The sequence below is a fragment of the Mugil cephalus genome, chromosome 5 (genome assembly GCF_022458985.1).
Source record: "Mugil cephalus isolate CIBA_MC_2020 chromosome 5, CIBA_Mcephalus_1.1, whole genome shotgun sequence".
NCBI lineage: Eukaryota > Metazoa > Chordata > Actinopteri > Mugiliformes > Mugilidae > Mugil > Mugil cephalus.
In genome coordinates, this window is record NC_061774.1 from 26,499,860 (window position 1) to 26,611,057 (window position 111,198).

A 111,198-nucleotide genomic window follows, 5' to 3' on the forward strand; every position below is an offset into this window, starting at 1 on the left:
CGGCTGTTGTACCGGGCTAGCTGATGCTAAGGTACCCGCTTGTTGCTCCGGCTGTTGGTGGCCCACCTGTCTGACTGCTAGCCGCTGTAGCTGGCTCCTGCTCCGGCTGACGGTGAATCTCACCAGCCTCCTGCCCCGGCTTGGCTAATGTTAGCTGTCGGTGAACCCGACTAACTTAGCTGTTAGCGGCGCTAGCCTCCTGCTACTGCAGCCGGCTTTGACCATCAACATGACCGCTACAGCTGCCTTCGTCGCCGTTTGTTGAGGCTTTTCTGACTCGTTTTGAAGTGTCATGCAACTCTTCCGTCTTTTTGGAAACAAAGATAGTAAATTTAACAGTTTTTTTGAGATGTTTCCGTTGAAATGGTAACCGTGTTTTCCTCAGATGCGGCAAATTTCCGAAGTGTATTTTTTTTTCTGTGTTAGGGGCGTGGCTTGTTGGCCCAACGGATCTCCGACTCTTTAAAATGACGTTAAATCTTAATAAACAACATGAAATTCTTGAGATTTGTTCTGTAAGTTAATATATACACACATTGTTATTTTATTTGAAACATTTTTTATATGTTTTTTATTATTATTATTATGTTATTTATTTATTTTTTTTTAATTAGTGGTTTCCGGATCGGCCCAAATAAGTACGGGAAGACAGGAAGGACAAAATTAAGAGGTGCCGGATCCGGCCCAAATTAACCCCTGCAGATGCCCAAAACAGACATGGCGAGAGGACATCAAGTTTCTTACAAAATAAAATTAATAATAAATAAAGTAATTAATTAAATAATGATAATAATAATAATAATAATAATAATAATAATAATAATAATAATAATAATAATAATAATAATAAGTTCGCTAGATGTTCCCTGGAGGTTAAAAAAGAACCAACCAGACCGACTCCAGCAGCAGGTAAGTGGCCACGCATGGAGTTCCACCTGGGCTTCCCCCTACACCTGTTACCCAAACACAGATGGCTAGCTGGATGGGATATTAGCATGATATTTGGTTTCTTTCACTACTTGCTTTTTAAAAGTGTTCGCACAGAAGTTTTGTGGACAACAACAGGGGAACAGAGACCTGAAACATCTCTCTGAAATATGTTGACAATAGCTTGAAGCTAAGTTTTTTTTGGCAGAGTTAGCATTGCTGACTGGTTAGATGCAGGCATTAGAAGGCACAATGAGGAGGTGACTACAAATTGTCACATGCTTTCCAGAATAATAAACTATGTAAAATTTAGTGGGGCCTTTACGTGGCCACGATGAGTGAGTCTGTAAACCCTGGAATATTTGGTGAGTTGATGCAGTTTGTTGCCGCTCTGGATTATTATCATAATTTTCCATGCAATATTAAGCTATTCAAATAATACACAGGTTCAAATATATATATTTCAAATGTGCAATAATAGGGGGACGTAATACTGAAGCGTGCATCTGGGATTTCACCTGCAGACTCAATAGGCTCTCGGCCAACGGAGGGCCAGTTTGTGTCAATGTGCATTTAAAGACATTTTTTATATATTTAAAAAATGTTGAATAACCAAAGATTTTGCAAATATTTTTTCATGATTTTTGAAGACCTATGGTGTATATAGTATATCGTGTTTTCCTGTTATATAGTATGTAAGGTGTTGAGTGCCTGTATATTGCTGCTGCATATTATCTATCTATCTATCTATCTATCTATCTATCTATCTATCTATCTATCTATCTATCTACCTATCTACCTATCTATCTATCTAAGTTCCACTTTGTACAATCCATGTCACCGTGACCACAAACAGGGACTGTCTCTGCCTCAGATTTGGGGTCACGGTCCGATGAAGCCAACAGAGCAACATATTTTCTGAAATGCATAAACACAAGCATAAGATCACAAACTAGTAGAGCTTCACTTCCTTTGGCAAATACAAAAGCTATCACCCTTTTTCATCAAGCGGTTCACAGCACCTACAACACAACACCTGCAGTATCTTATCTCAAACTACACGCGTTCAAACACCTGGATATGGACGACACTTTTCTGTCTTTAATACAGCCATTTTTTATTTCCTTTTTTTCTGCTGTGATGATTAATTGTGCACCCCAAAGCGAGAGGAGAAAGCCGGGCGATTAGAAATCATCCTGTCAGCCGTTTCCTGTCCCGCTGTCCTCTGTTTGGTTGTTTCTGAGGGGCAGTCGTGACTGCAGCAAACAGCGCGGCTCTGCAGTGCAGTGCAGAATTATTGGACTCACACTGACATCCTCATGAGCCTCATCTCGTCTCTGACAGGGGACAACGCTGCCAAACGTAAACCTCCTAACTTAATCTGTCCCCGTCTCCCGTGTTGATGTGGAAAATATGATCAAATTTATATCATATTTTAGATAAAAACGGCTAAACAAACACATGTTTAATATCATACGAGCACATTTGTTTTCAGGCTTTAGTCACTTCTGTCTTCATGTCTCATTTACTGTCGTTTCAGTTTGTTGTTGTTTTGTTGGTTTGTTTTTGTCTTTTTAACGTGGTTTGCTGATGTTTGGGCGTCACATCTTCATCGGTTTATTGTTCCTCAGTTTTGTGGGAAACTCAGGAGCCTAAAAATAGACAACAACAAATGTGCCTCGTGCTCATGGCCACGCATGTGACCCTCAATATGGGCACCAGAGTTACAATTATATGATGAACATAGGTTTTATAGTGCCGCCTTAGCTCTTCAACTTTTATGTGTTACCCTCAATTTAAAGTTCAGAGTTGGCTCTGTAAGCCCATAATTATTTTATACAGCATCTGTAACTTGACTATAGCAATCAGGCATAACATTATGACCACCTTCCTAATAGTAGTAGGTCTCCCTTGTGGAGACTGATCAGAGAATGGACATGGGCCTTTTCTGAGGGTGTCCTGTGGTGTCTGCAAACAGAATGTTGTTGAATGTCGGGCCTTTGGGTCCTATGGGTTGAGGGGAGGGGGCCTCTGTGGATCCTTCAGATCAATCATTGCTATGGGGTGGAAGTGCATGGTCCCAGCAGAACAATGTATTGTCATTAGATGGTCTTTTCCTCTCAGTGGTCATAATGTTGTGGCTGATCTGCATCTATTATGATCGACGGCTAAAAAAGCAAATGTTGTGTGTCCACATCCAAACATTTAGTTTCACTCAAAAGTCTTTAATACGGAAAATAAAAACCCCAACAAACAAATGGAACAAAAATATTGGACATTTATTTATTCAAGAAAATCAGTCATTTTTGTTCATATCTGTCGATGCGTCTGTGTCCATGCGAGCTCTCGTCTCCAGTATCTGCTGTGACCTCCTTGTGACTAAATGTTTCTGGTAACTGCTGACCAGTCGTCTGCAGCAGCTCGGAGGAATTTTAGCCCATTGCTCTGTTCAGAACCACTTCAGGTCTGAGATGTTGTCGTGTTTCCTCACATGAACTTCTGCTTCAAGTCCTTCCACAACATCTTCTCGTTTTTATGCAGAATACTGTGTAGAAAAACTGCAGGATTATAAGTAGAACTGGTTCCAATTCATCAATATCATCAACCTTCATCCTTATCTTTTCCCTTTATCGATACTTTTGGTGCTAAATCTTTACATCCTGGTCCAGATGTTGGTGTCACAGGTTGTAAAGTTATCACTCACCACTGGTGGCCACATCTGGCAGCACGTCGCCTTTCACATTGGTACATATATTTTTATTATACACAGCTACCTTAGTAGTACTCTCCGGCTATTTATGCAACTACATCTCAAAAACCCAAAGCAATCACTGTTCACATTCAAAAGATTTGTACTTATTCCGAGTTGTTTGCATCTTCCGTGTATTTTATTTGTGTTGTGTGAGTTGCTGTCTTGGCATCTCTTGGAAAAGAGGTCTTAAAAAAATACAAAGTAATAATGCATCTAAAAGTTGTTTGCCAAGCGCCATAAAACCAAAGAAGAAGAATATTTATACGTCACGTGACGACAAGGAAGACGCTGTAGCGGAGAGGATGAAATGGTCGATTGTGTAGCTTCACTTCACCAGAAGGAACAGTAACAGCACAACGTGCAACTTATGCAGCAGCGTAATGTCGAGCAAAGGCGACAACACAACCGTCATGATGACGCATTTGTCGACAACTCAGCATTTAATACTGAGAGTGAAATGTGTCGGACAATCTCCAGTCAACAAGCGGTGAGCTAGTGAGGATCCAGGGACCAAGTTCCTATTTGTTTTCTTACACAAACTATTAAATCTTGTTTAGAAGCTCAATAAATTCACTCAATCTAAAAATTCACAGTAGGAATCGATAAAGCATCGGATCGATGAGCAGACTCGATAATGGCATCGGTATCATAAGATCTTAATTCCCTAATTATAAGCCCATGTTCGAGAACCTCCAGGTGCATTTGTTCTGAGAAAAGACAGATCCTCGGAGTAAAGCCTCCGCGTCTGTGGCAGGATAAATGGTTTTGCTCCTAGCGTGGATAAATGAGTTTAGGGTTCACCACTTGTGTATTTAATAATCCTACAGCGTATTTGTCTTCTATAAATCTGCTGCTTTGTATTAATTTTAAACATAAAATATGTTTACAACCATCTATCATCAACCTAACTTTTAGCTTTTTTTTTTTAAATTCGCCCGAGTAGCTTTGATTATGAGAGAAGAGGTGGATTTACAGAATGGAAAGAGTTTCATCTTATTATACGTGAAGCGACCAGAGTGTAGTTTATGGTTAATCTTTCTCTTCACAATTAATATGACCAGTAATTTAACAGAGCTAACAGAACATTCTCCAATTAAAAAGCTTCACATGAAACGACGTTTTAATCTGAACAGATTTCCGAACGTGTCAGTTTATAAATGATTTTAGTTTAACAACAATCCACAGCACGAGCTGCAAAACGACCGATTCAAACAACCGAGGTGTTATATCACCGAGCGGATGCAGCCAAATTCGGTGCGTTTGCATCTTGTGATACGGTTTGTTTCTGCGCAAATCCTGCATATTGCTGGAGTTGCTGGATAAGCCTCTTAACTGTCCTCGAGAGACATGTTGATCCGGGCGGCCGCGCACATCGCACCTGCCCGCGACTCCCATGATTTCGCTGGCTTTTCAGTAGCGTGCGTTAAGGAAATGTGAGGAAAGACATGAGATAAAACGGTGGCATCACCGTCCTCCTGAGGCCACACGTCTGACGTCTCATTATTTTTTTTTTTGCTACAGGAAACATCCTTTTGTCTCGGAAAACAGGGAAAAAAATAAAATAAAATCCACTTATCTCACACGTCGGTGGAGATTATATCCTCTTTAAATTGAATCAGTTTCCAATTAGCTGATTCATCTCCTGTGATTTTACGTGTATATCACTTTTCTTTGTTTCACACCTTTATGAGTGATTCATGTTTTAGTTGGTTAATCAGATTAATTAAGAGGAAACTTTAAACTCTGCTAATGTATGAAGCAGTTTATGACTTTGCAAATATATTTGCCTTATTTTTCTCGCTAATTCTCATGAATTCATGCGCTGCTACTTTAAGGCATTTCATTAACTCCTGATATCTTTACCTCCGCTCCATCTTCCTTTGAGTGTTTCTCTTCGTGGCCTAACCAACCTGCCCAGCGTTCATTGCTCACAGTCGTCCATTCCTACCCAGCTGTTATGCATAATTCTCCGATCTGCTTATGATACCTCATATATTCATACGTTATGGCAGCCGACTCCCCCACAATATGAAGACCACCATTACTCACAGTTTATTCTAATGACAGGAACTTTATGAGCTACCTGTGTACGTTTTCTTTTCTTTTCTACAACTAACTTTAAATGCTGCTCTATCCATCCATCTTTTTTATTCGTAAGCAAAGCCCCCATGTATCAGTCCCCAAATATCAGCCATAAATTAATATAATACTGATGCATGTTGATCCGTGTATGTTTTGGTCATTGGTCATCCATTCATAAAATGCAGCATTTGATTTTCATTTTAAAATCCAAAAACTAAAATTCAAATAATTTTTCTTTATCACTGTGATGGATAAACAAAACTTTAAAAACGTGTCTATTTTCATATTCTCTTTCTAATATCAAAAAAAATAATATCGGAACAAGACAAAAACAAAGAAGCGCCCTTTTTTTGTTGTTGTTGTTTTTTTTTTTTCTTCATATTTTGCAACTGGAAGTTGCCGTTTTCAAAGTAAGAGCACGTCAACGACAGGCAAGTAGCCGAGGCAAAGCTGACGTTTGGAGGCAGGAACTAATAAGCTGGACAAAGAGTACGTTGTTTGCAAACTGCTTCTGCTCCAGAAAGGTATTTTATTTTCACACCTGTTCAGTGGAGTGTTCAAACAGTGAAACACATTTTTGTTCCAGCAGCCAGTTGTGAACCATATTTTGACATTTACACGGCAAGAAACTTGATCCACTTTCTGAACAAGTGCAATTAACTGGGATTTGAATTTAATTGAATCTGAATGAATATTGTTTTTTTGTTTTTTTTGACTCTGTTTGGTGAATTATCATTCATCTCATGTACAAATGTGCAACTTGTATTTTAAAAAAATTAACTATGTAGGATATTGCAATATCATAATATCGCAATAATGTATCGTATCATGACTCAAGTATCGTGATACGTATCGTATCGTGAAGTCCTTGCAAATACCCACTCCTAGTATTAGATCAAACCATAGGCATGTCGAGCCCATTTTTAGGGCTAAAGAGTCTAAAGAGTCTGTTCAGTCCAAAAGAAGAGACGAAGGATAAGATGATGTTGTCTCTTAGGCAGCGTTGTCTGTCTTTTTAATTAATCTTCATATCTTTAGGTTTGTTTTACATTTATTGTTCCTACTTCATCTTCTCATTTAAATTTCCTTTCTTTATTTTTAAACCAAATGATAGTTTGTTGCACAGTAGTTTGACATCACCCCTGGTTCAAACAAAAATGATATTACAAATATGCCAAATTCCTAATCATGAAGTTGGATCCTCAAACTCAAGGTTTCCCATTAAATTTAACTCATGATCACTCCTTATACCTCCGGTTACTAACGCCTGAGACTTTCCACGCTCTCGTGTGATCTACTGTCAGAACTGCTCAACAGTCACTGTGTGATCATTGGCTAAAGGCCCAAAGCAGTAGATGTAAGCGTGCATCCAGAAAATGCATTTGCGGAGCTGGAAAGTCTGAGCGTACTTGACTTCCTCTGCTTGGAAACTGCAGCCGCTCCATGCACGGTCGCCCTATAAATAGTCCTGCATCGTTCTCCCCCTCTCTGCTGAGGCTTTTCAGGCGGGCGGCTCCGCAGTCACGACTGCCCCCCAAACACTGCAAGACTGAGGATGAAGATCCTTCCTGCAGGCTCACTGGGTGTACTGCAGCTGCTGCTCTCTCCTCCTCCCTCCCTCCCCTTCCTCCCCCTTCTCTGTCTGCAGTCACGGGTTGTCGCTGCGTCAGAGCCCAGCTTTACAAGCTCCACTGTTCACCAGCACCGTATACGGCAATCCTTTGAGCTCCTTGCGTGCCCTTACGTCATGGAGACTTACGTCACACACCGGTGACGACACACTCTAGATTATCTATCCGAGCTATTATTATTAAACCCCAGTGTGTGAGGGAGGGAGGGAGGGGATGAGTTTAGCTCATGCCCTGCCCTCACACTGTGGAGTCCTCCAATGGCAATCGGTTTTCATTATCCCCACTCTGGCGTCACGCTGTGTTTTGTAACTGTATTATGTGCGGCTGTAGGTGGGCGAATTAACCAAAGTGTGCACACGCAAGCACATGCAAATGGGACGTGCAGCTGGGAGATATTTATACATCGTCAGCTGTTGTGTAAGTTGAATTTAATGCATGAATCCTGCAGCGCCCCCCGATTGTTCCTGCAGACCAGGATCCTCTCATAATACACTTAGATATTTACTCCCTATTATATATTTGCTTTGATGAACTGTGTGTGTGTGTGAGTGCAGGGTGATGTGTGATGTAATTAATTTTAACTTAGTTGTATCATGTTCGCTGGGAAATGCAATGATTTTAATCGTAAAATGTTTCCTGTCTTGCAGGTTTCAATTTGAATAGAAAAAGGGGGAATAGTTCGCTGCATGTTAATGCTTGTTGGTAACTGACTGACAAATGTTTCATGTCACACTTGAGCGCACAAAGAAGCCACAGAGCAACTAATGGGAACCACAAAACTCAAATGATGTGCACAGAAAGCAGCACAGGAGGAAACGAGTCAGGTTTTCAATAACTGTTGTATAAGTTGTGTTTCATGCATGAATCCTGCTCGTTACTGCAGAAGATTCTCTAGAGTCGTGCATGTTTTACTCCTCATTAGATATTTGCATGTTTGTATCAGAACCTTGTGCCTTCTGCATAAAAACTAAGGACAAATGTTGTGGTGGAGTTTCATTCAAACCAGCTGTTTTACTTTTAATTTGTTTTTGTCATGTTTGGCTGGAATGTCGATGACTTTACCATAAAAGTCCTGAGCTGGGGTTGGACTCTGAGCGCTGCCAGGATTTGTTTTCCTCTATGATTTCCCACAGTTGTGCCCTTCCTTCGTGCTCAGGGTGAGCTACTGTGAGTAAACACACAAGTTACGATTTCTGGGTCAAAAAATACATCGAAGCACATGAGAAAAAGTGGAGATTTAACTTTCTGCAAAAGCATTTACCCAGTGCTATATTCTGGAGTTTGGGGGAAGCAGCGCTTTTGATTTTTGCCATTTTCCTCTGGGATGAGATTGATGCAGGAAAAAAAAATACTCGACCAGCTCTCCCGTGGCTGTCAGTCAAATGGTTGCTGGGTCGTAAATCCTCACGGTTGAAAAGAGTGCAAAACATTCCCAAACAGACTCTCTCGGAAATTAAATGAGAGTCCGACAAACTTTTCGGGGGCGAGCGTAACGAGTCTCTGAGTCTTGGAGATGAAACGCTGACTAAAGTGCTGACTAAAATTGCTGCAGAAACACTTTATCATATATATATATATATATACACACAAACAAGAGTGTCTGATGCTGAAATGTGTTCTCTGAGAAATATAGCTACACGGAAATGATGAGCAGGAGGGCATCTTTTTATTCATTCGTTTTTCCATTACCACTTGTCCTCGGGAGGGTCGTGGGGAGGAGCTGGAGTCCATCCCAGCCGTCATTTGGCGAGAGGCAGGGTACAGGTCGGCGTTCGGAGTCACCGGGGAACCGAATGATCTTTGGACAGTGGGGGGAAGATGGAGGACCTGGAGAGAACCCACACAGACAGAGGGAGAACATGCAAATTGAGTCATGTCACATGCAGAAGTTCTCAGATGACACTACAATTGTGGGGTGAACAGAGAGAGCAGGAGGATCTAGTGAACAACTAGAGAGAATCTTCTTCTTCTTCTTCTTCTTCTTCTTCTTCTTCAGTACAGCTACAACCAAAGAGGTGGTAGTGGATTCCCAGAGGTCCAGGCTCCACCTGCAGCCTGTAACTCTCTACGGGGATGTAGAGGTGCTTCAGACCTATAAACCCCTTCACAGTTTGTAAACAGTGTGACATTTTCTGAGGGGCGGGGCTTAGCTGGAGGCAAAACATCTCAAACACTATACCTTGTAAACCCTGGTTAGCATATTTCAATGGACTGTTTTGGTTGGAATAGACGAGGAAAACGAATATTTCGTCTCAATCCAGTTCTTTCTTTCAATCACCAAAACCAAAGCAAAGTTGTCTGTGCCTCTAACCACTACACCAATGTGTAGGTACCATATCCGCTCATATGAGTATCCGACGCTTCCAGATGATGATGTCAGCTATTTGTTCGGCTACGAGATCAGTTCGTGGTTACACAACACGAGTTCTTCTCACAATATGTTTGGAAGAGATAGCTCGCTATCATAAGTTTTAATTTTCCACAAAACACAAAAAAATATGACAGAACATTATTCATAAGAAATAAAGTAATAAGAAAATAATTCAATCCATAAATCAATCCATAAATTTATATAGTAGGCACAAAACGATTTAAGAAGTTCTATCCTGTAAAGCATTAAATAAAACGTAGCTTTTATCAATTTATCCAAGAATAATAACTGCTAACCGCTAAAACTGCTAAACTCCAACCAATTATAAAGCTCGACATCAACATCCCCACGATTACGTGACGTCATCTGGAAGCGCCCCAGAATTAATTAATGTGTTTAATGTGCAAATTTGCTTCCTGCACAAGCAAGTTAAATGATGCATGACAATTATAAGGTGCTGTGCAAAGCTAAGAAGGCTCCAAACTACTTGGTGTCAATGGATAGACTTTAATGTACAGAGGACAGCAAAGTAGATCTTGCAAAGCAGAAACAAACCTTTGTTAACTCATAGAAGAAACATGATACATGAGATATTTTCAGCGTGCCTCTATTTTACGAGCAAGTGTTCTCAGTTTATTAGGATCTGCATTATTTGCATCACAAAGTGCCTGTTCTGACTAGCTGACGTTATGTAGGCAAACAAGCTGGGACAAACATGTCAACACAACAAATGTCACGAGACGTGTAAATAACACAGAATGATTGTTGAACGTTATTAGTCAGGGCTGAAGCTTTTTCCCCTTCGAGTCATAAAGAAACAAACTGAAAAGAGAAACCAGTCGGGTTTCAGTTAAAGCCAGACTGACATTAGGATCGTTTTGAAGAGACTTGCAGTGTTCGGATGCACTGAATTAACCGGTGTATTCAAAAGGTTTGTTTCGAGCTGTCTTACAGGTTTGAATTTGAATAAAAAAAGTAGTTTGTTGCATGTCGCCGCTTTCTGGTAACTGACTAGACTAACAAATGTTTTAATTTTACACCTGAACACACAACGAAGCCCAGTGCAGCTAATGAGAAACACACAAAATCAAAGGAGGAAACGGAGAAAGCAGCACAGAAGGAAACAGAATAAAGTTGAACAAAGTCAGATTTCAGTAATTGCAGCAGCAGAAATACGTGAAGCGAGAAATGACCCCTGAGTTGATTAGATGTTTCAGCCGAAGAGTGGAAGGATCCACAGCCGCGCAGGAAGCAACGCGGTAGCGGCGTAGCATCTCTAGCTGACAACACAAGTCTTTGACCCGGACTCGGAAGCACTCGCAGCTGGAGGGAGGAAGGAAGGAAGGAAGGAAGGAAGGAAGGATAGAGAGAAAGGAAAGTGAAAGAGAGTAAAGTTCATTTTATCATTCAGAGTGAAGCCATTATAATGAACTAGGAACTTTTGTAGTAGTTTCAACAACAGTTTATTTCCAGTTGAGAAATAACATTCACACTCAGATGCACCTCAAACCTGGCGCCATGAAGTCTGACATATATAGTGTGTCATAGTCTATAGTCTGACATATAATACTCAAAGTTTTTGTAAAACCTTATGGGACTTTTACACAAATTTATTATTATTATTTTTTTAGCATCTTTGGTAAAGATGGACTGTAAAACCAATGTTTGTGTAGGTTATGACTGTCGTGTTAGTGAAAACTGAGGACACATAAATGTTTAAAAATTCCATCGGTAATGAATAAATAGAAGGATACTTTAAGATGACTTTTCAAATAATGTTAGTTTAATTAAATTAGAAAAATTGGGGGAAAAAAATGAAATAAGTAGTAATGGTGCATTTTTGTGTATCTAACACAATTTTACAATAACATCATGTATAAAGTATGAACTAAATAGTTGGAATATCAGTAGCAACATAAATCATATTATTACTGTAAAAGCTTTCGAAAAATAGCAAATATTGTAGCACGCAAAAAACATGGAAACCATTTTGGAAATGGCTGCCAAAAGCTAGATATTGACTGCAGCATTTGGATAAATCCACCAGGGGGCAGAAGTGTTAAGTTGCATATAACAGGTTTTTCATTCCTACATTTTGTGTGTGGTGCAAAAAATCGTGTATCAAATATGATGCATTTGTCGTTATGGCGTCAGAACGTTAAGTTTTTACATCCAAATAAAAAAAACGTGTCGTGTTTGTCTGTATCTGTAACATTTAGGAGCGTCCTACCTTGTTTGGCCCCCACGTTGTTCTGAGCCGCCTCCTCCTTGGCTTTCTTAGCTTCCTCGAGGGCAGCCAGTTTGGCCTCGTGCTCCTCCTTCAGGGCGTTCCACTCCTTCCTGTTGTTCAGCAGGCGATCGAGCATGGGGGTGATCTCCACGTGAAACCGGCTGAACTCCTGGCGAGCGGAGGGGGAGAGTCGACACCGATCACATCACATCAAATGAACACAGCTTTGTCACAACCCAAACCGCTCCCATTCATTAAATTATGAAACACAGATGGCACTGACAAAGTTAATTACGATAAATGCGTCGTACACTTGAACCTTGCTGAAATAACGCTAGTCAATAACAAGTTAAAATGCCATCAAGTCCCAGGGGATCGCGTTTAATATACCCACAGTTCAGCCCGTTGCAGATATTTATTGCAGCCGGGCTCGAGGACGTTAAAGCGAGTCACTCGAGGGTGTTGGAGGGGGTGGGATGTCTGACCTTGTACACAAAAGCGCAGACGAAGTCGATGAAACCGCACTGGAGCTTCGGCAGATCAGCAGCTTTGTTTCTGTCCATCATGGGCTGCGGGAAGAGAAAAGTGGTTAAAACTGAAACCGCACATCTTTGTGTTTGCATCAGGGCTGTAACCAAGGAAGGAACAAAGGTGTTTGAGTTCAGTGATTTGACCCTCGGCCCATAGATTCAGAAACCAATAAAGGCTACAAGCAGATCCGAGTTCAGCTTTAGAGCAATGCCAGATAGCTTTAGATTAACTTTCCAGTTGAGCTGCTTCTCTCAACTACAGTTATTTACATTTAATGTCAACTGAGTTATCACCAGATTACATCTCAAATGCCACTTTCCAAAGACAGACTGCGTGGGATAGTTTGCAACAAAGACGAATCATACATTTAGAGGATGCAGTAGCTTTGAAGTTATTATTGAAGATATTCTGCACTGCATTTGTCATCGTGTTGGATTGTTGCAATAATATTATCACTCACATGTTAAGAGAACTAAAGAGAATATCCTTTTAAAGTTAATTTTAAAAAAAAGTCGATTAATCGCATATTAATTAAGAATACTCATGCGATTAATCGCGATTAAATATATAAATCTATATAAATATCTGGCTATGCTAGTTTAGCCATTTTATATTCTGTTCATCCAATGCTACGATGTTAAACATTGTATTTTCAAAAATATATTAACTGAAGAGATGCACAGCTATCTTTGAAATTCTTAGATTTTCTCAGATTGCATTGGTGTTAGTCTCACTTCATCGACAACATCGACTGGCTACACAGTTTTCAGACTAGTTTCAGACGTTTCTTGGAGGCAGAAGATTTGAGTGAGGCAGTAAAGTCCACGCAGGCTGTACTTTAGGCCTTCGTGATTATCAGGAGACGATTTCCTTTTTTTTCCCCCCACATTTTCACAAACAAACATCTCAATTTCACAAGAACTGAGCCTGAAACCCAAACCATCTCTTTTAAAACTGCTTGTATGAGGAGATCCATGTTTTCAGAGTTTCTTTTCCAGGTGAAAATATATATTGAATTATGTTATTTAGTTTCACATTAGCAGTCATATTCAAACGGCACTTGACACAGCGATACCAAAATAGATGTGTATGAGCAGCACTCTGGACCAAAAGTGAATAAATAAATAAATAAATAAATAAATAAAATCACACTGGCTGTAATTGCTGGCAAAATTGCCCACCTACGTTTCCTGAAAATAAATAAATAAAAAAAAACCTGCTCGAGAGCCTCTGCACAGTCTTGTCAGACCACAGTGAGTCACAGAACCCACTGCTGGGAAAACACAAACTGATCAAAATGAAAAGTTTTCCCCGCTGACACAGATGCTATTAAATCCAGAGCAGTGTTGAGGCGAGAGTGAGTGGGAAGGTGCTTCTCGCACTCCGAGTTTCTCAAGGACGCGAGGGAACGGTCGGGCCGAGCCGGGGCCACGGTGACCGCTCTTTCTGTTTCACTGCTCCACTTAATGGCTCGCACGTTGCTCGATACCGCCGCCACGGGGAACTAAATCCGTCCCTTCGTTTTGTCTTCATAACTAGGTCTCTGTCTCCTGTCTCCGCCTCCTTCCTCATCCTGTCCTACCTGCTCTCCATCCTAAACGTCTTTCCCCAAAACTCCTGTCCACCCACCAACTCCTCTATCTCCTCTCAAACTATAAAGCCGCGGAAATAAATAAGAAAGAAAAGGATAAATCCAAGAATGCAACATTACAGTTGGAAATTATAATTCTCTTATTTAAATGAACAGACCTGTTTGAATGTTAACAGCCTCCTGCAGATTTCATCCTTTTTAAATGTGCAGAATTAGTTCAGTCAATCTAACCTCCTGAGACCTGAGCTTTTGTTTGCGATGCATTTTTAATTTCTCCAAGGTATTTGGGATTAGCAGGAACTAAGACGTATAAAAAACTAAGCTTCATCTTTGAACAGGAATAAGATTTTGAAAGGGAAATATTATGTCCTCATATGTGGACACAGGAATTATTTCAATGTAAATTACAATAAAGTCACCAACGTGTAATCAGATATAAAACTGTTTAATAGCTGAACACTGCTGTGCGAAGACAGAAATGATGAAATCCCAATGTCCTCAAACAAGTATTTGCTAATTAGTGACGTCGTTACTAATTTGTTGTTAATGTTGTTGTTTGTTAATAAGCGTAAATTAAGTTTCAACCGTAGAATTTGACGATGGTTTTGAACCTTGTCCACTTTTGTCCCACGATTGGCTGCAGAATGAAGAGCTTAATGTCCCCATATGAGGACGCAGGGTCTCAGGAAGCTAAAGAATGATGTTCACATTTTTCATTATACTGACTTTAAAATATATATCTAATCATGGCGACTGTAACTTGACTGAGGTTCTGAACTGAATCTAAAATTCAGTTCAAGCTAATAATCATAGTCAAACGTATGAGCTCGTCTGCCTTTAGATTCCACATTTGCATGGATTTATTCTTACACCACAAGGTGGAATTATTGGATTTTGGAAAAGTCTCTCAAAGTGCACTCAAGGACACACAACAAATGCATTTTTTTTTTTTTTATATATATACTCAAGGAAGCAAACATCTCAAAAATAAAGAAGTCTGTTTCTGTCAGTAAACTTTGCTGTCAAAGGTGGTTTAAAGAAAGCTACATTATGCAGAGATATAATAAACAGTAAAAATATTAAAGAAGGAGAAAGGCAATAAAAAAAAAATGTAGATAAAAATGTGGAAAAAAAATGCTGTGAAAGTTGTAATTATTCTTTCATGTCAGATATAAATTATCGTGTCTGGAGATTTGCCCACACAGATAAAAGCTGTACGACAGTGATGGACAGCACTATATATGAGGTTAAAGTTAAATATTCTTAATGTGCTTCAGCTCTTCATAAACATCTAAAACAAGCGTAGTTTTCTTTGGAGTCGCTCTTTTTATGTCTATATGCTGCTTTCAGGTGTTTATTTTTATTTTCTTCTTTGATTTACGCCCATTCTTCTCTGTTTTACTACGACTATTTTTACTCCAGTGATTCTAAAGACTTCATGCTCAGACTTACATGTCTCCCTTTAACATACAGTATTTCATTCTTATACACTTTTTTCTATATTGGTGCACCTGAGATTTCGCTGTATCTCATACGATGTCAGTAAAGAAAATCTTGATGCCGAGTCCCTTGTGTCGTACTTTAGGCTCTTTTCGAGTGCTACGTAACCTACGTACGTACGTAGCCTACGCCAGTGTGAACTATTTTGCCCGAAGACGAGTCGTACAAACGTTTGCATTAATTAACCTGTCCTTGATATTTTCCATCTTTATTGATCCAAAACAATCAATTCTACAGAGATGGAGAAGTAGCTGGAAATATTAAAGTGGAACTAAAGGTACTAAACCACCTATTAGTGCTACTTCTTCTAATCTCACTATGCGCCTGTTCTACATGTTTGAAATGACAATAAAAAAATCTGACCTTTGACCTAAATAATCATTCGTTTCCACAGTATTTCTGCTAAGGAACGAGTTCAGTGTTGATATTTTTAAAGGGAAACTCAAGACTTAGTTTGGCTTTTAACTGAATCTTAACTATGTATTTATTTACTTGTTTACTCTTTACATTTTCTTTTTATCTCTTTTACTGTCTCAGTATTTAGCATTTTATGGTGTTTTTTATGACCTTAAGTTTGATTTTTATTTATTTAGGTCTATTTACTATTTTTAAGGTTTTTAGGGCGTAGTTTTTATCCAGCCTCTGATGTTTCCTCACCCATAACAACGTTTCCACTGTTCATTTTAGTATGAAAAGTGCTTTAGAAATAAAGTATGACTGATTGGTTGATTGATTCATTGATTGGTTGGTTGGTTGGTTGGTTGATTGATTGATTGGTTGATTGATTCATTGATTGATTGGTTGGTTGATTGGTTGATTGATTCATTGATTGATTGGTTGGTTGGTTGGTTGATTGATTGATTGATTGGTTGATTGGTTGGTTGATTGATTCATTGATTGGTTGATTGGTTGGTTGGTTGATTGATTGATTGATTCATTGATTGGTTGGTTGATTGATTCATTGATTGGTTGGTTGGTTGGTTGTTTGGTTGGTTGGTTGGTTGGTTGGTTGGTTGATTGGTTGGTTGATTGGTTGGTTGGTTGATTGGTTGATTGGTTGGTTGATTGATTGGTTGATTGATTCATTGATTGGTTGGTTGGTTGATTGGTTGATTGCTAATAGCTGCTTGAAAATGATAATACTACAATAACTAAGCCAAATTGCCAACTATTTGAAGAACAGCAGCTCCTCTGGAGCTCTGTGAGGCCTTCAGCATCTTTGCTCAAAGACACTTCGTCAGGATAAACTCTGCCTCCATGCACCCTCCTCTACCCTCACGTCTATCGACCACAGTCCTGCTAATGAGGTCTTACAATGGGCTGCTGCTCCAGGACCGTCCTCTCCAAGTCTCCCTGCTCCCAGAACTCTGCAGCCACGGAAAGCGCCACCTAGAGGGTGAACCAAGCAAACAAAACGGAATTAGAAGGATCTTATAAGAACAGATGTAAATAATAATAATAATAAGAAGAAGAGAAAACCAACAAATCTTTACATCTGAGGAGCTGAAATCAGACATTTTTCAACTGTGCAGAGAGACGGAGAGAACTCCCATGGAGGAGGATTTTATGCTGCTGATTTAAGGAGCATTTCATCAAGCAGAAAATCCTCCCGCACAAGTTAAAATCATCCCATAAAGCTCTCTCAGTGTCCCATAAACGCCAATCTTATTCACCCATCGCGAGTCAGTTTCACGCTTTGTGTCCCGATGAGATGAAAGCCTGTTTTGTCTTCCCTCACAAGCCTTAAGTGGAGCAACGCGAGATCAGACGAATAATATGGAAATTCGGGATGGAAAACCTCATTTTGGAAAGACTTAGTCATCGAGCCAGTTTTTCAGAGAACAATTGCCACGAGGCCGATGGAGCTGGTGGAGAGAGGGAGAAATATTCTGTGTGTGGGAAGCAGATGAAATATCGTCCGTGAAAATGTCAGTAGAATAGCTGGTAAAGAATGGAGCCGCTCAGGCTTTTGTTTCCGCCTAACTTCTGAAAGACGCCTGTCGGTCACGTGGAAAAACCTGAGTGAGTTCCTCTGTAGGATGCAGGAATGTGACAAGACCGAAATCCCAGAGCAGAGCTGGAATAGACGCTCACAATCGGCTCAAATTAAAACTCTGTCGTCTCGTATCTCCCGTTTTTTTTTTACGGCAGCTCAATTCAGGGTGGAGTTCATCTTTTGGGGGAAGAGTTAGTCATCCAACTATTTTGAAACACAATTGGCAGGAGGGCAGCAGATAGATAGATAGAAATCATGACGGTGTGTGTGTTTGAGTGTGGGATGTGGAGCTGACTCACCAGGTACAAACAAAGGTGAGATTAAAACCAGAAAAGTGGAATGTCCTAATTGGCACAGGAGTTGTGTAAGTCGAAAATTATGTAAAGCTTGTTTTTTTAAGCAATTACTCATGGTGCAAATTCACAGACTGTTCCAGAAGATGTTCTGAGATATATATACAGTATATATATGTATATATTTGTTGTCCTCAAATCAAGTGTCTATACACCGATCGGACATAACATTATGACCACCTTCCTAATATTGTGCAGGCCTCCCTTGTGCCTCATCACAGAATGGACATGGACCTTATGAAGATATCTACGAACTAATGACATGTGGATCGATACTGAAATATCGATACCAGGACTTTGTGCCTCGATATCGATACTTTCGCTACTTCATTCATTGGAGAATTAAGATGCAAGTTTTCATTTTATAGTAGTTCTTTATAGTTAAACAGTCATTAATTTTAATGGACTTATTATTTTACATTATTTTCTTTGGTTTTCCTGTTGTTGTATTAGCTCGGCTTTATAGTAAATGAGGCCACTACCTCAATATAGAGTTAAAATACACAAATAAATTACTCTGGTGTGTTGTTTTCTTTATGAAGCTATGATCTGAAATACACGACTTTTTTTTTAGGTTTACCAGACACATTAGGGTGGATTGGGTCTGGTCTGGTCTGGTCTGGTCTGGTCTGGTCTGGTCTAGGTGGGGGCTACATGTCTAAGTAACATCCACACGAATGAATACCAGGTCCACTAGTTCCCCAGCAGAACATTAATTTATCACAACAATTCTTTTTATCTTATTATTTATTTCTCCCGTCAGTGGTTTTAATGTTGTGGCTGATCGGTAGGAAGGACATTTTTCATCACGCTGTCACATGTGCAGCTGAAACAATATCTTTTAAGAGCAGAGAACATTTCTACTTTGGACAAATCTAATTATATCAAGGTTTTAATTAGTTAAATGCAATAATTATAATAACATGTTCAAATCTGGAACTTTAGAAGCACAAAGAAGCTCCAGTGACAAGAGCACTTTCTATCTGACCCACTTCACAGATTCAAAAGAGAGGAATTAGCACGACATGCTGGAGGAACAGTCATTAAAATCAGCCCAACCTGCAGAATCATTACACCAAAGCACTTTGATGGGGAAAAGTTCTTACAGGATAAAATTACGGCTGAGTAAAATGCACCTTATAGACACCATGTGGTGATTTGGAAGACGAATTACGAGGCACGGTTTTAAATTAGGATGCATAGCTTGTAGTTTAAATCAACCTGAACAAATTATACATTACTTCTAATCAGGCAGAGCTGGAGTTTTCTTTTTTTTTTTTTTATTCCAGCTATAAAACCCATTCAGTGCTACGAGGCAGTTTGGCCAAAAGGTCAGTTCTTTGTTCACCACAGCAGACTGCTCTCACTACTCAGCTGTGTTTGTAACTGAAAGGGAGTGAACGAAGCAGCAAGAATAATAAAAAATACATCTCAAATGTCTTAACTAATGATGCATATCAAAACAGCGCAGCGCTAGACCTCATTTTTCAGATCAGTAGTCTGACATTTGTAGCTGGTGACCCTGCAAAATGAAGTCCTGTCTGCTCATGACCTCTCATTACAGCCTGAACAAATGTAAGACCAGAATAATACAAATATATATATAATTTTTTTTTTTAAACTCGCAACAAATCAGCCAGTGAAAGTTTGACAAACTAAGCCGGATTCTTTGTGCAGAAACGCGTCTTTTTTTTTGCCGCCGTTGTCGTGGGTGTAATGTCGATGTTCCCGTCGCCTGCTATTAGTCTCCAGCTTATGTATGCGAATAAGAGCACGGAGCAGGTGTTTGCTGGAAACAAGCATATGTTCCCAGTCAATCGCAGACAAATAAAAGTAAAAAATCACCCTCCGGGCGCTGGCTTCCGTAGCGGCGCGCGTGCCGACTCGGCGGCAATGTGTATATTACGTCCTTTAGTGAAATAAAACGCCGCGGCTGCCGGGCGGTGATGAGGGGGAATGAAAAGCAGCAGGTTGCTTTTTGATGCACGAGGCCGTCAGGAGCCACCGCTGAACGCCGCTGAGAAAAATGGCAGCGCTGACAAAATGTCACTCTCCGCCTACTTCATCAGCGGCCCCCCCCCTCTATCGCTGAGCCTCTCAGGGCGTCTTTGTAGGAGAGAGTGTCTTATTACTGCGAAACGGCTGGGAGTGCCATTCTCCAGTAATGAAAAGGGTCGTGTGGGGGAGATCGCGCCGGGCTCCTACCTTGCTCTGGACTTCCCACGGCTTGGCGATGGCAGACAGGTCACAAGCCGTCATCATCATGGCCCTGGAAACACCACAAACGAATGAGATGAGCTGCGTGTGTTTGCGCGTCGTCGCCGTTGCTGCGTGTCTACGTGTCTACGTGTCCGACCTACATGACGATCTCCTTGCGCGTGGTCTCCAGCATCATGTATTTGGTCCACTCGTTCCAGTTCTCGTAGGTCTTGGACTGGTCGACAATCTTCTGGAACATCGTCCTCTTCCTGCAGACACAAAACAAAGCTTAGTGGCTGGAAAGACTAGAAGATTTTATTGGTGGTGTCGATCTACAAATCAGATTTAACTGAATTGCAGAAGATTGACGACATCAAAGACTGGTTGGCTCAGAACTTCCTTCAGCTAAATGAGGACTTTTTGAACTCCCACATCACACCACTACTACCAGAATACCTGAACCTGACCACCTCTCCTACTATATCGCACCATATTGGTGTCTTATTTGGCAATAAAGCTCCAGGAGCTGACCGCACACTGATTAATCACAACGCCGCCATTTTGGCAGGAAAGCGCACTCCTCTAATGACTATTCAGTTGACAACTGCAAGCAACTAACTAACTAACCTAGGGCTGTTGTGCCCAAGGAAACCAGACTAGTCAGGGACAAGCAAAGGGGAAATCGTTTGACAGGATTCCCAAAGATCCCAAGACGGCAGATGTGGATTATTGCAATAAAACGATTCCTCAAGAAACAGATTTCTCTTGTGTTGCTCATTTAACACTGAAACTAATCTCAATGAGAAAGAAATTTGGGATTAAACAGTTATTTTTGTTATTTTAAGATCTGGCATATAACAGTGATTGGCTCGTTACATTGTGCTTCCGTTACGATGAAAAGACGCTGAGTTTAGCCGCCAAACTCCAAAACTTGATGTGCACCCTAACCCTGACCCTCCAGGCTGTTGTATCCCTTCAGTCACTGCGTTTACATGCACAGCTTCATGGAGCTATGCTCCAAATTTGACTTTCTGAATGTGGTCCTTATCTCAGTTTTCATGCAACGGAGAAAATAAAATAACTGATGGGAACATGTCGTCCTCCTCCACACTAGGTGGCGATATGTGTCTCGTCAGCTGGTTAATACGGCCCCCGTCCTGGCTGACATGTGACATCATATAACAGTGGTATGCAGAGCCAGATTCAACTTTGTGCGTAGATGCGCATCTCAGGGGGATTTTCTACCGGCTCTGTTTACCTTCTTCTTATGCGACCGGCTTTCTTGGATGCAAGAAGCACAGTGATTGTGGCGCATGTGCGCACACATTGTCTAGTTAAAGTCCAATTAAGGCGTCTACATGTCAATTTCCAATTGCATTATCTGGGCGTCTAAGGAGAATTCTGCTATTAGTCGGAGTAACGTGTTTACATGCACCTAAGTTGTCCAGTTAAAGTCGGATTAAGGCAATGATTAGTTCTTTTAACACAGTCAGGCGTTATTGGTGAAGTGTTAATGTGGAGGCCATATTGAAAGTGTCAGAAAACCCCGCGAGGAACCAACAAAAGAAAAACTAAAGATGGAACGCAGGATGGGGAGACAAAGAAAACAAAATGCTGTTTAATGAAATTTAGAACACTCTGAATCTTGAATGCTCAATTGTGACTGGCGAATCGCCAACATTCAACAGTGATTATTTCTGGATGGACCATCGGTTGCCCCTGGCAACGAGATAGACACTGTTGCCCTCTGGCCACAACACTCAGCTTCAACTCACTTAATAACTAGGAAAATGGAGCATTTTCTGAATATAACATGACAAAACAGGACAAAACACTGAATAACATGTCCCCGGCAAAGAAGGAGAACAGAAAAGAAAAGAGCGTACAACGGGTAAGAGACGCTAAAATAACCAGGAAGCTAATTTTACACGAATAAAATCTCCTTGAATCATTATTTTGAGTCACGTTACTGGATAATTTAGTTGTAAGTGGGCTTTTAATATGTGATATGAAACCGCACTTTTTATTACTATAAACTGAATATTTCCATATAAAAGGAGCTTTAGGCCGACGCAGAACCTCATCTCAGCTAAATACTTGTTAATAACCTGTAGTGTTCAACATTTCTTGATGTGTGTGTTCAAGGGTCATTTACATTTAAAAAGTTTGTAAATGTTTTTTTTTGTTTTTTTGTTTTTTTTTTAAAGATATTTTTGGGGCTTTTGCTTTTTCTGAAGAAAGGCAGGAATCAAACCCACGATGCATTGAAGACCATAATTTGTAGACAACAAAATTGTGGCTAGTGAAAATGCTAAGTGGCTAGTAACTTTGGAAAACATCTGTGGATGGTGAACAAAAACAGTTAATGTCAAGCCCTGGTCTCTTTCCTTCATATATCTCTGAGCTTCGCCTCTTGCACCACCACCAGAACTCCACCATCCTCAGACCGTGGTATGTTGGCTGACGGGGCACCAGGGGCCAGAAGCTATTAGGAGCTTTGACTCCTAAAGCTTTTTCATCTGGTCACTATGGGTCTTAATAGCTTCTCAATTCTAGAGACATTTCTTGAAGCAAATGGTGCAAATGCTCTTTGCTTTCAATGTGCTATATAAGTGAAATAAATTCAAGATTCTCTCGGTTTTACTGACTTGAAGTAAAGAGCCAGATCAGTGGCGATGATGGCGATGTCCATGAGGTGGATGACGGTGTCGTGCTGACGCCGGTTCAGATTCTGATAAATGTTCAAGGCCTGAAACGCGAAAAAAGAGAAAGCGGAGAAATCAGAAAACAGGAAAAAGAGGCAGCCACCGAAAATACATGATGATCTGTTTGATTTTACTGCTGATTCATGGGATAATATTTACAAGCATAATTCCTAAATTACATTTTTTCCAATGAAAAACGTAGGTAATCATGTCGTTCTGTTTTAATAGTAAACTGTGCAGAAATTTTGTCGAGCCCAACCCTGCCTGCATACACATAACATACATCATCTCTCAGCAGAGTCTTGCCAAACTCCAGATGGTGTCTTTCCAAGATGGAGGAGCCATGAAGCTTCGCCAGAGGATTACCAGACCTGGAAACACACACACACACACACACACACACAAACACACAGCATGATGGGAGGTTACACGGAGATTAATCATGCATGTTAAACCCAGGGTGGGCCTGGCCCGCTGCGTCCTACAGCTAATGGCAGCTCTCATTAGCTCATCCATCAGCAGGTGGAGCAGAGCAGCTGGAGGTGTATCTGGTCAATATCAAGCCATTGATGTTCCCTGTGTGAGACGTTACCTTCACCCAAAGAGCTGAGGTCAGCTCAGGAGGAGTGACTGCTGTCGGCTCCAGTCGATCAAAGAGTCTGATTTCCAAGAAGTTTGAATAACTGATGGTCTAAAGGAATTGGGTTATGGCTCCTGTATGATATTAATAAATCATTTTTTAATGTATGATAAAAAAAAAAAAAAAAGTCAAACGTGGCCTAAAAAATTAAGCAAAGTGCTAAAAACTGCAGTTCCTTGAGTGGCCACTAGACTCAAAAAGTGAGTCGATCCCCATTGACTTCCATGTTAAAATGTCAAACTTTACGGTGGAAATAAACAAGCTTACAAAAACAAAAATGAACAACAAACAAATGGTGCAAGATAAATAGAGCTAATTTGTTCAATCATGACAAGTGTAGATTTTTAATTATTGATGCTGGCCCCCATGTGGGACATTGGTGTTCAAATCCTGGTCAAAACACACTCAAAATGTTTATTTTCTGCAGGTTCCCCATTGTGCAACAAATTAAGGTTTTTCTATTTACTATAAACCCAACGTAGGAAATAATGTGAATATCTTGGATTTGGGTTTTAAACAATTTGACGTTTCCTCTGTTCATACTCCAATAATAGTTTCGATTGGAAGGACAACACTGGAATACTTGTGTGGCTACTATAAGACTCATGTCCTTTGCTGTATATTCAGTCTATGAACTACTGATCAAAAGTTTTACAACAGTTTCCTCTGGTATAGTTGGTCAGAGCTTTATCCTACAGAAAGATAATGACCCAAAGCTTTAGTCCAAGCTCCACCAGAACTACCTCAGGATAAAAAACAAGACAGAAAGCATGAAAACATGGTCTCTAGACTTTAACCCCATGGAGCTTTGCATTCATTCAGTGTAAAATGAGGCACTAAACTGCATATATTTCAATAAAAAACAAAGAAATATTGGAGTGTTCTAAAACTTTTGGCTGGTAGGAAAAGGGGAACTGAACACAATCACAGTATAACTTTCCACAAAAGTGAAAAGTTATCTGCAGAGGTCAGCATTTTTTAAAAAAAGTTTCCCTCTCAACAACACAAATGGATCTGAGGTCTGTTCATTTAACGGACGGATCGAACCTGACGAAACGACACCCCTCCTCCCTCTTACTTCATCTGGTAGAGGTTGTTGGTTCCTCTGTGGTCGATATCGTGGCAGAAGCCGGCGGTCACCATGGCCATGCACTCCAGGTCCGTGTAGTAGCGCTTCAGATCTCCTGTCTGAGGAACCAAGGTTGGACAGGTTGATTATTAATGGGGTCAGTTACACACTCAAGAAGCCACAAACTCAAGATTCACCCACTTAATAATCACAAATATATGCAAAAAGAAAACACACACACACACACATATATGTATATATATAAACAAGTTCAGTTCAGTCACTTCCCATTCACACAACATTATCTCTGCAGCTTCTCTCGCTTTCACACATGATCACATGTAGAGCACATTCCTGACGATAACGGGGGCAACGACGAGGAAGAGGAGGGGAATAAAAGGTGGACGAGAGGCGAAGGGAAGTTTATCAACTGAATGAGGGAAAGGAGGAGGAGGAGGAGGAGGTGCGGTTAAAAGGAAAGTGATGAAAGAGTGGGCGCACTGGCCGAGAGGAAGGAAGGAAGGAAGGAAGGAAAGAAAGATTGAGAGCGGGAGGCGAAGGGATTGATGGGCACTCGGGAGCGAAGGGAGATGGAAGGAGGTGGAAGGAAGAGTGAGATGGTTTATCTGAGCGAGACCATCAGCAGAGTGAACATGGTCTGTCCAACGTTGAAGCCGTGCCTCCAGTTGTGGTACGTGATCTTCCTGTAGCCTTTGCTCAGGGAGTACATGAACCTGACCAGGACCTGCAGAAAAAATACACGTTACACAGAATTATACATTATTTAACTTTAATATGTTGTAAAGTTTCCCATGCATATTTGCACCAGTGAAGAACAACGTTGAGATATATTTGTGTAACATCTTAAGGCGAGACACTACAGGTGAATAGGGTAAAGTTTTTAACAAACTGATATCACCATGAATCTTCTGCAGTTGATTTTTTGCATTACAAGTTTGTTTGTGAATTTATATTTATATATGCAAATGAGGAGTTATCTACTTAAATATGAGCTAATTTGCATAAATGTATGTAACAGAAATCTGAATAATGTATAGAGTGAGGCTCAAAATTCTTTTTTTCATTTTCTTAACGTATTAGATTTCCAGGTATTCGCAGAGGGAATTTTGGATATTTTATGTTTTTATCACTCCATAAATCACAAAATACTGTCAACAGTCCAAAAAAAAAAATCAATACTAATGTACTAACGTAATGGAATAATCCCCCGGTAAAACTCTGCTTCAAAAAAAGTTATTTGCTGCCTCTGCAACCCAGTTAAGGCAAAAAAATAAATAAATAAATAAAAAATTTGACCAAAATCACCCCGACTCCTGAACGTCTCTCAGTAAAATCAACTTTTTATCAGGATGTTTTTCTTTTTCTCAAATGCAAATAATTTTAAAACTATATTTTTTTGTAAAAAACACGTTATTTGTGCCCCTAGTGCTACAGATATATATACATATAAGTAAGTCTGCATGGGAACAACCTGCAGTAGCAAAAGTCCCCTGTTTTGGGCTCGTTTTCACAGACCTGGTTTTTTTATTTGACTCGTGAGATCTGACAGATAAACGTGTTTTCACACAGAGCCAGAACCGAACACAGACCTCTCTGGGAATGTGAAACTTGTCCACCACTTTCAGCTCGTAGTACATCTTGATGCCACACTTCACCAGCTCCAGCTCAGTGTGGTGGAAGTCGTAGAAGTGGAACTCAAAGATTTCGGCTTTCTTAGAGTTCGGCAAAACCTCCGACTGCCGACAAAAAAAATAAATAAAATAAAATGTGTGAGATCCCACTAACAGAACGATAACAGAATATTTTCCTGGAAGCTAAACGCCGCTTCCTCACCAGAATCTCTTGGAGCTCCTCTTCCTCGCACTCGTCCGGTTCCTTCCCCCACCTCTCCCTGGTGTTCTGGAGAAACACACATCATCAACACTCACCTTGGATGAAGCGTTGCAGCATCAATCAGCTGCCTCCTGATCTAAGGTTAAACCAGGCCGTCTCCCTGCTTTTGTTCTCCCCCCTGTCCACTGACAAATCACCTCATAGAAAACCTGACAGCTTATTTCAGTTTATAGATGATGCCAACCTCCTGTTTATATCACCCACACCAAGCGACTAGCTCCAAACTGACTGGTTTCGTTCTGTTTTGGGACAAATACTGAAGGTTAAATGAAGGCACTAACGCATCATTCCTCTTTTTCCGGTGTTTCCTTCCTGCGCGTCTCAGCCTTGGAGAACTGAATGTGTCTTTTCATGTCGTTAAAAACCTTCCCAGACTAAATGTTCCAAGGAAGGAAATCAGTACAGCTGACTGCATATTTTTTTCTGTCATTTATTACGAATATTGGCATATTTCATATGATTTTAATTAAAGCAAAGACTAAAACACTTGAACTTCGATCTAAATCATCTTTAAAAACTCTTCATTTTCCCCTTTTACTCACCAGAACATTCTGGATTTCATCCTTGCGACACTTGACGTGGTACATCACCATGTCCTGGAAGATGTCCTTCCTGTTCTCCAGCTTGTTCATCTTGTCGTAGGTGTCTGTGTTCAGCACCGACCAGCCCAGGAACTGGGTCAGAGACTGAGGACGAAGAGAAAAGTGTCAGAGAGTTAAACACCTGGCGCCTACGGCCCAAAGAATAGATGGGATTCCTCAAACTGAGCTCCTGTAGGTGATACTGATTTAGTTCTTTTCCTAGATTGTCCTACGCAAATAAAAATAAATGCATCAACAATATCTAAAACGTATTCTTCTGCAATAATCTGCAGGCACAGATAACATCCAGCCCTGAGATGTTTTTCCTTATTTTTTTTACAAAACCCACTAGTAACGCTTCCTCATCCTTCACTGCGCGGCCGTAGACGAGGAGCTACCACTTAAATAAATGGACTAAAACTGACTTTAGGGTAAAACTCATAAAAGAACCTGAAATAGCTCCCCTCGCTACTGTAAATATCCCAAAGTGACTCACTGACCTACTCCGTTGATGCTGGATTTATCTATTCTTAATGCTCTGTCGTCTGCGTTTCTAGTTGCTTTTTATTCAACAACTAAAAATGGTAAAAATAAATCATTAACGAGCAGCTTTTAAGAGAGCGATGTGGGACATGATCCTGTTTGAGGACCTGCAGCACATTTTGCAATACTGTGCAAGGGCGAAGTGGGCGTGGCCTATGCATAAGTGGGCGTGTCCTTATTGACTTGTAATAATAGTAATACAGAAAAAAACTAAAGGCTTCTATCCAATTGCAGTGACTGTCCCTAAATAGATGAACATGAATTTGAATTTTGCATCAAATTAACTTTGCTTTATAGCAAATTAGTCAAAAACACACGATACGTTAAGTGAAAAAGTTCCCTTTGATTTAAAACCCGAGCATCAACCTGCAGCGTTTAGCATTTAACTGAATTCTGAGAAGAGGGCTAAAGATAGAAACGTCGGTCGAAAGCCTCCAGGCCCCATGATAAATAATGCAGACGCTCTGAATGGCCTGTAGTGTATTTATATACCAATGACTCAGTGCTGCCACACGCACAAACACACACAAACACACACAAACACACACAGGGCCTGTACCTCCATCAGCGTCTCGTCCATTTCATCAAAGGGTTTCCCGTCCTTCCTGTTATAGAACGTGGCCACACCCACTATCTCTTCTTTCTTGTTGACAATTGGCATAGACAGGACGTTCTTAATGGTCCAGCCAGAGTCGTCCAGGGGCTCTTTCTGCACACACACACGGAGACACACAGAGACACACAAAAACAACACATCTTATAGTAAGGTCTCATCTGTACAGTCAGGTTAGCTAAGGCAAAGATCACATTTTAATGTCAATGTCATGAGAGAAAAACGAGAGGACGATCAATAATTCAGCTGCTACTTGCACTTTAAAATCTGAGCCGAGTTAACAGACGTCTCTGACGTCCCCATTTAAACTCAGATGAAACGCCTTCAAGGAACTCTTTCCACCAGCCTTTTAATAACGAAGAAAACAATGAAACGCTTTCAAAAAAAAGTCCACTGGTCTTTGTTTGATCTTGTTTTTTGAATGCACCATGACCTGGATGATTGAGAACCTTCTCAGACCTGCTACTAAATCTAGACATGTGCAACATCTTTAGCGTTTTAATAAAGGTTTTGATGTACAATGCCTCAAAAAGTGGATCCATTTAGTTTCCAATGTGCTCTCAGACCATAGACTGTATATAAATATAGATAAGGCGTTGCCAGTTCCTTGCATTAGCCAAACTGATGCTATTTTTTCTTGGGGACACAGCTCTATGTCCACCAGTTATAAAGAAATGTTGGATTATACACTGTACATTTATTTATTTATTTACTTTTTTTTGCTTTGTTTACAACTCTCACAGTCCCATGGACGTTTTACAGAGCAGTTGGCATGGCAACGCGTGGCGCCAATTATGTCACATCCTGTTTTTATTGCGCACAATAACAAAAATAAAACGAAACTTAGATGAAAAATTATATTATTCACCTAAAAATGACAGAAACCAACCTTGAAAAAATTATGTGATGTGTATTTTAGTGTTTTAGTTCGGCCCAAGTCCCGCCCACTAACACGGAGGAGGTGGAGCTTATGACCTATACTGCAGCCAGACACCAGGGGGAGCTCTACTCGCTTGTTTGGCCTCACTTTTGAGAATCTGTTCCATCCTACATGTTTATGCTGCACGTGTCAGACGGATGTTTATGTGCTAGATGCTGCCTCTGCATAAGATATAAAAATGGAGATTGTAATGGCAGCAGCACCATTAGCTAGTTATTTTCTACGGAGCCTCCTAAGGGACAAAAACATAAAAGACGAACTTTTGCGTAACTTTGCCGTACATAATTAGTTTTCCTTCAGAGAATGAATGACCCGGAAGAACATTTTTATACCCATGTCCTTTAAGGGGATCCATAATTTCAGCAGTTAACATCTTAAAAAAAACTCAAGCTGACGTTATTCCAGGTTTGTTTTGGTCCAAATCAAGAAACACATCAGTGAAAGGACTCATTTCCCACAATCAGACCATAAACCTGAAAGTAGCACAGCATCGAGCAGGTCTTTGAGTAAAGGATGACCCACACTCTTCCTCAGCTTGCTCCTCTTGCCACCTACACTGCAAATGATTCAAAGGGCTTTCTGGGGAAATGTGCGAACCTGTAGACTGAAGCGAGAGTTATATAAGGCCGGATGGAGGGAAGCGGGAACATGAGGTAAATTACAACACATCACAGAATAACCCAGTGAATCAGAGCGAGCGAGATGTGTGGGAGAATATAATGGCGAAATTTTCCCTTGTCATTGTCGGCGGCGCCGAGGCTCGATCGATGCCTGAGCGGGGACAATGGCTGCCGCTGTATTAGAAACCAAGTATAATAAGGATAAATACAATGGGAGCTTTATAGCCCCCCCTGGAAATAATTTAAAGAAAGGAGAGCAAGGAATGAGGGACGTTTCATTTATTCATTCCTTGGTGATTGGTCTCTGGTGGTCCGTTATGAACAGGTCGTTATGTATTCAAGTTCATTTTTTTTTATATACATTATTTCCAAATATACTCTCAGTGAAGGTTCATTACTGGAATCTGACAGCGAAATGCTAATGTCATCTATTGCTTTACATAAAAATCTGATTAAAGATAATGAAGGAAATTGCCAACCGCTCTCAACGAACCCTCGAGCAACAACTGGTTTTAAGGACACGGAACGGAGCCATGAATTTGGAGCTTGGCAGTAACTAACAAATGAGTAATTACAAAATAAAACAATCGGGTGGAAGGAGAGGACGGTGTGGATGTCTGCCAGAAGATTAAGAATAGATACGTAGGTGTTGATTTACCATTAAAATTTGGAAAATGTTCTGACTGACGTGAACCCGACTGAGTTGGATGGAGAAGAGAAAGACCACAGAGCGAAAGGCAGATCAGGAAAGACGTGCTCAGCTCCTCCGGGAAATCCTTCAAGACCCAAGGAGCCGATTGAGAAAATGTCAAGAGTGTGCAGCGCTGTCCTCAAGGCAAACGAAGACATGAAACATGTTCTGGTTCATTAAGCGCTTTTATAATTAATAGATTGGATGTGGTGAGTTCTAATCTGCCACGACTTCCGCTGTTTATACTGAATTTATAAGTATAGCAGCTATTAATGTGTTTGCAGATTCTGACATTTGGGCCCCTTAGTAAACACACAGTAACACTATTTTAATGTATTTTGGTTTGAATTTTGAATTAGCAGGTGTAATTAGATGATGAACCTGATCAGTTATCACCATTGAACTAATTTGCTTATGTTTGTGCATTTGCAGCTATTTCAGGAAAAAGAACTAAATGAAGTATTTATCTTCAAATGTGTGCACGGCAACTAACAAGATGTCCAGAGGGGGTGCGTCTTGGAGAACTTGGTTGAGATCCCGCTGCAGCTGATGCTGCATTCAAGACAACTTGGGAAAAAATTAGCTCAAATTCAGAAATTGCTGCTTCCAAAATATAAAAAATATCTGCTAAACACATTATAGTGTTCAGGAAATAGTGACAGTATAGTGACACCAAACTTATTATTTCTCCTCTATGATGTCGGAAGTCTGAAATTTCCAAGTTTTAGTGAAGGCATCATCTGAGCCGGCGTTTTTTCATTGAAGTCACTGTTGTCAGAAAGATGCAGGAAAAATTTATGAAGCTGGGAGAACGTGTCCTAACCAGGGCTGTTTCCAGACACTCTGGGGCCCCGGGCGAGAGGCAGCTTGGGGGCCCCCCCCAACCCACCCACCCCCACCCACAAGAAACTTCATGTTAGCTTTTTGTTTAATGCAGCATTTATTCTAGAAAAGTATCCTATTCTATTCCTATCCTATTAAATTGTCTAGTCCACTTGTGATGGCCCTGGTGCTAACTAATGCTAACTAAAAATAGTAAAAAAAAATAATAATTATATCTAATATTAAATGTACAAGTGGGGGGGCTCCAAGGAAAAAATGTTGGGATCCACTTGGTTAAGGCATCGACATGTTGACGTATTTAAATCTGCAGGAACCAAAGATACAGGACGCTGGTTTCCCAACAGTGCAGACAGTCGGGTCACGGAGGAAAATAAATCTTTAATACATCTGAACCAAGGTTGTGGCTCTGAGCCACAGAAGGTGCTTTTGCTGCTGCTGCTGGTGGTGGTGACATTGGCTTGTTCCCCTCTGTAACGAATCTGCAGCCTCACACATCTATGTGTCCTCATTATTTTTCATTTGTTCATTGCTGGTTTGTGTTGTAAAGATCACAGGTGTCTGCACAGACAGCAGCAGTAACCAGTAACTATATACTTGTACTTAGCATTAGCATATTCGCAGATATGAAGGGGATTTCTCCAGATTCTGTGTAAATACCTGAACTTTAAATTAAGTTAAAATTTATGGGAATTCATTTTTTAAAGTTATACCAGAAAGCCAGAGTCATATTTTTTATTATTATTATCATCATTTTAGCTAAGTTTATTCATTTATTTTCATTTTTTTGGATTAACCAGTTGCATCCATCTCACCTGAAAGCTGAAAAAATCATCCTCAGCTGCGTTCATGATGTTGCAAATCTGGAAAAAAAGAAAATGACGAACAAGAATTAAGACTTAAATGTGACGTTATAAACAAACACTTGCACATTTTCCCCCAGTTATACGAGTCTTCAAATGCATCAAAGGTCTTCAGGTCTGCAGAGAAAGTGCCAACAGAAAGGAAGGATTCCTTTATTCTGGTGAAACTCCTGCGCCTCCAGCTTATTGGCAGGACGGGCTACATCTTCATATGTAACATTCAGGAGCTGACAAAGCCGTATCGGCCCTCAGACGATGCATTCAAAGGCCCTAGTGGCAAACCAGAAACCATTAGAGTCAATCTGACACGTCCTTTTCCTCATGCACTTTATGAAACGTGGCTCTGTGGAGAAATGAGTAGAGTAGAAACCCAAAAAAAAAGGAAGAAGAAGGATGAGACGGGCTCGAAAAATGACAAGCAGCGAGGATGGTGAAAAGACAAGACAGGAGGAGGATGGACGGAGACAGAGAAGGAGGGATAGACTGATCAGAGACAGCAGGCTCAGTGGTTTGGGAAAAGCACTTTAAGATTAATTACAACAGCTGCAGAACTTACAATTATGTATCATAGCAGCGTGCGCTTGAACACTTTTCATTTCCACAACGGTGTGCACACTGACAACTTTGTAATAAGTCCTAATGGCGTTCTGCTCGTCTCACCACCCGCAGCCTCCGATAAAGACATTCAGAAACGCTATTTTTTATTTTTATTTTAAAGGATTGTGGTTTTACACGGACCCCTGCGCGCTGCAAATCAAAGTCGTCCTTTTAAAAGTTTTGCGAGAAAGTTTTGATCGATTCGAGTCGCGCCGTGATTTTGAAAACGTATTCAATCACACGAATAATGCTCGGTTCTTTTTTTATTATTTATTTATTTATTTTCCACCGGGCTCACAGCAGATGACTGGACGAAAAGGAGCTCTCACAATGCGATGGATACGACTGAAAGGATCGAACTGAAAAGTAATCAAATGACTCTTCATCTTCCCTTAATATCCATTGACTTACATATATTTTTTAACGCCTGAACAAGTCAGTATACTGCAGAAATGTTTGAATCAGCTGCCGATGCTGAGTAGTTTAAAAGTCCACTGATAACAGCTGCATGTAAAACAACACAACTCAGTGTGAGCGACTCTTTTTGTACGTATTTGTTGTAGCAGTACAGTTTGCTCCTCAAGAACTTCAACACGTTTGCTTTTGAGCTTAGCTTAGAAGCATTTTTCAAATGATCCAGTTTCCAATAAGGAAAATAAACGTGGGCGTCTGGTCTGGTCTGGGTGGGCGCTACATGTCTAAGTAACATCCACACCAGTGAATCGCCACAAGATGGTTTAAATGTCATTTACTTCTCCTGTCGGTGGTCATAATGTTGTGGCTGATCAGTATGTATGCAGAAGTCGTACAGATTTTATATTGTGCACAATTTTGGAGTATTATATTTTGATATAAACAAATATGCATAAATAATTCCCGTCTCATTTATGAGGTTCTGTTTTCTTTTCATTGGGGTTTCGCAGACTCAAACAATATGTAGACGATGCTTAAATGTCCGCGGCTAATTTAACTCCTCATAATGTTGTGGCTGATCGTCTCAAACAGATTCTACCTTCTCCTGTCAGACAGGCTGATGTTTCTTTCTTTCTTTCAGGGTTCATACTGCTGCATCCAGCCTGCTCATTGGTCATTCATTCAATATTCATATATTGGTTATTTCACACTGAGCCTCGTGATGTTCAGCACCAGTTCATTAATAATGCAGATCGAGCAAATTTGACTAAACTTTAAATCAGATTACAGATCGTTGTGTGGTTCGGTTCGGTCTCACAATAACCGGAAGAGTCGTTCATCCACAAAATGAAGAGGAGAAGAATGATGAAATATGCTGCTGCAGCTTCGATAAGCACAGTTTATGATGGACATTAAGGACTGAAGGGTAACACACTGAAACTTTCCACTCCAGCTGTTTTTAATTTGCACAAAGCCGAGTAGAACCCAACATCAACCTGAAGCTGCTGTTTAAATCCTACATCTCAAAGAACGTTCCCGTTGTCTTTCTCAGAGCTTCTCATTCTGCAACATAACACACATGAACTGATGTTATCAGGGCTGTGAGATATTTACAGATGTATTTAGTTTTTGGTTTGGTATAGGGAGGAAGTTTTACTTTTCAGAACCAAGGAGGAGCAGTGAGGAGTTCTAGGACGAGGTAAAACCGGGAGCTTCTGTGCTCTTTAAATATTGATAAATGTAATGTTATAGACTGAGATACACTAAAAAACAAGTTGAGTCAAACTCATAATGATGGTGCGAGAATATTTAATGCAGCACAAACCACTCGGGGAACCCACTAGTATGATGATCTAATGATGGATCCAAGAGTTACTGTAGATGTGAGAATGAAAAGTCGTTTATAACTTTAAAACCATGACAGTGACTCTAAGGTGCTTTGTTACCAAACCTGAGGGGTTAGTTTGATGCCAGGCCACACAGACGTTAACTTACATGCATCCAAAGCAATGATTGGACAAAACTACTCAGTCACTAAAACCACGTCAGAAAAAAAGAAAAGAAAAGATACTGACCAGCCCGGTCTCTGCGACGTAGGTGGGCAACCCGCTGACCAGAGCCCAGTGGTCTGGAGTAGGACCCCTGAACAGAAGGAAAACACGGTCATTAATAACCACCAGCTAACGCATTGGAGCACCAAGTTCCTTTTTAAGGCTCAACGCTTGTGCCAAATTTACTTTTCTTCCTTGTGAAACTTTTGCATTGTTGCCAGAAAGTGAGTCCAGTGATATCGGTGAGTTGAAAAGTCTGTAAGTAACTTGAACAAGTTGCAACTTTTAATGGTGCATGAGCAGTGAAATAGTTTGACCATGAACTGTATATGAAGATGGATGGAGGAACAGCTCCTCTAAAATGAAGCCAAAGCAAGCAGAGCTCCCCCTGGTGGCTGGAGGCCGTAGTACAGGTCATAAGCTCCACCCACTCTGTGTTAGTGAACCGAACTAAAACACTGCACATCATATTAATTGGAACATTGTTTCGGTTTAGATAGTTAATAAAATGTTAACGCATATTCATAAGTGTCCTTTTTTTTTCTTTTTGAAAAACAGCGATTACCAGTTGCCATGCCAACCACTCCATAAAGCATTGGTGGGGCCGTTAAAATTTAAAAATCAGTTCAGTGTATAATTCAATATTTCCTTGTAACTGGTGGAGTTAGGCTCCGCCCTCAGACCCTCAGACTCTACGGATCAGACTCCAAACTCACAAGATGGCGTCGCCCGCATCCCCAGAAAACAGCATCAGTTTGTCCAACGCAAAGTCACGTTGTCCATATTTATACTTTCTATGAGTGTGACTCATTAAACTCGATCTCTGCTGTTGTGACTCACGGTATGACTTTAATGTCCTCTTTGCCGTGGAGGATGTAGTCGATCACTTTGTAGAAGATGATTTCCTTGAAGACACAAAGCACAAAAAATAAAATAAAAAATCACTTCTGGCCTTTGATGCTCCCAGTCTTGTGTTTTTACTGACTCTTAAGGGTAAAGAATCATCTAATGGGCTCATTTTCTAGCACAACATTAAGACAAGACAAATGTTCAAACGATATCAAGGATTAACTCTGTGCATAATTAGGGTCGCGTAGATGTCTTCACAGATTTCAACCTTCATTCACGGAGGGTTTTCCCACTTTTATCTACAGTCTGACTAAAATATGGTCTGATTAAAGGCTGGAGACTTTCAGGAGGTTTGAAGTAGAGGAACATCATTCTTCAGTACAAACCAAAAGGACAAACCTGGGAGCATGAATTCTCTCAGTAGGCGTCATGGAAATTTGGTCATTATCTTAGATTCGTCTTCTATGGACCATTTCATGAGAACAGAGTTTGAGGTTTTGTGGGTGAAATGATAATTAGAGGGATATTTAGACATGGAGGAGTAAATGTATCGCAGGCTTCGGGAGAATTCGCTTAGTTTCCTGAAAGGACCATAAACACAGAAACTATCTTTTACAATATCATTAAAAAAAATCTTCCGGTATATTACATATGACAGAGATAAGATACACATTTAGTGTTTTACGTTTGTCATTTTGCATTAAGCATTTGCATTGAGTTTTCACACTTTGATCTCACAAAACTTTAGTCTTTGTGCATTTTCCCTTTTGAAACTGCTGCTTGTGGCTTGAGCGAATGCAACCACTACGTCTTCCATGTCTAAAGACCTTTGTACAACATTGTACTCTTGTTTCATTTATTTTTTTGTGTGTGTCTGTGCTCTAAGAGGTAAGTTTGCTTAATTTTGCCCTGCAGCAGCAGCAGCAATAAGCCAACTAGTAGAGGGTCCCATTAGGGAGACATGTTGTCATTGGAGTGTCTATAATTGTTCCTTCATTGTCATTGATATGGACCAATATCAGTCGTCTCTGGGGGGCCCCCTTCCAGCTCGGGGGCCCTGGGCAGTTGCCTAGTTTGCGACGGCCCTGATGTTAATTTGAATTTGTCAAATCATGACCCTGACAAATAATAAGTGAAACTTATTTTGGTTCAGGCGCCACATACAGCCCAGTTTGATCTCAAGTTGCCCAGATTATTAAGATAACAGCGTAATAACCCATAAATAACTGCAGATGTTTTGTTTTAGTGCAAAGAAGAACACGTATATTAGGAGAATGTTTACACTTAATAAACTATCCTTTAAAAAAATGAAATGTCTTTAAAAAATTAAGTGTAATTTGGGCTCATGGTCGTCTGCTGTTTAATCCTGCTTTCTGTTAACTTCACTGACTAAGACGGTCGACAAATTAGGAGCAGAAGTCTAATTTTTGCACTTTGCTAAATCATGCTGTGTTCCAGATTAGAGCCTCTGGTCGGCCGCCTTTAACTGAAACTAAACAAAACAAAAAGCAAAATAAAAATGTGAATCTTGAACATTTTTTTGTGTTTTTTCAGGATTAGCAGGATCAGTGATCCAGTGGACCTGTATCCATGGTAACAGCGGTCATTTCCTCACCCTGCCGTCTGGAGTTTTGGGTCCATCGTAAGGTGCGACCTCTCCCATCAGAATGGGCCACAGGTCGAAGAACTCCTGCAGAGACCGAGACAACACAGAAGGTTGGAAGCAGAGCAATAAATAATAAAGCTCCCTCATAAGTTTCATCATTCAAATACACTTAACAGTAAATTTACTAATGCCGCCCACCTCTTAGCGCTGTGAGCTACAAGTTTATTCTTAAGAGCTTTATTCGTGAAATCCAGCATTGTTTCAGTCGCCATCTGCACGGGCTCAGAACATGTGTTTGTTCTCAGTTAGCAGGTGTTAGGAATCAACTGGCAGCTGCTTGTAATTAGGTGACAGCCACAGCCAATAAGTAGTATTTACGACGACGCGTTAGCTATCGGAAATAAATCCGCGGCGGCGATCCTGAGACGGGGATCAAAACGCGGTCGCACGTCGTCTTTTATCGAGAAAACAAGGAGATAATAAAAAAAAAGAAAGAGAGAAACCCAAAGGAGCTTCTGAAAATAACACTTCCCAAAACAGTAGAAGGGAAAAAAGAAAGTGAGAGAATGGAACAAAATCCCAACTACATGTGTGATGTTTTTATCTTATTTGTGGCTCATGTTTTAGTGTTTTATGTGTTTTAACGACATTTAACGACTCAGCGTGAACTCAATAATCTAAAAACGCAGCGTATCTCCAGAACAAATGAAGCTACTAACAGTGGATTATTAACATCTCCTCCTTTGAGGCATGAGCCCACCTTGGTCTTGGTCATGTCCAGCAGACCCACAGAGTAACGGTCACAGTTGAGGAAAGCTCTGACCGTGTAAAGCGCCTTGTGGAACTGCCTCTCGATGTCCGTCAGCTCCTCAAACACTTTGCTGGCCGACCACAGCAGCACCTGTGACAAAACAACGCGACACTCTGGAAGGTCTGAGGCTTCTTTGTTTCTGTCATGAAGGTGAGGCGCTACAGAACGTGTATTTAAATATGCAAATGAGGAGCTATCTATTTAAATATGCACTAATTTGCATAAAGCTCAGAGTGTATATGGCTTTTAAAGTTTTACACTGTAAAATCTTGTCTAGTTTTATTGGAAACCAACACGAACCAAAACCAGATCTACTCAAATCCTCCAAAACATGTCACATAATCATATCAACATATATAATATATCAAAATATCAGATTAAAGTTTCAATAAGTTCATTCAAGCGTGAAACATGAACGATGATCATTGCTGTGTTTTCGCCTTAATACCTTTGTAACACACATCCACACTATTAAGCTTGAAACTAAATTCTTGCACCTTGTTGCTGTTTAGAATCAAAGTCTCAAAGTCTCAGATGAACAATGCAAAATGAGATTTGCAGCACTTTAGCGCGTAGCTTAAAAATGCTCGCCGTGCATTCAAAAGTAAATTTAAAAGAAATTAAAGGATTTAAAAAGAAGAGAGACGGAGCTGCCTGCTCCTCCGTCCTCACCTGTCCCCTCCTGGTCTCACAGCTGTGCAGGTAACTCAGGTGGAAAACTCTCAGCAGCAGGTTGGCGAAGTACAGGTATTTGTTGATGGTCTGGAAGAAAAGCGGAACAAAACTGGGATTAAATGTAGTTATACAGCAACTACTGCCTCATTTATGATTCATTTACAAGCTCACGGTCGAATGTTGGAACAGTTCCCACTAATAGAAAGTATGTATGTGATGTCACAGCAAGTGGGCGTCTCCGTGGTTACGGGCAGAAAGTGACAGTTGAACATGGAGATTAGCAGCATCACGACTGGAATCCAGAAACCTGGTGTTGTGGTTCACATTTAGCGTCAGCTAATATTAATTTATGTCGTATTTATTGATGAAGTCAAACCTTTAATTACTTCTTAACTTTGGTTACGACCGACAGTAACTATTTCAGTTCCAACAGCAAATAACAATAAAATAAGAAGCTGAATATTTGTGATCTCTCCTCGTCGTCCTTTTAACGCTACAGTATTATGTGGCTAATGTTACTTCTCAGTGAGGCTCTTAGCGTTAGCATCTTTTATTTAGCCACATTTATCATAACTGAAATGAACTAAAACTAACTTAAACTGAGGCTAATCCACTTTTCCAAATCCAATGGATCATTGTCGAGTCCACTTGTCTTTTATACTCGGTTTCTCTGTATTTACTGACACATTTCACCATGTTTTTGACACTTAATGGTTGTGACCTTTATATTACGTTGGTTCCAGAGTGACATTAAAACAAAAAGATGACTAAATGATCCTTTTTGCAGCGTGTAGAACTTTCCGTTGATGAAACTTTAAGTGAACACCATGTGCACGTCCCGACTAGTTTCTATTTCCATCTCCTTGCGGTTGCTCGTTTCACCACAGTCGCCGCCGTCGTCGTCGTTTCTCTCCCTCTCAGATGTTCTCTAACAGGGCCCCCTTTTTCCTGGATGACAAAATGTTCTCCTTTCGGCTTCCAGTTCACTTAAAGGCATAATCTTGTTAGTTATGATTTGGAAACGCTTTCGATTTGAGTGGCAATACATCAGCTGGGTTTTTAAGTGACTTCTGCAACAGCTGCTGCTGCTGCTGCTGCTGCTGCTGGAGGCCAGATCAGCAGGAGGCCTGAGACGAACACCCAGCACCCGCTGCCAAAGGTTTAACGCTACACTTAGCATCAGCTCAGCTGCAGCGAGCAACAAAATATACATTAAATGTTGTTGTAGTAGTGGATTTGTTGAATGTAGGTCACATGTGGGATCACTTCAGGTCTTCAACGTTAACGTGATATGTGCAACGTTAACGCCACCTTTACTGTTGCACATACAACAATGAATATTTTACCTGTTTATTGTGTGTATAGTTTGATATAGGACATATATAATAGGTCCCAACTTAATCCCCATCAGTTTTAGGATCCTTGACGTGATGCGTTACCCACAGTCTAACCAGGAGTTTCCAGAACCCACCTGAGACTCCCAAACCGATTAGACGTTCTGCCCGCCAACCGTTAATCAGCTTTCTGCCCACTAGCATCTGGACCCAGACACAGGTTTAAAAAATGTTCAATGGTTTAACAGCTTGGGAGGCTAATGGGACCCCTGGTCACCAGCCTGCATCCCCATTTGGAGTGAGAAATTTAAAAAGAACATCTAATTTTGTTTTTTTAAGTCGACAATAAAGTTCCAAAATGCTGACGAAGCACAAAGCAGCTCTAATAATGCAAAGAAACCTGAGTGCACAAGCTGCATCTACGTCTAACTATCATCAAATCATGAATAAAAGTGTGTGAGACATGTTTCATTCCTGCTTCTTGAACACACTGAACTGACATCATCACGTTACCTCCTCGTCCTTGGCGGTGAAGCTGGGCCCGTCCAGCTTGTTGAGCGCCATCATGACGGCCACCATGTCTTTGCCGTTCATGATGGGGACGGCGAGGACGCTCTTCGTCTTGTACTCGGTCAGCTCGTCGACAAAGTCGCTGTAATGAGGGCTCTGGGCAGAGGAGAAGGAATATTATGTGCGTTTTAATTGCCAGGGTCTTTTTGAAAAAGAAATAAGAATAAACCACACTGCTCCCGTCTTTGAACGCAGCGAGGAAAAGTCTTTCCATTTATCCACAAGCTCCACCTACATCTCCTCCTGTGCAGCGGGGGTCATCAATTGTGTTGCTCCGGGGGTGTAACAGAGGAAGAGCAGCTCATTAAGCAGCGACGAGGAACAGAAACTTGTGATTTGGTGCTGGTTTGATGGGAATCAGGCAAAGAGTGGATATATTCCTGAGAATGGGAAATCATCTCCGTGTCCACACAGATGGCAGATTACTACTTCTCAACAACATTTGTTTGCTTCTAACTTCACACCCTCGCGGGGATGAAAAACAAAACCTTTGTCATGCACAGTTTTCTTCCTCCATCATCAGAAAAACTTAATGTTGCTGCTGTTGCACAAGCAACAAAGGGAAAAGAACAGCAGCTTGTGTGCTCTTCTTCTACACACAAACCACAGATCCACTGAGTTCCTCGTGTGTGACGCAAACAGTGTAAAAAAATCTTTTAATTTTTAATGTGTGCATCTGTAAGAGCCTCAGTGATTAGATCTGATCAGCTTCCATTTCAGCCGTCGCTCTGTAGTTAGCGTTCAACACGCAGCTTACGTTTAAAAGCTGGTCACTGGGTGAAGCTTCCTAAAACTGTGCCTTAACTTTTACTTAAAGATCCCAATCTGTTATCATATAAACCGATCAGGCACAACATTAACAGCTGTGACTCATCAGAGAGTGGACATGTGTGGACAGAGTGTCCTGTGGTGTCTGGGAACACAATGTTGTCAGTGTAAGCCCAGGCCTGCAGTTCATCGAGTGGCCACTAGAGGCTCAAACAGGGAGCAAATCCCCATAGACCTCCACGTTAAAAAGTCCAACTTTACAGCATTATTAAACATGCAAAAATATTTTGGTCTTCACCAAATTCAGGCTTTGAGGTTCAGAATCCAATTAGTGACATAACGATGGGTTTAGTGGGGGCGTTTAAAGGGAGGGGCGTCTGTGGATCATCAACACACTTGAACAGAGGCCAGGTCAACACCTTGTGCTGTTCTTCATGTTTTTTTTTTAGTTGTTCCTAAAGCTGCGTCATTGCTACGGGGTGGAGATGCTACATGTCACATCGACACCAGTGAATCTCAGGTCTGAAAGTTTCCCAGCAGAAAACTGAATTCATCACAAGATGCTTTAAATGTTATTTACTTCTCCAGACAGTGGTCATAATGTTGTGGCTGATCAGTACGCGTGCAGATTATCTTAGAAATCAGTCGTAGAGATTTTATATTGTATTATATTTTGATGTAAACACATGTGCATAAATAATTCCTGTATCATTCATGTGGTTCTTTCCTCTTCTGATTTTTTTTTTCAGACTTATAGACGTAAACGTCCTCAGCTAATTCAGCTCCAGGTGGATTCCGGGCGTTTTTTTTTTTTAGCTCCAACGATGAAAGCAAAACAATAAAGTTGCGACAGGATAGATTAAAGGTGCGTTGGAGTGCTGAGTCTGTAGAAACTGGCTCTATGTGACCTCTGGGAATAATCTGGGATCGCTCTAATTCGGAGGACGGATTAACCCTCTTCGTGTGCAGCCTCTCTCCACACAAACACACACACTCTCCTCCCTCCTCCTCCTGCAAAACCCGCACCTCATGTAATTATTAAATTTACTTTGAAGAAGCTAAATGATGAGGGAGGACTGAGGCCAGATGTTGGTCTACGTACAGTAATAAGAATCCTACGCTGGGTTGGATTTGGGGGGATGTAGCAGAGAAAAGATTTCCTCCGTGTTACTATGCGGCCGCACTCCACGTATTAGCATCATAAAGCCGACCAATTATATGGAAACATCAGCTGTTGCATTGGTGCCTCAGGGGGAAACCGAGGCTTTTTTAAGGCTTTGATCGTTTCCACGTTGCCACGTTTCCCATCCTGCTTTCATGTGCTTGTGTGAGGCCGACTGAGGTTTCCGGAGGCCGAGGCCCGGCAGCAGGACGGGCCAGATAAAAACCAAACGGGAGCAACCGATTGGACCGATAGCCCCGGGGGGCCCTCGGCGGTCCGGTCCGGTCCGGTCCGGTCCGGTCCGTCAGGTGTGCGGGAGGTGCCGCCTCGTTTAAGTGTAAAATGTCGCAGTGACTAACGGACGCGTGACGGAGGCCGTGGGAGGGTTGGAGGAGGAGGAACCTGCAGAATTAGCTGTCCAGCTATTTTCAAATGTCAAAGGTATTGGCTGTAATGAGATTGTGCTGGCTTTGGGTGGAGGGGAATTAGTGGGGGGGACGGTGTGGAGTCATGGCGCCCTCTAATGGACAAACAGAAACACAGCAAACCACACACACAACTGGGACTGAAGGAGTAAAGTTTACAGTAATTAAAAATGATTTTTACTTGCATTATGCATTTATTATTAGTAGTAGTAGTCATAGTAGTAGTAATAGTATTTTATTTAATATTTAATTGTTTCTTTTACAGTTTTAAATAACCTCTCTCTCATTTTTATAATTAATTCATATTTAATTCTTCGTTATCTCTGCGGTTTAGCACAGGAATCTTACCAGAAATGATAAATTAGAATGTGTAAGTGATAATACGAGCAGGATTATTAGAAGTATTGGTATTTGTAGTAGTGCTAGTTGTGTTATCCATTTTATTTTGCTCGTCTAGCTTAGGGAGGGGCAGCAGCTCCTCTATCCCAGGAATGAGAGAATGACAGAAATATGAATGGGTGGAGGGAATGAGCAACACTTTTCCCCTTCAACGTCTACAGCTGAACTTCTCTTAACAGAGGCACCAACCTACAACCAACTAGATCGTTTGTGTGTGTGTGAACAAATGGATGGATTCAAATTCTACCACATAAAAAGTCACAGATTACATTTATTTATTGTTGGTATTTAAGTATTTTTAGGGCTTTTTCTGTCTTTCTGTGAAGGTAGACGGCCGATAGATTGAAGACGCGGTTGCGCGTCGCGTATTTACCTCTGACGCATCAGGAATGTTGACCATCTTCTTGCTGGTGGCCACGTGGCCCACGATGCCCATGTCCAGCGGGTACACGATCTCACTGTCGGGCGGCACCAGGCATTCGTCAAATACAGCATCTTTGTGGACGTTAAACAACCTGGAGGAGAAGGCAGAGACAACACAGCGATCATGCACCGTGCAACTAAGTTAGAATTCCCTAAATAATGTCCCTCAAGGTGTTTCTGGCCAACAGACGCAGTGTGAGGTTTAAGGGCCTCCAGAGAGCGTGGGAGAGTGCATGTGCCTGGATGTAAAGATTACAATCCAGGAAAACACGGCGCTAACAGCCCCTGATTTAATTAAACCCCCGTATGTGATTGTCTGGAGCCGCTTTAATGTGAAGCTGTTGAAACAAGCTGCTGTTCTCAATCACAGCGAACTCCCTGCAGAAAATATAAACTAATCACATCATGTGTGCAAAGTGGCAGAAACGTGTTCTTGCCAGGTAATAATTAAGCAGAGGAAACAACAGGCAGGTTGATTTTAAAACAGCAGGATGAAACGGTTCAAGGCGTAAAAAAAAGGTTCTGCAGCTTTTTTTTTTTTTTTTGCTAAATCCAATTATTTTCCAGCTCGGTGGCTCCATTCATTTCCCTTCCTGCGTTTGATGGACGTGAGCAGTGAACCTGGTCGCCAGCTCGGCCACGCCGTTCCTCTGCCGGTACATGAAGAGGCTCATGCGGTCGGCCCTCATCATGAAGCTGAGGTGCCTCATGAGGTTGAAGACGGACTTCTCCATCTGCAGGTTGTCCTGGATGTCGCGCACCAGGTCGAACAGGATCTCGCTCTCGTCCACCATCGTCAGCTCGTGGAAGCTGCTGATGTCCAGCGTCACCTTGCGGTTGCTGTCCAGCAGGTCCGAGATGACCTTAGGCCGGAAGTTGATGTCGTAGTACTGCTTGGCGAACTGCGGGTTGGCGTCCAGGAACTGCTCGGCTGCTGCTGCATCCACCATGGCTGCTGCTGACGGGGGGGAAATAATGATGCTAGTGTCACTTTGAACTGAGTTGGTTAGCATTTTAAAACTAAAAAATTGAAGTAACGAAACATTTAACATCTTAAGCAGCATGAATTCTTGACACCTGAGCAAACGCACAATAAGCAAAGCATGAATTTAAGCCCAGTATTCTCTCTGTTTTAGGTTTTAATGTTTACTTGAGGCTAAATGGATCAAATCCATCGTGGCTTCTCACCACAAATCGATACTGAAATATCGATACTTCCGATACCTTTATGCTCTTCATGCTCTGAGAGCGATTCTTAAATCAGAATATTGTTACTTTTGATGTTGGAACTCAGTGGAAAGTCACTAAATTATTGAGCTGTGGCAACACAACAAACCTTGTGAAACAAACTCAGGTTAAACCACAACACAGAATATGAGACTTTTATGATGAGGAGGACAGAAGAGGAGAGAACAGGGTCAGAATGAAGATGAAAGGTTTTATTTTATAGTAGTTCTTAATAGTTAAACAACTTATTTTAATGACCTTATTATTATTAAATTTTTAATGTGTCTCTGTTTGGTTTTTCTCTTGTTGTATTAACCCGGCTTTATAGTAAACGAGGCCGATACCTCAATATACTTCATAGAGTTTAAGATAAATAAATAAATTACTCTAATGTCTTGTTTTCTTTATGAAGCTATGATTTGAAACACACTACTTTTTTTTTTAGGTTTACCAGACACATTAGTGTGTATTTACACGGATCGGTATCACTGAATCTTACTCCGTATCAGACTGGAAAGTAAATCAGTGGTATCGAACATCACTACTCACCACGTCTGTCCTCAAGACGTCAAATCCCTCACACTTCGACCTCTCCTTCATAAGACTGTTGTGCAACAGCCCCGATATTTATTCCCCGCTTCATCAACACTCAATAGACACGTTTACACTCCAGCTCAATGCTTCTTATTTAAAAATGCTGCTATTTCTCACTGAACCAGTTACAATCAGTGATTAGTTTTTATTTCTATTGCTCCCAAACCAAAGAGCTCAGCTTCACAATGATGAGAATAAAACTTCTCATACAGAAAATGAGCAGTAAAACCAAAACGATGAACACAAAGATGCTAAGAACATTAGTTTTCCGTGGACTCGCCGCTATAAGACAAACTCTTCCCTTAACATCAGGCATCGGAACGTGTGTTTATACGTTTATACACTTATTCAACTTGTAGACTTAGTAAACATTTTGCTGTTGTCTGTCTCCAAAAATAACACTTCTCATACCAGGAGTCATTTTAAATCTGAAAACATATTGTCTTGACCTCCTTACAGATGTGTGGCTGTTGAATCCTAGAATTTAGTTTAACCAGTATCACGTAGAAACTGGTGGAAGTCACATCAGTCGCTACCTTCCCTTCCCTTGTCAAACCCTTGTGGCTCAAGTTTATATTTCACATGCAAATCCATCAATAAAGGTGTCTAATAGATATAAAAATAATAAAGCTTTTCTACCTGTTAAAGTGTCTGTTGTGTCTCCAGAAACGTAATCCCTCTGTCCTGCAACACGACAGCTCCACTGCAGATGTCTGAGAAAAGAAAAGGGATTATCAGGATGGCTTTAAATGGTCATGTGTGGACATAAGCCTGCATCCAATTACAAGCCCGGGATTACGATACAGTCCAGGGCTAAACGACACTATCTGGGATTCGATACCAACGAGGAGAAACTATTTATTTATTTATTTATTTTTTTAGCAGATTCCTCCAATCAGGAGACGTTTTAACGTATTGGGTCACGTTAAATTGGCCTTTATGTGAAACAACCGAGTCGCTTTTGATATTTCGGCAAAGGTCAGCGAGTTAAACGAGACACTAGTGACTGCAGTCGTTCTCAAACGAGCCAGAAAATTATAAAGTGATACTCTGACCGGAGAGTGTCACTGCTGAATAACACACTCAGCTGATTGTTTCTCATGAAGGCACAAAGAAGCAGTTTGTAGTCATTAGTGTAACATAAGTGACAGACGTGTAGATGTGTGTGCGTGTGTCAGTAACTTAAAATTACAAAGACAAACATGTATTTTTTACCTTTTATTGACCAACGTATTTAATTATCATTAGTGTCTCTAAACAAAATGAGAAATAACTATAATTTGTATTCATGTTATAAATCAATCAATTTACCAGTTCTTGCATTTAATTGGAAAGAATTAAAACTTAAATATTTCAAGTTATTTTCCATAAAAATGGGATATTATGTACATCAGTGTACGGTGCAGATTCTTTTTATCAGGCCATAAAATAATTTATAAGGCCAGAGAGGTACGTGTCAATTTATTCCTGCACTGAAAGATCATAATAAATAAAATATGGAAAATAAAATTCGCTTTTTTAATGTCTTAAATGTCTTAATGTCTAGACCCTTTTGTTATTTTATTTTATTCTATTTCTTTCTCATTTTATACCTCGTGTGCTGTGTGGAATTATTACTGTTTTGTTTTTGTTTGTGTTTTTATTACTGGCTGCAGGAGCAAAAAAAAAAATATTATTTCACTGTGTATTGTTTATTATGTGTAACTGTGCATGTGACAAATAAAACCTCACTTATGTTTCATTTTACAGGATTTTGCATTTAAAACACTGGAATTCTGTAAAATTTTAAGGTTATTTTCCATAAAAACAGATTTTTTTGTAACAGTGAACGTTACAGTTTTGTGTGTATATATATATATATGTATTTATATGGTTTATAGACAAAAAACAAGACTTTGTTAATCTAAACCAAATCTCACCTATATTCAGTCAAATGCTCCTGTGACAGAAATAACTTTGCTTTACACTTGTTGTTGTCCTGTGGCTCATATGTCTCCTCTCTACGTCACCTTCACAAACCCTCTGAGGAATCTGACACAGACAAAACACTGGTGAGTAAAAAGAGAGAGCTGTGCGTAGGGTTTCACTTTTGATAAAAGTGTCAGTGACTAAGGAATCTACTCGTAGGTGTAAAATGCAGAAAGAGCACTTTCTATTTCTGGAAAACTCACCACCGTGACGCTGTGATTAATCACATGAGGAATCAGCCTGTTACGGTTCAGGAGATGGAGAGATTAGCTCACTGTTTTGGTTTAGTCAGTGTTACAATGGTTGTGTGGGAGATGCAAGCGATAACATAACAAGAATTTGTGACACCTCTACACAAGAGTCACTGTGAACTGATTAATGCTGTTTTCAGCTCTGACCCACAGATACAAGATATTGTCATATATACTCATTATTATTATTTTATATGGATATAAATTAACCTAGATGACTGAGAATTAAAAATACAACCACTTCATTGTCATTTAAACAGTTAAAAACATACTTTTTGATCAGTTTAAACCTTATATAAACTGATAATAATGGATAGCTCTAAACTTTTTACTTAATACTATAGTTTTTACTCTAAAAAGTAATTTTTATAACATTACTCCGACTCATGTATATTTTTTAAAGTATTTTATTCTCCTAATTTTATCGACCCGTGTCTTATTTTAAAACGAACTACAAATTCTCCCCAGGCGCCATCTTTGCTTCCGCCGGGTCATGTGACGTAATCACGTCTCGTCCACGCTGCGTCATCACGCACGGAGCCACAGGCTGCTACCGGAGGAAAATGAATTTGAGGCGGAATGGAAGGCGACTCTCGGACCGTAACCTCAGAGTAACTCGGTAACTGTGGCCGTTTCGAGCTCAGGTCAGTTTACGTCTCACTTTTGTTAAAATGTTTTCCCCCGTTTTTGTCAGCGGAATGTCGTTTTAAACTTCCCTCAGGTGGGTAAAGTTCCAGCTGATGCAAGTTACACGTTGACAACTTGTTTACAATGAAGCCCATTCATCGGTCAGTAAACGCAACGTTGGCAGTCGCCTGTTCGCCACTTAGAAGTTAATTGAAACTCATTTCGACTCTTTTTTTAAATTCTTTTTTTACGTGTATTTCCACATAGTAACGCATGGTCAACAAATGTACAGTTGAGACTCCTTCCCTTCCTGGTTGCTGTTGGCATTTAAATAGCTTTAATCTGCTTAACTTTACTACACACGGGAAACCGAATAAATGTGTAATCCTACTGACGCTATAATTTAGGGAAACTTGTCTTTAAATATCATAAAATAAGCACGATTTTCAACTCAATGACGCAAAATGTCACAAATTTTCATCATGTATTGCATTTGCTTTTTTTTTTTTGCAAATAAAAAATATCTAGACTAAAATATGTTCCACAAAACGTGTAGGTTTTTGATTTTCTCATTATATATTGTCATTTATTTGTTTATTTGTAACTTAAAAAAGTGACTTTTCAACCATTTTAGCCTATTTTTAACCTACGCCTCTTGAATTCTGACTCATGCAACTATACAAAATTATAAATTCGCTATAAATAGAAAGTCAAGTCACTGTTCTAATAATATCCTAACCAAACCAGACTCTACAGGACAAATATTATCCTTGGAGCTGATACTTCTGCCCTTGGATTTGTAGATATCAGTGGTCGGACGCTGTTCTTGCCAACTTGTAAACAGGCCTAATGCTAATTCTGTACATTTTGATTATTTTTCTTTAATTTAATCTCATTTGTTTTATCTTTCTTGTGTTTTTTTGTGTGTGTGTGTTGTATACTTTAATGTGCAACGAAGTTAAAGTGACAAAGTAATCATTAAAGTCTAAGTCTACCAGTATGAGGTAATTATTCAACAGTTTTAATAAGAAAAAGTGCCTCATTGGGGTTATGATCTAAAACCAAACGCCAGAAATGACCTCGTGAGGAACACACCCGCTCACACCCTCTGACTAACTATCATTACAACTAAATTGTTTTTAAATAAAATATAGTAAAATAAGTCTGTATGATTTCCATTAAATATCACAGGGTTTGTGGCAAATCTGTAGAATTAAAAAGAACATCTAGATTAAAATGTCCTGGGCTAAGTTGAATGGTGATCGATGTAAAGGATTTAGGATTTTCTCATTAAATACATATATTTTTTATCCTAGTTTTAATCTGTGCCTCTTGGATTCTGACCCATGCAAACATATTGGGTTCGTTATACGGTAAAATATCACACGTTTGCTTATTTTACCTGTGGCTGGTTTGATAGATATCAGTCCGTGTGATTAGTACGAGCTTATTATTCTTCATCAAGGCGACTACGAGCCTGAACTGAACTGTTTTTATTATGGGGACGTTTTCTACCAAGATTATGATGTAAAATCAAAAGCAGGAAACAGCTATTGTAAGAAATACGCCCACCCCCACCGACTAAATAATATCCTTTTTGAGTGACCTCCCACTCTGCTTTAAAAGCGCAGATTTTAATGTTTTTTTGCCGTTTTCTCTCCGCGGGGACCACAGATCAGGGCTCCAACATGCCTCATGGGGAGGACGGCTGCACGTCCGTGGAGGATGGAGCTGAGCCTCTCATCCTGGAAAGAGTGGAGAAAGAAACGGATGGGAAGTGGAAAACCGTCGCGTCGCAGCGGCTGAAGAAGCACTGCTCCTGCACAGCGGAGAAGGCCAAATCAAAAGTGCTCGGCTTCGTTCCGATTCTAACGTGGCTGCCGCGCTACCAGTGCCGGGACTGGATTCTGGGCGACGCCATGTCCGGGCTCATCGTGGGAATCCTGCTGGTGCCCCAGTCCATAGCCTACTCCTTACTGGCCAGCCAGGACCCCATCTACGGCCTCTACACCTCGTTCTTCTCGTCCATCATCTACGCCATCCTGGGAAGCTCCAGACACATCTCGGTGGGGATCTTCGGAGTCTTGTGTCTCCTCGTGGGTCAGGTGGTGGACCGGGAGTTGGCTCTGGCTGGTTACCTAACAGAAAGCAGTGGCCTCAGTGTCAGCGGCAACTACAGCATCCTAACGGGTAACGACAGCGCCGGGGTGGTGTGCGACAGGAGTTGCTATGCAATCACAGTGGGAGCAACCGTTACCTTTACGGCTGGGGTTTATCAGGTGAGTGTGCAAAGGGCAGTTTCATGCATGACAAAATGTATCACATTTGGTTTGGTTGGCTTGATTTTCCAGGGCAAAAGCCAAACGAGATGAATTCGTTTGGGCCTCACTCTTACTGTCCCTTATAAATCTCCTCCTCTCAGGTGCTAATGGGACTTTTGCAGGTCGGCTTCGTGTCCGTCTACCTCTCCGACTCCCTCCTCAGTGGCTTCGCTACCGGAGCCTCTCTGACCATCCTCACTTCCCAGTGCAAGTACCTGCTGGGCCTGAAGATCCCCAGACCCCAGGGCTGGTTCACTCTGATCAAGACCTGGTGCAGCATTCTCGCCAACCTGGGAAACACCAACATCTGTGACCTTATCACCAGTTTGGTGTGTTTGGCGGTGCTGATACCCGCGAAGGAGCTCAACGATCGCTTCAAATCGAAGCTAAAGGTGCGGGAGACAAAGTGCTGATTGCTTTATTTCAGCTGTGTTTTATAACCTAATGGTGTCATAACACACTAGTTAATGTCTTCTTCCTTTTCTTACCCAGGCTCCAATCCCCTTTGAGCTCTTTGTGGTGATAATTGCAACCGTCGCGTCTCACTTTGGCAACTTCAACACCGTCTACGGGTCGAGCGTGGCCGGTAAAATCCCCACGGGCTTCCTCCCTCCCCAGTTGCCTTCGTGGTCCCTGATCCCCAACGTGGCCGTCGACGCCTTCTCCATCGCCATCGTGGGATTCGCCATCACCGTCTCGCTGTCGGAGATGTTCGCCAAGAAGCACGGCTACACGGTGGACGCCAACCAGGAGATGTACGCCATCGGCTTCTGCAACATCCTGCCGTCGTTCTTCCGCTGCTTCACCACCAGCGCCGCGCTGACCAAGACCCTGGTCAAGGAGTCGACCGGGTGCCAGACTCAGGTGTCCGGGCTGGTCAGCGCTCTCGTCCTGCTGCTGGTGCTTCTGGTCATCGCGCCGCTCTTCTATTCCCTCCAGAAGTGAGTGTACCACCGTCAGAATTTATTCCTTGCATTACTTTCTCTCATTAGCAGATAATTAACTCTGATAGCTGGAATTATAACCTGCACGCATAAAAAACGCTGCACGGAAATGAGCCTCATGAGATTTGTTATTAGCTCTTTCAGCTGTTAATGGTATAGTTGAAATCTCATTAAAACACAATCAGAGGATCAAGAGAGAGGAGCTGCTCAGTGCGAAGTGTAGAAGGGATGTATAGTCGAACGTCTCAGACCCTGACGCTGTAAAATATCTCTTAAAACATTTAATAATTCCTGCAGAAGCTGAGTCGTACCTTTGGTGAATATCTATCATGTTGAGGAGAACGATTATTGTCCAGCATGTATCAATCAGCCACACACATTTAGACTCTGAGCCTCTTTTAAATGTTAATTGGGTAATAAAATACTATTCTTTTAAACCAGGAAAATGGATTCCTGGAACAGACACACACACACACACACATAGAGAAGATCAAACGTTAACTCGCAGCACAAAGTCAACAGATAACTAGATATTAGCACATTCAAGCTGATGACGTATCTTTTACCACACAAACCTGCAAACACATTGAAACCTATTTAAAATGCAACAGATTTTACTTCACAGATGAAATGTTCCAGTTTTGTTCAGGAGTTAAAAGTAGCTGTAGTTTACATGTGGGTTTGTTTGTGGTTTTTACATTTGTTAACCGTGAATGACAAAGGCTTAACGGTAGATCCAGACAGACACAGATAACCTGTGGTTATAGTTCACGGTCACTGTTGTTTCTCACGTTGCAGCATTGGTGCATAGTTCAAAACGTAGGGGAAGTGAAAATAGAGGTTTCAAACTGCTGCAGGAACTCATTGTGGGATATGACGAAGCAGAAGTCAGTGAATACTTATTAAAATGAGTTAATTGCCAAACAGAGAGGGGGGGAACTTTTCAGTCACCGGAGGAGGCTTTGTGTCCAGCACGATCATTAATCACAGTCTGTTGACTGTGTCCAGAGCTCACGATTGGTATTGATTTGCTTCGTCTACGCATTGACCCTCAGACAAACACATTCACAGCTTCAGTGGTCATGAGGAATTCCTTCATCAGTAATGTCCCACATCTGAAACCTTGAAGCTAACAGGTCACGCTGTTGTGACCGAGTCAAATCTGTCAAACAACACATTTAACCTCCCGAGACCCTGCGTCCTCATATGGGGACGTTACATTTTAGGTTTTACTGCAGCTTATTCTGCTTCATTTAAACCCGTTGTCCTCGTTAGTGGACGCTTTAGTCTGCCATCTAGTGGTAGCAAACTAATTAAATTAAATTAACGTTTCTAGTTTGATATGATGAGCAAATTTAACAAATTAGCAATTTTTTGCTAATTAGCAAGTACTCGTTTTGAGGATGTTGTCACTGTACAGCCATGACACACATTGGTGACTACTTTATGCTATAAATAATGAAATAATTCCAGTGTCCACATATGAGGACATTGTTTGCAAATTGTTTGCCAAAAACCAAATGAAACGATTCCCAGCAGACTCCTTGAACACAACAGAGTGACACGTTTCCCTTTCCCGTTTCTGCAGATGTGTTTTGGCGGTCATCATCGTGGTGAACCTCCGCGGCGCCCTGCGGAAGTTCACCACCATTCCCAGCATGTGGCGCCTCAACCGCATCGACGCCTCCATCTGGCTGGTCACCATGGCGACGTCGGCGCTGGTCAACACGGAGCTGGGTCTCCTCGTTGGGGTGCTGGTGTCGGCCTTCTGCGTCCTGGGCCGGACCCAGCAGGTCCAGGTCCTGGAGCTGGGCCGGGCTTCGGCCAGGGAGCATTACGAAGACCTGTCGTCCTACCGCGGCCTTCGGACGCATCCCGGAGTGGCCGTCTTTAGGTACGCGGCGCCGATCTACTACGCCAACCAGAGCTTGTTCAAAAAGTCCCTTTACAAATGCGTGGGGCTCGACCCCGTGAAGGAGAAGACGCAGCGGGTCAAGTTCAAGAAGAACAAACAACAGAAGGAGGTGGCAGGAAACCAAAATATAAAGTCAGAGGAGAAAAAGGACGCGCTGAAAGAGGTCGAAGCTGATGCAACTGCAACACTAGTGAATGACAAGAACTCTTCTTGTAGCGTACGCAGCATCGTGATCGACTGCAGCGCCATCTTGTTTCTAGACACCGCCGGAGTGAATGCTCTCAAAGAGGTCCAGAAGGATTATGGAGAACTTGGGGTCAAGGTTGTCCTGGCTCAGTGCAGCACCTCAGTCCTCGACACTCTGGAAAGAGGAGGTTACTATCCCGACAAAAAACAAGATGATGTAGGGGAGAACAGAATGATCTTCTTGACCATCGACGACGCCGTCCGCTACGTCCAAAGCCTTTGTACGCCCAATGGAGATTATGACAGCAGGTGCTGAAACCCGTCTATATATATATATATATATATCTGTGTTTACAGGTGAGCAGTGAATATCTCACATATCACAAATGACACGGTTGCCGATGTGCCTTGAAATTTTACAGAAAACAATCCCTTTTTTAGTCGCTCGAGACAAATCTTTATTTAAAACTTTTATTTTTACAGAATGTAAAACGTTAGAAGGGCTCTTCAGACTTCAGAATGAGTTCAGGACCAGTCATGTGTAGCGTTATACACATAATAACTAACATAATAATGCCGTGCAGCTCTTGTCCAACCTTAAAGATGAAGATGAATGTTATTAATAAATGTGATGCACGCATGGCTTTTTCTATGTGTGCAAACAGAGAAATTGATCAAAATGCCGCCTGCAAACCTTAAATAATTTATTTTGAATGTAGCCACTGCAGTAATGCAGACTTCTCTCATACAAGTAATAGTCAAAGAATGCACCATCTGCTTTTAATTTTCCAGCCTCCATGTAACCAGACGCCTTTATAGTTTTTAGAAACGATGTGTAGCCTCGTGTAGCCAGACTTAAGTCTTATCAGAATACGAGCAAATACGTTTGGATTTCATTACGCAGCACTTTTACGTTTCGTTTCTGTCCATCGCCGCATCAACCATCTGATTGGTGGTGAAGGCGGATTTTTGCAGGGAACATAATCAGTTCCCAACAGACAGATTCCAGAAACTACTTTCTGCCAAAATAAAGAAGGGAAGACAAAAGGGAAGCTGCGCACACTGTGAATGTCATGTCAGGCCCTTTGACGTGTGAATAATAGTCGCCTATAAACTGTTGCTACTAGACAAACTAGTTTGTCATTCCTACAAAACAGGTCAGGCTTTATTATATTTCAGCGGAGGTTATTTTATTAAAACTGGAATGACTTTATGTCGGTCGCTAATCCGTGTTTGCCGAAGGTGACGACTTTATTGACCGACGCTTCGTCCTGTCAGCTGAGTGATGAATGGGGGGCAAAGTTTGAGTGAAAGATAAACTGTTGTGCAGCGATGGCCGTGGCGAGATTTGCGTGTTAACCCTCCGCATTCTTTTTCTGGTGATGAATTGTGGCCGCGCCCGTCCCTCTCGGTCCTAACGTCCGTGGGGAACGACTGTTTCTCTAGTTAAACAGAGCTGGAGGGGCTTCAGCAGAGCAAATATGGCCACAAAGGACTGTGGACCGTGACTCAGACAGTTGGACAGTCTGGTCTAAAATCCTGTTGGGGCCATGTTGTCTACATATGTGCTTTAGTTGCGTGTATCATAACCAAACGTGCCTCATTAAACTACGTAGTAAGATTATTTATAGAGCACTTGTAATAACATATTTATACCTGAGCACACTGTGTAAAACTTCATCTCCTACCAAAAAAGAAACAAACCAAATGTTACAGTGCAAGCAGCTGTTGTATTTAGGGTTTTAAGGTTAAAATATTTTGCTTTCTATCCTGAAACCAAACTGGATGCACACGTAAAAGGTTTGTTTCAGGTTTATTTTTCTTTATTTCTTTACAGTTACACTATGCACATGTCTGTGTGTAATTAGAGAAGCAGATAAGCCAAAGTAGCTGACAGTAAAATGAATGTTACTGCTCGGTCTCGCTTTTATATTTGTGGTTAAACTGCTCTTGTTCTATAACGGGGTTAATAAAATCTGTTGTGTTAAGGTGTCACGCGTTTAAACTGCACGAATATCAATTAAGGGAAGGATTCTGACAATAACAGAAGTGTTGGGACTTGTGTTTTACAGCGATTAGACTGCAGCCTCTGAGGCAGCAGCTCCTATGATCCAGAGAAAGGTTAACTGAACCGGAGCTCAGGGAAACTACCTTAAACTCAGAGCTGGATTTGATGTGGTCGTGTTTTGGAGTATATGTGTTTCTGGCCCATTTCCTTCCAATCCCACGTTCAATTAATCTGTGCAGTCATGTGTGAATACGGGGGAAAAAACCTGCAGAGTCTGTTGCACTACGCTAGAAGAAAACCAAAGTCTTATTTTTCACCTAAATTAAAAAAAGATTTGGGAACTTGTGAAACTGGAAAATTAGCTGATCAAACGAATGTGTTGGAGAGTTTCCTCTGTGTCTTCTGTTACGTTGCTGAACCTGAAATGTTAGAATAGTGATTTCATCCATATTTAAGAGTAACTGATGTAGCTGCCTGGTGGAAATCTAAGGGAAACTGAAGGTTTTATCATTCACGTGCCCCTGAATCAGTAAAAATGCGTCAAAGTAAACTGTGTCCGCGTCCTTTTTCTTTCTTTTTTTTTTTCTTGTGAGCGCTGTTTACTCAGCAAACAAGTAGAAGTGTTCATTGACTCATTGGTTCCTGCTTATCTCAGAGCAGTGACAGACTCTCAGAGAAGAAAATCCTGTCTTATCTAAATGTTTATAAAACGGGCTGTTTCTTGGGGTTTTAAACTGCGTCTGTTTGCCAAAGATCACAAATATTTCGAGAGGCCTTTCGTCATGTGGCAGACTCCTAAATTTAGCAATATCTACTAGTGCTTTAGTTTTATTCTATTTTTAAAGTTTTAATTCTTGTAGGAACCTAATTCACTTTTTTGTTATGTAAAGATCTTTTCACTCCTCCTGCACCTTTTATCTTGTTTGGTAGTTTAGAGCTCGGTTTGTTCGGCTCACCACACTGGTTTTTGACCACATCTTGATTTGTCTTATCGAGCCGTTCTTGATTATTTTTTCCCACTTTGGGGGCTGTGGTAACAGTATCTTCATTTTGCTCAACAAATAAACACATTTAGTTTTAATTTCATGTCAGATCTTTTTTATTCGGATAAACAAAGTGGCAGAACTGAAGCCAGGAGGCAGCAAGATTGTCCAGTATAACAGCCTTTTTAATTCTTAAATGAATTTTTACACATGCTATTGTGTACCAATATATTGTCACCAATGTGATTGGTCCGTTTGGCAGTAGCGTGTTTCTGCTTTAGTGTTTTCGCCTCCTTCTCCATCTCCACAAGTTAGCGATTGATTTTTTTGTATCAATAAAGATGGAACACGTCAAAGAAAGATTCACTGAGGAGGAGATATAAACATTTGTATGAGTTGTCCTTGATGAACATGAAGCAGGAAGGAGAAACAAAAATGAACCCGACTGACAAAAAAAATAAAACACAGTGCCAACTAGTGTTTGGGAGGAGTTGTTACAGAGTGAACCAGACTGACGAGTAGAAATGGCTGTAAATGAGCCTTCAGTCTTCCTTCAAGAGGAAGTATAGGATTGAACACGAGAATATTAATTATTTATGTGTCTTTGTGATGCGTGGCTCCATTTCTGGTGAGGTGAAAAGCCCAAATCTCATTAAGGTTGATTCAAGTTTAGTCGTTTTACTATATATTTTTTTTAAGGTAAAGATTACTGATTACAGATAATTAAATAATATTAAATATTATATAAATATTAAATAATTATTTATTAAAATGAAGCCAACATCAAAATACTAATATCTGCAGTTCCTCTAATGGCCACTAGAGGTGGGCTCCAGAAATGTATTAATTTCCTCAATATTAAAACATCCATCTTTACATGTGGAACAAACAGCTGGTGCAAACATGACAGATGTACAAGGGTTCAAAGTTTTTATATAATTTATATCAAGGTGATTAGGTTATGCATAATTTAAGGGCGGGGCTACTTTGTCCTCACAGGTTTACGAGCTGCTGCAGCCTCGACTCAACTCGATACCACTGATTTCCTTTCTGATTCGATACCGAGTAAAACTCAGGTAAGTAAGTAACATATTTCAAATCATAGCTTCATAAATAATAAAAGAAATCCAAGTAATTTATTAGTATATTGAGGTTGTGGCTTCATTTACTATGTAGACGAGCTGATGCAATAATAAACACAAAAACAGAGACACAATCATATAAAACATGTGAAAATGCTGCTTCAAACACTAAAAATCAATAATAATACAGTATTTCCATGCTCTTCAGCAAACCCTGGGTCTACGATTGTAACTCAAAGCAAAAGTTTTCCTAAGTGCGGGTTCAAAAAAAGCAAAAGCAACATTTAGTTTCACTTAATATTTCAGGCTGAAAGCTATTATAAGAAAGCTATAAGCGATAATCGCTTACCTCCCGTGAGCGCTAACACATTAAGAGGCACTCATTTAAACTGCTTCGTTAACTTTTTGCCTCCCAGTTAAAAACTTCCCCTGAATAACAACATCACAAAGAGCCACAGATAAGAGGCGGCGCAGGTTTCAGGGTGAAGGAGAATCCGTGAAGGAGGAATCGAGTCTGGGTCTCTGACACTACAAACAAAGAACTTATCCAGACAAAATAACCTCCTTTTTACGGGAATCACCAAAAACTGTTCCTCGCTGCCAAAGTCAGCGTCTGGTCTGGCTCTGAAACAATGAGCAACTGAACCTGCAACAATGTGCAGAGTGAGTCTAGGAAGCTCTGAAAGCGCAGACTTGTTTCTTTATGTTAGGAAACTCTGTGGGAAACCGGAGCGCTGGATCAGCGGGCGGCTGCAGACAAACCCGTTTTCATTCACTCTCGAGTTTCAAGGTGAGCGAGATTCCACAAATTCACCCCCCGAGGGAAGGGAGGAGGAAATTCACAGCTCCTAATGAGTTTAAGGCCACAAAAAGGTCGTTAGTCACAGAGTAAACACACACGTTATTTATGGAAATTTCACCGGAGACTAAACATTGACTCAGTTATTTTCTTTAAAATGTTCTGATATGGGACCATTCAGGTCAACACACACGGGGATAATTCGTCCTTTTTACCGTTGGGGGAAGGAAAGACTTTCCTTGAAGCTTAGATACAGAACAGATCAATACTGAGGGAATTTCACTATAACTTATTGAACTTATTGAAGTCACCTCCTTCCACTAGACCTCAATATTTATTGACTATATCCTCATTTTTACAATGATCCTTGAATATTAACACAATCATCATCAGACTTTTATTTACTTTACTTTTTTAAATGATAACAGTCTTGACTGTGTCCCCTTTCTCTTTCTTTCTTTCTCTGATTTAATAAATGGGGTTAAGAACCGTAGATACTTACGATAATTATTTTAGGTGTTTATGTGTTTTCCCTCTGTAAGTAAAGAATGATTTAATGTATTAATCTGAACTTAGTTCTTGTCATTAAGTAAAAGATTTGGATCAGATCGATAATAAAAGTTCCCAGTATCACCCACAGACAGAACCATCCACATTCACACCTGCAGCCAATTTAGAATCAATTAACCTAACGAGCTGATGTCTGTGGATGGTGGGAGGAAGATGGAGAACCTGTGGAGAACCCACAGAGACACAGGGAGAACATGTAAACAAACCAGGAATGACATGAATCAAGTGTTAAGCGACTAAAGTTGTTTAAGAAAACACAACCTGCCACTAAAGACCAACGTTAAGGCCCAGAGAAAGAGAGAGATTAACTTTCCTCTGGTTAAACAAACTCCTCCCCCCTCTTGGTTTCTGATTGGTTCTCCTTTACTCCAGGCTCCTCCCTCCTGCACCCATTGGTCCAGTGTCATCAGCAAATAAAGACTGGAGTCATCGATACACCTGCTCATTAGAGCTCGTTAAATCCTGATCAGTGAGGTTGTGGTTCTGTCCAATAACACATCAAACGTCTGAGGCTGCAACGTTTTCTGGTTCTCCTACTGCAGTTCTCTCCTCTCTGTTCTACCCAAGAACACGATAAACGAGCTACGACTGATTCAAAACTCTTCAGCGAGAGTTTTCACTCAGACCAGATCAGAGCAAACATTATTTTAAAATGAAAACAGATTCTTTTATCGTATGAAGAAAGGTTCCTCGGTTTTATCTGTTCCTCAGAGCAGAACAGAAACATTACGCTCCAGAACTGTGGAACCTGCTACAGGTGGATCTGAGACGAGTTTCTCTGAAATGTGGCTTTTATGTCACAGTCTTATAGTTATTTTGTTCTTTTTTCAGACAGTTTTAGTTGGTTTTACTGTAGCTGGGCTCCATGTACGTGTCCTCTGTCCTTGTGCTGCTGCTGCAGCCAAAACAATTGTGAGAGGATTCACATTTGAAATAATATAAACAATGATGTTCCAACTTTTGACTGATTTCTTTAATAACTACATAACACAATACTTTTACTTTCATTGGCTGAGTAGTAAATATTAAAATAAACTACTTCAAAAATGTTGAATACTTTAGTATTTCTTCCCTTTGAGTCTGATGCTTAAAGAAACTTCAGCTTCTACTCAATTTACTTTTTTGATAGAGTACTTGTATTTTTGTGTACTTTTACTACTATTAAGTCTGAGTCTCTAGTACTTTACACATGTCTGTTGAAGTATTGAAAGTGTTGATATTTTGATTTAAGAATCGATTTCAGAGCGTAAAGATCTGGTATCGTAAGTATCGATATTTCAGTTATGTTGTCTTTTAATTACTTTTTTATTGTCATCTTTATTTTGAGCGTTTTCTACATTTTATTCTATATTTTTATCCTGAATTTTACTTCATTCTCTATTTTAACGTTCTTATATCTTACTATGATTTTATATTTTATTAATGTTATATTTTTATTTATTTATTGATATTGATCTTTTTTTTTTTGAACTTGGTCTCCATGTTCCTTTATTGCATGTCTTTTTTTTTTTTTTTAAATCAAAATATAAAGCACTTTGAGCAGCATTCTTTTATTTTGAAAGGTGCTATATAGATCAAATTTGACTGATTAATTGATTGATTGATAGCAAATAAAGATCGTTTCTTCTTTGGGTTTGATTATTCTGAGCTGCATCCACAGAAAATCTTTGATCTGATCCGTGTCTTTAAAAGCATCAGATTAGTTTTATGTTACTTGTGAATGGACGACAAATTTAAACCTTTCCATTTATTCTTGTTTTCTTTATCTGTATCTGCTCTTGTCTGGCTGAGTGACGGCGAATTATACTCTGATGATTTAGTCGATAACAAGTTTGGGTCTTTGCAGCTTCGTGGAAGAGATTATAGTGATTATACGTCTGATACCTGCGTCTTTCTCCTGCTCATCACTGGCCTCGTCTTTAATAACAGACTCTATGAAAAGATCAGACGCATCATACTCGAGTTTCTTCTTCTTCTTCTTCTTTTTTTAAAAAAATACAGGCATAAATGTAGGTTTCATCTCCTCTCAGGCTTCCACAGCGTCACAGATAAATATTAAACAGATGCATTATTAGATGGTGAGGCTTTAGTGAACTGAGACTGTTTTTGTGCTTGTGATTTACAAAAAGAAATAGTTTGAAATACACGAGTAAAAGAAATAAATGTGTGAATGTGACACATCCTGCTCTGTAGTGACACTTTATTTTGCCACCAGGGGGCAGCATCGACCAGGAAACTGGGAACAACTGTGCTATTTAAAACATTTTAGCTCATCCTGCCTCCTATATGGATATTTACTGTTTTTTTTTAATGTTTTTTACTGTGAGCCTTATTTAAAAAAGTACAGGATTGTACTTCATACAATCATCAGCCACAACATTATGACCACTGACATGGGAAGTAAAAAAAAACATATTGTGATAATTCAGTGTTCTGTTCGAAACTTTTGGACCTGGATGTTACTTAGACATGTAGCCCCCACCCAGACCAGACCAGACCAGACCAGACACCCCATAGCAATGACACTCCTTGATGTTCAGCAGCCTGACACACGCACTTGAGGAACGACTCAAAAAATCACAAAGAACAGCACAAGGTGTTGACCTGGCCTCCAAATTCACTAGATCCCAAACTGATCAAGTATCTGTGGGATGATCCACAGAGGCCCCTCCCCTCAAAGCCCCCCCACTAACAACATCCTGACCCCACAGGACGCCCTCAGAGGGCCCACGTCCATTCTCTGATGATGGTGGTCGTGATGTTATGGCAGATCCTGGTTGTATTTTTGAGCCAAACTAAAATCAACAACTGAAAAAAGAAATTCAAACTGACTCCAGTTCGAGTCCGATGCTGAAACCAGAAAGAAAACAGAGCGCATGTTATTTACGGATATTTGGACTTGTCACATCACGCGATAAATTAAAACAAATGAAATAATGTGTTTTCCTGAACATCTGGAGTCACCTCTCTGCAGACGTCTGCCCTTCGCACTCACGCAGCCTGAACGTTTAATCGCAGAAACAGACCAACGGGCTCGAAGGAAGGGGAGATGATTGCAGCCTCTCTTTCACGGCTTGTTGCCTCTTTCAAAATTACCGAAGCTGCCGAATGGCACCTGGGCTGGAAACTCCCACACTGGATGACGGGAGCAGATCTGGACCCATCTCTCTCTTAGCTTAACGGAGCTATGCTCAAAATTCGACTTTCTGACTACAGTCCTTGTCCCAGTTCACATGCAGCGCAAGAAAATCGAATAACAGTTCTCCTCCTCCCCACTAGGGGGCGATACGTGTCTTATCAGTTGGATAATACCACGTTAATACGGTTGTATAATAAACAAGAGTCGTTCATGTGTCAGACCTGCATTTCAAACAACAACCAGATGGATAATAGTATATTTTTTTAATCTTGTACGTAAAGTTCGCGCTAATTCTGGTGCAGATAAGTTGCACAATATCTTTCAAACAGTTCTTCTAGCGGCTCCGTTTAGCTTCTTCTTCTTCTGCGACTGGTTTTCTTGGATGTTTCTGTTGCGGGGTCACACATTTCAATCGCATTGTCTGGGCGTCTCAATCGAATAATGAGAACTTTACATGCACGTAAGTTCTCCTGTTAGAGTCCGATTACGGCAATAATTCGTTTTTTCACGTGCATGTAAACGCACTGAGTGTGAATACTTTTATTTGTCGTCATTACCGATTCCCAAGTTGACAAGTCGGGATATAAACCCGACTTAAAAGATATAAACTTCAACTTCAAAGACGAATAAGAACAAATGAGACTCTATAACTGGTTCTTCTGCTTTACTTTGTTTCTCGTGTTGAGAGCAAGCAACTGTAATAAATAACAGCACAAAGCAGCAAAACTGGAGAAGCAGGAGTGTTAACAACGTTTGACAAGTCGTCTCTCTGTGCACATTTTCCAATTTGTGGACAAAAGCGTCTCATAAATGCCACGACTCCACGCTGCCTCCGGTCCTTTGTTTGCTTTTCGACAAAGAGACGGAGACGTTGGAGGGAGCCGGTTCACGGATGAAGCACTTGTCATCTGGTTAGATTCTGGTTCAAGTTGTCAAAAGCCCAACGTCCTGTGAAAGGACGTAACTATATTTCACAGGGAAGCCGGCAGGAGTTTTATGTTTGCCGCCGTCACAGGCAGTTTTATCGCCACTTTTTCTCAGATTTAATTCTTTTCTCAGATGCAGTTGACAGATCTGCAGAGTCTGTATTTCCAGGAAGGGACGGATGCATTCACCAATCTTTTTAAGGTAGAAATTCATTCCTCCTCCAGCTCTGTCACTCGTGATTAATGACTAAAATCTCACATAACAACAGCTTCATGCATATAAATGCAACAGAGCTCCAGACCGTGGGTTTGGTTTCACGGCGTCACCACGACTCGTGTCAGACTGTGTGATAGAAGCCGTCAGTCTTTCACAAACTGTTAATATTCCATAAGTGGGTCGGCCACAACAAGCAGGACGGTTAAAACCTCCTGAAACACTTTGCATCTGTGCCGCCGCGTCAGGGCAGCGGACGGTTTCCACGTGAAATAATAGTCAGAAAAATCTATTTATTCACATTATTTATGTCAATAATTGACAATTTCATCAGAAATTTATGCCAATTTACTTTTCTTTTATTATGCATTAAACATATACATACATATATACATCTAAATATACTAATAACATTACAAACAAATAAAATATATATCTAATGGAAATTAAAAAAAAACTCTTTAGGATTTTATATATGTTTTTTTTATCTAGGTCTTAATTTGTTGAAATCAAATACAGTAAAATAAAATTTTAGGATTTCCACATATGATTTATTGAATCATTTTTGATTCATCAGCCATGTACGGCAATTTACTAACTGCAAGAATTTATTTTAATTTATTTTTATTATTATATTTTATTGCATTAAACTTTCTAAGCATCAATGTTATAAATAGATGAAATATATAAATTAAATCTAACAAATATTTTACATTTTATCATGTTTAAAAAATACATGGTTTACATATATACTACATGTACATAAATATACAAAAACATATACAATATACAAATAAAAATATATATATGTAATGGGAATAAAATAAAATATCATAAATATATACAATCTTAAGATTTTATATCTGCAGTTTTTTTGTTTTTTTTTATCTAGTTATCTCGTCAAACTAGAGACATACCTGTCTAGTCAAAATCAAAGAAAAAAATAAAACATCACATATTTTATTTACATTTTTTAGGGTTAATTTTATTTTAAAACGAAACAAAAAATACATATTGTTCTTTGTATTTGAAACATTTCTGTAGATTTGTTTGGATTTCGTTTTCCTAAACAGAATCCTTTATATTTTGTTTCCCTCTTTAATATTTGGACTGTAAAACTAAAGCTTTTGAATCTGAATTCCCTGAATCCAGCAGTGGAACAGGAGCAGAAAAACTGCGGCGTCAGCGACAGGAAGTGGTGGATGTTTTGGATCAAGCAAAGAGAAGAGCACTGAGGCCTGTGTCTGCAGTTTGTCAGGACAGAAACAAATTTCGACTTGATGAAATAACTGTGTGCAGGTTGTTGTAGTTGTTGTAGCTAAAGGAACTCAGACACAAATAAAGTAAAAAGTTTAAAAATCAGGTTGCGTCACACACTAGAAGATTTGTAAAGCAACACACACGACGGGATGTTATTATAAAGTTATCTTCAGGGAGTAACTCTGCTCCTCTTGAGGAAAGACAAAATGTTTAATCCCAAGTTTTGCTGAGTACGATGAACTTTTATTACATTTTTTTCAAATATTATTTTCCTCATATTGCTGCTCCTGCTCGATCTGATGTATGTTTGTGGTGCAGCTGAGGCTCCAGTGAAAGGAGACGATTTTTTTTTTCTAGCATAATGGGACTTTATTCTCGTTATGTGAGAAACTCGTCTGTGCTGCAACAATATTGATGGTTTCTGTTGCATCATAAATTAAGTTAAATAACTTAGGTTCAGGAACAAGTCGACGCCTCAAACATCCAATTACCTGCGTCTACCTATGTAGGAGCGTCTCACCTCTTCTCGCCTCTTTTCTTCTTGTTTACAATCTCATTACATGAACTGGGACACGGAGATGAACTTTCCAGAGATGCCCCCGCCCTGGGTTCTTTAATCCACCATTGGTCTTTATATCTTCCTTCATCCCATCCTCTTTTCTTGACCCCATTCATCCCATCCCCTACATTTCCCTCCCTTCAACCTGGTGAAAATAAACTTATTTGTACCTACGGGGGCGTGGTCTTATCTCAGCCCCTTGACCTCTTCATCCCATCCCCTTTTCTTGACCTCTTCATCCCATCCCCTCGACCTCTTCATCCCATCGCCTTGACCTCTTCATCCTATCCTCTTTTCTTGACCTCTTCATCCTATCCCCTTTTCTTGACCTCTTCATCCCATCCTGTCAACCTCTTCATCCCATCGCCTTGACCTCTTCATCCCATCCCCTCGACACCATCATCCCATCCCCTTGACCTCTTCATCCCATCCACTCAAACCCATTATCCCATCCCCTCGACCTCTTCATCCCATCCCCTTGACCACTTCATCCCATCGCCTTGACATCTTCATCCCATCCTCTTTTCTTGACCTCTTCATCCTATCCCCTTTTCTTGACCTCTTCATCCCATCCCGTCGACCTCTTCATCCCATCGCCTTGACCTCTTCATCCCATCCCCTCGACACCATCATCCCATCCCCTTGACCTCTTCATCCCATCCACTCAAACCCATTATCCCATCCCCTCGACCTCTTCATCCCATCCCCTTGACATCTTCATCCCATCTTCTTGACCACTTCATCCCATCGCCTTGGCATCTTCATCCCATCCTCTTTTCTTGACCTCTTCATCCCATCCCCTGCATTTCCCTCTCCATAACCTGGTCAAAATAAACTTCTTTGTACCTACTGAGGTGAGGTCTTATTAGTGAATGATGTTTTTTAGGAGGTACCACTGAAGGCCCAGGTGTAAACTCTACAGCCTGCAACATCAAACATGACCAGGAACACCCAGCATGGACTTCTCTGACAGTGGTGAGAACGGGTAAATTTCAGGGAATACATGGTCCCAAAAGTCCTGTAGCCTGAGTCTGGTTAAACATGTACAGTAACAAACTCAAACATGAGGTCTGCAGGCCATCCTGGACGCACACGATGTGGACGCACACGATGTGGACGCCATGATGTGTCCCCGCTAATCCCTTGTGTTTTGACCATTAATTTTTACAACCAAGCGTGAACAGGGTCATCATGTCCGCTGCTATGAGACGTTAAGAATGAAGTCCAGTCTCCCAGCAACTAACAGGCCAAACCAAGAAGTGTCCGTTCTGCTCAGTATTAATTCTGAGGCTTGACTGGACTCGCCAAAAAAAAGCCCCACGGGGAGCTGGAGGTTGACACGGAGCAGATGGCATGGAGGAGGCGAGGGGCAATAACACACAAGGGTTCACGGATACTCTCCGACACACCACGACTGGACTCTCTGCTTCACCGGCCGACTGCAAAATGAGTGGATCGACGAGGGATCAGGTCTGTGCACGATATCAGCCGGCAGCCTGAGGCTCGGGCCAAATAATAAGTGTCAGAGCTGGCTTCATCTCTCTGCCGACGCCCGTGGGACGAGGAGGCAGCAAGAAGAAGCCTCAGCTTTATTCAGCAGGAAACTCAGACAACCTGTTCTTCATTAAAGTGATACTTTACTCCTTCACGTATCTATGGAGATGTGACTCATTTGGGATTTAAATAAAGCTGTTTCTTGCCAACTCCGTAGTGGAATGATGTGATCACGAGTCTGCCCACCTTTGTTCTCAAGCTCTTTTGTCACGCAAATGTTAAAGTAAAGTTCATACTAAGAAGACAAGTTCTACAAGTCAAATGTTTGTAAAAGAGGTGTCAAACATGTGGCCTGTGGGCCGTAACTGGTCTGCCAGAGGGAACAATGTGGCCCATGGGATGAAAATTACAAAAGGAGAAGAAAAGGAAAAGCAGGATGAGGAAGAAGGTGGAGGAGAATGAGAAGATGGGGATGGAGGATAAGAAATTTGAGGTAAAATAAATAGTTAAAGGTATTTTTTCTGTATGAAACCTCTTCTGCTCAGCTTAATGAGTGTAATCAACGTATTAAATGAAAATGCTTAATTTTCGGGGTCAGTTTGGGTTAATTTGACCCTAAAATGAGAATCTTTCTCATGGTAAGATATCATCATCCAATAAAAAGATTAATGTCGAGCAAAACAGTTGCATTTACGATGTAGGTCTTAAATGCATTTTTATGAGAAACTCATAACTGATCCCATTGAGCCATAATCTGTGAGGTAAAGAGCTGGTAATAAATATTGATTGAAATGTTTAACAATGGAATTATTAATAAGATATAAAAGATGTTTATTGTATTTTTTTTTTGGTTGTGACACTTTTCGATAAGTAAACATGCCCCCAGGTCAAAATGATCCAGGAACATCGTTGCTGTTCATTAGAAATGAACATAACAGGACAGTTAAACATTTACGTCATGTCCCATTTCATTTTTATATCTTTTTTTTTTTTTTTTTTTTACGACAGGAGCGGAACGATTCCAAACTTCTGGGCACATCACATTTTTGTGTCTGCTAACGGTTGCGAAAGCTCGTCCATTATCGACAGGTTTTCAGTTAAAGAGGACGCCTGGAGGGTTACTTAAGTCGTTTTTTTTATTTTACACTCCGGGTCTGCTATCGAAATCATCGACTACAAAAAAAAATAGTTCATTGTTGAACGTTTGCACCATCTGCTAGAAATCAAAAATAAATTCAAAACCTATGGGCTGATTCTGCACGAATGGAATAAAAACAGGAACTGCAGTTAAACCCTGACCCTCACAATGAGAGACTTTAATGGTGTGTTATGTTCAGTTATTGTCACAGAACTGTTGAACACGTGTTGATTCCAAGACTTTTTTCACAAAGCATCACTTTAAATAACCTGTTAACACGCAGCACAGAGCTGCTTCTTTTCACTCAGGGTGTTATAATCATCCATCTGGTGAAAATGCTAAAGTCTTTAAAGGTAGTTATCATGAGGTCTGCATTCATTCTGCTCTGATACATTATTTTACCGTGTTCTGCCTTTGTAGTTCAGTGTGTTTTCCTTTTTTATTTTTGAAAGAATGACCCCTGTGCCCCTTAGTTTTATCTCGTGTCTTAAATCACCATCATAGTTCTACGCTACGGGCTGTGGATGCTGACTTCCCACTAATAATGGGAATAAAAATGTCTCGTGTAATCACCTCAATCTGAATGGACTGACCTGAGGAGAAGGAAGCCGGAGAGAGGTGTTGTAAACCTTTAATAATCCTTTCAGTTGGAAAATACAGCTCCTAACAACCGTGGAAACACTTGATCTGACGGCCTCTCTCTGGCTGCTGTTGGCGCACAAAGGAAAATGATGTAAAAGTCTGTGAAGGTTCTCAGTCATCCAGGTCATGGTATAACCAAAAACTGTTAAAGAAAGGCAGCTGGACTTCTAGGGTTTTTTTGAGAAGACGTTTCACCTCTCAGGTAAGCATTTGCTTGAATGGTAAGCGACTGGTGGGGAGTTGAGGTTTAAATAGGAAACTGTATCAGAAACTTACTTAACTTGTTGTTAATGACCAGAAAATTACACAACTAGTGTCGTTTGTCGTTTGACCCTGTCCTTCTTCCCTAATGAATGGTGCTCTAACTAATATCAGTCAAACTCAAGGTGTAAATGGGTTCGAAACTTCTTAGGGACGGAGGTTAAGACCGATACCGATACCACTGTTTCACTTTCCAATCAGATACTGAGGGAAAATCCAGAGTGGTATCGCCGATACCGATCCGAGCTAAAACAACAGAGAAACCAAACATAGACACAATCATACAAAATATGTGACAATGGTGTTTCAAGCACTAAAATAAGAAATAAGTAAAATAATAACACCATTAAAATAAATCACTGTTTAACAATATAGAACTACTATAAAATGAAACCTTGCATCTTAATTGTGACTCTGTTCTCTCCTCTTCTTTCCTTCTCATCATAAACGCCTCGTATTCTGTGTTGTGGTTTAACCTGAGGTGTTTCACGAGGTTTGTTGTGTTGCCACAATAATTGGTCTCCAGCACTTCCAGCGACCATAGTGAGGATAACGCACTGGGACATGCGTTTGTCAATCCCTATCTTTAACATTTTTTGGATAAACTGCTTAAAACCTCACCACTGCTGCATCTAAACACTTTTCAAAAACTCCACAACCAGCGCACAAACACACAAGAAGAATAGAGTAGTTTAAATTTGTCTTTTCTCAGAGCAAAGACTCTACAAAGACGCTCAAAGTCTCCTACAAACACAGATAAACACACACTCTGAAGAATACAAGCAATTCTCTGCTATAACGGAGGCAACAGTGTCTTCACTTGTCAACGGGAATGACAATGACAGCTGAGCGCCAGACCAAAAACCATGACAGCTTCTCTCTGCAATTACCCGGAGCTTCAACAAGAATCCATTTACCCAGAAGCTCCACCGGGATGTCCCATTATTCCCCCTGTCAAGGATATATGCTACTGGGACTGTTATTCCCTCTGCTAGGAAGGGAAGCCGCACACACTGCGAGGTTCAGGATGAAAGCGGTGGACTGCACACCATGTTGTCGGAGTATGTGTGGTATTATTTACAGTCCTGGTGTCAAGAAATGTGAAGCAAGTGTCAGCTGCAAATAACGCCATATGTGCAGTGAAAGGAAGAGGAATACGTCCGTTTTCACGGAACAAGAGGACTCAACGACAAATTTGTTGTCAGTGTCGAGAGGTTGCAGGGAGGAGGCAAAGGAAATAAAAAATACTGTCAGTCTGTGCAGGATCATTTAAGCTCAAATAGAGAAATGCAGCTGCAAATCTGTGGAGAGGAAAACCCAACAACGTCCTCAGGAAGAGTTAGGGTTAGGATTTTTATATCGAAATTAATTCAACCCAGAGAGTCTGACTGCCTTAATACATGCAAATAAAATAAATAAGTGAAATAATCTGAAAGGACATGAAAGGTTTACATGCATCAGCCACCAAAAACTAAAATAAAATAAATAAATAAACACATATTCCCCCTGTCAAGGATATATGCTACTGGGACTATTATTCCCTATGAATAACTGAATAGCTGTCATGGCGTCCATTTTTATACAATCAATTGTAAAACTAGAGCTCCCCCTGGTGGCTGACTGTAGTATAGAGGGTACGCATCGACTCCATTGCCGCCTGGTGCCATGCCCCCTAGTGGCAAAAGCAAAAAACATGGTGAAATGTAGCCGTAAATACAGTGAAACAGGGAAAAATGTGGATTATCGGATCAAATTAAGGACGATTAGACTCAACAGTGACTAGTATGGATTTGTTAAAGTGGATTAGCCTCAGTTTCAGTTAGTTTTAGTTCATTTGAGTTGATGATAAATGTAGCTAAATAAAAGATGCTAATGCTAAGAGCTTTATTGAGAAGTAACGTTGACCATACAATACTGCAGCGTTAAAATGTTGATGAGGAGTGATCACAGCTGTTATTTATTGTTGGACCTGAAATAGTTACTGTCGGCCGTAACTACGACAAAACAACAACATCCACAAACTTATCTGACAGCCCTCCAGAACGTAACTTAAGGTCTGACTTCATCAATAAATACAGCATAAATTAATATTAGCTGACACTAAATGAACCACAACACCAGGTTTCTGTGCCTGGATTCCAGTTGTTTCATCTAATGCTAATGATCCATTTACTTCTCTGTTCTTTGACAGATCCCTGTAAAAATATATCTGCTTTTCAAATATGTTGGTTCAGTCAATCGCACAACAGATCTTCACCTTTTTTTTCTTTTAATTTTACAATTTAGACGCTATTAAAACCTATGATTCAATCTAATGCTCTACATCTGATCACTGTAAACTCCTTCTGATCTGGTCAGCCTGCTCCCATTGAGTTATATTCATTCAAATTTTTTAGAGGAAAACTACTCTAATTGTGCACACAAAAAAAAAAAATGAGAAACCCAGAGGCAAGTTGCTTACATTAAATCACAGCCGACCTGAATGATGTCACCGCCGCATGTGAACAGAGAGACAGCATGTTGGCTGATTGGAGAGCTGCACTCTGCGCCTCTTCAGTCAAAAATGACGTCGAGGGGTCAGTCACGGACAGTCGACCACACAGAGCAATCTACATGCAATGAAATCATGGAGAAGGTTGAGCACACAATGCTGCCAGGACCACAAGAATGGAAGCAGTCTGAGAACAGTGTGTAATCACTGGTATTACTGTCTAACGGACTGCCATCAAGGGGTGTCATTGCTGTGGGGTGGGGGTGCCTGGTCTGGTCTAGATGGATGGTGCACGTCTAAGAAACATCCACTAATGAATTCCAGGTCCAAACGTTTCCCAGCAGAACACTGAATTGTCATAAGATGGTTTAAATGGTATTTACTTCTCCTGTCAGTGGTTTTAATGTTGTGGCTGATCGGTGTACACCAACACCTTGATAAATGGGAAACAAAAGGAAATTCCCCAGCAACTGCTGCATGAAACATGCAAATATAAAGACAGACAAAGAGATTCAATTTAAACTAAACAAGTCAGTCAGAATATCAGATTAATATGGTTGATGTTGGACTGGACCAACAAGACAAAAATGTGTATGATCTCATGTAATATCCCACCATTCAGATGTAGCTGTCAGTGATACCTGCAGCGATGACCTATGCATCTCAACTCTACAACGTTTCCCTTTTTCCACACTAGTAACAAGGCCAACGCATCATGACCTGACATCCTGTACGAGTGTGTGCTTGGTTTTGATCAGTGCCCTGTTTGCCCTCGCTCCTACCGACACTTCTCAGCATGGGAGGAGAAGAAAGGAGACGAGGAGCCGACTTCGGTTTAGCTCCTCTTTTCCACATCTTGCTCTCGGCCTGAATGCACAGAAATAAACGTACATACAGTAGAAACTCAGAGGAGACCTTTGCATCACTTGTTTTTTTAAAAAAATGCCTCATGACCTCCCACTGTGTGATCTGCGTGGCTGTTTTTTTCTGACCTCTTGTATGTCATCGTGTTGACAACGTCATCATTACACATTTATGTGTCCGGAACATAGATAAACGATGGACGTCAGCAAGTCAAATGTTAGACTTGTTTCGTGCATTGCAAAAGGAACAAAATTGCAAAGTATCCAAAATCAGCGCAGACTGGAAATTAAAAAAAACTATGCACTTCCATTAACCCTTATGTCCTGTTGGTGGCAGCCACAAGGGTTTTAATTTGGAGCAAATGGAACGATTTTTGGCGAGAATACAGGAACTTAGCTTTTTATACAACAGGCCTTTATAATGTGAAAAAGTAAAAAATTTAAGCCCTTCTGAACAGGGGAAATCACCAGGATTGTAAAATGCATTGTTATTTAATGTCATGCCTGTGCATTCAAAAAAATGTGGTTATAATGGGAGTCAATGGGACAAAAACAGTTGTGGGGGAGTTTAAATGAAATACTGATGCTGCACAAAAACTAAATATGTATAAAAGTCAATGATCTTTGACATACCCAAAACTGTGACAACAGGTTAAAAAATAAAAATGAATAAATCCTGACTCTGATAATTTTTTTACATTGGAAATAGGGCATTTTGTATTTTATTTTATTTTTATCGGTTACTTTATTTTTTAAATTGGCATTTAAAAGGTTAAAATGTAAACTTTTTTTCTAATATTTAGTAGAACTGAAGTTTAAGTTGAAACAGCTTTTATCTGATATAATTTTACAGCATTTAAAGATACACAACAGTATGAAAGGGAGATTTTGTTGAATGGTTAAAGATTGTAAAATAAAAAATTGTCTCAGGGAACTTAACAGGAAGACTGATCTTACAGGAGTGGACTTAATTAGCGGGATGACGCGGGACAGATCTCACAGCACAGATGAGCTGAGATGCTAAATTCCCGGGTCCCTTGCAGGATCATTTGACCCGGGAAGAAATACAGGAGTAACCCTTTCACCCTGCTTAATAAGACCTGTGGTAACTCTGGACAACGTGGGATTTTCGTGCAGTGTGGAAGGGGCTCATGAGTCTGGTGACAAGCTATTTGGATTATGTGTTTCAAACGATGCATGGAAAAAAACATCACAGCCACATGCACGACTGCTCTGCTGTAACTCTTCTGTCCATCACTGCATAAAGCAGAACGTCCAAAGAGATTCAATCGGCCCGGCAGATCATTGCTGGGACATAATCACTTTCCATTCCGATGGTGGGTTTCCAGACTACATTTCCACCACAGAAACCCGTTGCCAGGATTGATGTAAGTTACATAAAAAGCCCAAACTTGAACATCAAGCATGTGGGGAACACCCAGAAAGATACACAATGTGGAAAACATAGAGATGATACTGGCTTTCTGACTTCAAACTCAAAGAGCAGTGTCAGTATTCAGATAATTACAGTGAGTTCATTCAGGCTGTTGGTGGCAGTGCCATCCAGTGCATTCACAAGTTCTAAGCAGTTTAGTTTCTGCACAGTCATGTGTCCCTGTGAAGCTAAACCACCTCGACTTCCATTAATGTTACACTCCAAGCGGGTGCAAATTCATAATTCAGCTGCATTTCACATTATAATCAGCACAAGTCATTAACGTTCAATCATGCTCAACACTGATTTGGATAAACAATGGTCTTGTTGAATGGTATCACAAACCAAACAACCCGAAAAGTTCCTCTCACCTCCTGTATGAAACAGTATGAAGCTCCTTCACCCTCACTGCATGAAGACGAACAGCAGCAGCAGCACAGACTCTTTATCTTATCTTAAAATGTTAAGTGCAGTGCAATAGGTCAAGATGCTGATATCCGATTTCTTGGAATGATGATTTTATATGTTGAACAGAACTACTGAGAGACATCAGCATTTCTTCACACAGCTGCTTAGATTAGATTAGATTCTTTATTGTCATTGCACGGTTGCATATAACAATATACATTGCACAACGTAATTGAGGTACAGCTCTCAGGTCAGTGCAAAAGATAAATATTCAATAAATAACTAGACTAGACAAGGCATGTACAACAAACTAACTAAAAGGACACTATGTACAAATCAGAATGTAAACAGGAATGTATGATATTGCACTTAGAATGAAAACAGGGGTGTATTATATTGCACTTGTTTGGGGAAAAAAAAGTTATTGCACAGTCATTATTTTCCTCATCAGTTTCCTCCGTATCTACGTTTTTTATTGTGTATCATGTCATTTCTGTACAATAATTGCCTTTTCTAAAGTGTAATACATATATCCTCATGATTTACTTACCTGTACTGTCATACTGCCAAACATTGATGCTGTAACCTACGTACTACGCCAATATACGCGATTTATACTTGTGCACTCGTGGTCTGGATCACTATGTAACAACTGTAACACTAGTCACCGTTGTCTTTTTTTGCCATTTGGGTTCATTTTTTTTTCTACTTCCTGCTTCACTTTCAACAATAGAGACTAAAACGTTGACCAAAATGCTGCCAAAGACGAGTCATACAGATGTTTGTATCTCCAAACCTCCTCAGTTAATCTTTCCAAACGGAGAAGCAGACGGAAATAGTGAAACAGAAACACGCTACTACCAAGCGGCCCAATCACAGCTCTTGTGGTCCAAAGCAGATTTTCAGAAGTTAGTTAGACAGTTGGTAAGTTACTTAAACTTGAAACACCGACTGTGAATATGTCTGTGAAAGTTCTCAGTCATCCAGGTCATAGTAAATCCAAAAGGGTTTAATAAAGGCAACTGGACTTGTTGAGGTTCTTGAAGATGTTTCGCTGCTCATCAGAGCAGCTCCTTCAGTTCTAAGAGACTGATGGGAAGTTGAGGTTTAAACAGGAAACTCTGTGGGTACAAGTTTTCAAATTGATTGTTTTGGATCAATAAAGACGGAACATGTTAAGGAAGAGTTAAGTGAGGAGGTTTGGAGATACAAACATCTGTATGACTCGTCTTCAGCAAAGTTTTGGGGAATGTTTCAGTCTATTGCTGAAACTGAAGCAGGAAGTGGAAACAAAAATGAACCCAATGGACAAAAAATACACAGCACCGACTAGTGTTGGAGCGATGGAGTTGTTACAGAGTAGAGTACGTTGGCGTAGGCTATGTACGTAGGTACCGACGTATATGTCCTGCAGTACCCTCAGTTAAACAGTAAAATACTTCAGGTATATGTACTGCACTTCAGGAAAAGCAATTATAGTACAGAAATGACGTAAGTAAATTGTCTTCAAGAAACTCTACAAGTCCAGCTCACTTTATTTTTTTTAAACACCTTTTGAACCGACTGTAAACTTTTCCTGTAACATGATCTGATCTTACTTTAAAATGAGTTCTTCATGAATACATTTCTTGTTAAAACGTGGCGGAAAATCATGTTAGGTACAAAGATTAATTCTGTAAGTGCTTTGATATTATTTAGTGGTTAAGCAAATGTTTAATCAGCGACTCAGAAAAGATTCAAAAGAATTAATCGGTTGGATAAAGATTTGTTTGCAGGCGCGCTACCATGAACAACTAAAAATCCTGCAGGAAACACACAGTAATCTAACATTTGTAATCCTGTGTTTGATTATTCTTTATTCAACTGAGGCTGCAAAAAAAAAAAAACTGTGATTAGTAACTTCTCTGACTTTGCTTACTTTTGACTTGTCCTAACAAATCTTGCACATGGTTTATTTTAGTTCCTGCACACTCAACATTTTTTTTAAACTACTCTTCATTGATAGAAATACCTGAGCGTACAGTCTGTGAATGGTTATCACCTGAAGAGCTGGGCAGAAACCAGTTCAACACAAATTGATGTTGTCCAGATGCCGACATCCGATTTCCTGAACTGATGCTTTCACATATCGAACAGAACTCCGGGGAGACAGGAATCAGACCGTGTTTAGACTCCCCGCTGCTGCCAGAAACCTCCACACTGGCGAGATGTCAGGTAACACAAAACTCCACGCAATAAACAAACTGCTTTAAGAGTCCACGTTAGCCGTGTTTACAGGCCTTGGGTTGTTTGTAATGAGACAATTTGAAGCATAAACATTCAACAAACTGAACTTTTCCACTGTGGTTTGGGGTGATTGCAGGCTGAGTCTCAGAATGGTCCGTGAATAAAAGAATAACGTGTCTCATATGGAGGAATAAATGCTTTTCTTTTTTGTCATCAGATTTCATTTGGCGGAGATAGATGCTCAGTCTGCTCTCTCTTTTTCTGTCCTCTCTGCTGCTTTCCACCACTGACCTTTAACAAGTCATAGATGGGACTATATCTTTGCAGAAATACATCCATCATGCATAAGAGTACGACTGTCTTGGATGAATTTGGAGGCCAGGTCAACAACTTGTGCTGTTCTTCATGTTTTTTTTTAGTTGTTCCTGAAGCGTTTTTTCCTGTTGGGGAGGGTCATTGCCTGGTCTAGGTGGGTGGTACATCCACAGGAACGCCAGGTCCAAAAGTTTACCCGCAAAACATTCAAGTGTTACAAGAAGGTCAGTGTTGTTTACTACTTCTGTCCAGTGGTTTTAATGTTGTGGCTGATCACTCTGTACACAGCATCTCCAGTTCGTCAGTGTTTAGACGGCACAGGTTAAAGACTTGGTCACACCTTCTCCCTTTCAAATGGTTTTATTGTGAAAACTCTAAAATACAATGCATTTATTTAACGTAACACAACAACAATACAAACACTGAGAAACAGCCAAACACACTCACATCAAGGGAAAAGCAAACAGCACATATTTCACACTGTTTGGTCGTCCCCACGTTTTGAAATATTGTGTAACCTTTTTGGTTTGGTTTCTCTGGGGTTTCCTGATTTACTTTGCAATCAGGTTTCTTGTTGGATTTAAGTTTTACTTTCAGTTTGTGATTCCACTCACTTGTCCGGCTCCGCCCCTCATTGGTCTCACTTGTCCGGCTCCGCCCCTCGTTGGTCTCACGTGTCTCTCGTTATTCCATCAGCCCTTGATTGTATGCATATATAACCCTCCCATTACCTCAGTCTTGCTACCAGCTCGTTGTTACATCCTTGTGTTTCCGTTCTACTCATAGTAATCTCTGTTTTTGCATCACTTTAGATTTTTTTGTTTCCTCAATTAAGTTGGCATTAAACCGAACTTAACTAATTCAGAGTTTTGCTTCATCGTATAGACCACTTCACCCACACCTTGTAAACAGTGTGATGGTTTTTAAAGGGCGGGGCTTAGTTGGAGGAAAACATCTCAAACACGATTAGCTTGTAAACGCCGGTTAGCATAATTCAATGGGCTGTTTTGGCACAAATAGACACGGATCTAATTGAGAAACTCATGATGCATTAAATATAAATCTGACCTGATATGAAGAGTGCACTGCAAACACAAGCGTTGTTGATGATTGTCTCAATTCAATCCTTTGTTTTAATCGCTTTCAAACAAAGTCTTGTATGACTGGCAGTGGCTGGTATGTGTTTTTGTTTTTGTTTTTTGGTTTTGGCAGCAAAAATCCAACAAACAGCCTGTGGCCGGGGTGTGAGCCGTCCTTTAAAATCCTCTCGGCTGTGTGGAGGCAGTGGGAGGTAAAGATGTCCTCCAGGGTGGGCAGAGTACAGCGGATGCTGTGGTGGCCATGCTGGATCAGTTTGCCTCGAGTTTTGAATAAATCACCAACAGTGTCACCAGCAAAAAAAAAAAATACCTCCTCCACCCTCACAACTCCTCCTCCACGCTTCACAGTCGGATCCGAACATACTGAAACTATCTCACTAGCTCATATTTTCTGTGTCTCGAATATGTGGCGTGTGGAACCAAAGATCTCATCAGACCAAAGTCCATACTTCCACTTCCACATATTGTCCATTCTTCTTCCTGTTCTTCTTCTGTAGTGGTTTCTCTGAGAGTAATTCGACCATGAAGGCCTGATTCACGCAGTCTCCTCTGAACAGCTGATGTCGATGCTCTTGAACTCTGGAGCATTTACGACGGCCCCAATCATCTGCGTTAATTTGTGGTTTTTGGGGCCGGCAGCTCCAATGAACTCGTCTTTTTCATCACAGCGTATGAACGTGTCCTCGTGTGACCTCCTCGTCTTAAAGCTACGATGCACCGTTGTTTCTCTTTTCTTAGTGTTTCTTCCAATAATACAGATGAGAACAGAAGTTTTCTTTTTAGCCTACAGACTAAGAGGTTTCTATTTTTCATTTTTGGAAAAAAAAATCAAAATCAAATAATAATAGTTTTTCTTCTTTTTATTTCAAAAGAAAACTTGCAATTCCCCACAAAACGCACGGATCATTTAGAATGAATGGTAAGTACCATTTCGCTTGACAAGAGATTATTTTTTAATGGATAAAACTAAAGCTGTAAATGTGATCCAGATTGCTTTTCACATTTCTGTAGTTTTTGGCCAATAAAGAAAGTCATCATGGTGATTTATTACACGTGCTGATGCTGCGCTGCAGACGCCGGCGCTTAACACGTATATAGCCCCCACAGCACTTACACGCTCTCATAAAACTTTACCCTCTTAAAAATAAATCTTGTATTTTTAAGACCGCATTAAAATCTGATTTCTGCTGAATATCAACTGCCTGAAAACAAAAGGGGGAAAAAAAAAAATCATTTAAAGATTTTCAAGTTTTTCACACCACATTTGTTTCTCCACTTTAATATACACAACGATCAGCCACAACATTATGACCACTGACAGGAGAAGTAAATAAGATTGACCATCTTGTGACGATTCAGTGTGGAATTCATTCATGACCAGACCAGGCACCTCCACCCCGACTAACAACATTGTGTTACCAGACACCACAGGACAACCCCCCCCCAGAAGAGATGTTCACTGTCTGATGAGTTACAACTGTTTTGGAGGCACAACGGAGACCAACACGATATAAGGAAGGTGGTCATTATGTTAAGCCTGACTGGTGAAAAAAGAAACAGGCCAAAAATTAGGAGATCCTCTTATATTTTTAGGCAAATGTCCACAACAGTCTTAGCAAATATCACGAAAATGAGGTTTACACAACTTGTTTGAGAAGGAAAAAAATGACACGAACAATATTCCCAGTTGGAAGTGAAATGTATTAAACAGGCGGTAGAGGTGGAGAGTTGATTGGGTTGACGACGGTCCAAAATCTAACGGCCACTCAGAATCCAAATGTTTTCCACTTTGAATATTTGCGGTAGTACGGATAAAAATTAAACTGAAAAAAAAAAAGAAAAACGAGAGGCAGAGAAAACACAACAAAGACGACAGGCATGACCACATTTATTTTATTTTTAAATAAATACACAGAAGGTTAACTGAGATTACTGTTGTGACATTTTGGGCTTTACTAAAGAAACAAACCAGTACTTTAAAAGACTGTGTTTCAGTTTCTATTGTCCTTCAGGTTAATTTGAAGCTACTCTGAGACTTTGACACAAACCCTCTTAATCTCGTACACTGTGGAGGAAATGCCACCAGCGCGCCGAGAAACCGACTTTATTCCTGCATGTATTTATTCAGTTAGTCAGCACATCACAGAGCACTTCGCCTTTGTTTTCCTTGTCTGCCAATCGCAGCCACCAGGCCTTAAATGTCAAGCACAAGCATGCAGCTCAGGAACAATGCTGTGATTCTCTCTCGCCCCCCTCCCGTCGTCCTTAATATCTATTATTAATTTTCCCTGCCTTCTCAAACCCAAACAATTACAGTGGGGACTCTGAATAGACGTTGCGAGCGAAAAAATCCATTTAACTTGTTGGGCTAGAAATGAAATGACTTGGCGCAGACGAAGGTATAATGGCCCCACTGTCAGTCTCTCTGATGGATTAGAGGAGAATGCGAGGCAGAGAATGAGGCGTGCTTCTGATTTCAGCTCTGTTTCCACCAGAGGTTTTATTAAGGCCAGTGAATCGGTGTCTCAAAGGACATTTAGATTGGCTTGAAAAGCATTTTACGTTTCGCCTATAAGGTGTTCATTTGGCACCTTTTCATATTCCATTCAAATTCAAATGCACGAAGAGAGCAGGGGAAATGTAGCCTCACACTTCTCAGAGAATTAGCTCTCTCTCCTGCAGATCAATCAAAAGCCACCACAAAGAGCCACGTGCATCATCCCCAGGAGTTTAAAGTGAATCATGAAGTCGAGCTGTGTGTGAATCAGGTGGAGATAGGTTCTTAAAATGGTGACGACTTGCTTTAATGTGAGAAGATTTAATGAAACAAACATAAGAATGACGATGAGGAGAAGCATCAGCAGGCGGAGGACGCTACTCAAAATAAAGATAATGCAAATAACAAGAAAACCTAAAAGTTCAAGTTGTAGTGTCTCTGTAGAGAATTTCTTCAGGATTCTAACTTTTGGGGTCGGAGTCTAGTTCAAACTGGTGAATTTAGAAGTTTTAACCCTCTAACTAACAACTCTGACAACTGACATTAGCATCGTTAGCATAACGTCAGCATCATCACAAAGTCTTTGCCGCAAACGTTCGACTGTCAGGGTCCCACAGCTTTCAATTTTTCTCCACCCATTAGTTTTTTATCTCTCTCTTGAGGGGAGCAGAGAAAGTTTTTGAGTTTTAACTATCGACTGTATTTACTATGGACAAACTCATCGTGACGTCATTCATTGGATTCTGAACCTGGAAAATTAAGCCCGAAGTGGGTGGAGCCCACCGTCGCCATGTTGGATGAGTTTTACTCCACCCACACGCGGATTCTCGAAACACCGATGCAGGGGGTCGTGTCGGAAATTGAGACCCACCCCCCCAGAAACCCTCCACTACCAGTTAGCTCAGGCTACCGCTGGTCACTCAGTGCGGGAATGCCCTTAATTATGCATAATTTTAAACCTAATATAATATATAATAAAAATAAATTAATGAGTTAGAAAAAAGTTTGATACAGTTGTCATGAAAACTGAAATAAACAACTGTGACCAAAATAGGTTTTGTACCAGGCTGTAAACATGTTTAATAATGCTGTAAAGTTTAGGCTTTTTAATATGAGGGTCTATGGGGATTTGCTCCCTTTTGGAGCCCCAAGTGGCCACTCGATGAACTGCAGCTTTTTTGCACTTCTGCATGGGGCATCATCGCTCAGACCTGGAGGTTGCAACATCCTGCCAGGAGGCGGTGTGGTCTATATCCAGGGTCGGTGTGGTCCCTGGAAACGTGGGTGGCGTTCTTCTGGAGTCGGCCAGTGTAAATGTCTCTGAGGAGGGGCAGTGGTGAACCAGTGGTTCTCTTCTCTGCACCAGTGGGTCAGGATGCTCTTCAGTGAGAATACCTTCGCTCCTGTATTTGATCTGTTACAAGAACGCCAACTGCATTTAAAGATCTCGCTCCACCATTCATCTGCAGAAATGATTCCAAACAGCAACGAGAAAATATCCCACAACCACCCACTACAGTCCTTCTTGCTAAAAAATTAACTAGAAATCAGTAGTAATCTAAGCTCTGCCTCCACTTCCTCTCGTCCGGGACCACTTGTCCATCTGACACCACTCCCATGGTTCTTCGTTATGAATTCTGCTTTTGATTTCACCTCTCAGCCACAAACTCATCAAAACAAATCATCCACAGTTTAATGAATCCCTGCAGGTTGGACTCCTGTTCCATCCCAATCTCAAGTCTTCACACGCGATTTCATCCTTCAGAACATGTTGGGAATAAGCAAATAGATGGAGATGATAATCGTTTGTTGTTTCAGTTTTTTTTTCAACTTGAAATGCTCCAGAAGCTTAACATCCTGATGCGTTTCCTTAAAAACATTCACATTTAAATGTGCGTTAAGATGCAGGACTTTAAGCTGGTTGGGCATCTAGCCTGTTAATCAACTCAAATCTTATATTGTAATGACACGGTATTTATTTAAAAGCTGAGCAGGGGTGTCAAACATAGGGGTCAGGGGCCAAAATTTGCCCACTAGAGGGTTAAATCTGGTCCATCGTCATTATTTATAGGTTTTTACCTGGTTTTACTGGTATAGCTCTCTAACATTAATTATTAATACTTACAAGTCAACTCCCACCACTGCAGCATATGGGAGTAGTTTGCTTCACTTTTATGGTTTTGATTTCAAAATGTTTGCTTTAGCCAGTTTTCTTTCCTCTCTTCTGCCTCCTTCCGTCTCTCCCTCGAGGAGAAATTCATTCTAACCGTTCCTCTCAACCTTCTCCGTGACTCCGTGTTAAAAGGTCAATAGACTCCCCGTGGAAACTATATAGACTAGAGGGCACTGGTTTGTCAAGGTGGAACATGAGCTGAGGGAGCAATGAGAGGAAGGTAGTGGACACATTTACTGACACTCTGTTACACCCACACACGAGGTACGAAGCAAAGGTCAAAATGTGGCAGAGCGGAGCTGTTTCTGAGAGCTGCTGGTCTGAAGGAGCGTAAAATCGGTTCTTTCTTTATTCTGTATCCATCACTGCGTGAATAGACCTGTATCTGGCCCTGCATACAGCGACACACTTCACAGATATTCAGGCGTAAGACGGAGTATTCAGGCTCATCTCTGTAAAATGTCAACGTCTCTCTTTGACGCTTGTTAAGATTTTAAACAGGAAAAATAAAGTCATACCATCATTACACCCAACACTGCTTTACAAATGAATGAAGTTTAAAGTTAACCTAGCCGTATGCTAGCCTTACGCTAGCTAATTATCTAGACTAAAGACTTAGAAAAATAGCAGCTAGCGTCATATATACTGTGAAACCCATGTGTGCATGTAATTTATGTCCATGTAGGTAGACACATTTAACTGATACATAACTACTTCAATTACTACTAAGTTATCATGGCTAGCATGCTAATGCTAATACTTACTAATACTAATGCTAATATACTAATATATAAAAAGTAAGACTAGTTTAATTTTCACTATTTCTGAGTATTTATAATTTAAAACTTTTAACTGTGATGGATGAACACGGAGACTGAGGAGAAGGTAAACACAGCTCCATGACTGATGAGGTGATTGGGCTGCAAAGCATTTTACAGGCTCATTTAAGATATTTAAAGGAAGTAGACGCTGGGATATTTAAATGAGGGTCTTTTACATATTAACAGACGTTGACATTAACATTTATAGACCTGTTAATGGTGAAAATAAGACATTTATTTCAAAATATCCACCTGTATGTGGGGTTACACTGTAGAATCTAACCTCTGATGTAGCAAACATGGCGCCATGATTTGAGTTGACCAGACTCTCTCTAATATTCAGCTCTGGTTGGCTTCACTTTAGAGGAGCAGTTCAGTCATTCACCACCAACAAACACACAACCACTACATGGCCACAGTTCCACATTATACGCTGATATAACTGATTATGATAAGAAACAAAGTACAGCAAACAAGCTATTGCTTCAATTCCAGTAGGTTGTGTTTGGAAGGAACTGAATCATGAGTTGGGGCAAACACAGGTTAATCTGTACAAAATTACATTCTCCTCTCGTCTCTTGATGGCAGAGAATCTAATTTTCTCCAGGATTTATTTTTAATATTACAATAACAAATTAAAAATGTAGCATCTCCCATCAGCTCTGCGGCTTATCTTCAACCTTTGTGTCTTTTCTATTGGCGGTTTGTCTCTCCCAGTGACACGGAGCAGCTCCAGAGTTGTCCTCAGTCTGTAATCACGTTAAACTCTCACCAGGAAGGGTTTTCTCTTCCTAATTGAACTGACTCCATCTGTGGACTGACTCTGCTTCACTGACTTCACTCCTCTCAGTCCTCATCAACACCTCTACTTCCTATCTGGTTCATATGTGATATGCAATCTCCTGTCCAGCTTTTTAAACTAGAAATTATTATTATTAAAATTATTTTAAAAGAAAAAGCCATAAGTAAAAGTGCACTGCTTTAATTTGTTTCTTTGATGTTGTCTTTGTCGTTTTAAATTGAAGTTTCATCTGGTTCTGTATTTATTTGTAATCCTATCGATTTAATTGGGCTTCTTTCGACATTGGATGTTAAATTGTTATATATGAGAATGCATTTCTCTATTGTTGAATATTTATGAATCATTTGTTAATTAGCCTGTTACTGTGTGGTGCTGATGGACAGATCCTTGAATGATTGGGTCAGCAATGATGATGCAGAATTTAAAATTATATATATAATCTTTAGCATTTTTTAATTCCCAGTCCACAGTGCATATAGAGAATATCAGTATGCTGTCATTTGTTTGTATATTATTTAAAATTTGATGTTGTCTTTTTATTGCTTATTGTATATATTTGTATATATATTGTATATATTTCTTATTCTTATTCTATTGAGAACGACCCTTCTATCTCTATTAATTAATTTAAACTTATTGTAAATTTTATATTACATTTATATTCATATAGTTTATGACATAAATTTTAGTGTATTTTAGTGCACATTGGGTCTCAAGTTAAGGGAACCATCATTGCATTTCGAATATTTCCTGCAGTGTCTTAAGTTCCAGATTTTTAGTTTTTCCCTTGTTACTATATGTGGCAGAAAGTCAAGTCTTTCTTCTTCTTCGAGTGCAGCAAACTTAACCGACTGGATTTCAAAAAAAAAAACTCCAGGGAAAAAAGAGAAGCTTATCACTGGATGTCATCCTGAGCTCCATTACAAAAGGAGACCAACTTAAGAGGCAGCATTTTGGATTCTATCAGACAGCGCTGTCTAGATTACTTGGATGTCTCCCAAGCACAGCAGGGACTCCCCTCTCATCACATGCAATGGCCAAGTCTCTAATTTGCCTCACAAATGTGTTTCTACACGAGATAAAGCCATTGAACGCTGCCCCTTTCCCGAGGACATTTTACTGTGTTGGGCAGTGAGTTAAAAACCGATCAGAACCATGTAATATAAACATCTGCAGAGGTTGCAGGCTATTATTTACTGAACCTTCTGGTCTCGTTCTGCTCCAGTGTAGAGAACATTTTACTCCATCACAGCAACAGTTTCATTGCATATCAAACAGAAACACACTGTTTGAACTGTCCTGCACTCACTTGCATTTCTTCCACTTTTTTTGTTCACCTCTGGCAAAAGTCATGTGACTGATCTAATCAGTATAGTGTTTGATATTGTTTTTACAGTTTCATTATTCAAGCAAGAGCTTTATTTGGAAAGTCTGTGGGGTCATATCCACTTTTGCTATTGTGTTGTTTAGCTTTATCGTAGCCTGTCTTCAATGTTTTCCAGTGGTTTATATTTCTAATTTTTCTGCTGTCTAAATGTGCGATAATGTCTAATTCTTTCAGAATTGTTAAAAACTCGCACGTCTCTGTGCATTTACGCAAACACAGCATGATCAAACAGAAAGGAGCCTGACTTCATTAAGATTTACCGTTTATGTGACTTTAGATTGGTTTGGGAAAAGGAATATTCTACCCTTGTGAAACGGATTTGGGCCTGTTTATTCCGATTGAGGTGTTTATATGGAGCATTTTCATTCGGTTTGGGTTCTAAACTGGAACTGGAATATGTGGCTAATGCCTGATGTGTTAATAATGTGTTTAGAATTTGCTGTAAATGGCTTCAGCTTGGAGACCTCCGCTGTTAAGGTTCTTAGAGATCCAGACTCTACGCCTTTGTTCTTGAATATAAAAGTCTTGAATGAATGAATGTACTTTAAACTTTATCCCTGTCAGCACATCCACGTGTTGTAAAAAAACAAATAAATAATTAAATAAAAAACTGGACGACATTCATTTCTCTGACGATATTTCTCCTACTGCTCGACGCTTGGAGCTGAATCCTAAACACGCCGCCAAAGCAAAGTGTAGCTGAGCTCCAGTCGATTAAAGTAAAGCCGATGGTAATTCTTCACAAGCACCACTCAACTGTGGGGTGGTATGCCCGCGTTTCTGTGGTCATTATTATTTCATCCTGCTTCATTATTCATTATTTCACTCCATCCAAGGGTTTACATGAATGTCTGTGATGCTTCCATATGAATCCCTATGAGGACTACACTGAATGACTTGTTTACGAGTGGTTTCTCAGCTCCTCGCTGCTCATCCCACCGGGTTACAGCCTCACATCAGCTGTCACTCTGATCACTGTGTTTACTCAAGCTCCCAGATGTCTGAACTAAATGTGAAATAATCCATTTGGATTTTTATCAAGACTGATGCCAGTGACTTTTTAAATATGGACATGTCCTAATCAAGAGCGAAAGCAGCAGACAGAATCTATAACATCCAAACTGATACATTTAACCTGGACCAACATGTTTGTCACAGGTGTTGATCATATACAAATCATATGGAAGTTACAGTTTTGGGCCTAATATGGGCTGAACTTAAAGGGCACGTTTTTACCTAAAAGTGACCTTAAATCTAGAGACTCTGTGCTGTGCAATCCATGGTGCAATATCTGATAAATACTAGACACTGGTACTGTACAATGTATGCCCCCCCTCCACCCAAAAAATAAAGGAAAGGTGTATTAATATTTATGGGGGCACATTAACATGATAATAATAATAATTTGTTTTGTCTTTCTGCCTTTAGTTTTGTTTTTAGCAAGGAATAAAACCAAACATACCCTAAACAATCTATTGCAATATTGCATTTCTGTCTAAAAATATTGAAAATATTGACTTGTAGAGTATTTTTACTGGGTCAAATTTTTACCTGAACAGGTTTAAATAAAAGAAGATGCAGTCAGGCCCATATATATTTGGACAGTGACACAATCTTCACTCTATATGCCACCACATTAGAGTCGAAACTTAACATAAGATGCAGTTGAGGTGCAGACACTGAACAAAAGCATCCTATGAAAGTGAACGTTTAGGAATTACAACCATTTTTATACAAAGTCTTCTCATTTCAGGAGCTCAGTAATGTAATGTATTTGGACGAATAAAGCTGTCGTAGAACTGGGCTGTTTTGTTTTTTTTGGTAAAGTAATCTGTCCTTTCTGTTTTTGAGGCTGACTGATGGTTTGCACTTTGTGGTGAACCCTCCGTATTTACTCTCATGAAATCTTCTCTACATTCTTCCTGGAGAGTGTTTTTCAGAACGTACCAAACTCTTGATCTGGCTACTCCGCACATCAACACAATCCCTCTGATGGTTCTCTTCTTTTTGTTCTAACCTGAGGATGGTCTGTTATTCTGTTCATGAAATCTCCTTTAAGTGCATGTTAAAGCAACAGCTTCTAAATGCAAATGTCACAGCTGGAATCAACTCCAGATCTTTTACCTGTTTTAATGACGAACAAAGAACGAAGGAATAGCCCATGTGTTGGCTTTTGAGTCAATTGTCCAATAACTTTTGGTCCTTTGAAAAGGAGGTGAAAAAAGAAAGAAAAACACCATCTGTCACTTTTTAATCGAATGAATTTGATGGATCAAAGTGGGCGTGGCCGATCAAGTGTGTGTCAGCAATTTTCAAAGTGGGCGTGACTGAGGAAGTGGGCGTGACTGAGGAAGTGTGCGTCACCAACTTTCAAGGTGGGCGTGACTGAGGAAGTGGGCGTCAGCAACTTTCAAGGTGGGCGTAACCAACGTTGATTGGATGTTGTGGCATTTCACTTTCCTTGGGGGTAGGAAGTCGGGGTCTGTGTGAGAATCTTTTTTAAGATGAGTCAGCGGGGTCACGACCCCCGAGGTAGGAAGTCGGGGGGTATGTGAAAGTATTTTTATTACCTGAAACAGCGGTACCACGACCCCCGAGGTAGGAAGTCGGGGATTATGTGCAAGTATTTTGATCAGGTAAACACAGCGGTGTCAAGACCCCCGAGGTAGAAAGTTGGGGGGTATGTGAAAGTATTTTTATTACCTGAAACAGCGGTTTTCAAGACCCCCGAGGTAGAAAGTCGGGGGGTATGTGAAAGTATTTTTGTTAGGTGAAACAGCGGGTGTCGCGTATAATACCGCTGGTCAGTCGATGTCATACGCGCATTTCATCACGGCCTGCCGCTGAAGACATCACATCAGTCCTGCCTGAGAGTCTCCAAAGAAGCTAATTATCTTTTTTCTGGGGAGGGTAAGTAATCTCTGTACCTTTATTAGCGGGTGATTCCTTTTACTACACCTAACATAGTTTTTCCGAACCTGTTTTTCAGAATAAAGATATCTTTTCGTGAAAGCATCAAAAATGGATTCTTGTATGTAACATTTTAAGACTTACATGATTTTATACATGTTTCATTGTTTACGGTATAAGGATAACACAGGGCCTTTCTTCCAGACACTGAGAAAGCGGCCTTCTTTTGCCGTGCATATGATGAGGACAGCCAGGGCATCTTATGTAAGGCAGTTATTTCATTCAAATGAAGCTATACATTTTACAGAAATTTACAAGAATTACTCTTGAATTTTTTTTTTTTGTAGGCACCCTGAAGTAGTCCATCCACCGCATCTGTATCAGTTCAGAATGGTTAGTTACTTTCCTTTAACAAAAAAAAAAAAAAAAAAAACAAAAAAAAAAAACAAAACTGCATGTGTGAATATATTTATATGTGTGTGTGTGTGTTTCACTAAAGTATTATAATAATAAATTGTTTTCTGGTTATAGTATATCCTTCTCAGACCGTAATCTGGCCAGGGAGCGGACTGTTTGAAGGTAGAAGCACTAACACTCTTCCGCTATCCTTTGACTGTGTATCCCAGAATGTATGTGATAGATTCTATTGACTTGTATTATACTTTAGCAGGTGACGAAGCAATACTAGACAGCGTTTTGGATTACGAGAACGAGAGTGGACTTCTATCTCTATCTGAAATTCATACAACAGACAGGCCCGAGACACCTCCGACTAACGGTAAGAAGAAGAAGTATAAATTTTAAATAAATAAGTAAAATAAATCTAAACCCGTCTCTCTCCATTTTGTAGAGTGCAGACCAGAACCCGCTCACAAGGTGGACAAGGCTACTTGTACCAGCGAAGACGGTGTCTACCCGCTACTCGTCATACCCGACACGCCAGAAAAGCAAGTCAGACAACCGGCTAACAGTAAGAATTATTATTATTTTTTTTTAAGAAACTAAATGATTATAAGTAAGCCATGTCACTCATTGTGATATTTTAACATGATTCTGATAGCTAAAGAAGCTGACACTGACGGAGGACCATCTGGATCCGAAATTAGCATACCAGAAGCGCCAGAGAAAGCCGTGACTGACGGTAAGAATAAAATACAAATTTTATACAAACTAAAAATAAATAATAGCTAATCAGCTAAATAAAATAAATACTTCTTTATCTATTCTGTAGACTCCAGGCCATACCCCAAACTGAAGCATTCCACTAGAAGAAGCGGCAGGAGGAATACGAGGAGATCAGCTTCAGGACGTCGGGGTCTATCGAGAGGGAAGGTTGTGAAAACTTTTTGGAAAATACTGACTTCTGTTTGTGAATTGACTTCAGCGTTGACTAGGTAGAGTCGTGTGTGTTGTAATGATGAATGATCAAGGGGAAAATTCGGTCTCGCAGTCAGCTCTGTTATCTTTACAGTCTTCGGTCTCGCAGTCAGCTCTGTTATCTTTACAGTCTATGGTTGAAGTGTTAAGCGATATCCCTCACCCGCAAACTTTACCTCCACTGGTTGAAATACAACAACAATTAGAGATTTCAAACGAGCCTCAGGCTCGCCACGAACCTTCGGATTTACAGAATTTGGAAAGTATCGATGTAGCCCTTCAGCGTTTAAGAGAAGCTCCGTCCAGTCCTCCATCCCCCGAGCTTTTACCTCCGCCGCTTGAATTACAGCCTTTAGAGGTTTCAAACGAGCCTCAGGCTCGCAACGAACCTTCTGATTTTCAAAATTTGGAAAGTATCGATGTAGCCCTTCAACGTTTAAGAGAAGCTTTGTCCAGTCCTCCACTCCCGGAGCTCTTACCTCCTCCCTCCCAACCCCGCGTCGTTTGTCCGTCTAATGTACCATTACCTCGGCCGACGCAGGTTCCCTCTGTTCGTCCAACCGAAGATTCCGTGCCTGGTCCGTCTAACCTTTTACCCGTAAACGATCCGTTACCCGGTCCGTCCTCGTACTTCCCACCTACAACACCAGCCGCTCAGAGGGGTGCGGGTCAAAATCCTGAATCCCCCGGGAGGGTCTCCAGAGATAGGTTTAATAACATTGAAATAAGACAGATGCTAAATTTCAACTTTCCCAATCCTGTGAGTAATTACGCAGAGTTTTATCTTAATGTGATGGAGACTCTCCAAGCAGCGGTAGAAAGGGCTGTATCCTATGCCAGACAGGGGGATGTGCTGCAACTAGAATTAAGGGGGGAAAGATCAAACAGCGCCTCTGTCATAGTCACACACAACGGCAGTCTACCTCTAAACCATGTTCAAGAGGCTCTCGACCGCCTTGTGCAATCAAACATGGCCATTATGCCGGAAGATGAGATGGAGTTACTTGTGCAGGTGGTACGTAGTCCTAGAGGGGGTGTTAAAAGAAAACTGCAAACCATTTTTGACGATGAAATCTGCAGGAAAAAAGCCCATTGCCTAAACATTGTCATCAATCCTGGCAACCAGCTCTGCTTTGCCATTAACCTCGCTCAGCTTTTAAACCGTGAATTAACCACGCGGCAGGCCACTGAGCACGCTAAAGTGCTACAGAATCATGCGGGGTTAGCGGACGACACGCCTGTGACTTTTAATGATATTATCAAATTTGAACAGGCTTTAGATTGCAAAATCGTCGTCTTCTTCAGAGCAGACGGTGAGCGGGCCCTGTCTAAATTCCAAACATCTGAAGGAATGCATCCTAAAACCCTCTATCTCTTCCTCCATCAGAACCATTACTATGGTATCACCAACCTGAAAACATTTCTAGGTGCACGGTACGTCTGCGGTTACTGCCACACAGGTTTTACTAACTTATGGCAGCATCAGTGCCCGGGCCGTTGTTCTGTATGCTTCACCTCAGACTGCACAAAAACCGAGACTAAACTGATTAATTGCCCCGATTGTAATATGACGTGTCGATCCGACACGTGTTATTTAAAACATAAAATACCTCGTCACCGCCCCACCGCCGGTACAGCCGCCAGCAACTGCGGTACAATTAAAAAGTGCAATACCTGCAAAGTGGTGTATTACTCAGCCATCAGCGGCAGCACCCAGCACAAATGTCGAGCTAAGACATGTCCGGTCTGTTCCGTAAAGGACCCGGGCGAGGATCATCTGTGTTACATGACTCCTTTGAAGGTCGAGACTGATTATTCGAACCGCATAGTGTTTTATGATTTTGAAACATTTGTAGATGGAACAGGCAGACACATCCCATTTTACATCAGTACACAGTCTATGCTTGGAAAGAAGTGGGGTTCCTGGGGCATGAGTTGCACAGCTAGCTTCTTTAAACACTTCAGAAAACAGAAATACAGAGGCTGCATCTTCATAGCTCACAACGCTAAGGGTTTCGACAGTTACCTGCTTCTCAATCATATAATTCAGCAAGGTATGGCACCCCGTATAATCATGCAGGGCAGCAAGGTGTTGCAGATGGTGGATGAGGCGTTCCGTCAAACATACATTGACTCGCTTTCCTTTTTAACCATGCGCCTAGCAGATATGCCCGCAGCCATGGGCCTCGATGCTGTGAATGCTCCACGCGACCAGGAACTAAGCAAAGGTTTCTTCCCCCACCTTTTCAGTTCAGAGGCTCACTTAAATTATGTAGGCCCTTACCCTCCCCCAGACACTTACGGCGTAGACAGGATGCCTTCGGACACGCTGAAAAAGTTCAATGCCTGGTACGCCACCAAAGCTGGCTGTACATTTGATTTCAAAAAAGAGGCGGTGCTTTACTGCAATCTCGATACTGAAATCCTGGCAGCATCATGCTTAAAGTTTCGCAAAGAATTCATTCGAGAGACACGCGTTGACCCCTTTACGTGCATTACAATCGCTTCCGCCTGCATGAAAGTCTTTAAGACAAATTTCCTCCCTCCAAACACTCTGGCTCTACCGCCCGCCGATAACTACAACCGGCAATTCAAAAACTACTCCGACTCTGGCATCCAGTGGTTAGAGTGGGTCTCGCAGAACGAAAACGTCGCTATTCGACACGCTCTGAACGGAGGAGAGAAAAAACTGGGGAAATACTTTGTGGACGGCTATGCAGAGACTGACGGTGTTAAAAAAGCATGGGAGTTTCTCGGGTGTTTTTTTCACGGCTGTCCAAAGTGTTACTCGCCTACTGAAGTGAATCGTTTGTTGCAGACTCCCTTTGAGCAGCTCCACTCAGCCTGGCAGGCCAAGCTGCTGACCCTGCGATCGGAGCTACACGTCTCGGTACAGTTCATATGGGAGCATGACTGGATCCGAATGAAAAAATCTCATGACGGAGTGAAACAGTTCCTCCTTCAGTATAGTGCACCGCAGCCCTTAAAACCTCGCGATGCGCTGTTTGGAGGTAGAACTTGTCCCATCCGTCTGAGGTACACGACAAGTGACACAGAGCAGGTTCGTTACGTCGATGTTACATCCTTGTATCCGTACGTTAACGCACACTTTCACTACCCCCTTGGCCACCCCGAAATTATCCGTCAGGGTTTTAAAGATCCACGTGAGTACTTCGGCCTGATTAAAGCTGTCGTGTATCCCCCTCGGAAGCTATTTCTACCTGTTCTACCGCATAAAACTGAGCGAGGTAAACTGGTGTTTACTCTCTGCCGCGTGTGCGCTGAGATCAACCATCAAGCCGGTTCGTGCATGCATAGTGACGGAGAAAGAGCTCTATCCGGTACCTGGACGACACCTGAATTCACGAAAGCCCTAGACAGTGGATACCGTGTAGCCCAGATAACAGAAGTCTGGCATTTCAAGCAAAAGAGTGACTCCATTTTTAGGGGCTACATCAACACCTTTCTGAAGGGTAAACAGGAGGCTTCTGGTTTCCCCCCTGAAGCATCGGATGAGGCTAGCAGAGAAAATTACATCAGAGACTACGCAGCCAACCAAGGTATTGAATTAGACCCCAGTAAAATCGCACCTAATCCTGCAAAAAGACAGATTGCCAAACTTTGTCTCAACAGCTTTTGGGGAAAGTTTGCCCAGAGAACCAACTTAGGTCAGACCACCCTCGTCAGAAAACCTGAAGAGTTTTTCAAGTTTCTGTTTTCAGAGCAGTACGATGTAAAGTATTTTGGCTTTCTGAATGATGAGGTGGCTATGGTGCAGTGGCAGTATGGTAATGGGTGCATCCTCCCTCCCGGGAAAAGCAATAACATCTTTATCGCAGCGTTTACCACATCCTATGCTCGACTGACTCTTTACAGGTATATGGAGATGGTACATGATCCCGAAAGGATTCTGTACTATGACACTGACAGCTTGATTTATGTCGTCAGAGAGGGGGAGACGCCTCTTCCCACAGGTAACTACCTGGGGCAGCTGACGGACGAGCTGGGCGGGGACTACATTCAAGAGTTTGCAGCAGCAGGTCCTAAAAGTTATGCATATCAGACCAGAGGGGGTAAAGTGTCACTGCGCGTGAAGGGTATCACAATGAACCGTCAGAGTGGTGAAGAAATTAACTTCAACAGTATTAAACAGTTGGTAGAGGGTTACATTGAGAATCCTCTCAGCGACGCCGTCATTACAGTGTCTCAGCAGAAACATCGTGCGAGATAAAAAAGGCTTCACCTGAAAAATTCTTCATTCCAAAAGAGGTTCAGGGTGGTGTATGACAAAAGGCGTCTTTTAGCTGGCGGGCGAACCGAACCCTTTGGTTATTAATCAGAAAATGTCACACTCTCTAGGAGAAGAGATTGAGTTTGACCCCAGATTGCAGCTTCCTTTTTCGTGTCTGGTGGTGGGTCCGAGTGGATGTGGAAAAACTGTTTTTGTAAAAAATGTTCTGGAAAACTGTGAACATGTCATGAATGATGTACCTAATAATATTGTATGGATTTATACTTCTTTTCAACCTTTGTATACTGAACTGCAAAAGAAAAATAAAAAGATAAGATTTATTAAAGGATTACCGGATTCTTTTGAAGATGAGTCTCTTTTTCCAGCGACCAAACACACTTGGTTATTTTGGATGATGTCATCTTTCAAGCGTCTGATCACCCAGAGGTGGTAAGGATTTTTACCCAATACCGGCATCACCGAAATATGAGCGTCATAATGCTCACTCAGAATGTGTTTCATCAAGGGAAATTCAGTCGAACCATCGGTCTAAACACCAATTATCTGGTGCTGTTCAAAAATCCCAGAGACAAACTGCAGATGAATATACTAGCTCAACAGATGTTTCCCTCCAGAAAAAAATATTTTTTAGAAAGCCTCGAAGATGCCACTAGTCAACCGCACTCCTATTTATTACTGGATTTAACTCACCGTTGTCCAGACAGGTTCAGACTGAGAACGGGGCTACTACCCTATGAGTGGCCTGTTGTGTACATTCAGAAAGAATCATGACCAGCGCTCGTCTGAAAAGAAACGCACCTTGCTTAAAGTTCTGGCCAAGGCCACACCAAAGAGACGGAAGGATATATTAAGGGGGTGCTCCCCAGATCTTCTCCAGACGTTGTGTGAGATCGCGCTGAATCTTTTGAAGGGGAATATACCCCTTTCACCGCAACAATATCAGAAGTTAAAAAGATATAAGAAAAATATCAGACTCATTGCCGATAAGAAAGCCAGCGTGAAGAGTAAACGCAGGGGTGTTACAAACAGGAGGCTTCCTTTTCCCTCTGCTTACAGCGGCCATTCCTATTATCGGGGAATTAATAGGAGGACTCGCTAGACGATAATCCTCCCTCCTACTCCCATGGCTCTGAAGACGACGCAGAAAATGTTTTTGGTGTCCCCGCATCAGTTAAACCGCCTGAGTCAACCCACGGCTGCTACAGGTAGCACCATCAGGCAAACAGCCCAGCAAGATTTGGATGTAAAGATGCGTGAGATATTAGAGGAGAGAGGTTTAAATCCTTATGAAAAAATTAAAATGTACAACGCTTTGCTCCAACGCTATCTCAGCCTCAGCAGACAAGGGGAGAATGAACTTCAACCCATAACTCTGAGTCTACCGCAAGAAGAGGTACATCAGGCAGAGAACGCAGAGGTGAAAGGTCAGGAAGTGGGGAGGAGGAAGATGTTTTAAAAAGTCTTCCGACACGCAGTCGAAAAAAACGCAGAGTATGTGATGAGAAAACTATCCAAGAGCCCCAGTAGCTGGACGTCGAGAGGTGAATTTATCTACAGGGGTAAAGCCGTGAGAGGCTCTCATATGCTTGATCTGGTAAAACATCTGACCTCTTCCTATAAGAAAGTGAATGATCAGCCACCGGAAGGATGGATAGAATTTCTAAGTACTCTGTCAGAGCTCAATATTCCCGAGAGCTCTGTGACTAACCCCCAGGCCCGTGAGCAGTTCAGGAGACTCAAAAACTCTGGCCCCCTGCAGACGCACGCTGCTGCTGCTGCTGCTGTTGCAGAGTCCCCCTCTGTTCATCGAATGAGGGGGAGAAAAAAGAAAAAAACGTCCGACTATGGAGTGGACGGATTTCTCTCCTTAAGATCACCAAAAAATAAATAAATGATTGCGATAATTGTTACGACAATAAAGACTATGTAAATCAGTCATTGAATAATAATAAAGCTTTATTGAATCCGTTCAACGTTGCAGACTTTTTCCTTTCACAAACGGTAACAATCTTTAAACATTTGCAGAGAACAGGCTAGCTGGTTAGAATTCCCGCCGCAGGGGTATGCTAGACATTTTTGATATTTTTTAACAAATTCAGATACCATGGCATCGTTGCGGACAGGATCGTCTTTATAGTGAGATAGCACGTCGGCGTACGATAGGCCGCTTCCTCTCAGACACAAATAATATGCACAGTGCTGACCACAGACAGACGATAATTCATGCTGGAGCTGACGATTGTGATGCAGGATCTGTTTTATTCCACGTTGACGTTCCAGGAAACGCAGGATGCTTGTAGGATAATATTCAAATTCAGGGCTGAGTCCGAAAGAGTCAAAGAATGTGGCCTTTCCATGTTTTTCCACAGTGAGCGCTAGCCAGTGCTCTCCTGGCAGATGACGAGGGTGGGTGTTCACGATATAGTATGCGGGCAGCGAGGGTTGTAGGGAGGGTAATTCATCCGAAGCCCAGACACCACGGAATACGTTACCCAGTAGTCCGCTCAGGAGTGTTTCCAGCTCAGTAGAATTCATTGTTTCAATAATAATCCCCAGCACCTGGCGTTTTGAATTGATCTCCAGAATGGAGTCGTAGCAGGCGTAGACAACCAGGGTCAGAGTGTGAGGTAAGGGACTCGAAATCTCATTTCCAGCCTCAAACTCCCGCTGGATACTGGGGAAAGAGCCGCCACATCTTCGTCGGGGCTCAGGTTGAAAACAAATAAAGTATATCCTCTTTCGAAATCTTCGCGGTCGATGGTCAGAGGTAAATCTTTCAAATGTCTCCCAGTGGCAGTAAACATGTTATAATATTCTCTCACGGAAATGCCGTTGTTAAATTGGGGCTGGAAAGCTTTGGCCCGGTACTTGTCGACCGTTATGACACAGAGCCAAGTACTCCACGTCATTGTGAGTAAAGTTGAAAGGCGAGAGATCTCTTCTTCCCGTGAAAGCGTGATGGTTCACCATCCCCAGAACAACGTATTTAGGCATGACACCCAGAAACAGGTTCTCCTGATTGCATAGTCTGGAGTTTTGAGGAATGGAATAGGTTTTCACATTAATTCTCGACATGGGGTAGAGGGCGTTGCCTTTCATCAGAGCCGCTGAATGACCTAATCGCACTGCGGGGGACACGGTTACTTTTTTCATAAACAGAGAAGCTCCCAGTATTTTGAGGCGGAAGTTGGCGTTGGCCTGACTCATCAGACAGAAAGCGTCACTCGCCCGAGTTAGTTTAATCCGCAAGTCGACGCTGTTCAAAAGAAGTCTCTCGCTAAAGAAGATGTCCCCGTGCAGGGGCCCATCACGTGAAACTCGCTCGAGGCAGCACTAAACTGAGCTCTTTTAACCAGACCCCGATTCGGACCGTCAGCCGCCACCACGGTTGAATCCATAAATCCGGCTGTGTCTTTATAAAACAGACCGGCTGAACACTGACTAGCAAGTGTTTCATGACTGTAGTTCAATAAAAGCTCTATCAAAGCTCTGTAGGGGTGTGTAGCGCTGGACTGAGAGATTAATCTATCTCCCAGGGTCACGTCGACCTGTGAGAAAATGGTGTTGAGGGGATAGTTGATCAGGCCCACACGAGCGTCCTGTGCCAAGTTTGTCCCATCCTCGTTAGTAATTTGTAGACGCAGGAATAGCAGAGTGTTGGCTAGATCCAGATATTTCTCTCCATCTCCCGGGATGAAAAATTCTATGGGACCGGTGTCCGTGAGAGCCGATAAAGGGGAAATCTCTGTATACTGACTCTGCTCAATAGACATCTGCGTCACCGGAGCAGCAAATAAGTCCAGTTCCGTCATGCTGCATTCTGGTGATTTGTGATGTAATAGAGCCATTTTCAGGAGAAAATATCTTCGGCCTTCCTTCCTCTGGACCTTCTTCTCTGCACTGAATTACTATTAGCGGTTGACTTGCGCTTTTTATGAGCTGCTACGCGACGCCCGGGGGGTCTCTTCCCGGCTCGTCGAGCGAGAAGCATAAGTCCTGATCCTTCTTGGTTCTCTTCCTCTGAACCTCTCACGCGCCGAACAACCCTGCTGACCACGTCAGATGCTATGTTCTTAGCGGCGTTTTGAAGATGAGGTTTTGCAATGGTAAAACCTTTTTTAACCATCGGCGTCACAAACCTAAATAGTTTTGAAAATATGGATCCCAGCCCCCTACCGTACATCATGGGGGCTCCATGAAATCCTGGCAGGCCACTTCCCACTTGATCTTCATAATAACTTACAAATCGATAAAGATCAGGGTGAGGCTCCACCACCATCATTTTCAGCTCACTGTTTTACACGGTTTAAAATGTAACGTCGCAACCACTTTCCCGAACTTGAAATCTACCGGCCGGTTCTGATCGGTCTTGAGCTCGACGCTGATGTTTTCAATATGTCTTTTTGCTACCGGTAAGTAATAGGCGGGGCTGAAGGTGTGTGAAATAACATCTCCAAATTTACCCTCAATTTGAACCGTTCTTAAGAGCGGGGCATAAGCGTCGCCCACCGCCTGATGCTGAACCACGTCGCTATAACAGAACATATGATAAAACCCCGCTTTTATATCAGCGGTGACGGTTACTTTTTGTAGTTCGGCCTCATAAAAGGTTCCGTCGATAGGTTCCCCATCATAATCTTTTATTTTGTACACCGGTGGAAGGCGGGGAATACATTCTGATACGGTGAAAAGCTTGTCCGTGTAACTCTGCTCATACTTTTTGTCAAACACACCCCTCAGCTTGGAAATCCTCACTACATCACCCTCTTTTAAATTAATTTTCCACGTGTTTTTGTGACGAAGAGGAAATTTACCGTACAAGTTTTGAAATACCGCAGGAGAGTTCTCAGCTGTGACGTCGTTCGGTTTCATTTTTATACTCGTATGATAGCTCTCGTTATAACTTTTAAGCAGATCCTGCAAAACATCTACATATCGACGCGTGTTTCTGGCCGTAAAGTATCGCCACATTCTAGTCTTTAGCGTACGGTTGAACCGCTCGACGACGCAAGCTTTGAGGTCGCTAGCGGTGGAGAAGTGAGTAATACCGTGCTTCTTCATCAGAGCATTAAAAGTCTTGTTATAGAATTCTTTACTCGCGTCCGTCTGTAACTTTTCAGGCACTTTGCTCTCCTTTAACACCGAGGCAAAAGCCCTGCTCACTTCACTTCCCGTTTTTTGTCTTCAGTGCTCTAGCGTATGCCTTCTTTGAAAAAATATCGATGACCGTTAATAAATACTTATACCCATCATTGAACTCTGCTAAAGCTTGCATATCACATAGATCCGCTTGAAACTGGTTCAGGGGCCGTGATACAAATACTCTGTTTCTAGCAAAATGTATCCTGGCCGGTTTGTGTAAAGTGTAGGCATCCTGCTTCGATAAAAATCTTTTACTCGATCAATTTTTACTTTAGCCCCGCCTTCGTCCTGTACAGCTCTCTGAAGCCGTTCTACCCCTCCAAAACTTCCCGGATGTGATGGTGTATAATATAGCTTTTTCATCAGGCGTTCTTCCTTTTTCTCCATCTTTCACCCTCGTACGTTAAAGAATGACGAGACCTCTTTACTGTTTTCGACTTTATAGTTTATTAACAAAAGGCATAAAAGAAATCATTATTATTATTATTTCAACATTTTCCAGGTTTGGATGAGAACAGCGGCTGTGAATTTCCGATGTATAATAACATGCAATGTTTGCAGCATTTGTAAGATATCATCGCTCGGCCGATCTTGAACGTAATGGGACAATGCATCGACGATCAGAGCATAAAGTGCCAACAGGTGAAACACATTCATTTCAACAGTTTCATCATCATTGATTATACCACAGAATGTATCCATCACAGAGCTTTCAAAGAATGATGTTACAGCCTTTTGCACAAACACTTCCCATTCAACATTTGTAGCCCGAGCACGTACTAAATCCAAAAACATTTCTAATTTTTTAACTTCGTCAGGTTTCGGGCTACCGCTGATTTTAAATTTTTTATCATCGTTCACTTTGTTGGCAACAGCTTGCTCTAGTATAGCAGATAGCTCCCACACGATGTACCTCAGCCTCACAGCCCTGAACACTATTCTCAAACAATTCCCCATGGTAAAGAACAAAAAAAAAAAAACAACAACGACAAAGATGTAGATAAATGCACATACAAACTCAAAAAAGTAATCTAAAGATAAATGTGTTCTAAATAAGAAATTTATTCTGGCGGTTTTCAGGCTCCTCTCCAGGTATCGGCGACCATACGAAGTAGAGCTATTTTCATGATGTCCTCTCCAACCAGCGAATCGTACAGCTCACCGATTGTCTCAAAGATATTCTCACAGGACCTCAGGTCATGTAGCATGGCTTCAGCCGCACCTTGAATTCTGGATTTATCAACGGAGATACGAAGGCTAGTCAGCAGCTGCTGCAGGGCCGGTATAAACTTCGGTGTCCAGAGTCTCCTCATCAGCCGGTTGAAAGTGACTCCTGTAGAAGAAGCTGGGGACCTCAAAGAGGCACTCATGGTTCGTCTGGCTAGGGTGGTCTACCTGACAACCGAAGCAGATCTCACGACGAAACTCCTGCAGGACAATGTTCAGCAGATGGATGATCCCGGCTTTAATATTTTCTTGGAGGGTGGAAGACAGCAGCCCAGCATCCAGCTGGTCTTCAGTAGTAGGCTTGGGGAGGCACACCGCAGAGCTCTCCTCTTCTTCTACGCCTGACCCAGGAGATGAAGGTGGAGTGGGTGGTGGAGTCTCCTCTTCCTCTTTCTCTTCCTCTACGAAAGGAGATGAAGGAGGAGTGGGTGGTAGAGTCACCTCTTCCTCTACGAGAGGAGACGGAGGTGGAGTTGAGTCAAAGGCGAGAGACATGATGCTCAAAGTTGAAGTTGGTGTCTTCTTCGGACCTGGGGCTCGGGTGTTCAAATTTATGCTGTGGTCAGGGAAGTGGGCGGGTTGGGGGGAGTGGCCTTGTAGTCCTAAAACAGATGAGAAATGTCTTTTCTCACCAGCGTCACATCTTTCCAGAGGCGACTGTTTTGGAATAGAGCGGTGATGCGATCGGCCGATTCATCCAGCATCTTCATCCACTCAACAACCGGCACACTCAGGCACCTGAGAAATACCCCATTTTCAGAGCTGAAACGCGCCGCCTGGACTTTTCTTCCCGTGCATCTCCAATTTTACTCGGTAAAACCATTTACTGGAGCTGTCAGATTTGGTCTCCCATATTATCTTGATGAATTTTTTGATTTCTTCTTCTCCCTCATGGAACTCAAAGGCATCCCCCTCCTCCTCCTTCAAATGGGCTTCTCCCTCTTCGTTTAGCATGACACAAGATGGAATGCTCTCGCCTCTCATGCATCTGGCCACCAAGCCGTTCAGTACTCCCCAGTCATTGGAAGTGATTATGGCATTCGGTGTGTCAGGACTGAAGGTTTGTCCCGGATAGAGATGATACATACAGACTTCAGCGGTGTGATAGTTGAAAGAATAGCCAAATTTCTCACCCGTCTCCAAATGCCACTCTTCCTGGAGAGGGCCCGTTGGCGGCTGCTGGAATCTGCACTTAAACACCATCAGTTTTCTCGGCGCCATCCCTGGCAAGGCTTCCTGAATGACGCTCACAGGCGTCTCACTAATGATACCGGATGTGTAAGTTCTCTTGCTCATTTTTATTTTTCAAGTCAGGCGCGGACTGGAGAATGGACTGCAACGATCTTCAGTTATCATTAGCTTTTCACTTGGCCGGAAGCATGGGCGGGGTCGGGTGGCATCACGTGACTTTCATAAAAACATGTCTGTGTGTCTGTGTGTGTGTGTGTGTGTGTGTGTGTGTGTGTGTGTGTATGTGTATGTGTGTGTATGTGTGTGACTGGGGTCTGCGCGCGTGTGTATCTGCCTGTGTGTGTGACTGGGGGGGGGGGGGTCGTGACCCCACTGACTCATCTTAAAAAGATTCTCACACAGACCCCGACTTCCTACCCCCAAGGAAAGTGAAATGCCACAACATCCAATCAGCGTTGGTTACGCCCACCTTGAAAGTTGCTGACGCCCACTTCCTCAGTCACGCCCACCTTGAAAGTTGGTGACGCACACTTCCTCAGTCACGCCCACTTCCTCAGTCACGCCCACTTCCTCAGTCACGCCCACTTTGAAAATTGCTGACACACACTTGATCGGCCACACCCACTTTGATCCATCAAATTCATTCGATTAAAAAGTGACAGATGGTGTTTTTCTTTCTTTTTTGAGGTGGCTACATATTAAAGAGCTGCAGTTCGTAACCCCTTCACACAGTGTGGATGTAAAAACCATCAAATTATAGGTGAGAGTCTGAACTTTAAGCCCATATCAGATGGAGTTGTTACAGAGCGACCTGCACCTGCGTAGGCTATGTACATAGGTTATGTCTGCACTCTAAGAAAAATAGGTTCTTCTCAAGTGCCCTGGAGATCCGTTTGATGTTCAAGAATCTTTTCTTGCTGTATAAGGTTGTTTGGGGAACTGAATTTCAAAAAGGTTCCATTAAGAACTGAATAAGGTTCTCTGAAAAACAGGATAACAAATAGTTCTTTGAAGAACCAAGAGGCAAAGGGTTCCTTGCAGAACTTTAAAAGCTTCCCCTATGGCGCCAGTGTGAAGAACCACTTCTGGTTCCAGTCTAAACATTTATTTTTAAGGGTGTAGATGAGCCTTAAGTTTTTTTAATCTCTTCCTAAAGGTCGACTTTTTGTTGTTACAATTCAGTTTGAGTACTACTCTGTTTCTACTAAGCATCAACTGAACTTTAAGCTCATATTGAGTATACAGCTGTATGTTGAACGTGTTTTTGTAAACAGCTAAAATAACAAAACTGTGTCACTGTCCAAATACTGTATATATGAATTAAACTGTATGAATGATTTTTACTGTCTGGTGAAAACACGAGTCCCTGAACTACTGAGTGAACAATCTTTTCTAAGTTTTGTAAAGAACATAACGACTTCCTCCTCTTTTTTATGTCTCGGTAAAAGTCTGAGAAGAAAAGTGTGTAAATACATTGGAGGACTTAATGATGTGACGGTAATTTACATGTTTCTGAACAACAGCACGGCCTGCTCTGATTTTTATCTTTCTTTACATGACTGGAGACCAAACTGAAAGCAGAAATAGGACAAAGAACATTTGCATACTTTAAAACTCGGGCAACGACATTGGTTTTTCTTTTTGTGTTGTCGCCAGAAGAAATGTAAAAACACACATGGGTTTCAGAAAGGAAATCACTCAGTGTTCTGTCAGTGATTCTACCCATTTCAGCCTCCTGTCAGATTTGGCTTGAACACTTTAATTTAAAACAGGCTTAGAAAACACAATATCTCTATTTTGTATCTTTTGCTCATTCCCATAAAAGATTACATTTAAAATCCTCCCAAACTTACCTCTGTTAGCTATGTTCCCGCTAGGGTTTGAGAGAGAAAGCTGAGTTTGCTGTGTCTATATTCATTCAATGAACAATCCCTGCCCTCAAGTGCCACCAGCACTGTTTTAGGGTTGTTAAAGTACATCAGATGCGCATATTTTCCATCTCAGTTTTCCATTCAAAACCAGCGCAGCTATCGGGTCCAGCTGTGTGACAGCTCAACGCTCTGATGTGTGACTAACGGTGAATCGAAGCCCATTTCTGAGTCAATATTCCATCTGAGATTATTTCTGGTGGCAGACACTGAGATACAGATTTATCCCGGCTTTAGGCCCTCACCAGCTGTTCTTTAGCAGCAGTTTGATGGTTATTAACTGAGTAACTAATGATTTGGTGTTGACATTCAGTTTCCTCTCTTGTGTGCCAGAAATTAAGGCTGCCCGTCTTGAAGTTACAACACTTTTTTCCATGGTTTTCCCACAAAACTGCTGCTGGACATCCATTACAACTTGTATATTATTTAGTTTAAATATCACTGAAGTGAAGTGCTGCTACACAGCAAAAACTGGAGTGTTGAATCAGCTCCCACAGAGTGGATTTTAACAATGGCTCCACACTCTACAGAGTTAAATTAGAGAGTTAATTATTTAACACTAAGTCAGTATTCCTTCTTTAACTCTCCAAACTGGGTTAAATTAACACTGAGTGGTTTATCATTAACACCATCTCAGAGTTGCTTTTTAACTCTCCGAACTGGGTATTTTTTATTTAGGTAGTTTTAATCCCTAAATTTAATATGTAATAATTGAATAAAACTTTATAATACGACAATAACTCAAATTATGAGAGAATTAATCCCAAGAACAACAATACATTTTACATTGCAAACTGCAGCAATACTGGGGTTAACACAAAGACACTGAGCATTAGACACAAAGAAAGTCAGAGAAAACTGTAGTGATTATTCAAACAACCTAAACTCGACTAATTTGTTTTATCCACCTTTTACCCACTTTTGCATATGAGGCTAAAACAGTGACCTGACAAATTATCCTAACAATCCCAAATATTAAATTACCTTATGAAAGACTACAAGTCTCTCGTCTGCACCAGAGGCTGATTTCCGGATGCTACGGTTCTCCTGGTGGTGGTTCTCCTGGTGGTGGTTCTCCTGGTGGTGGTTCTCCTGGTGGTGGTTCTCCTGGTGGTGGTTCTCCTGGTGGTTCTTCCTGGTGGTTCTTCCTGGTGGTTTTCCTGGTGGTTGCGGATGGAGGTAGAACAGTAACAACATGGAGGCCATCTCTTGGTCAAAGAGTCTATGGACAAAGAGTCACAAAAATGAAACTAACGGCAATTACTTAAAAAATTATTCCTTTGCCAAAGAACAACAAGTCTTAATGAAAACTAGAAAGAAAAAGCTCATTTTCATCGACCAAACATGTCACTGGTGTGTCAATAAACACTAACCTTTACTGTTAAACCGCACCGGTGAAAGACCGTGAACTTCATATTAGCTCGTTAATGCTATCTTCAGCCAAAACTAGTTTTGACAGTTACAAAGATGAAGCTTTGTTTTACATCACTTGGTAAATTGCGATGGATAATGTAGGAAACCGTTTTTAAGCTAGTTCATGTTTAACTGTTAGCTAGCCTTGCAATCCCACACATTAGCTGTTCAGTACTAGCGACAACAAAGCAAAGTAGCCTATATATTCTCCATACATATTTCATTTTATACACCGCGTTTCATTTATAATATTATTATTCCCGTAAGTTTTACTTGCACTTACCGTCTGAGTAAAACTCTCCATACAACACAGCGTCGATCAGTGGAAAAACCCGCACAAACAAACTGAAGAATGGCGCCGCAGAGCGGAGCTGATCTACGGGTTCACCCGGGCTGAAGCCCAGGGGCTAACGAGTTAATTTGCTTGGGCTTCACTAACTCTGTCAAATAACTCCAACACTGAACACTTTTTTAATCAGAATGTGTTAAAATGACACTGTGAGGGTGGAAATCAACTCTAACACGTTTAATGCGGAAATTTCAACACTTTTGCTGTGTAAAAACGACTCGTCTTCGATGGAAATTTTGTAGGAAAGTTTCAGTCGCCATTGTTGAAAGTGAAGCAGGAAGTAGAAACGAGATTTAAGTCCTTTACACTCTTCCTAAAGCTTTTTTTTTGTAGTTAATTTGAGTACAGTTTCTTAATACATGTTTTGACTACTCTGTTTCTACCAAGCGTCAACCCCCCAAAAAACTGCAGTTCATCGAGTGTCCACTAGAGGCTCCAAAAGGGCGCATAGACCTCCATGTTAAAAAGCCCAACTTTTATGTTTACAGCCTGGTACAAAAAAATTATTTTGATCTGAATAGTTTATTTCACTGTTCATGACAACTGTGAATAGTGGGGGTGAGGTTGTTTGTCACTTATGCGTTTATTTTTTTATTATTGTTTAAAATTCTGCATAATTAACCGAGTTCCCGCTTTGAGTGACAGGCGGTAGCCTGAGCTAACAGATAGCAGAGAGCTGGATGGGCGGGTCTTAACGTCCAACGTGACACCATCATGTCCATATTTGGAGTATCTGAGTGTGGGCGGAGTAAAGCCCATGCAATATGGCGACTTTGGGCTGCGCCCACTTCAGGCTTCATTTTCGAGATTCAGAAACCAGTGGGTGACATCACGATGATTTGTCCATAGTTTATACAGTCAATGATTTCCACAGCACTTTGGTCAAAACAGGTTCTTTTGAAATGTGTTTTATCAATAAAAATGCATTAAAGAAAATTTAATTTAAAAACACGGCCTTTCTCATACATCGCTGCATTTCCTTCAATTAAATTATTATAAATGAAAATAACTTGAACCATGAACCTTGGCAAAGGAGATTTCTTGCCATTAGAACTGTCATAATTGACTCATCGTATCAAAGAAGAGACTTTTCTCCGTGTGAAGGCTGAGATGCTCAGTAATACGCCTCCTTTCATTCATCACTGTCAAGTATCACCATTACGGCCGAGTCCTTCATGTGCTTTATCGCTGCAAGACTTTCGATATAATCTGCCTGAGTGCCTCCAACTTGTCACAGAGGACAACAGAGAAATTGCTTTAGCTCATGTGAAGGATCAAGTGCTTTTTTATTTTATTTTTTTTTTGTGTGTGTGTGTGACATTTTAATCGTGCAGATAACTGACGCCGACGTTATCGAAGCCACAAAGGAAAGTCAACAGCAGGATTATCAACATCTCTTTAATCTTTAATTAGCCTTTATCAGAACTGTCACATAGCAACAGAAAAAAGTCATACACATCATTCAGCTCCTGGAAGAGAAGCCTTTTATGCTCTTTTAATACATGAAAATACCCATTTTTGTTCTGTCAAAATAAATACTGAATACCTTTATAAAACGGATTTTTTTGTTTGTTTGTTTGTTTGTTTGTTTGTTGGTTTTTCCATGTCTCCTTTGGACGGTTTGTGGGCGTTTCTATCTGTATATACACATTCATGCTGTAAGCTACAAACATATATGAATAAATAAAATTTTTAAAAAATGACATGGAAAAGGGGACAGAGAGCAGGGGTGGCGTGGAACAAATGCCAACTTCTGACAAGGTCCAGCTTTCTGCAACACGTTTCCATAAATCTCCTCGATCAGAAGTTACCAAGCTGCTCAAGGAAATTTAAGCTAATTCCTCCTTGTTTCTGCAAAACAACGAGTTACAAAGAAGGACTTGTTAAGCAGCTGCATTTGAAAAAATACATATTTCAGAAGGCAAGTTCGATTTTAAGAATAATAAGGGGCATTTTTTTCATTTCGTAAATAAAAAACAAAACAAAAATAAGACAAAGATGCTGCATTGAGAACTTCAGAACCAAATATTATCTGTGAGGTTACATAAGTTTATAATCCAGCATTTGAAAACAGAACATTAGACGGCATGTACAACAAAAACCTCTACTGAACCTCCAACAAACAACATACGGTGAATTCAAGAGGCTAAAGGCTTTTTTTTTTAAAGGCTACAGATTTTGCTTAAGGTAAAGAGGAAAAGGATGAACTTTTAGAGGTGGATCTATTATCTTTAACCATCCTATCTGCAGAGCTGCACACGTGAATGAGATCTAAATGCTATATTTACCTCTTTCTTCCTTTTCATATGGATGATTTCATTATCATCTTAAACGTTTGCAAAGTGGTGGAAATTATTTCTTGGATTTGTTGCAAACTGAATCTGCACTAAAACTATGATTGTCTGCTCACAAAAACTCTTCTTTTTTTCTTTTATCTGACCTGAAAAGGCATTTTTTTCCCCATTTTCTGACTCAATTAAACACATTTTTATTTTTGCAGCAAAACACGTGCTCCTATAAAATGTAATCTACAAGTCAGATACTCTGTTAGACAGTTTTTATTGATTGGATTGGTGGTTGTTATGTGGAGTTTTCCTGCATGACGCTGGTGAAATTCAAACTATATCCAGATGTGACCCGTAACCTTACTTTTCATATCTCTCTTTAATGCATTTAACACATTTTGAAACCCCCCCCCCCCTCTGGTTTTGCTTTAGGTTGCGAGTTCCTGCTCGTCCCCGAATGACTTTTCTCGGCCTCTGGAGAAAGTTCTTTCAGACGGTCTGGTTGTTTGGACGTTCAGTTACCTAATTAACCTGCGGTGCGTTCGTGGCTGAGGTCATTCTTCTTGCTAGAGACTCAATAAATCCTGGAGTTGCATGCCCATGTCATCCTGGGTTACTGTGTTTGTTGAAAGTGGCTTCTCTGCTTCTTTTACAAAAAGCTGAACATTAGTACAACATCGCAGATTTAGACTGATGACAGTGTTGGATCTCCGTTCTAACCGCGCTCGAGGGCTAAAGTCTTTTTCTTCTTTAGGACCTGGAATGGTTGGAAGGTTTCGGATGCTTCACCTCCCTGACAGTAAATTTAGCAGATCTTTTAGCTGAGCTCAGTCTGCTGAGTGTGCACAATCAAACTAATACCACCAATACGCCAAAGAGGTTGAAGACTCTTAATAGATTTCGCTAAAATCTCAACAGGTGGATGTGCTCTCGGGTTACGTTGAAGCGGTGCAATCAAAAATGTAGATTTTCTAAGTTCAAAGTGTTTATTTTTGCGGCAAAACTGTTTTCTGTTCACTTCCTGAAATAGCTGCATGTTTGGTAGGTTTCCAAAAATTCTCTTCCGTACAGGTTTAGGCAAGTAGAGCTCCCCCTGGTGGCTGACTGCAGTATAGGTCATAAGCTCCACCCCCTCCATGTTAGTGGGCTGAACTAAATCACTAAAACACTAAAATACACATCAAGTTATTAGTTTTTGAGGATAGTTTCAGTCATTTTAGGTAGTTAATATAATGTTGATGTGCGTTCAAGTTTCATCTTAGTTCGTTATTTGATGCTATAGAAATATAGTAACTACCAGTTGCCATTCCAACTGCTCCGCAAAGCGCTCCCGTGAGACTGTGAGAGTATAAAAAACAATAAATTTAATAAAATTCATTTAAAATAATTTTCACAAAGGCATAGGCGAGCTTGAGCTTCCCACACACGAATAGACGAACATGTCGCCCGACATTTCAGACTCACAGATGTCATGGAAACTGTAGCTGTGGACGTGGGCGGCTACTGAACATCTACAGTAAAAGATGAAAAGAGACAGAAAGAAAAAGCACGACTCTGTGCCACACAGGGAAAAAAAAACAAGCAGATGTTTGTTTGAAAAGAAAATTGTGGGTTTAAGAGATGCTGAAAACATGAATGCAATTTGCAACCTCTCCGGGCACCGAATGTTTTCTCTTGAATGGTGTCGTATTTAGTTTATATTCTGGATTCTTGTGGCCTCGTTCTTCTTGTTAAGGAAACAAAGAACCAGGGATATTTCCCCCTGAATATTTCATCATTATACAAAATTAGAAAAGGAAAATTTGACAAACTTTGGTCACTTAAATGGGTATTTTTAAAAAAAATGTTTTGGAGACATTTGTGCATGAAAAAACAATCTACAGATTTTATTCCTGTGACTATCAATCCCTGATTTCACTGCTGTACGTCCTAAATAATAAGGCCAATTTATTCTGGGAATAAAACTATAATAGTACAGATTTAGAGAAAAGAAAGTGGGCAGGAAGTCTCACAAACATCCAAAACATATATGTTTTTAAATGCTTTATAATCACATATTACTGTCTGCACGTTTAATTGATAAAAATATATACAATTTTGTCAATTTAAAATTTCTGTATGTATTTAGATTCTTTTAAGGAATGCCATTACGCTTTATATTTATATATTTATTTTATTTTTTAAAAGTGCAACTGTTCAGAGAAAAGCTAAAAATAAAAAAAACAAATAGAAAAAAATCAGCTTTGTTAAATTAGGCCCCTGTAAACAGAGAACAACAACAACAACGACAACGACAGCCTCCTGGTCCGGATGCGGGGAAACGTGTCATCTAGGTCATAATTATCTTTAAAACATTTAATGGAAAGCAAGTTTTAAAAAAAGGAGGAATTGCCAAGTTCAAGGATTACGTTATATTCTCTAATACCACGAGGTTTGTGAGACTACGAGGCCGTGAAAATGTTAAATTACAAAAAAAGTGCTCATGCTCCAATTATGGAAGAGGTCAGAGTGGGAAAATAGAAACGAAAGAAGTGCATATATGTGTTCATCGACTGTTTGATGATGAAGAAAAAATATATTTTACTTGAGAAAATTCAGGTTCTGCACTCTGCACATTAACGTATTGATTCTGCAGTCGCCTTTTTTCTTACAAGTGGAGACAATTCAAAAATATCTATGGCAGGACAGTGTCTCCTGTGATGGCTTTGAGTTCTGTTTTTTTATTATTTTTTATAAATCTATGAGTCAAGCAGAGATGGAACCGGAGCCAACGACAGAATATAAAACAGTTCTGAAGCTTTTCCAACAACGTCACATCTGATCGACTCTTAAAGTTCCAGTAAACTCGTCGTTTACTGAAAATCTTTGCCTCTGCTCGGCCTTTTACTGATACACGGAAGATCTTCTGGACCAAGTTGTTGCATAATCCCAATAAGAGGAGATTCATTTAAAGTTTCACCTCTGAAAAGCAACGACATGCAGCCATTTTGGATCAAGAACTGAGCCCAAACTGCAAGGGATTATGGGTAGAAGTGGGAAGATTTGGACACGAGTATCGGCTCTGCCCCTTAAGATGAGACTCCAACTCAAACTTTAACCTCCTGAGACCTTTTATTTCTCATGGACTGTTAATTTCTCCAAGGAGCTACGACGTATAAAAACATCATGTTTGAGGAGGACGTCCTCATTAGCGACGCTGTAGCTCGTTACCACTGATAGAATTTGTTGAATTTGCATAAACAGACAACTTTCAACCAAGATTTTGATGAAACGCCCGCTCTCATGCCATCGTGTTTTTACACCAAATAGCGCATTGACCCTTTGCTACCACTAGATGGCAGATAAAGGCGTCCACTTATGAGGACAACGCATCTAAACGAAGCAGAACAAGAAGCAACGTCCCCATATGAGGACGCAGGGTCTCAGGAGGTTAACCTTTCACGTTATCGCCTTTATTCACTGTCCATCCGCCCGTATGCGAAAGCCAAAGTACAATATAAAACATAACTCATGTGTATAACCATCCTTCCCCGAGTGTCCACTCTTTCTTTCACCGCTGTCGTGATATTTTGGTCTTAAAACGTCCTCAGTACCCTCTCCTGGCTTCGACCGTGAACCGCGCAGTAAATATTTATGCATGTGCAGTAACATGAGAGCTGGTGTCAGATGGGTTATTTCCTCTGAACCGTGACTTCCAGACTGGGCCATTATGTTTGTCTCTGTGAGGATTTGT

General features: G+C 40.9%; 3 protein-coding genes across 3 annotated transcripts; 2 read left to right on the plus strand and 1 right to left on the minus strand.

Annotated features, from left to right (window-relative positions):
• Positions 1-10,254: 10,254 nt before the first annotated feature.
• pde6a (phosphodiesterase 6A, cGMP-specific, rod, alpha) lies at positions 10,255-105,180 on the minus strand. The gene is made up of 26 exons (XM_047585010.1): positions 105,115-105,180; positions 104,403-104,640; positions 46,226-46,299; positions 44,387-44,723; positions 43,716-43,857; positions 40,532-40,684; positions 38,682-38,771; positions 37,959-38,099; positions 37,208-37,282; positions 35,584-35,648; positions 34,768-34,834; positions 32,135-32,182; positions 28,175-28,324; positions 27,034-27,177; positions 26,432-26,497; positions 26,188-26,334; positions 25,215-25,322; positions 24,587-24,696; positions 23,152-23,239; positions 22,812-22,912; positions 20,325-20,432; positions 20,170-20,233; positions 16,930-17,004; positions 12,479-12,562; positions 11,994-12,162; positions 10,255-11,086 (listed from the first exon to the last, which is right to left on the minus strand). Exons 4-26 carry the CDS (start codon positions 44,713-44,715, stop codon positions 11,040-11,042), a joined length of 2,571 nt encoding a protein of 856 aa, XP_047440966.1. The 5' UTR covers positions 44,716-44,723; positions 46,226-46,299; positions 104,403-104,640; positions 105,115-105,180; the 3' UTR covers positions 10,255-11,039.
• On the plus strand, positions 48,345-56,887 carry slc26a2 (solute carrier family 26 member 2). The gene is made up of 5 exons (XM_047585011.1): positions 48,345-48,449; positions 50,107-50,711; positions 50,855-51,145; positions 51,246-51,694; positions 53,286-56,887. Exons 2-5 carry the CDS (start codon positions 50,121-50,123, stop codon positions 54,112-54,114), a joined length of 2,160 nt encoding a protein of 719 aa, XP_047440967.1. The 5' UTR covers positions 48,345-48,449; positions 50,107-50,120; the 3' UTR covers positions 54,115-56,887.
• LOC125008594 lies at positions 88,664-93,909 on the plus strand. The gene is made up of 6 exons (XM_047585887.1): positions 88,664-88,694; positions 88,833-88,880; positions 88,969-89,079; positions 89,152-89,271; positions 89,362-89,442; positions 89,533-93,909. Exon 6 carries the CDS (start codon positions 89,716-89,718, stop codon positions 93,907-93,909), a length of 4,194 nt encoding a protein of 1,397 aa, XP_047441843.1. The 5' UTR covers positions 88,664-88,694; positions 88,833-88,880; positions 88,969-89,079; positions 89,152-89,271; positions 89,362-89,442; positions 89,533-89,715.
• Positions 105,181-111,198: the final 6,018 nt, after the last annotated feature.

Coding starts and splice junctions, on each gene's coding strand:
- pde6a (XM_047585010.1), bottom strand. CDS start 44,715: ATGGTGGATGCAGCAGCAGCCGAGCAGTTCCTGGACGCCAACCCGCAG. Junction 40,685..43,715: donor ACATTCCTGATGCGTCAGAG/GTAAATACGCGA, acceptor TCCTCTGCCCAG/AGCCCTCATTACAGCGACTT. Junction 34,835..35,583: donor GAGGACATTAAAGTCATACC/GTGAGTCACAAC, acceptor CCTTCTGTTCAG/GGGTCCTACTCCAGACCACT.
- slc26a2 (XM_047585011.1), top strand. CDS start 50,121: ATGCCTCATGGGGAGGACGGCTGCACGTCCGTGGAGGATGGAGCTGAG. Junction 50,712..50,854: donor TTACGGCTGGGGTTTATCAG/GTGAGTGTGCAA, acceptor TCCTCCTCTCAG/GTGCTAATGGGACTTTTGCA. Junction 51,695..53,285: donor CTCTTCTATTCCCTCCAGAA/GTGAGTGTACCA, acceptor CCGTTTCTGCAG/ATGTGTTTTGGCGGTCATCA.
- LOC125008594 (XM_047585887.1), top strand. CDS start 89,716: ATGATGAATGATCAAGGGGAAAATTCGGTCTCGCAGTCAGCTCTGTTA.